The 143,346-nt window shown below is 41.1% G+C and overlaps 9 protein-coding genes across 14 annotated transcripts; 4 read left to right on the forward strand and 5 right to left on the reverse strand.

Annotated features, from left to right (window-relative positions):
- Positions 1 to 905: 905 nt before the first annotated feature.
- On the reverse strand, positions 906 to 6,356 carry slc35b2 (solute carrier family 35 member B2). The gene is made up of 4 exons (XM_079180862.1): positions 6,175 to 6,356; positions 4,711 to 4,898; positions 4,425 to 4,585; positions 906 to 3,257 (listed from the first exon to the last, which is right to left on the reverse strand). Exons 1-4 carry the CDS (start codon positions 6,192 to 6,194, stop codon positions 2,325 to 2,327), a joined length of 1,302 nt encoding a protein of 433 aa, XP_079036988.1. The 5' UTR covers positions 6,195 to 6,356; the 3' UTR covers positions 906 to 2,324.
- A 1,984-nt stretch (positions 6,357 to 8,340) lies between these two features.
- Positions 8,341 to 16,441, reverse strand: nfkbie (nuclear factor of kappa light polypeptide gene enhancer in B-cells inhibitor, epsilon). Its single transcript, XM_079179857.1, has 6 exons — positions 15,750 to 16,441; positions 12,640 to 12,742; positions 11,238 to 11,448; positions 10,661 to 10,749; positions 9,640 to 9,888; positions 8,341 to 9,243 (listed from the first exon to the last, which is right to left on the reverse strand). Exons 1-6 carry the CDS (start codon positions 16,067 to 16,069, stop codon positions 9,175 to 9,177), a joined length of 1,041 nt encoding a protein of 346 aa, XP_079035983.1. The 5' UTR covers positions 16,070 to 16,441; the 3' UTR covers positions 8,341 to 9,174.
- A 2,159-nt stretch (positions 16,442 to 18,600) lies between these two features.
- Positions 18,601 to 23,156, forward strand: tmem151ba (transmembrane protein 151Ba; the record flags this gene model as incomplete). The annotated part of the gene is made up of 2 exons (XM_079179823.1): positions 18,601 to 18,684; positions 21,714 to 23,156. The coding sequence occupies 2 exons, from the start codon at positions 18,601 to 18,603 to the stop codon at positions 23,154 to 23,156; spliced, it is 1,527 nt and encodes a 508-aa protein (XP_079035949.1).
- A 4,885-nt stretch (positions 23,157 to 28,041) lies between these two features.
- Positions 28,042 to 31,309, reverse strand: drc5 (dynein regulatory complex subunit 5; the record flags this gene model as incomplete). Its single annotated transcript, XM_079180682.1, has 4 exons — positions 28,042 to 28,212; positions 29,510 to 29,959; positions 30,478 to 31,073; positions 31,165 to 31,309. The coding sequence occupies 4 exons, from the start codon at positions 31,307 to 31,309 to the stop codon at positions 28,042 to 28,044; spliced, it is 1,362 nt and encodes a 453-aa protein (XP_079036808.1).
- A 4,154-nt stretch (positions 31,310 to 35,463) lies between these two features.
- On the reverse strand, positions 35,464 to 40,334 carry rnf8 (ring finger protein 8, E3 ubiquitin protein ligase). 2 transcript variants are annotated; one of them, XM_079179951.1, is made up of 9 exons: positions 40,123 to 40,334; positions 39,767 to 39,895; positions 39,126 to 39,562; positions 38,772 to 38,979; positions 38,530 to 38,592; positions 38,342 to 38,431; positions 38,140 to 38,247; positions 37,803 to 38,007; positions 35,464 to 35,847 (listed from the first exon to the last, which is right to left on the reverse strand). In XM_079179951.1, the coding sequence occupies exons 1-9, from the start codon at positions 40,243 to 40,245 to the stop codon at positions 35,654 to 35,656; spliced, it is 1,557 nt and encodes a 518-aa protein (XP_079036077.1). In that variant the 5' UTR covers positions 40,246 to 40,334; the 3' UTR covers positions 35,464 to 35,653. The 2 variants fall into 2 exon arrangements, with proteins under 2 accessions (XP_079036077.1, XP_079036078.1); XM_079179952.1 differs by having other exon boundaries at positions 35,672 to 35,847; positions 37,796 to 38,007.
- A 572-nt stretch (positions 40,335 to 40,906) lies between these two features.
- Positions 40,907 to 46,538, forward strand: aida (axin interactor, dorsalization associated). Of its 2 annotated transcripts, XM_079180516.1 has the most exons (11): positions 40,907 to 41,211; positions 41,879 to 41,945; positions 42,036 to 42,089; positions 42,308 to 42,362; positions 42,451 to 42,514; positions 42,614 to 42,723; positions 42,872 to 42,880; positions 43,481 to 43,603; positions 43,756 to 43,878; positions 44,648 to 44,765; positions 44,860 to 46,538. In XM_079180516.1, exons 1-11 carry the CDS (start codon positions 41,105 to 41,107, stop codon positions 44,957 to 44,959), a joined length of 930 nt encoding a protein of 309 aa, XP_079036642.1. In that variant the 5' UTR covers positions 40,907 to 41,104; the 3' UTR covers positions 44,960 to 46,538. The 2 variants fall into 2 exon arrangements, with proteins under 2 accessions (XP_079036642.1, XP_079036643.1); XM_079180517.1 differs by lacking the exon at positions 42,872 to 42,880 and having other exon boundaries at positions 41,053 to 41,211.
- mia3 (MIA SH3 domain ER export factor 3) lies at positions 45,644 to 61,298 on the reverse strand. Of its 3 annotated transcripts, XM_079180513.1 has the most exons (28): positions 61,162 to 61,298; positions 59,738 to 59,871; positions 59,559 to 59,645; positions 57,413 to 59,468; positions 56,260 to 56,589; positions 55,704 to 55,834; positions 53,310 to 53,441; positions 52,988 to 53,009; positions 52,791 to 52,879; positions 52,612 to 52,689; positions 52,410 to 52,520; positions 52,254 to 52,325; positions 52,054 to 52,158; positions 51,858 to 51,980; positions 51,681 to 51,768; positions 51,479 to 51,543; positions 51,277 to 51,367; positions 51,047 to 51,185; positions 50,705 to 50,867; positions 50,584 to 50,619; positions 50,397 to 50,464; positions 49,966 to 50,051; positions 49,674 to 49,787; positions 49,049 to 49,111; positions 48,914 to 48,960; positions 48,732 to 48,800; positions 47,846 to 48,245; positions 45,645 to 47,681 (listed from the first exon to the last, which is right to left on the reverse strand). In XM_079180513.1, exons 1-28 carry the CDS (start codon positions 61,280 to 61,282, stop codon positions 47,446 to 47,448), a joined length of 5,256 nt encoding a protein of 1,751 aa, XP_079036639.1. In that variant the 5' UTR covers positions 61,283 to 61,298; the 3' UTR covers positions 45,645 to 47,445. The 3 variants fall into 3 exon arrangements, with proteins under 3 accessions (XP_079036641.1, XP_079036640.1, XP_079036639.1); XM_079180515.1 differs by lacking the exon at positions 49,674 to 49,787 and having other exon boundaries at positions 45,644 to 47,681; XM_079180514.1 differs by lacking the exon at positions 48,732 to 48,800 and having other exon boundaries at positions 45,644 to 47,681.
- Positions 61,299 to 62,201: 903 nt separating this feature from the next.
- Positions 62,202 to 67,141, forward strand: taf1a (TATA box binding protein (TBP)-associated factor, RNA polymerase I, A). The gene is made up of 11 exons (XM_079179797.1): positions 62,202 to 62,247; positions 62,699 to 62,899; positions 63,328 to 63,491; positions 63,829 to 63,942; positions 64,029 to 64,230; positions 64,483 to 64,604; positions 64,885 to 65,043; positions 65,236 to 65,302; positions 65,534 to 65,660; positions 65,781 to 65,935; positions 66,955 to 67,141. Exons 2-11 carry the CDS (start codon positions 62,776 to 62,778, stop codon positions 66,978 to 66,980), a joined length of 1,260 nt encoding a protein of 419 aa, XP_079035923.1. The 5' UTR covers positions 62,202 to 62,247; positions 62,699 to 62,775; the 3' UTR covers positions 66,981 to 67,141.
- A 15,342-nt stretch (positions 67,142 to 82,483) lies between these two features.
- dusp10 (dual specificity phosphatase 10) lies at positions 82,484 to 93,051 on the forward strand. Of its 2 annotated transcripts, XM_079179776.1 has the most exons (4): positions 82,484 to 82,598; positions 83,712 to 84,541; positions 87,833 to 88,201; positions 89,079 to 93,051. In XM_079179776.1, the coding sequence occupies exons 2-4, from the start codon at positions 83,758 to 83,760 to the stop codon at positions 89,342 to 89,344; spliced, it is 1,419 nt and encodes a 472-aa protein (XP_079035902.1). In that variant the 5' UTR covers positions 82,484 to 82,598; positions 83,712 to 83,757; the 3' UTR covers positions 89,345 to 93,051. The 2 variants fall into 2 exon arrangements, with proteins under 2 accessions (XP_079035902.1, XP_079035903.1); XM_079179777.1 differs by lacking the exon at positions 82,484 to 82,598 and having other exon boundaries at positions 83,662 to 84,541.
- Positions 93,052 to 143,346: the final 50,295 nt, after the last annotated feature.

The raw sequence follows: 143,346 nt of genomic DNA on the forward strand, positions 1-143,346 counted from the left end.
CCAACGCTATATAGAGGGTTATCTCATAGACCGGAGCCCCACCCCCCCCCTTTACTCCCTTGAAAACTGCAACCAAAATCTCCTCCAACTGAGATTCTAGTTATTTGAACAAAAGCACAGAAATAAACTGTGCATAGAATTTACGACACCTTCTCAGCACATGACACCTCGGGCAAGACATCAGGGTATTTATGATCGACTAATTTAGCTTTCCAGCCACATTTAAGGAACACAACTAAAACAACATCCTTAATATTGCCAAGCAGAGCAGACATGCAAAGACGTCTGTGCATGCTTTTACTACAAGTAGGCTTTACTGCTGCAATGCACCGAACTCCCCAAGTCAGTTAAACAATTACAGCTGAAATGTGTTACTTCTACTGTGCCGCCATGTTTAGCCACATTAGCTTTGCACATTAGCGTCCGTCCCACTTTGGTCCAGTCTGATAGAACTGTTGGATGGACTGCCATAACATTTTGTACATATTAAAGTTTTTTTTTCTGGTGGAAAAAAAGTTAAATAAAAATAAATAAATCACCAACACTTTTGCTGCATCCATCTTATTTACCCTTTTCCGCCAGAATTGTTTTTATTTAGAATTATTTTTTTTAATTGCTGCCGGTAATGGGCTTCCATATGTACTTCTGCAAAATCGTTGAAATCATTTTTACTCTCTTCTATGTGGATGCATTTTAAAGTTCAATTGTTAAAACTCTGCTCATTCGTTTCTTTTGTTGACATTCATTATACGTAAACCTAAAGCACTTTTCGGTGCAGTTTGTGTCTGAACGGTGCAACATTAAAAAAAGGTTCATTGTATTACCTGCAAAGCGCACAGCACCGGCAAATTCTGTCGCACGAGCAAAATCACACCCCTTCACTTCATAGTGTTAAGTTAATTTAATATGTTTTATTATTAATCCAGTTACCAGAGGAAATAGAATGATAAAAACAAAGTACCAGTAAAATTGCACTTCCCTTGTATGCATTCTGTCCTGCAAACTCCCCCTGGGCCAACATCATCTTCACATCCTTATGACGGCAATGATCTTCATCATCACCATCATCCACTCAGTGTTCTTCCAAACATTCACATGTGACGGTGAAAACCCATGAAGCAGTCCTTTTACAAAAGTACACGACAGACAAGTTGGAAATAAACAATGACTAAGAGATATATTTACAAGACTTTTAAGCCCAAAGTTAAAATATTAAGTAGAATCTGTGTTGAGAGGACAACAACAAAAAAAAAAAAAGGTTTTCTGTAAAATAACACCGTGCAAAAAGTACCCACAGGTTCGCTGATGTCGGGGTAAAATTATACAATTTATAAGAAGTGCGCTCTTTATTACACAAACTGTTGTTTACCACCCTCTATTACAGACGGCGGCCCCTGTAACATGTTGATACACCTTAAATGAAACAGTAACATGTGCATCATGTTTACAGCTTTACAAGATATAAATCCCACATAAAGACCCCTGCTCTCCAACACGGAGGACTGAGACAAGCGTCTGGCTGTTGTGACCGAAAGACAACTCAACAGGTAGAAAGTTTCAGCCGTTACTGAAGTCTCGTTCAAATACTTGGGATAAAGTTGGGAAAAAAAAGGACCCGTGAGCAGGATTTAGTGTAATCTAGTGAAGTTAGAATTCAAGCTCCCACGTTAAGGCCCTCTCCAGAGCACCAGGGTTTGGTTTGTTCTCGGCTCCGGTAGAAACACGGCGGGCTCTGTGAAAGAGGACCCGCTCTCCCTATGTTGATATGAATGGCTCATTCTAAGCTAACGGAAAAAAACAACGATTCTTTTACACTTTATACACTCGTGAAAACATAATATTGAATATCATGCTCCATTTCTGGCAGTAGATCCCCCTAAATCCTACACACTAGTCCCTTTGAGTCATTCATGTTTGAAAATGAAGGCTTAGCCGTACACCTCAACATTTTTTCGGAATTTTTTTCATTTGGCTGCACAAGCCACGTACGCTGGGTTTAGGACAAAAATATTCTACTGTTTTAAGTGTGAAATTGGTGAAGAGGCAGTTTGCAAAGTCTATGGTCTGGGACTCGTGTATAAGACAATCTTACAGGCACTCAAAACTTCTGTGACTGCTGACGTGACAAATCACATGGACCCCTTGGGGGCATCTTGGTGTAAGTGTCAAAACTTCAAAATCCCTTTCTGTACCATTGCTAAGAAAAATGAAAAAAACAAATGAAAAAGAACAGTAAAAAACAAACAAACCAACCCGATACACACACAAAATAGACAAAAAGCACCACAGAAAACGTGGTCTCAGTTCGGTGCGACTTCAGAGTGCTACACCTTCTGCGGGGGCGGCAGTGTTGACCGCCGACCCGACTTCATGCGGCTACGTGCGTACACCCGCAAGAAAAGTGCCAAGAAAACTACCCCGACGCCAAATCCACCCACTATGGTAACGGCGTGACCGTACAGGAAACAAGAGAGGAGGATGGCGATCGCCTGCCGCAGGGTCATAATGATGGTGAAGACTGCGGCACCAAACTGGTTGATGGTGTAGAAGATGAAGAGCTGGCCGCACGCCGAGCACACGGACAGCAACACGGCGTGAAAGGCAAACTCGGAGTGGCGCGTCATGAAAGCCACCGAGTCGAAAAACGCACCCTGCTCAAGCAGCGAGCCGACGGTGAAGAGGCAGGAGAAGAGGTTCACCCCGAACATCATCTGCACCGCCGACATTTTGTACTTGAACAGGTTGTCCTGCCAGTTGGAGGTGAAGCTGTCGAAGACGATGTAGCCGACGAGGATGACGACCCCGCTGAAGGTGGTGACGGTGGACGGGTGCTTGCTGGGCGTGCTGGACAGCAGGAACATGCTGACGCCCATTGAGATCAGCACGGCGGTAAAGTACTCCCAGTATTCGTAGCTCTTGTGGGAGACGAGCTTGCCCATGAGCATGACGGGGATGACCTTGGAGGCCTTGGCCAGGACTTGAGTGGGGAAGCTTATGTACTTGAGGGCCTCGTACTGGCACCAGCTGCTCATGATGTTGGAGAGCGAGGCGAAGGAGTACTTGTACATGGGTGCTCCGTGGCGAGGCTGCTTGAACAGGAGGCACCACAGGCCCGACACGGTCAGCGCCAGGATACGGTTCATGAAGACCAAGAACTGAGAGTCCTTGAATTTCTCGCCCTCGTCTTCTGGAGTCGTGGCGCCATAGGAACGCGTCATCACCCTCTCTTGCAGGACTCCCCATGTCAGGTACGATACCTAAGAAGAAGAAAACTGACGTAAGCATTTCAAGAGTGTTCTTGTACTTGGTAAAAGTTGCGCATTGAAGTTGATTCTTGACTTTCGAGCTTAGATTATGTTGTAGAAAGTAATGCATTTGGGTAGTTTAGCTTTCTTTTGGCTGTGAAGTGATCCCTTACTAACGCGACACTGAAGTCAACGAGGTATCAGTTGGTTCAAACTACATGTAAATACCAGGATGTATCCGTGTGCCATAGCCTCACAAGGACACGCTGTCCAGGGAAACAAAAAGATGGAATTTTGTACTAAAAAGACTTTTATAAAGATATCCATCTGATTTGGTGAACTCAAACGTAAAGGTGCCAAACAATTGAGAGCATAACTACTGCCTCTCAACATGGCTACGGCGGTGCTAACAGCGCTAACTAAAGCAACAGTGCTGACGGAGCTAACAGTGTTCACCTGAGAAAAAAACGGAGTGTTGGCACTAAACTAAACGGCGACTGTGAGCTAACCAGAGGGGGAACGCTCACGTGCACAAACACGAAGCAAAAGGCACGCGGGGCCAAAGAGGCTCCGATTACAACACGCAGAGGGAGAGTACCGTCATTCTCTGCTCATGTAGACATTGATCTACTATATCTTTACATTAAAAATAGTTTTTTGATGCCGTTTCTTTTCTCTGAATGGCAAATAAAGAACCTTTAACGGCAGAACTTTACAGTGCATTTTTGCACAAAACAAGGTGTGTGGATTTCTTTTGGCTCCTTAGCTACTTATTGATCCATGAAGTTCACGGCTTAACTTTATGTACACTAAGACGCTCTGAGCTGAGGGTGCCTGCAGAGTTGGGTGATGATTTATTATGGGTTTGTCACAGCAAGCGAACCCTGTCACATTAGGTGTGGTCATTTGGTCCATTGTTAATAGTACAACTTGGGCCCATCCTTTGACGTAGCGCTCCGTTTGGTAGGTGGCGAAGTTACGGGCCTGCACCAGTTTCCCAGCACCTCCCTTTATACAAACTTCACTTAAGCATCTTTTAAAATAGCGAGAGTCAAGCTGAGAGCAGAGCAAACTGTAAAACAAACATAAAACAAACTCTCCCACAGCTGCACAAACAGAGTAAGACAGTGCATGGTATTAATGGGATTAGACCACATGCAGCTGTTGAAGGATCCTCACCTGAAGTCCGGCAGCACAGAAGATTAATTTGACGACCTGTCTGACCGACGAGCCGGAATCACCATCGTTCCTGGGTGCAAGTGACACGTCATCCAACAGACCTGTTTTGGCCTCACTGCCAAACACACAGGTCTTTATGACAGGGAAACAAAACCCGTTACCTGAAAGACAACATTAAAAAAACAAAATGATTGAACTTGACATCAAGGTGGTCAGGAAGGAACAAGTTTGTGTTCTTTAACTGGCATGCATCTCCAAATTAGACGTCTGTATCACAAGCCCAGACCTGTTTCTAAGTAGTTGGTGCGCTTGAAGTAGCTAATGAGGAAGTAGCCGGGGATGATGATGGTGGAGTATCCCAGAACGTTGACGAGGAAGCGCAAGATCCAAACATCATGCCAGCCGTCCAGTAGTGACAACTCCTCAGCAGCCACAATGGAAGGCATGAGAAGCAGCACAAATGCAGGCAAAACCCTACAGGGTGAAACAATAAGGTACATCAGACCACATCGTACACAGAGAATCACTATTCAATATTTAGCTAACTCAGACTTATTCTCTCCGTAAAACACAGTTAAGCTGATCAATACATTGCTACCCATCATTTCAATGCTAGTGATGAATATCAAGTGGTAAGGATTGTGTTTTTCATGTCTGTTTACGACTTTCTTCATGTCATCTGAATTGCTCCTGAAGCAGACAAACCTGAAGTGACATAATAACACAGCCTTTATTAACAGCACTCAAAACGTTCTTACTTAAGTAAAACTATTAAGTTAATCTTGATAACCTGTGATAAAAACCCTGGTTCTCTATGGAAAAGGTGTGCTCCTTGCTGTCGTGGCACTGACTGTGTATTGGCTTCAACCTGAGGCCGGGCCTCCTCCCAGGGGGGGGGCCTGTGAGCCTCGACTCAAACAGAGCCTCTTTGTGTGGGACCCGGCCGGCCAGCGGTCCACTGCAGAGAGACCTGGGCCCTGAACAAGCAACTTATTACATGGAGGAATGCACTGCACTGCCAACCCACAGGCTGTCACACCAAAAGCACACAGAGACAGCTGCCAAAAATGTACCTGAGGAGTGAGAGGGCTGGTGTCTTGCAAGATTAACGCTTTGTGACAGAAGATAATATGACAACATCCCCTCGTTTACCAGTCCCACATGTTAATATACCACGCTGCTGATGGGTGTGGTCTGTATTAATAAATCTATTCATAGTAAACACATCAGTTGGAAGGGAAACGAGCCAACCCGGTGTTGCACCAAATGATGTGACCCATCAGATGATCTTGCTTGTACAGTACTTTCAGCCTTATTGCCACTGCAGTGTTTTAATCACATTATCATATTTTGATGAGTGTTAACAAATAGGGTGACTCCATTTAAGTTAGAGGTATAAGTGCTCTACACTTTAGCTTCACAGCCATCAAGATATGAGACTCTCTGGGAGACAGTTTCTATTAACGCTCATCAAAGTAATACAGTATCATATTAAACACATGCAGTAGGAACATAAAGCTAACTTAGGACAGCTACTATTCGTGTCACAGATTTTTTTTTAGCTAGCAGGTTGTTTGCAGACTTCAAAAACACGTTGATCGTCAAAGTGATAACGAATAACTGAAATGAACAGTTAACCGACGTGACTGCCACGCTGACAAGTATACAAGTCAACAGTCAGCCGAGCATATCCACACCTAAAACTCATATTTTCCAGTTAGCTAACGTTACTATTGATCTCCAGCGTTACCTCCATGAAAAAGATGGCATCTTCCCCCCCCTCTCTGTGGCCCGACACCCGGCGACAGAATCAAACGTCTCCGCTGTGACAGAGCATGAAGCCGCACGAACCCGGCTGGTAACGATATATTGAAAATAAAGGATTGTCTTCTTTCGGACTAGCCGCTTTTAGCTCTGATGTCTTCAACTTATCCTCCTCAATGGCCGATGTGTTGGTTCCGGTTGGTTCACTTGGGCAGGAAAAAAAAAAAAGGCTTCTTCCTCTCTGCTCAACGCCGGAGGATGGAGAACAGTGCCCGCCCGGCGACCCTGACCCCTGTAGGTGTGGAGGAGTAACTGCAATCAGAGGAATAACTACTAGTTAGATAGAGGGAGCTAGGTAAGATAGGTAAACACAAGGTGGAACATTATGTATGTTTAGGTTCAGTCAAATGCAAAGCTTTTAACCTGGCGCTGCTGCCTCCCTGTGGTCCTCAAACTCCAGGAACACAAGTTAAGTAGTTAAAATAAACATTAAAATGCACACATTAAGGAGAAATAATAAGATAGTGACACAATACACATAAGAATACAGCAGAGAATACAGCAATAAAAGTGTCTATTTTGCAGAGTGAGTATCATTACTTTGCATACTCAGCTGACAATATAATTTACATAAGTAACAATTTAAATTTGTTTTTCACAGCAGACATAGCAGTGAAAGATGATACTGTTCATGATGACTCTGTTCCATTAAAGTAAGCATATGACATGTCACAATGTCATCTGTGGAACAGGTCAATGCAGGAGTTTTACTTGTAACGGAGTGAATTTTATATTATATTTCCACTTTATTTCCTCAAGTGAAGGATCTTCTCCCACCCCTGCTTTTATGATACATATTCTATAATTTGTCTTGCCCTTACACGCTTTTTATCAGAATTACTTGGTCTACCAGAAGTTGAACTATGCGTCGGCTTGGCCTGCATGTTAAAGAAACACTACATTATACACATTTACAACTTTACTTTATTTATTTATTTTTGCAACTAGCTGTTGACATGTATTTCATCTTCTTTTTGTTATTTCCAACATTACTAACAGCAGCATTTGATCTACATGGCTGATGTAAAATGAGAACATTATTAAATGTTTTGAGGTTTTATTTTTTGCAGAAGAAAAAAAGATTTGATTCGCAATAACAAAAAAGACTCAACTAATGCCACTAGTATTGGACATTAACTAACGCTCACAGACATCAGACATTAAGACATCACAGTTTTAATGATGCAATATTAAAACAAACACCGTGCTCATTTAAAGAAGGAAAACATGCAGTATTACTGAAGAGAAACTCTCATCACCTTTGTTTTTAACATAGCCCATGGCAACACCAGCATAACCTACAGTACAGTGTATTAATAGCACAAGTAGCTTCAGGCTCAATGGGGAAGTAGGTACAGTTTCACAACTCTGTTCTAGCCGTTTACCACAGAGGTTTGTCTAGAAGCTGTTACCATAATAACTTGTATTTCTGCACATGAATCTGCCACCGTTTACCTGGCCAGAGGAAAGATCAATGATTGCCTCAGATAAAGTTAAGTGTAATTAGTTGGGTTTTTCTTATGACCTTTGGCAAGCTTATTATTCAGCCTGCTATGCTGTTGGTATGTGCTTAGAAAAGAGATACAGCTGAGTGGAATTTCCCGCCGCTCCACAGTCATTGTGTTATAGGAGCCATGAGGAAGAAGCCACTTACAGGAAAACAAAAGATACACCTAACAAAAGCAGCTGACAGGAAACGAAGAACAGAACTCTGTGTTTTCATGAAAGAGCTTTGTCATAAAGTGCGCGCTGTACTCTATCACTCTCGTGATTTACTGGATAGACATTGGTAAAAGTAAAAAAAGCAAAGAACAAAAGAATACAGATATTTACAGATGAGCTTCAAGGGGCTCCAAAAGCTCATTCAATTACCAAACCTCTCTTTTCCTTAAAATGGCAAATACAATTTACATTTATTCTGTCTTTATAAAGGTTTCTGATAAACCTGCTGCTACCACTGCAGAGCAGACGTTGGACAATGAGTTTGGGTGTGTTCAGATATCACAAATATCACCGATGCTCCTAAACACAGCTTAAAATGTCCCCAAAATTCCCTCTACCCAGAAAAAAAAAGCACAATATGCGAGCAATGTGAGTTTTTTTCTATTTTATTACAAAATAAACAAACTGCTTATATTAACTAAACAGGGCAGAGTAATTACACACCAAAGTAAATGAACAGCTACTGCAGATTAAGGACTAGATGAGATAAATAGAGAAAACTGCTTCACAACATGAAGTAGTAAACCTAAAGAAAATCAAAAGGATGAAGCTGCATTTTGTGTCATATATTACATTTTTATTTGGGCTACCAGTTTTCTAATAAATAGCAGGATGTGATTAGTTTGTCTTAGTCTCTTTGGGACACACAGTTAGTTTTACATTTAGTAAATGGAACATTAATTTTGTTCCACAAAAGGACTTTCTATGGCAACAATGAAAAGCAGTGAAATTAAATGCATCATGGCACTGATGGAAGTTTGAGAAACAAAGAAATTTGAATGTTCAATTTCTAGCCATTAAAACTAGGTTAATGTGATTAAGAGGTAGAATTTTTGATGGACATTGAACATGTAGATAGACAGTTTGGCACTCGCATTGAGGCGGCTTTCGTTTCAACCCCTCCAGACGCATGCGGAAACAAGCAGAAAAATGTAACCAATGACTCAGGAACACAGACTTTTTAAATCAGTGTTCAATTAAGCAGAATCACTCTCTTTGTCAGAGGAAAGGAAGATTTATATGTGCACACATTTGTCTAGATAATGGATAAATATAAATCAAATACTGTACTACAGAAAGAGGCACTATTTAATGAAAACGTCCAACCCAAATGCAGCTGTTTTTTTCTTTCTTTTTTTTATAAATCAAAACGTTTCAGCCGCAGTAAAGCTCCAGAAGACTGTTGTTAAGCCTTTGAGCCAACTCAAAACTTCACACTGACCACCGACCTCCCGGAGATCTGGATGTCATCAAAAGGAAAGAGAGCCAGAATCTGAAAGACAAGGATACAAGAAGTCACATTTATTTCACTTACGGTCTGTTGCAGTCCTCACAAAATGACAGGAAACCCTAAATACCTGACACCCAGTATGAATACAAGTATTGCAGTTAAAGTCATGGAAGTAAAGATGAGAATAAATGCTGTTGAACTTGTATCCCTATACAGTAGCACACAATACATTCTGAAGAGTGTACACTTAAAGGATAGGGCTGGTGTTATTCTACACATTTTATTGATGTCATCAAATTCCATGAAAAGACCAAAACACCGACTTGTCTACCCTGTCTGGTGCACTCAGTCCCAAAATCATTTCCTTCTACTGAATCCATGAATCTTTAAAAACGACTGACAACTGTATTCCTGTAACCGTCAATCACAATAACTTACGTCATCATTGCCGTCAGCCAGATCCAGCGCCGTTTCGTCCTCCATGTTTCGCAGCATCGTGTCAGCGCCAGACTGGCAGAGGAGGTGTGCGATGGCGGCGTCCTGTCTCCCCACTGCGAGGTGCAGGGGCGTGCAGCCGTTAAACATGGCGGCATCCACGTTGGCCCCCCTGCTGAGCAGCAGCTTCACTGATGTGATGTCATGCAGCTCGGCGGCGAGATGAAGCGCCGTTTTCCCGCTGGTACCTTCCTGCGAGAGGCGTAGGCGGAGAAAACAGTAATGAGAAATTCCAGAGTTACACAAATGGGACAATACCAGAAAGAAAGTCAATTACATTTTGTGTTGTTTTGTATTTTTCTGTTTGAAAGTATGGACATATTTCTATTATTTAGCATTCTGCAAGCTTGGAAGAAAAGGATGTAGTAAGTAACAATAAGAATTATTATTATTATTATTATTATTATTATAATAACTAAAATGAATGTAAGGCACAGCGATATCTTTGACTGGTGATTTAAACTGAGAGGAATGTCTGTGCTAGTTTCGGGACCGTTCCCTTCCATCAATAGAAAGTTAAGAGTGGCTGGCCAGCCTAATCATATCCCAAATCTAATTATGTCTCCATCCTACGGGAAGCCCTGAGCTCAGCTCATATCACTATCAGCATTGCACGGGTGCAGCAGATTTATAGACGAGAACACAACATAAGGCCAGGAGCAGTAAACACAGTGCGATTATAAATACTGGAACACTACTGGAACATCCTACCCAGAAACCAATTGAAAAAACTTTTTTGTTCTTCAAAATATAAGCTGAGAGAGACGACACATAGCTTAGATCTTATAAGTGGCAGGTCAGGGTCAGCTGGCTGCAGGTAGAAGCTTACTGGGACAATCTGAAGCTGATTTAAACGATAATTTCACACCAAATTACATAGAAACAGAAGCATTCTAGCTTTGTTGTTAAAAATGATAACGAGCCAGGTGATGTAGTTCAGTAAGGAGTCATTTCACAGACTAACCTGGATATTCAAGTCTGCTCCCTTTTTCCCCAGGAGCTTCATAATCTGATGTTGCCTGTTCAGCGCAGCCAAGTGAAGACAGGCAAGACCTGCAAGGACACACCTTGTTTCAAATATGGAACGTGGGGTTCATTTTGAGGTCATAAGAGATAGAAAAATGTAAAAAGTACGTTTTTCCAAAAATCAAACTGAAAACATGCTGCAGATCAAAAAACGACAAATTGGTTTTGCAAACACGCCACATCTGTGCTACTCTTGCAACTGTTTCTATTTATAAACAAAGCTTTAACCAGAAAATACACATCCACATTTGATTTGCCCCAAAGTGCTGAAGCTAGAGAGTTAGCAAAACCGCATTTGACAGATTTATTTAAATGATGATGTTTCCTTTCATGCTATATTGGTTTAGCAATTTCCTTGAAATATCTGACAACATTAAAAGACAAGTCTTGGCCTAAACGCACCAAAAGGCTATGACATATTTGGACACACATAATCTGGGAAGTTCAAATTGAGATACCCACGGACAAATAATCGGCTGATTAAGGCGCTGCAGCAGTTAAGTCTTGTTCCTCACCTCTCCAGTTCTGGGTCTCGAGGACCGGCGCCAGCTTGCTGGGGGAAACCTCTCTGGTAATTTCGGTGGCGCACTCCGTCTGCCCATGCTGGCAGGCCACATGCAGCGCTGTGTTCCCCTCCTGGTCCTGCAGCTCCAAACTGGCCCCTTTCTCCACCAGGCCCTTCACCACGTCTGTCAGGTTCAGGTAGGTGGCCAGGTGCAAAGGGCTCTGAGGATCACAACGAAGAAAAGGATGAGCAACGCTATCAAAACTGCAGGTCTCTGTTTGAATTAAATACCATTTATTTATCATAACCAATGCAAGCCAGGATGTTAGGTCAATAACGTGATTGATTGAGTAATTGATTGAAGATAGATGATAGAAGAAGTTGGACAAAATAAAGAATTTGAAGACACTTTTCACCATTTTCTGACATTTCTTCCACAAGGTCTCATCAAAAAATGTAAAATCATTATTTTACAATGTCAAGAGCAGATAGTTGCCGAGGTTTCTTTGTAGTTATTGTCCTTTAACTCTGCCTATTTTACTTCAGTCACTGCTTTTCCCAGAATGCCTTTGAACTACCACCAGAGAACCTCTTCCTGTGTAGAGCATCAATGAAATCCAGCTGTTGGTGATACGTATGAATACAGAAAATACAGAGAATATAATAAAGCTGAGAAAGTGAGAGTTGCACCTTCGGTCCAAATCAAACAGGTGCTTGTGTTCGCACTGCAGTCTGATCTACTGAGGCCAACGGGGGAGTAGAATTAGAGCTCTATGATGGCTTTCATTTAGGAGTATAATTTATCATCAGTAGGACTGAATTGCATCTGTGCAACACACAGTAAAACTACAAAAAATGCCCAGAAATGCATCATCATTGGTTTTTCTTTTGAAAAAAACCTGACAGGGCTAAGAAGAATTCATCTTGTGAGGTCTCAAAATGACTACTGAGAGGAAATTAGGCAAACCAAAATGGCTAACTGAGTCACTGCATTAAGTGCTGAGTCTTAACTTCAGATGTTTCCTTTTGACAGTTCTGCTCAGTCTTTATTTTTGGTTTCTACACGAGCAAAGACTCCGTCTGGTCTGACATCTTGAAAGACTGGAACAATCTACACCCACATCCACACTAGGATAAACTCCACAGCTCCCTGTGGTGCCATTTCTACAGGAGGTAGAGGAGGGGAGTTTCCATTCAAAGTCCCTTATGAGTTAAAAGTGGAACCACCCACAGTGACGTCCTTGAGAGAGGACGGACTGCAAATAAAGAGGAACAGCAGCTCTCTGGAACTAATGCCACTGTTTCCACAATCAAGGCACAAGACCGCGCGGAAGTCACTTTGGATCCCAAAAAAAAATTCCAGGAGAAGCTGCAGTGTGCTTGTGTAGCGGAAAGAGTCGTGTTGCTCTTACCTGGTACAAGTTGTTTTGGATGTCCAGGACTTCTTTTGGGAATAGCTGTATCAATTGTTGAGCAATGAATCTGTCTTCATGGATGATTGCTAAGTGCAGGATTCTACAGGAGCGGAGGAGAGAAAATACAAACATCTTTATCCATCTCGATTGCAAAAAAACTAGCAAACTTAAGCTGTCGTAGATTGAGCAATCGTCGCCCACAAAAGCAGTAGTAGAGTAACGGTGCAAAAAAAAAAAATACTGCATTTCAAGAAGAGACAGAAAACGTTGCCTCACAATTTTCCTCAGTATTCATCTCAAGAGACTACCTCGAAATGTAACACCCAGTGGGCTAAATGGCGAGACTTAGTGGTTGGGGGTATTGAGCAATACAAGAATTTTTTATTTTTAAATAGCATAGAGACGTTAAAGCCACGCATTAGAAGGTGCATCCTTGTAGGCTTTAGTTGACAAAAAAAACAAAAACAAGGACACGCTAACCTCAAGCACTGAGTGGGAAGTTGTAGCAAACAAATGTGTGCAAAAAGCAGGAAATGGCAGCGAGCATTAGCGCTTAATTTAGACTAAACTAGAACAATACAAAGAGCCTCGTCTGTAAAACGATTAGAACAGATTCAAATCACATTTTAGCATCAAGTTGCCTTAAACGTCGGGCTGTATAGCAAACGCTGAACCTGACTTCTAGTCACAGAGCAGCACGAGGATGTTATTGTATTCAAGCAGACATAAATCTATGTTTCTGCAGTTACTGTGCTCTCAGCAATGAGTTTAAATGTTTATCAATTCAGAGAGCTCTCTTTCTTTATCTATGTCTTATTGATTGGTTGATCAATAAAATCTACTTGTATTATCTTGCTGCAATGATGATTATGATCCTCGTTTGATTATTTAATATAAGTGGAATAAAGTTAACGACTGTTAATCATTCAAAATGTGTTTGAATGTATTTCATTGGGACACAAAACATTATATCAGGGGTTGGAATCAAAGGGTAAGTCACGATATGAGACGACCGCGATATGTAGCCAAAGCCTCAGATTAAAGATTATTTTACAGATTTCTTGCAATAAGTGGAAGTAAACCACTATTTTTATTATTGACAAGATTTTGCATCTTTTTTTTCAATTAGCTGGTATTAATTTCACAAATGTTCGCATTTTCTGCTTTTCTAAATTAAAGCAAACTGAAGAACTTTGAGTTTTGTTCGGTTTGAACTTTGATTGAATTGGACTATGGCCTCTTTCTGTATTATCTGGTGTTTTATAGACTAAACAACTCATCAATTAATCAAGAACAGGATTGATCATTAGTTGCAGCCCTAAATACAACTGAACCAGTGTGTGCAGTATATATCATTTACTTTTTTTAAACACAACAAAAACATAGCAGCTACAAGTAAGTTCAGACCAATTTCAAACCATAAAAAACTAGAAAAAGCTGAACGGAGAGAAAACTGCACAGTTTTCCGATTCAAATATCTGTGTTGAATAGAAATGAATCCATCAATAAATGATCTCAATATTGGTATAGGTGTACTGATAACGTGTCCCACAGGAAAGTACCATAATCAGTTTAAAGTCACCACTGCCTGATTTAAATGTCTGCAGAATAATAGATCTGCCAACCAACTGTTGTAGCCCTGTGAGCAAACCTCTTTGTGTGGAAGGGACTTCCTGGTTTGAGTAAGACTTGAATGAATAAAGAAAAAAATCCCACGGGGGGGGGGGGGGAGAAACAAGTCCTGTTTGCATGATTCTGTCTCAGTGTAAGCAGCACAGTGTGGTGTGTTTCAGGTGTCTTTCTCCCCCCTCACAGGTATCTATAGTTAGGGTGCGAGAATGAAACCATGTGGCCCCAACAACAAGCAAGCGGAAATGAAAAGAGGTCAGAGACACAACAACACTTCTACAATAGCGAGGACGACGTCAATCACTGGATTACACTAAGAGCGCTGCAGGAGCGGTGAGCAGGCCCGCTTTCACGTCGAAAAGACTGATGACTTGGCAACATGGGATGACATGAGCTGATCAGAATGCGTGTGATAGGTCAGGGTGTCTGCAAATAAAAACCAGCAGTTTCATTGACGCATACTGAGAAATGAATGGCGGCAAAGAGCCATTGTGACAGGTCACCAACTGACATAGATGTGTGGTGTGGCAGAAGTAAAGATTGTGGGACCATGCACACGCCGTCCTGTACTGATCAACAAGTTTCTGGGATCAAAAAGCTGCCTCACAGCATGTGCTTTGTCTGTGCTGCATGGGGAAGTCCAGGCCTTTTTGTTTCACTTCTGTTTTCTCACTGAGAAAACGCCTCACAGCAGTCCGTCCACATTCATGACAAAGACAAAGTTCAGTACAAAAAGTGCAGTATCACAGCGCTCTGAAATCCCCCTACAGAACCAGTATCACACGAAGAATTGGGCCTACAAACTCTATGTCGTCTACAGACACCATTGACTTCCATTTATGGGTATTTTAAAATCATCTCATCATCTCCAGTGGAATAAAAGATCATTTATTTTTAGCAGCCATTAGAGCTGGAACAACAGAAAATGAACCAGCAACGTGTTTGATAATTTAGGGTCATTTTAAAGCAGCAATGCTTCTCAAATGGGAGGATTTTCTGTTTTAGAACATTTTAAAATTAATATGTAAGTGTTTTGGGCTGTTAGTCAGATAACACAATACATTTAAAAAGGTGTCCTCTTGGACTTTGGGAACTTAAGAGGGGATTTCTTTTTTGGTATTTTCTGACATTTTATTGATTAAACAGAAAAATCGATGGTTTAAATAATAATTAGTTGCAGCCCTCACCACAAGTGCTAATAGTGTAACAAGAAAGCAGCTGAAGTGGAAATTTAAAATACATTCACGAGACATGATGATACAAAATTCTGAGGTAAATTTAACGGTCTCTTTTTCCAACTTTGGCCATTTTGGGATAGACTAGCCTACTGCAGACTACTACATGAGAGGCAAACATTATTGGTGAAAAATGTGGTTTAAAAAAAAACTGTGCAGTTTGCAACAGTGGGGCGTTGAGCACGCTCAGAGAAGCTGTGCTCGTGCATAAGAAATTGAGAAAAATGAACAAAAAAAACATACGTGTCTCCATCTTCAGTGATAGTTGTGAGCAAGTTCTCCTCCTGTTCCGTGAGTTCAGAGCTCTGTGCTCGCTCCTCCTGGGCGCTGGAGAGCGTGCAGCCCCCTACTATCTCCGACAGACTCTCCACCGTGATGGACGAGGAGCCGTAGGCTGAGTCCAGGCGGTCCTCTCCGGTGGGACACTTGTCCCTCGGCCCGCTGAAGTCGGCGCTCGGCTCGCGGCGCTCCTCCGACTTCAGTATGGAGCGGTACGAGTCAATACCCGAGTCCGTGCGGTTATCCTCCAGCAAGTCATCTTTCCTACAGTCGTCGCTCGCCATGGTAGTGGTGGCGTCGCTGGGCTTTCCCCTCCCTCCTTCCGCGAGGATTTAAAGGCTACTATCGGTTGCTCTCCGTGATGTGACCGTACTCCGCGGACAGCCTACTGACACCTGAGGAAACCACCGCTCCTTTGTAAAACCAGAGGAATGAGCCGCTTCGTTTCATGCCACTAACCGATAATGCATTACCTCACAGCAACAGGCCTTCGCTCCTAATCGATTATATATGTTTTATAAAGTTTCAAACTATGGTATGGTAATTCCAAACTTCGTGAAAAGGGTTAAAATCAAGCTAAAACTAGAGAAGCGGCCGTCCGTCGTCGAGATATCCGGTAACAGCGTGAGCTCCAGGCAGAGCAATGAAAGGCGAAGCTGTTTTTGTCAAGCGGGGGAATCCCCAGTGCGCGTGAGCAAACGTACACATGCATACACTCTCGCGCCACACATAACTTGAACTGGAAGAGCGTCAAGATTCAACTGTCAAAGTAATAGCGGAAGTGATGAGATTTTCAGAATAAGACTGTATTAAAAAATCACCACAACTTCTGTGGGTCTAGCTCTGAGTTTATTGAACTAACTAAGTAAAAAAGGTTATACTTTAAATCACAACTAATCATTTAGCAAGATATACGACGTTAACTTTATTCATCCCAAGGGAAATTGTTTAGCTACAGCAGATTGAGTATAAAATATAAAGTACAAATAAGCAATATAAAAATATAAATACGGTACAAATCCAAAATATTCACAATGCCAAACGTATTAACAGGTTAAAGGCAAGGATCATTCTTGGTGAGTTGCATATAGATATGAGTAATGATGACATAAAGTCATAATCTTTACTGTAGCAGGCGTGTCACTGTTTGCAGCATGAAACCACAGACACGTTATTATTCAAATGATTAACCAGAACAAGCTAGTTTACATAGATCTTACTGAAACATAAAACATATTTTATTTATCTCTGTCATAAAAGGGATGAAAAGTTCCTATTTGCCCCATATTCTCTGTCTTGGGTAGAGACCTACAAGAAAAGATAATATATGTAAGCAGAGTTTACATTTCTGACCTCCCAAAAGTTCAGGAATAACCCAGCTATCATTTATTTTTTCCTTTACCGTCTTGAAAATGCTTTTTGTGGTTTGGCCATTAGAGGGCTCACGACCGCTGAGGGCCAGATTCATCATAAGATAGTCTATAAAACAATATTGACTGTCAGAGAGAAACCTTTACTGCTGCCAAGAACCACCATCTGTTTTCATGTTATCGACAGTAATGTTTACTCATTCCATTTTATGCCAGGAGTCCAGTCCAATGTCGATACTGTGGGCTTTGATAAACAAGAACTTGCGTGGATTGTAAGATAAAGGGTTCCTGTGTTTACAAAGGTGAAACAGAAATGGCAGGAATGCAGAATATTATTACACATATTCTTCTTCCTTCTTCTATTTCACATAAAAAAACTAAGTCCTTAATCTAAAAATCATAATAAGTCTGTTAACAGGTTTTGATCTCAAAGAGGATAGCATTAAGAATTCTGGAAGCATGAAAGAAAATGTTGCTCTGTCACTACTGGATATAGCTAGATTAATCAGTGGTTATGTGATTACACAGAAGAACTATGAACTTATGAATGACAAAGACAAAATATCACTACAAAAATATTTATACTTTAAATCTTTAAACATTGGCTTGAAAGGGACGTCAGACTCTATCACACTGTACATTTTATGTTCTTACAAATATGTATTCATAATTAATCTTAATGAACATTACAAAATTGCTCCAGCCCTATTGTATTACATACGTTATGTTTTTCCTGTATGTGTTTGTTGCTCAATAGTGAGTTTACTGTAGGGGTTAAATATTATGTTTTAATATAAAATACCAAGCACAAGCCTATATTTGGCTGTATATTTCTGCAATAAGCAACTTTTTTTCTAAATGTATTTCTGACAGTATTAAAGCCTTCATTTTTAAAGTGGATATACTTATTATTATCATAATTGGCCCGTACAGAGATGGTCCTGCAGCTAATGGGATGCAGGGGGGTGGGCCCCTCTCTGCAGCACCGCCTCTGTGTGTGTTGTGATTCTACTTCTGTGGGTTATTTACATTGTGGCGTCGGGCTGGCAGCTCACACGTGCCGCTGCCTTTCGTCTTTGTCTCGCTCCACAGCTTCCCTGGCTGCTATGGGCACTGCCTACAGGGAGAGGAGCTGACTGCCGCCTTTGCCATTTCCTAACATTGCATCCCTCGCAGCATTCTTCGCGGGAGGAGTCTCAGCCTATTTTGCACGTCTTCGGAGGCACAATGACCGGATTCCAGTATCCGTTACCGACGTCTGCCCACCTGGAAGATGCTGGGATGATGCGTGTTTTGAGCGTTTCTACTTGGGTTTCCGGCCGGACGAGTTTCTTATGGATGATGCACAGTGGGGTTTCACGGTGGCTTTACGTATCACCCTGATTTGGAAACCCTCCATCCCACCAGGAGATCCATGACCTGGTTGTTGTTGTACCGTTGTCATCATGTCCCCAGCATCGGCTGCAACGGCCAGTGAAAGCAGCGCCACCACCGTCCCCGAAGAGGAGCAGGACAGTCTCCGAGAGGAGGTGAGGACTCATTGTTTGCAATGTGAAGGCCAGTTTTCTTATCCAAATGCATGGTTGTAAGAAACAGTGGAATCCCAATTATCTAACTATAATCATCAATTTTTGGAGATCCGGGTTTAAATGGGGCCAACGTACACGGGACGCTTGGAGATTAGTTGTATTAATACAGTTGTATTAATTGCCTACTATGCAGTAGGTTAATAGATGAACCTGTGCGTCCAAGCGCGCACCCGAGAGTGTGAACGTGCATGGTCTCCCTCTCAGACAAGTTTCCAAGATGGGGTTTGGGGACCCCTTGTGCGTCCTGGAAAGGCTCCCAAAAGGGTCTTCATATAACTGAAACTGTCCAATATCACTGTCACTGTTACAATAATGAGAGAATATAAGAATGGCCATTTTCTTCAAATGTTTCCACACAGTTATTTTTCCATAAGAAAACTCCTAACATGAACAACATCTTTGTGGGTTTGTTACTTCAAAGACAAAGAAGTCTTGCTCCAGACAGTGAGTTTAACTCTCTGCGAGGACTGAAGTGAAATATCTTAATAAGGATATTCTGTTGCTGTCAACATCAGATTGTATTGACTCCATTACAACAGAGGCATGCACATTCAAATGTTTCTTGCATGTGGAAATATAAATGAAAATCATTGGGGATCTATTACCTGAGCAAAAAAAAAATAGTATTTTCTGTTGTGACTGTGTAGGCTTCCCCTTCAAACACACATGTTGGATAAGTTACATGTCCATTACACAAGAGGGTTTTTATATAACCCCGCTGGTCTTATTATGTCAAGAGAAAGTGTCCATGAGTGAGAGAGGCACTTAGTTAAAGGCGCCACAGTGGTCTCGTGAATTGTGAAGCTTCTCCAGTCTTGCAGGTTCTGACTGAACCATTTGTTTTCTAAAATATTGATTAGGTTTCCTAACAGACTGTTTTATGGATTTTAATATATAATGTAAAGTGCATTAGACAAAGACAACCTAAAAGTGCACGGACATTACTAAAGTAAACCACTATTAGTAAACCTCAAAGGTATTGGGATACAAACAGGCAGGCTGGTATGAAAATAATAGAACATTTTTTTTCCATTCTCTTTATGTTTAGTTTTACATTTTGTAGTCTGGGGTTCAAATTGTGTGCATTCTTGTGTAAAGGGACTGTACAATACATACGCTCAATTGCTGCCAAATGTCAAATTTAATGACAGAGCGTCCTGCCAACTGAACCTGTCGGAAATCAAAAATACAGTGAGGGGGGGGGGTTCTCTCTCATCTGCTGTGGGTGTGCCTGCATGACAAATGTGTGAGGTATTTCCAATAAGAGGTCTTTCTTGCTATTCAAGGAAGCCAGAGGAATGACTGTGTCTAATGTATCAACAATGTCAACACCACTATGTTAATGTAGTGAGTCACTTCCTTCCTTTTCTGCCATCCATAGGCCTAATGAACAGCTCTGTTACGATCCCAAGCAGGGAGTTTTTAATTGAAACGTAATTTTAAAGTTACTATCAGTCCAGTTAGCATCCAACTCACTGTTCTTGAAGCCTCTATCTCTGGTTTAATACTTGATGTTGAGGCTGAAACTGGCGTGTAATTGAACCTTGTGAGCTACACCTTAATTTACATATCTGCAGATTTATAAGACTGCTCTTTCAAGATTATAATTTTGCTTATTTCATTTATTTGCTTGACTTTAATCAAATACTTCCACATATATATTATGTGTATATTTGGTTTCCATGAAAACTGTTTCCTTCTACACAACTGTTTGTCGTTATTCCTGGTGCTTAAACAGAGGCTGTAAAGTGTAACATGAGCCACAAAGTATGTCATGTTGTATTGATTATAGTTGTTGAGCGTGTACAGAATGCTAGTGAGTAAATTCTCCTTCTGCAGTACGTTAATCTCAATGGGGAATTTCAATGTTAATCCCTTTCACCCTGTGGGGTGGAGTCTTAGGCTGGCAAGGGACTTGGGGACCATGTGGCCAAGGTGGGGGAGATAATTATGGAGGAAAAACATCTATTATTTATGCTCGTCTGTAGCTCGAAGAGCCCAGAGCTGACATATCGAATTCAATACATCAATGCAGTGATGCTGGTTGTTGTGGTCACACGTATGCAGAGGCTGACCTATGCAAGAGATCGAGAAGATAACCGTATTTTTTCAACTGAATCAGTGTGTCTATACAATAGGCTCTGCACAAGTGGAATGTCTATAATGCAAATTCTTTGAATTCATTTTGTTAAAATTCATTCTTGCTGGGGCTTTTGAATGTCTGCCAGGTTTGTGTGAGCAGGGTTCCGAAAAAGGCGTGACTAGCTCTTGATGCAGGCACTGGGGCTTAATGTGCCCCGCGGGGATAAAGGATGGCACCAGCTTTATGCTGCCAGAGTCAAACGGCTGCTTTTTTTCTGGCCGGCTTGACATTAAACGTGGTATCTACCTCTCATAATATTTCTGCTCTTTTACTTATTTCCTATTCTCAAATATCATTTCTATAAACACACACACTATGGCCACATGCACACTCACATGCCAGGCAAACAGAAGCTCAACATGCTACTGACATCAATGTATATTCTCAACAAGGTGCTTTTGCATTAATCAGCAATTTCTTTCTTGAATTTGATTATAGGAGCCGGTGACTCTTTTGATAATAAAAAGCACAGACCAAAGCATAAGCAATCGGCTCACGGCTCATGCATAAACTATGCCAAAGCACTTACGACGCAGAATATTTCCTTAAATATTTCATATGCACGAGCCACTACTTTTAAAAAACTTTTTCTAACTTTATACCAAACAGATATTTAGGTCACACTCAATTTTATATTGAAGTGTGTACTTACAGGTAATAAAAGCCTCTACGTTCCTAATTGCTTTGAGTGTTTTTTTGTTATATTCTGAGAAACTGTTGTGGCAATACACACAGATGTGCCATTTACTTCTAGGAAGGAATATAAACAGAATCTATTGACAGTATAGTTCCATTGACGTATTGCTGTCTTCTCATCTTTTTGTAGCAGCGGCCCCAGAAGCAGTCCTTGACTAAATCCTTGTGTCAGGAAACTCACTGGAAATGCCTGCTGCTGTCCCTGCTGATGTATGGCTGTGTCGGGGTGATGGCCTGGTGCCAGGTGACCAAGGTCACACGCCTCTCCTTCGACAGCGCTTACAAGGGAAAGTCTATGATGTACCACGACAGTCCCTGCTCCAACGGCTACATCTACATCCCTTTGGCCTTCCTGGTCATGCTCTACGTGGTCTACCTGGTGGAGTGTTGGCACTGCTACACCAGGAATGAGCTACAGTACAAGGTGGATGTTGACAGTGTGGCGGAGCGCATCCAGCGAATGCAGCAGGCTACGCCCTGCATCTGGTGGAAGGCCATTAGCTACCATTATATCAGGAGGACGCGGCAGGTGACACGCTACCGTAATGGAGATGCCTACACCACCACGCAGGTCTACCATGAGCGAGTCAACACCCATGTGGCTGAGGCGGAGTTTGATTATGGGAACTGTGGGGTTAAGGACATCGCAAAGCACCTTTTGGGTCTGCAGGACTTCCCCATCACCAGGCTGAGGTTCACTAAGTGCTTTAGCTTTGCCAATGTGGAGTCAGAAAACTCTTACCTGACCCAGCGGGCCAGGTTCTTCACAGAGAACGAGGGCCTGGATGACTACATGGAGGCACGCGAGGGGATGCACCTGAAGAATGTAGACTTTAAGGAGTATATGATTGCCTTTTCTGATCCTAATCACCTTCCCTGGTACGCAGCCAACTCCTCTTTCTGGGTGGCAGCTGCTTTCACCCTCTCCTGGCCTCTGCGGGTGCTGACAGAGTACCACACTGCCTGTGTACACTACCATGTAGAGAAGCTGTTTGGCTTTGACTACGTGCCAGTAAGCCCGTCTGAGGAACGACCACATTGCAGACACATCCCACGAGTCAACACGATCGACAGCACGGAGTTGGAGTGGCACATCCGCTCCAACCAGCAGCTGGTGCCCAGCTACTCGGAGGCTGTTCTCATGGATCTGGCTCAGCTCTCAGGAAGCTGTAACAACTACTCCGTATGTGGAGGCTACGGTAGCTACAGGCAGAACTGTGAACGCTGCCACCGTGCCATCAGCAGCTCCTCCATCTTCTCTCGCAGTGCCCTCAGCATCTGCAACACGGGGAGCCCCCGCATCCCCTTCAGCGCCAGCCGCTTCTCGCTGGGTCGGTTGTACGGATCCAGGCGGAGCTGCCTGTGGAGGAGCAGCGGGAGCTTGAACGAGCGGTCCTGCCCCACAGAGAGCACGCACTGTCTGTCAGGTCAGCAGACAAGTGAGGAGAACCCTCCAGCCTATCAGGACGCTCTGTGCTTCCCAGTGCTCATTGTACATCGCAACGAAGGCTGCCTCAACCACGACCACCGCTCCCTGCACAGAAACGGCTCCTGTGTGGAGACTTCTCTATGACCCGCAGCTGCCAGACTTATCTGAGCATGGGATCTAATGATACAGGAACAGAGTGAGGAAACTCTGTACACCAGGGGCTGGGATAACATTGACTTCTGCTTCTCTCTTTTTACAATAGAGGTAACTTAGTCACCTACAAGTTACCACAAACAAGGATTTTTCTGAAGATACAGTAACTAGAAACAGGGAAAGTCCTTACAGTACAGTCAATAAGTCAGGGAAAAGGTTGATGCTGTCGACGAGAGACTGTTGTTTAAATACAATGCGGCTTTAAAGGACCAAATTGCCAAAATGTTATGTACTGTCCTACCATAAGGATAAGAGTCAAATAACCAAGGAATACCAAGGGGAGTCACATCCTGCTGTAAATGCCATATTTGTAGATCTTAGTCAGAGACAAGGACATGAGTAACACTTTCTCATATTTGGAGCCTAATATGGGTTTTGAAATTACCAAGAAATTGCCAAGAAAAGAAAGGGATACAACAATTAATGGACGTCCGAATGAGAAATAAAGAAATATTGAGAAAATCATTGACTCACGCATCATGTGAGTCATGGGAATTAGGTGAATTATGAGAGGAAATGCAGAGATATCAGCCTCCTTGTCAAAGCATATACTGTAAAACAAGACTAAATGTTTTTGCTGAAACAAAATACATGTCTTATGGCTCTTATAAAGTGACGTTAACTTTGGCCCAAATCTAAAATCTAAACATCTGCATGTGTAACTGGCTGATTTAAATCTGTTCTTTCAAAGCCAATGCTAATGGGAATCTATTTCAAAAGGAACACATTTCCATAGTATAAAAATAATTCTCCGACGCAGATGCTGAAATATCAAGTTAGCAGAAATCGGCTTGGCTGCGATGACATTATACTTACTGGCTTTCTAAATATAGCGACACAGTCGATGAATAATTTAGCACAGGGGAGCAAAAGGACACAAGAACTTAAAATTTAATCAACAACACTTCTTCAAACTGTTAATTACTATAAACGGCACATTTTCTATAATGGCCAACTACAAAGTAATAAACCTCACCATGATATTGATGAATCATTGTCGACTCAGCTAGACTAAAATCTGAAAGCTGTAGTAAGTTTAATATTCGGCAATATTTCTATTCAGCCTACCTCCTTATTTAAGTGCCTAGCGATCAACTGTTATGGACGAGCATGAGCTATCATAAGTCATCTCACCTCAACATCTTCCCATTAAAACAAGTTCAATTTACACTCATAATAACACACAGTATACATAGGAGAAACCTTTTATTATTATGGTTTAAAATACATAAGGTTTTAAGAATCGGGCCCTGAATGCTTTCAGATGATTCTCCTCATGATATAACACAGCTCTCGTATACTGCTGCTGCTGCTGCTGAAGCATATCAGAGAGACAGCCAGAGAGCTGGCCATCAAAGACGCTAGAAATAGGAAGAGGCCTGGATTCACTACTGATAGTGTCAGATTTAATAATATGACAGGATTACTTTAAAGAACAAAAAAAAAAAGAAGACTTCCTCTCAAATGAGTGCGTGCAGTATCTCAGTCATGGTTGATTTTATTTTACTGTCAGGCCCAATTCCATTTTACAACAATTAATGTAAAATGGAAACAGAGATGAAAATTTTCAAACAAATATTATATAGAAGTAGTAACAATTTAGCTGATTTTAACCGTGAAAATCGTTTATGTACGAACGAGTCCTCATCTCATGAGACCTGCAGGGAAAGATGAACTGGAATGGACAGATCATTCTCCACCATTAAGATCATTAAAACCATTAAAACGTCCGAGAATATTAAATATCAGAATCTTGCCCTCGGGCGAACATTTCGTGTTACTTCCTGTTACAACTCTATCCTTCACAATAATGAGCCTGTACTGTTAAATTGTGACCAATTAGCCACTACTCATTACATTCCATGTTAATAAGTTTGGAGTTGCAGACTATCTTTGTAGCAATACCAGAGAACACTCCGGAAATAGTCAAAGGGAGCGAGGCATGATACAAACACAGATTTAGCATTAAAACACTCTGTAAACAGTTTTTACAACTCATGGGTCATCTATGCAAGCCCCTCCAACTCAGGATAGTATTCAGGGCCAAGATTCTGCTTTGCAACAACATCCCAAAAACCTGGGTCATCACTCCTTTCTCTAAACTTCAGGTTTATTTTGCTTTTCAAAAGGCTTCAGCAAGGATCAGCTGCGGAATAACCGGTTTTTAAATGAGAGGTTTGTGAACACAGGATGACGAACCGTGCTGACATTACATTGCTCATGTTCCCAATCCAGATAACAAAGGTGGAGAAGCAGGTGAGAGACAACAGAGTAACATGTTAGATATCTCCGCCTCTCCAGGGTTTGGTCCCACCAGCTATTCATAACTCCATCTTTAAGTTCTGAGTAACTACTAGCTAGTATCGGGTTGCACCATTCAGAAATGTCTTAGCAAGTAAAGATCTGTGTAATGTGTAAATTGGTTAGCGTTAGCACCATAACTCCCAAATGTTACGCAACCTAACTGTTATTTTCGTCATTTAGTGACTGACATCAAGTTTTATAAATTGAGGTATATTGAAAGGTATTGAGGTATATATATACAGCTCATATATGTTGACCATATTACCTTTTCAATATAAATAGATCATGTACAGTGTTAGTTTAGCGACAACTTATCTCAACGTAAGAAGTAGTTTGTGTGGTGCAACCCATTATAATTTAGCAATGTGTAAACCTCCACTTAGTAAATATTTATAACGTGGAGATGTTTGAACTTATGACCAGCTGGGGCCTGGTTTTCGTGGCACTTATGTATTTAGAACGCTCTCTTTGATTGTTAAAGAAATAGTTTGTATATAGATACATACATTTTGGGAAATACACTTCTTTGCCTTCTTGAAGAGAGTTTGACGAGGAGATAAATACCACTTTGATGTCTGTACATTTAATATGACACTCCCACCAGCAGCGGGTTAGCTCAGCTTAGCAGAAAGACAGGAAACAGGGTGAACTCGTTTGTTTTACCTGAACAAAAACAGGTTATTTTACGCAGGACGTTGGCTGTATTAGCCTCAGACACACAGATGACAGTGGTATTGAGCTTCTCTTCTAACCCTCATAAAGATAACAAATAAAAGAGCGTATTCTCCAAAAATGTCAAACTCTCCCTTTAATGGTTAACCAAATTACACATAGGGATTGAAATGAACCCATTAATTAATACATTTTCTCCACAAAGGCTGGATCATATCCCAGAATGCATTGGTCAGAAGTCAGAGAATTATGTAAAGTCCATGTACTGTGGGATAAAGTGTAAGCATAAGGAAAACCACAAGGAAGAGCATGCAAACTCCACAAGAGATGTAAAATGATTTGGGATTGAAGTCACTGTTTTATACTGAAGTCATCATCACATTCTCTCATTCATGATCAGCCTACAAGCCCCTCGGATAGCATCACTGTGATCCATACATAGTCGTGTGTAAGAATAGAAAATGTGTTTACCGGTGCAATGTTTACATAACAACAGTGACATTCAAAACAGTTACAAATCTGTCTGGAAGGTTCATAACTAGACATTTTCCCTCCATAGACGAGCATAAAAGCTTTTGCCATGCAAAGCACCTCGACCCTTTATCATGCGTGTTTAGTAGATTAGGTAGTTTTGATATGTACTCTTTCACTCGAGAATGCTCCGGGGTTTGTCTTTTTGTATTTAAATGATTTTGTGGATTTTCAAGACTGTAGGGCAGAAAGGATTTGTACTGTAAATAAAATAGAGACGCGCGTTGGTGTGGATCTATAAGCTGAATGTGTCGTGCACACTTAGGTAACTGAAGCAGGGATATTTTTGATGTGCAGATGTTAAATGGTGGGTTTGTTCAGTCACAAATGGCAATGCAATCCTTTGTAAAAGGTTTCAGGCAACACAGCCAACGGAATCTTTTTGCTGCTTCTTGTATACTATTTTGAATGATGTATGTTGCCCTTCAACCCATTTTTAAATTTTTTAAATCATATTTGGTACACCTTTATTTACCTGAAAATGTCAGAAGGGTTTGACTGATTTTTAGATCGGGTGCACACACAGAACGGTTGTGTGAGTATTGATAATGATTACTGATCTGAAGAATATCAGTATTCTTTCATACGTAGATTGATCTATGTGTCCACCGTCAACTTACAGAATAGCTTTGCCTCTCTTCATATGATTATAGAAAGCAACTAGTGATTTTGCAAGTAAAGATGTGTTTTTGCTACCTGGCAAAGGTGTTACAATTATATTATTAATCTGTAGATAGAGGTTTTAAAAACAACAACACAAATCTGTATGTATTCCAACTCCACCACAACGTTGCCTTGATGTTTAAGGAGTTAAAACCAAATCTGTGTATCAAAATGAAAAAAAAAAAGGCTCCTCAATAAACGGAATTGCTCACTGAAATATGTGTCAAATACTTCTTTGTGTTTTTCATTATGTGGTTCTCCACGTAACTGGAGAGGTCTTTGTTTCTGTGCTTGTACTTTTTACTTGTTTAAAGTTATAGTTCATATATGGGCTGCGACGTGATGACAGGGACATCCTTGTGTGAAATCATATCATCTTTATTGTACCAATTATCTGTGGCCATCAGAAACATGCACCATGACATTTTAAAATGAGCATCAAAATGAAAAGCTGACAACTTAATGTAATACGGGTAGATACATATTTCCTCTTACAGCAACACTCACTATGAACAATAGGACTATATGCTGTGTTCTTTTTTAAAAAATCAGTCGTGCCCATGCTCTGTGGCGAAATGAATAAGGTAAAGCAGGAATCAGTGACTAATAAAGATGGGTTCGTACTTCGTAAAGAAGTTGTTGGTGTTTACTTGGTTTCGCTCTGCCGAGCATGTCTCTTCTGTTCTGAACTCTGGTTGGTCCAAACCACCTGGTTGATGGAGGAAGCGCTCTGCTCGTCAACCTCCGTCAGACGGATATCGCATTCTGTCACGCTGGTGTTGTGAGACATCGCCTCCCCGAGAGCTATACCTCCATCCTGCACACACACACACACACACAGGGAGAGAGATTGGGAAAACAACACATTTGGTAGTGATGCATGTCCACGTTGAACACATCACATGATGCGCTGCTCTGAAAAGGTCTGAAGACAGTCTTGATAACCTTGAAAAAAAAATCACCCCTCGGCAACTCTAGCTGTCTGAAAAAGCCCACACTATCTAAACTGCCTATTGTGAGTGTTATCTCTGGTTTATTGTTGTGTCTGAAAAGGGCATTTCTATTTTAGTGAACAGTATAGACCAAGGTCACAGATATTTATGATATTGCACAGTGCATTTCTGCTATGTGGGTGATTTTTGATCCTCCGCAGTGTATTCCAGTCAGACATATACTGTACGGTGAAATCCTGAATAGGAGGGAGCATGAGAAGGGGATAATCTGATCTGCCTCTCACGGGGAAACAACACTTACTTAGCTTTCCATTATTGTGTGTTTTCCACACATGTCTATGAATAATTGAAAAGCCTTATCCTTTCAAGCTATTCTGTCTGTTACTTCATGGTACTATCTCTGCAGGCACTCGCATGCTTTTGGGAAGGAAATCCAGTGTCTCAAAAATAACCACTTGCTGTGCACATTCTTATGATCAAAGAAACACATTTTAAAGGACAACTTGCAATGTTTTCGTTCGTATATTTATTTTGCCTCCACTTGGGAAAAATAGACATTTCTCTGTATCTTGACAACTATTGGATGTCGGACTTTTTACATTGTTGAGTAATCTGACGGTTACTTTCTCAATTAATCTGGTCTGTAAAATGTTACAAAGTTGTGAAAATAGAGAGGCCAAATTGACATATTTAAACTGCTTGTTTTGTCCGATCAACAGTCCAAAATCCAACCAAAACATTTATTTTATCGTAATAACATTTTCAAACAATATTTTAGAAGATAGAATCGGTTAGGTTTTGTTATTTTGCCTTAAAAATTACTTAAATGATCAATTTTCTAATGAACAACTAATCCTTTAACAGACTAATCATTTCGATGCAATAACATGACATTTGGCACACACATACATGATCTCCAGAGTTTGAAGTCTAATGACCGTGGTGAAGCGCAGCTGAAGTTAAACAAAATACATGTTTATGCGACATTAGTGCAAAATTAAGCTTGATAAACTGAGTCACCAATGACCTAGAATTGCCACTTTACAGTTGGAACCCTTGTGATATCAGTAACAATATGGCCTTTTCTCTGGCACCACCCTCAGGTAAAACATTATATTTAGTGCCCCACTAGTAAGGATCTAGAAATAGCAATTTCCTTACCACGCCCAGGTTGTTGCAGGAGAGATTGATGCTCTTCAGGGTATTGTTCTGAACTAGAACCTTGGACAGTGCGATGGCAGTCGGCCCTGTTACCCGATTGGCTCCCAGGTGAAGGTGAAGCAGGGTGTTGTTGTTCAGCAAGGCCTTGCCAATAGCCTGCCCCCCCTCATCTCTCAAGCAGTTGAGACGCAGGTTGAGTGACAAAAGGGTGGAGTTCACGGACAAGGCATGAGCTATGGCTTTAGCTCCCGGGCCTCCAATATTGTTGTCACACATGTTCAGGGTCTCCAGTTTACTCCTGTTGAGCAGCTTGCCGATGGCTCTGGCTCCTTTGTCTCCGATCAGGTTGTGAGAGAAGTTGAGCTCCCTCAGAGACGGGTGGTCCAAAAGGTATTTCACCAGCAGCCGGCACTTTTTATCCTCAATGTGGCTTTGGTGGAGCTTCAGAAGCTGTAGAAACAAAATATTATGAAGATTAGCAAGATTAAATATCTAAATATCTTTGGGGTTTTGGACTGTTACCTGGGAAGTTATGGTGGGCATTTTTCTATATTTTCTGAAATACATTAAGTGCAAATAAATCAACAGATTAAACACTGAGCAGATGCAGCCCCAATAATCTCTTGGACCGTTCCGATATCATGCACAGAAATCAGTAGATATATTCCATGTTCTCGTGCAGTAGTAAACTAATGTGACAAAACTTTTGTGTCAAAGACTGACTTATTTAGGTTGCAGCCAGAGGCTGTGCTGTCTTTTCTTTGATGTAAATAGAGCATGAATCGAATGCTTGGGTGGTGCCAACAACAATTATCCTGTTTCATGACATTAGGGACTGTAAAATGTCTGTCAATGATGCTTTGTAACTGGCAAGAAAGACAGACGTGTGGAATTACAACAAACAAACATAGTCCATATAGTCAGGCTCTGCAAAAGGCATAAACCAGTGAGGCGCAATCAATATTCACCTTCAAAGTCTTACAGGACATTAGGGCCTTGGCGAGGGACTCACAATCTCTGTCGGTCATCTCAAACATCTTCCATTCAAAGTTCATACCACATTGTTTCACCCTGTACACTAAATGGAGCTCTTCCAGTTGTGTCAGCTTGTTGAGCAGGATGTTAAAGTCAAAGTGGTCCATAGACGGTCCGTCGTGATCGGTGTGACTTGTCAACTTTGATCCATCCTCATCCTCTTCTTCCTCCTTCTCCTCCTCCTCCTCCTCATCCTGGGGCTCCTTGATAGGTGGCAGGAGTTGGGAGATGTCCAGCCTCTTGACGTAGTCCTTACAAAGAGGTACCATCTCTAGAACCGTCTTCGGCTCGGTTACATCTGGGATAAAAAGCTCAATAATGTTCTCCATGTGCCTCTCAAGGAACATTCGTTTCCAGCTGTGGCCATAATGAGCGAGGTCACAAATGTCCCACCGCTGCTCGCAGCACCGCTTCCAATAGACGCCATCGCTGATCAGGTTGACTGTCACTTGCAGAGGCAGGGAAGTAGACAGCGTCTCCTGCACAAAGTCATTGATGATAGGCGAAAGGGCTTCAAATATGGGCTTTTCTGCAAAAAGAAGTTTGCATAAAGTTGCATTTATATTACAAGTAAGTGTGTAAAAGTCTGTATAACAATGGTACTAAAAACAAGAGCATACCCTCAATGTTTTTCACAATGCTTTGCAGACAGAGGTTTGATAAACAAGGCACTAGAGTCAGCCGCCAGTCTGGATCTTCAGCAATGATCCTCCTGAAACCTCTGGAGTCTGTAGCTGTGGATCCAGCAGAATTGGGCCTGGACATTGTTGCAGGGTTTTTGTATACTCTCTTCTGTTTAAAAAGAAGTAACATTACATTACACATTAAAAGTGGCACATCCTAACAATTGTAGATAGCAGTCCCTTCGCACAAAAGTTAGCTAATTTGCGACTAGTTTACTACAAGTGCTATCGTGAATCGTTAACAAACCTGGAATAAATTGGCGAACTTGTTTTGTTTATGTTAGTTACATAAGCACAACTCAATGTAAGCCTGTCTACCTGTAGTGCGCCGGTCTGGGCTTCAACCGTCTCCTTGGTCACAGAACGCTCTAAGTCTACTTTGTCAACCCCGGAAATATTGCGCACGCAGCCTTGAAGTTATCTTACGGCAACAGCGATTTACCTCGCTAAACATGCTATAACTAGCTAAAAGCTTTTGGGCATTTACAGTGTTTAGAGGACATTAATGAACAGAACTTTTGATAACACAACGTTGGGAAATAGTGAGTTCCCTTGTCGAAATTTTTAGTCAACACTATCTCTGTATATATTTTACTGTCATGGGGCGGAATTTCCGACATTCATGGAACGCACCTCAAGGGTTGACCCACAGAAACAACACTAGTGAATGTATTGTGCTACCTATGTGAAATCATATCATTAAATAATAATTATATATTTTGTAGAACACCTTTGTGAGGATATAAACTGTGTAACTTCCCCCGCAGGCACTATAAACACAATGAGAAAAAAACGTTTTCCAAATACCATTTAATTATATTAATCAGGAATCCCAAACTACCTTAAAGGCATTGGTATCTATTAATGATTGAATGCAGGAATAAAACAGCTGCCTGGGGAAGACCACAACATTATGATTGGACTGCCTAATAAGTATTCACTTACAGTAATATTCTAACGGTTGGACAAAAATGAGAACATTGATGAGTACACTGAGTACATATGTTTTTAGGGTTATCAGTGTTGCACGAGGCTGTGTGCTGGAGATGCTGCAGTGTTTGTCCTGATCATGCTGTGAGGAACATTTGGACTCTACAAAGCTGGCAGATGGACCTTGGATGTGGACCATGGGCCTTTTGGATAAGAGCATATTGGAGTGAATCCATCTTTTTTACCAACAACAACACAAAGCAGGTGCACAGCTAATGTAGCAGAGTACAAATCAGTAAATAGAGTCAATAGCACTGTATGAGAGTCCTGACTGTTATTAAATAACACAGAAATGAAGGAAAATGTACAGTAAATATGGGGTTCCTATCTCCAACCAAATCTGTTGTTATTGTATGCATGTAAATACTGAGATAACTTCAAATTCAGGAGAACTACATAGAACACACAAGTCAAGACTGGTCATTATGCATGTATATTAAAATACATATTATCTATTTAGCTACATAACATACATTTGTAAGTGCTTCAGTGGAAGATGGTAGGATGTAATGATGTAATATTTTGTTAGGGCTGTAAATACATTTTTCTTTTACTATCAATTAATCTTTAGATCATATTCTAGATTTGTATTCCCATTTAAAAAACTCCAAAGATGTTAAGTTGACTATAATATGGCAAACAAAAGCATCAATTCTGCACATTTAAGATGCGTGAACCAGTGACTTTTTAGCATGTTTGCTTGAAATCGTGACTGAAACAGTAGTCACTGATTTATTTATTGGTCTATCAACCAATCGCATTCTAAGCTCAAACTACTGTCATCAATTGCGTAATTGTATAACATTTTCACATGACCACACATGCATGGAGGCAGGTAGAAGATGCAGCAATAACTGATTGTGTTTCCCCATGTGGAGGGCAGAGAGACAGAGAGAGAGAGAGAGAGAGAGAGAGAGAGAGAGAGAGAGAGAGAGAGATGGATGGATGTTACTGACATCAAAAGGTTGCTCCAAGAGTCGGGATGGAGGGTTGGACGGAGAGACTCCGACTGTAGCCCCGAGGCAGTCCATCACTGTCGTCCTCATGTAATACAGCCTGACAGACACACGCTTCTCTCCTACTCCGGCTTTAATGGACTGGCGTGACATTAGCCATCCACAGTGCAGGAGGGAAACTCCCCCTGTGAGCTGCTGTTCCAGTGCACTCTGGGTAGATTCAGTGTGAAAAAAACCCAAAAAACAAGCAATAGTTATAAAGTCTGTTACAGGAATTAACTGCAGTTTATCAGCTGCAGTTAATTCCAATAGTAAAGTACACCGTAGCCAGGTGAGGTTAAGTAGAGCTTTCAGATGAACAAGCCTTTTGACAGCAGACATTTTGACTTGTCATGGCGGGACAAAAACACAGGTTACTAAAAAACAGTATAAACCATAAAGCCATGACAGTGAGCCAGTGAGCCAGTATGAAGGACATACAGTACAAGGACCATAAAAACAAAGCAGCTAAATGGAATTCAGCCATCATTCATTTGATCTTTTTACACTGCACTCTTCCTACTGTGACATCTTGTAATATCTCCTGATAGAAAGAGAGACACACGACTCTCTTCTTCTATTGCACCAAATCACATAATTCTTCTCTGCCATTATTAGGAACTGAAAAGGTTTGGATGTTATTAATAGTGTCATAAAATAGCCTGATAGTGCAGCAGGATATCTTAAGTGCAGTGTATTGCATATAGAGTATTGAATATTTATTAATCAAAGCTCATAGTCCTCACGGAAGCAAAAGCAGAGAGAATTCACAGAGAACAGCAGCAACATGTATCTACAGTGGGAGGACGGAGTGCTTCACCTTGCTGCTGAGGCCGGTGTCATCACACTTCCATTTGCTTTCTGAGCCCAAGGAGATGTTGCATTAGTTGCTAGGAAACACAGCATCTGTGCAGGTACCAAAAGACAGAAGGATTTTTACAAAATGAAGTTTCTTTCCAAAGATGTAAAATCTATTTTCGAACACGCGACACCCACTCCAGCAGTGATCGTCGACACGGAGATTCAAATGTTGACGTTATTGATGATCATAACTTATATTATCCAAATAGCATTAACTTTACAGGAGTAACATAAGAAAAAAACCCGTTTTATAATTGATACCCTTTGCTGTATTTTGAATGAAACTTGAATTGACTGAAGATAAACAAGCTCACAACTCTGTCGTCAACATAAAGCGAACTTACTGAACATGTATCACGTTATCTTGCGAGATGAAAGCATTCAGTTGCTTGTGCATGTGTGTCAGGAGGACCAGTGTGATACGAGGTAAACTCTGGAGTGTTGCCAAAGGGAGGGATTAATGTTCGGTCCCAGGAGCCTTTCAGCAAAGCACTACAGCTCCTGTGCCAGGCGAGGCAACTCCCAGATGGGCAGAAAGCGTCGCTCGGTACCGCTGAAGGAAACGTTAAATAACAACGATGAACTAAATGCAAACCTCTTTGGTGGATCAGAACGTTTGGCCATGTGTATGGAATTACAGTATTGTCACATTACTAATCATTTTTCTATGTTGGTCTAATTTAAAAAGAAGACTTGATTAAGGGAAATCCACCTCTTGAACCACACAAATAATGGATTAAAGGACCACAACAATCGTTTGCATATTTTTGGTAATTTACTATAAATCATGTAATACTGTAACGCTTTCACCTTTAAAAAAAAACAAAAAACACAAAAAGCAAAGTCAACAATGTCCGACAAAGCTATTTGTAGTTAGCAGATACTTTGTCTGACGTCATCATGAATGCTTTAGCCGCATTACTGTTGTGTGCTAACAGAGTTGCAAGTGAACTTATGCTTTCATGCTTTTTTTCAAGCTGAATGACTTATTTTCCAAGAAGCTTATGAGCACATCTCTGGTAAACACAGTTTTAATGTGGTGCTTTTGTGTGATTCTTTGAGGAGGAACTCAGTTTTACAGATCTGTTGACAATGAGTGTTAGTCGATTTCTTTGGCCCTCCTCCTTCGGATATTCAGTCTGGACCGACCCACGGAGCGGGACAGTCACCTATACAGTGACGCCGCCAACACGGCTCGAAACAAGAACACTGGTTTGATCCTTTCACTCCCAGCAGAGGTTTGTTGTCTAGCTGCCATTCTCCGTCTCTCTGATAAAAACAGCCACAACTTGCCAAGTCAGGCTTCACCAAACATTTGTACTATTTGTAGTAAATGGGACCTTTCAGCTTTGAATCAATGCTTGGACAAAGTCAACATGTGACTGCAAAAGTGCATAGGAAAAAAAACTTTATTCCTCTTGTTGAAAATAAAGACAAAAAGACTTCTGATGACTTTACAAAAACGAAAATCTGGTTAACGGACTCATGATGAGACCAAACGTGTCTATCTGAGAACAGTCCAGGGGTTATGGAAACATCAACACCAAAGAAAAGTCCCAATTCCCTCCGGAGAGAAGGGCCTAATCCTCAGACTCATCCACACTTTCATCAGAGTAAGCACAGTAGGGCGGACTGGAGTCCAAGTGGATGCTACTGTCTGTTTCCAAAGAGACCACAGAGCTCAGGCTACTGTCGATGGACACCATGCTGCTGTCGCTGTCGCTGCTCCTGCTGCTGTCGTCATCGTGGATCACCATCACCTGGGCAGAGTCCGCTGTTGGAAGGAAAGAAAACCAGTTTCAAACATTTCAAAAGCGCCACTTTCCAAGTCCTTTACGCGCCGACTGTAAATAAGCTTTATTCTAGACCGTCAACAAACTCCGTGACGAGATTAAAACCGACGATGGGTCAGTTCCTCTCTCAATACTTTTTGACTTCACTTCCCCGTCTGTGGTCAAACCACATGTGATGCCACTGAAGGGTCACAAAACTGTAGTTTCACTTCTCAAAAAGGCTGGACACTTTTCAGCAAACATTACTCACACAGGCGTAAAATAGTGTATTTGGTGGGGACTATTTTCCAGTGCGGATGACTACACATTTAAAATATAGAAAATCACCTTTACCGTGGACTTTATGAATCTAGGGGGAGAACATATGTGATATCCCCAACGCGCAAAGCCTTTGTGATTTACCAAAGCAAACATTAACTCAAATTGTCAAATGGCGAAATGTTTTGAGAGTCAGGAACGACCAGCATGACGGAGATCAATCAGACCACATTCCAAACTCAAGGCTCGGGGTTATTGTTTTAGTTCCTACAAAATAAAATAAATATTCCCCTCAGTATCTCATCAGCTGAACCAGTGCCACATTTTAAAAACCTCCCCGTATAGATCAGCATTGGGTTTGTCGTTTGTATTTTTTATTTGACGTTTACTTACCTAATTACCTTTAATTTATCCGCTGTGTTTCTGAATTCTGTTCAATAATCTTGATCAAATTTGCAAAGTGCACATTCGTCATGTTTTTTCACCTTTGTTTATCGAGGGAGAGCAAGCTCAATATGAGAACCATCTAATATGCACAGTAGCAGTATTTCAATGCTAAATACTGCTGTTTATGTTGCATTACATTTTATTTCAACTAAAATAATATCATACAACAGAGAGATAAAAAACACATGAATCCGCCTCATTGTACTGCCACCTTGTGTTTGAAATTCTCACTGTGGACCGCCCACTTTTCCCCACTCCACCAACAAGCGTATTATCTAAAATCATCTATTAAGCCGGGACAAACAGGAAGCAGCGAGTGTAATTACTCTTTAAACTCTTTGTAAACCACATTTCTCATCGAGCCGCTGAGCAGCTTCCCCACACCAGCCGAGGGCGGAGCACTTTGCTCAAGGACTCCACCGTGTTTACTGCTCAAGGCGAGAGGAACATTAGTCACTGAGCTCACCGAGACATGTCAAGGCTCTCCAGTCATTTGACTTGATGGATGTGGCACAGCACACCATTGATAGTAAGTACTGCGTCAGATATTAATGCTATGTGGGTCATCATTCACGAGCGTGATCCTGATGTTGAGTCCGCTACACCAGTAACAACTCCTAGAAACATACTGTCCGGATTACTGCTGCAGGTTTGGGACACGGGCAGAGTCAGAACGTTAACATATTTAATATAAATTGTATTCACATGGTAAAAATGTGTCAAATTGAGTCAATTTTCCAGAGTTTTAGTACAACAAAACCTTACATTTTTGTCAAGTATCTAATAATTCCAACTAGTACAGATTTTGTCCAATTTCACTTGATATACTTCCCTCAGACACAAGAATTGCACAAGATAATAACATAAAGAGGTAACAAACATGATCAGTCAAATGTTATACTCAATATGCGACCTGGGAAACTAAACGTTAGAGGCCATGATGATATATTATTGAACTTCTCCCCGTTTAATAAATCCTGTTCTCACTGTACAAAAGCCCCAACATCGTAGTCTTTGAGTCGTTTGTATTTTACATGTTTTTTTATTTTATTTAAAAAAATACAGTAAACTGGTTCTTATTACGTCTGACTTGCTCCCGTCTTTTAATATTTAGCTTTTTATTGATCTGTTCATGTTTCTCTTTAAAAAAAGAGTTTAGCAATGATTTTAATACCAGCCAGGGGGGGGGGGGGGGGACGCAACCCAGAAGAGTTGATAACGCACCTCTCACCTTTCCTCTCGGTGATGACGGTCTGTCGCCTCGACTTCATGTCCAGGCTCAAGTTCTCCACCATGCTGTCGATGCAGTTGTCTAAAGCCAGACAGCGAGTCTGAGATTGGATGGCCCGTCGGCAGATGGGACACTCGTCTTTCTTTTTGCGCCACTGCCGGATGCAGTGGCTGCAGAAGCTATGAGCGCAGTTCAGGATGACTGCCTGTGGACAATATCAGTAGAGATCAAAACGTCAATGTTATAGTAGAGGCGTTCATGTTTTTGTGTTTATCTTCTGAAGTTGTATCTGCTCTGCTCATTTTCAACACCGTGCTTGATTAACTCTTGATCCTACCTCGATAAAGAGCTCGGAGCAGATGATGCACTGAAGCTCGTTCTCCAAAACTTCAGTCACTTGTGTAACTACTTCCTCCTTTTGGGCCCTCTCCTTTTCTTTCTCCTCCTGCAAAACAATTTAAATCAATGAATAAAGCCCTGCTGATGCCATGCCAAACAATACGAATGTGATGCTCGAATGACTATGAACGTTGTCATACCTTTGTCAACTCCAGCTCTTTGTTTTTGGCCAAGAGAATCTCTTCAAAGCCTTCCCGAGAAAGGGCAAGTTCGTCGATTACTTTCTTTTGCTTTGGACGTTGAAAAATTAAAACAAATATTTTAACATGTTTATAGCTACATCATATTTTTGCATAATAAATATTGTGTCTGGTTAAAACCATCATACCTCTTGCAAGGCCTCGTCCAACTGCTTTTTCAAAAGCTCCTCTTGCTGCTGTGTTTTCTGCGCCTAAATACATTAAGAGTTCATTAAAGAGAGTATTTAGTAAAATAAATATACAAAAAAAGACGACAGTGTTGGCTTATATATCATTAATAGACAAATATGATGCATACCTCGCAACTGTTTTTAGAAGTAAACAACTATATTGTTTCATGTATGAAAGGAGCGACTGAAACACCTCTCACCTCGAGCTGCCTCTTGGTTTTACTGAAGGTCTTCTCTAACGTCTCCATCCGGTGCATCTTGGCTCTGAGCGTCTCCAGCTGGCCCCGCAGCTCCCGGACATGCTCCTCTCTGAGAGGGTCGGCCTGCTGCGGCTCTCCCCCCAGAGAGGCTACCTGCCTCTGGGTGTCGTCCACCTGCTCCCTCAGCCTCAGGATGTTCTGGCTGTACCTGCAAAGGGAACTTTATTTTTCTAACCTTTTGTTTTTTGTTTTTTTTTAAAAAAAAGACTGCAATTGATTCATCTTTCGGAACACAAAATATGTCAAATGTAAGGATAATATATATATATATATATATGAGAGGCATCAACTTACATCTGCAGGTTGTCCAGATCACAGGGAGTGTTGGAGCCATCTGAGAGCCGGTCTACTTCCTGGACTTGTCTGCTGGGCCCAGTTTCCTCCAATGGAGAGTGACTGAGCCTCTGCTGCCGAGGGCAGGGCTTTGCAAAGGACTTGTCTGCAGAAGAGCAGCGGTAGAGCTTGGGCTTCGAGGTCGACGGCTCAACTTCTTCCACGGCCAACTTCCTCTTCGGCTTCTTTTGGGACAAGGGGGACGCTTTAGCGCCTTCTTTATGTCCCTTCGCCAAGTAGTGCTGAATGTCTTTGAAGGGCCGCTGGACGAAGATGTAGTCAAACTCCACTTCTGTTCCAATTACGGGAACCCCGAGTTGTATGGAGTCCCCGAGCCTCAGCTGATGGGACACTTCAGCGGGAATACGGTTTCCATTCACCCACACCCCGTTGAGACTCTGAGGGAAAAACAAGCAATACTTTCTTTATCAGCTGCAATTGAATATAAGAAAGAATATCAAGAACATAAAACCACTTTATTAGTGTCACCTAAAAGGGTTTTAATGGACAGTGTCAGGGATTTTATATTAGCTTGATAGGTAACATTTGTAACGTTATTTATATTGAGCTACATCTTTATAATATAGAGAAAGCAATCTTACCTTTCTGTCTGTCACTGTCCACTGTCCATCTTCCCTCTGTCTGATGGTACAGTGCAGCCTGGAGATCATCAGAGGACAACTCGGAGACAGCAGCTGGTGGGTCACATCCAGACCACGTCCTATGGTGATCTGGATCATAAACAAGCATGCCAATCAGCCAGTTAGCTCCCATATACTGTGCAGCTTAATAAAACATAAAACATTAGATTAGGTACACTGCGATAACGACTTGTTAACCAAAAACGAACACTTAATAAGGAATATGTTTTATTTGGTGAATTGCAAACTTGAGCAAGTTTTAGGGTAACTAAATATAGAGCAAATGGAGCTAGCTGGCTAGCATTAGCAAACTGCACCTCAGTGTTTTCGAACAAGCGAAGCCAGTCTGAGTTTCTTCCGACTCTCATCAAACACAACACCTCTGAGTCTGAACAGTCGTCCTCCTCGACCACAGACGAATCCGTCGTTACAGTCTCCATCTTATCTCATTCTGTCAGCGGCTACTACGACCTGAAACTCATCGCTAACAGTGTTGTTCCTACATAGCTAACGTTGTGCGAAGGTGTCAAGGTGGAGATGGACAGGACTAAACCGGAAACCGCTGTTTCTTTTTTCAAAATAAAGGCGTTAGATGAGGTTGAAGCGGAACCGATCATTAAAAATGAACATTTAAATACATATATAACATTAAGTGATTGATCTTCGCTTTTTCAGGCCTAAAAAAAGGCAAATTACACTGTCCAACAAACCTATTGCAATAAGTGCATATTCAGAATAAGAATCAGAACTTGTGAAAATGTCATAATGATGTGATACTAAGTCATTATTTTGAGATAGTATCTCATTATAATGACTTACAGGATCTTTATTCTTTCCTCAAAGTGGCGGAAATGGGCTTCCATATAAACTAGCTAATTTACACGATGATTACAAATAATGATTGCGCCTTTGAATTAAACAACCATTTTTATTTTTGTATCTGCAGGCAGGGCTTCTCTTCTTACTTAAAGTCTATATGCCAACAACACGTTTACGACACAGATATCCTGTTACCGTCCGCTCGAGCGACCCGGCGTCCCGAAACGTGCGCACCCGAGCTCCGGGCGGGACTTCCTTTCTCTTGCGGATGCGATATCGGATGTGAGCAGGCAAGAAAGGGCTTGGTCCGGGTATCACTGGTGTGTGTGTGTGTGTGTGTGTGTGTGTGTATGTGTATGTGTGTTTGTGCGGCTCTGGTACAGCAGAGAACCGGGGCTGACGACGCCGCGCTGCAGCAGAAGCCTCGTAGACGAACCTCCTCCCCGGCTATGCTGCCCTGAGAGTATCCGCCCCGCCAACATGTCTGAAGTCAACAAGACCATTCAGAAATGGCACGCCAGTTTCAAGAAAGGCACAGACTTTGACTCGTGGGGACAATTAGTGGAGGCTGTAGACGAGTACCACATGTAAGTTGCATTCAACATGTGTATCGTGCCTCTCCACGCAGCTTGGTATATCCCGGGCGGCATGCTTCTTCTTGCAACGTGCAGAGGAGATAACAGCGCGTAGATAAACAGTAGGCTGCATGGTGCTTCACAAGAAGTTCTAGCCTCCGAGCTGTCAAGTCAGCTCCTCACAGCGTTAAACAAACCGCGTCCATGACGTGATGTGGCGGTGGTTGCAGAGACAGCAGGGTCTGGATGTTGCATCTCGGATTCATTCACCACCAGTTTGAGTTGAGGGAGAGTCTTTGGAAAATAAAACCCAGAGCTGCGTGCAGTGTGTTTTATTATGTGTCATGCAGCGCTAGAAAAGGGGCCAATATCCCCCCTCAGAGTATTGAGAAATAGTCAGCCACACCCTCTTATTGTTGTGGGGTTTCATGTGTTTAGTGAGGACTGTTTCCCGCTTTCAAGACCATATCTGGTCTTTGCACATTTTTAAAGATGTGATCTGCTGTGTCAGCTAATGTTTTATCAGATATTGCACTAATAATATAAAATGTAGACCCTGACGCGTTTCTTTTAACCAGAAGGGGGCGCAAACAGACATCATTTAGCCACCTCTACATTACAATCATCTTCCAAGTTTTACTGCAAAGCATTAACCCACTTCTGTGTTGTTGTTGTTTAGTTTAGCGAGACAACTGCAGAAAGAGGTGCAGTCAACAAATGCGTGTGACTTCACAGAGGAGCAAAAGGTAATCGGTACATCTCTCTGTTATCTCTGGAAATAAAGACCGGTATTCTGCATAAACTAACACGATTTTTTTTTTATTATCTTCTTTTAGAAAACTGTAGGAAAGATTGCAACATGCCTGGAGATGAGAAGTGCCAGTTTGCAGGTTTGTGTCATTTTTTAAAAATGTGGAATATGTGGAATCTTAGAAATAGCCAAGGCAATTTATTTATAGAGCACATCTTTAAAACAACTAATGTTGACCAAAGTGCTTTACAGAGAGGGGAAAATTCCATTAAAATAAAATATCAGAAATGAGGTCAAAGCAAAAGCCTTGTTTCTTCACTTGTCTAAAGATGATATTAAACGTCTTCTGTTCTGCAGTGCACACCGTCAAACGAGGACTTCAAGTTAGAGGAGCTGAAGAAACTGGAAACCAGTAAGTGAAGCGACTGGGAGTTGAGCTCCAACTCGTTTATCCTCCTGTTGTGGCTTCGTATTCTGATCTTCCTCCTTTTTGTCGACAGTAATTCAAAATATCTTGACCTACAACAAAGAATTTCCTTTTGATGTGCAGCCAGTGCCCTTAAGGTAAATATCCGTCGCTAAACGTCCCGCGTTCTTTTCTGTTTTCTGTTTTCTGTTTTCTGTTGTGTGATGTCGATTAAACCTGCCGTTCGTCTCCGTCAGGAAAATCCTCGCTCCAGGTGAAGAGGAGAGCCTGGAGCTGGAGGAAGAGGAGGAGGAGGACGCTGCAGCAGGAGCCGGTTCTACAGAAGCTTTCCCCCCGAGAGCCCCCGGTACTGTGCACCCTGTAACCGTGAATAAAACACACCTGTGTGTCCTGTTGTCCTGTTTTGGAGGGCTGTTTGACTGTGTGTCTTTTTGTTTCTCTCTGTGGGTGCTGTGCATGGCTTCATCGCTCATTCCTGCCTGCTTCATTTGCAGCTTCGCAAGGTACGAGCTTTTATCCACCAGCATCTGAATGAGTTCTCTCCTGCAGGACACGCGGGTTTTTAAATCACGGCCTTTCAGAAGCGTATCATACAGAGTTAATGTTATTATTCATGAAGGTATGTACATGGAGACGTTTTCTCTTTCATCAACAGAGAGCTTATGAAGTCAGCCTCTGTTCCACAATTTTTTTTCCAAAGGGAATTTCTTTTGTTGATCTTTCCGACAAGCAGAAACATGAAAGTAAAGTATTGTTAAAATTCAAGGTAAATGCACATCTGCTGCGTGGAGTTAGCGACTAGCTGGGGAACATCTTGGAACATTGAGCAGCTAAAGAGACAGATGTCTCCCTCAGGAGGTGGCGGAGACCAAAACTGAGCTCAAAGGAGAGTGCATGTTGGACACGTTCATCGGGTGGCCAGAAGCAATTGTGTGAATAGGCAACTATTTACAAACTTTACTTTTTTAGGTGATTTATGTCCATTTTGTGTCGTAAGTGGCCCAAAAAAATCAATGTATGTGGCTTTAATGTATAGTCAGAAACCTCCTTTTATCATGCTTTAGCTTTCCAGAGTTAATGTCCGTAACCGTTGTCCTCCACAGGTACCCTGTTGCCACGCTTACCCTCAGAGCCTGGGATGACGCTACTCACACTAAAGATAGAAAAGATCGGGTTGAAGGATGCCGGGCAGTGCATCGACCCGTACATGACCATCAGTATCAAAGGTAATGATCGACTCACCTGCTCGAGAGCTTTGGATCGTCCACGTTTTTCTGTGAAGAGGCGGCACTAAGTGCATCACCTTGAAGTCTGTGAGTATAAAATGTCCGTTCTGCCAAAAAAACACGAGCACATTCTGTTTTTCCTCCGCCTGCAGATTTGAACGGCGTAGATGTGAACCCTGTGCAGGACACACCTGTGGCCTCCAGGAAGGAAGATACCTACATTCACTTCAGTGTGGAGGTAGAGATCCAGAGACACGTGGAGAAATTACCAAAAGGTAATACCTCACCGCTTATACAAAGTCAAGTACTATGAATGGAACAACTCAAAGGACAGTGTAGCCAACAACATATATATTATTGGAAATAAGTAATAAGCCCTTGAGATGTGCTATCTCGTTTTTACTAGTAAAACAATCTCATTTAAGAAAAACTAAACAAAAACAATGTTGAACCAGAGAAATGAAGCGGACCAGACTTTGCAGCAGATGGCGCTGTGTTGCAATTGGTTCACGATGAATCCCTGTTGTTTTTCACATGCAGTCTGAACAGGAACATGATTTAAATATTGTACTTGATCAAATGCCAATTAACCACGATAGTGAGCTCAGGTCTAACTTTTAACACACTGGGGTCTGGATCGGCAAGTGTTCTTCTGAGTGTGGTAGAGAGAGAGAGAGCTCAAGTGGATTCCCAAATAAAAAGACATTAAGGAGATTCATACACCGTTCTCCAACCATGTATTTTGTATATGAAGCTACATGCTTCTGAGACATTATATCTGACCCGAACTAAAACAAACTAAATATTTGAAAACTAACTCTTTCTGAAGAACTGACACTAAACTAAAACTAGCAAACACAGTAAAATGAATTGTGAGTAAATTGTTATTAAACTATATATCTATGTTCCTTTTTTAAAGATTTGTCTCTGCAGCTAATAGAGGACAGGCGGTAAAACAAAATATAGAATAATGTCGCTCCTTTTAAGTTTTGAGGTAATTATTGAGTGTGTTAACCTTCCTATTCCCGCTATACATTCTTCCAGGAGCAGCCATCTTCTTTGAATTCAAGCACTACAAACCTAAAAAGAGGTTCACCAGCACTAAATGCTTTGCCTTCATGGAAATGGACGAGATCAAACCCGGCCCCATCGTCATCGAGCTGTGAGTCCGCCGTCGCGTTAAAACGATTTAAAGGGATTCCTTTTGTGTCTTGAAACAATGACGTGTATAAATACGGGACCTTCTTGAATTTCAGGTACAAGAAGCCCACGGACTTCAAGAGGAAGAAGCTGCAGCTTCTAACAAAGAAACAACTCTATCTCCATCTTCATCAGACAATACACAAGGACAGCTAAGTGGCAGCGCAGCCCGGACTTTGAACCTCCTCTTTTGAATCTCTCTCTTACATCCGACACGACGTGGCGCTCCACCTCATCAACTCCAGCAATACCCAAACAAGGTTGTAGTCATTTGTTTTCTCTATGAGTGTATGAAGAACGCAAAGGGAGTCAAAGATCAGTCACATCAGCTTCAGCCTTTTGTATTCTTGATAAGTGCATGTAACCTGTTGCAGGAAACCCTCCTCCAAAAGGTCAAGAACCTTTAGTTTAGTTTTTTTGACTGGTTGGAGGTACGGGGCTTTCATAGGACAGAAGAGTTATAAAACAGTTAAACCACCTTATCTCCAGTCTTCCTTAGCTCACTGATTTTTGGGAAAAACATGGGATGTTATTGCAGGTGCTCAATTAAAATCATTATTTTATGTTTGTGCCGCTTGGTCTCTGAAACATTAAACGATGTGGACATGCCGGTGAAGTCATGGCAGAGTTTATAAAGCCTCTCCCCTAAATAAAAAAACATGCGTCCTAGCCCAGAACGGTTTGTGTGCCATAATTAGACTCAATTAAGACCTTTATGGTTTAATTATCAATTAAATAGATTAATTTAATAAACCTGGCATTGCATCTATCTAGGTAGAAATTGTGACAAAAAGATTAATTTCCCTAATAAATAATTCAGCTTTATTTATTATTAAATTAAACTTGTGCTTCTTTAAATATGAACTGAACTTTCACATTAGTCATTTATTGTGAATAAAAGTATTGATCAGAGCAGCTTTGTTTTAAGGAACTGGCTCTCTGATTGGCCAGCTGTTATGTGAGTCTATCCAATCGGAGCTTTACATTTAGAGAGGTTTTTACATTAAATCATAAACAAACTATAAATTATTTCATACATATATAAATTGCTAAAATATTCAAATTGTCCTGGTGGCACACTATATTATGGTTTGTTGTTCAGTCACAGGGGCATTTATGTAACACGGTGAAGTTATAGGTTAAATATACATTAATGCTCCGACCTTTTAAGAATAATCAGTATGTATTTGATTTAGTTTGTTTACACACAGATTCATGTTTTTTGTGGATGCAGCATGGGTTTGAATGTTTCTCGACTTGATGTGCACATCTGATCGCGGCCCATTTTTTTCTTAACCAGAGATCCAGTGTTCAGGATGTTCATCCCCTGCCAGAAGTGTTTTTAAACTCTAGTGTTACATTGCAGATCAGATGCGTTCTATTTGATCTATGTCTATAGGATGCATCTTTATTGGCAGTCAAAAGAATTTCCTCTTAAAGCCACTACTTTTATTTTGAAATTCACATCACCAGTTATAAAGGGCCTTTAAAAAAATAAAGTTGCATGTTCCTTTTTGTTTCCATTCAGACTTTGCAGATGTTCATCTTCACTAAAACGTCTACAATGTAATATTTGAGTTTAGATGTTATTTTTGTAATATACAGTAACTTGTGTGTGTATGCAGCACCATGATGTGGTAGACCTGAGGAGTGTTTTCTTGACAGACTGAGGGGAAGTGTATCAAACATTTACAATGCTTTTCATTTTTAATAAACTACAAATGAAGCAATTGAACAGACTGCATTTTTAGGATGTGTCATTTATGCAAATATTAGGCCCCTGAATGTTACGAACATGTTATATTGCTGCTGTGTGGGTCAGATTAACTATAAGTATTCACTCAAGGCTTCGGACAATCCTCTTCAAAGGACTATGACTTGTTTTTCAGAACAGAACAGCCGGACAAACGTCTTGAATCATCAATAAATGCTCCCAGTGTCATTCCACACACGTAGCTAAATATGGTACATGCAGTTGTTGGATAAGTTCACATGTCAACTGACAGCAGTCCAGATGTATGCCTTATTTTCTTCCAAATAAAGCAAATGCTGTAAAGACATGTTGAAAATGATTTAGGTCCAGTGTAAAATAAATCCACTGTAAGGGAACTGTAACCAGTTAGTAACATAACATCGACAGCTTTTACATTCTTTATTATTAAAAGTTCTACCAACATAGTAAAATAAGTTATACATCTGGCCATCAAATTACACATCTGCTTTACAGTCGACTCGAAAGCAACAGCTTTGGGAAATTATGGAGTTCCTGAAATGCTAGAAGCTAAACTCTCCTTTTTTTAAAATAATTTCCACAGGAAATGACATTTAAAAAATTGCCCCTTACAAATCATTGATATATACTTTTTTAAAAGATCAACAAAAATGAAAATACTCTGGCATATAATTAATTATTGCACAATAAGCTGTTTAGAAAAAGTGGCAACCCTCTTCACGCATTGATTTCAGACACAATTATTGATGCTTTAATTTAAGGACTTTTTCTTTTTATAAACATCCTTGCAATTCTTTATTTTATAACTGAAATATGAAAATAATCATGACCTTTGTTCAGCCTGGATCTGGGGTGATGATGTGACGTGTTCAGGCTAAGTTCAAGTCCTCTGCCACAGCTGGAGGCATCTTTAAGGCTTGACCATCGCTGGCCTCGCTGAGTCCTGAGGGGCCTCCTGCTTCGCATGCAGGTCCTGTCTGGGGCCGCTGTGCGAGTTATGGAGGGCGTCGGGTGGAGCGTGACCGTATGCGGGATGGTGAGGGACGCCTGGAGGCAGGTTCATTGGTGGGCTGTTGTGGTCTCGGGGTCCTGGGTAGCGCATGTCAAGGGGGACAGGTGGACGTGGTCCCATAGGTCCACGGATACCTGGACAGAACGATTAAAAAGAAAAAAGGAAATATATTCAAATTTATTTGTTGACAGCCCTACTACTCAATGACCCGAAAAACCATGGGATCCAGACCTGTTGTATACTGATATAACAACAAAAACTAATAATAAAATATGAAATAACAGAGGGCAGATCGTACCATGTTGCAGAGGCATCGGCCCGAAGTGATGAGTTGGAGGGGGACGGAAGTGTGGCGGTAGTGGACCCCGAGGATTGGGGTTGAATGCATGTCCGTTGGCAGGGCGAGGTCCAAAGTCTCCTCCCATTGGCCCAGGCAGTGGCATACCTGGGTGCCCATTGGCTGGTAGTGGAGGCCCATGATGAGGAGGGACATTAGGAGGAAGAGGACCATGAGGACCCGATGGAAGGTGGTAGAGGCCAGGTCTTAGAGCTCTGTAAGGTCCGGGAGGCGGCAGGCGGCCGTGGGGTCCAGGAGGGAGGAGCTGTTCGTGGGGTCCAGGTCCAGGGCCAAGGGGAGGTCCTTGGACCATAGGGCCCGGTGAGTCCCTGATCGGAGACGCTAGGAAGGATCCAGGCCCCTGAAAAAGACACGATGGTGAGAAAGAGCAGTGTGCGGTCGCTTCAATTTGAGCTGTTACTGGAAGTGAGTAGATATGGAATCAAATTTTAGTCATGCAGTGAAAAGATCCACAAACCAAAAGATCCTTTAGCCGGGGCTCAAATCACAAGGCCAGTAACCTCACACCATGATTATAAACCACTTTCACAAACACTCGACCCCTGACACACACACACACACACACACTTGCAACTTTCAAGGACCCGAAATATTTTCCAAGACACATTTTAGCTGAAGTTTCGACACGATGAAAAAGAAGCTCTGCTTCTCTTAGTGCTGTGAGAACAGGTGAAACCACACACTCAGCACCAAAACAGTTAAGTCAGCCCCAGTGAAGCAAAATGCTGCGAATCTCTTTCCCAAAATGCAAATCCAGCTTCAGGGAAGAGGGCGGCGAGCGTGCGTACGCCTTCACACGCCTGGACTGGCCAGCCTCTATACTCACTGGCTCTGGACTGTCTGTGGAGGCCTCAGCCTGTGTCTCTGCTTTAATCTGTGGATCTACTGCCTGTGTCTGTTTTAGAGCAAGGACATACACAACGGACATGTCGGTAGGAGCTCCAGCCCTGCAGATGAAATGAGGGAACGGTAACGTGTAAAAAATGATCGGCTGAGAAAAAGACTTACAGATCCATCTATGTTGGCAGGGGACGAGCTTCGGGGGCCCATCATGTCTGGAAGAGGAGAAACGGCACAGTGCTGTAAACGAGGCTCAAAGCAAAAGGTGAACTCGTTGAAACACAGAGACGGCAGAGGACATACCCATCCCAGAGAGGTGTTTGCTTTCAGGGTAACGACCATGTGGGTCTGATGGAGGCCGTGGACCTGAAGGGGAGAAGAGAAGAAGATGGATTGACTACTGAAATTCCTCAGGACTCTTGCCTGTAGCACTTTTCCAGGGAAGACAGTTGGAAGAAGCAAACAAAGGATGGCCATCTCTACTCTAAGAATACAACAGTCAGAGGAAAAAAAGCATTATGGATGACTTTAAAGCCCCTGAAAACATGGTTTTTACCTGTAATTCATGACTAAATAAGCAATTGATCCTTCTGTATCGTTTAAGATTTTAACATGCAGTTAATCTTCTCCATCAGGACTGTTTAGGTTTAGGATTGTGTTGTTTAAAATAGGTTTTTAGGGTCTTCAAATTTCTAAATGATTCAACAAAAAGAAACAAAACTAGAGCAGTAAAAAGGGAGCTGAAGACAGAGATACGAGGATGACACACTGAAAAAAAAAAGAACTCAAGAAGGTGACAGATCTGAAAAGAAAAGTGAAGTCAGGTGTGGAAGAGAAAAAAAGATTTAAAGACAAAAGGCTGTAGCGGAGGGATGATGTCCGACTGTGGCGACGGTTAAAGAAGGTGAAGTAATCCACCGGGACTCACCGTACGGGTCAATTCTTCGCCCCAGTGGGGCAGACGGAGGGCGCCTGGGGCCCTCTATCATTATTGGAGGGGATGGTGCACCCCCACTCACAGGAGAGGGCCCATAAGAATCACCTGTTACGATCAAAACCATCCATTTACCAAAGGAAAAGAAACGGGGGACAACACACTACAATCTACGCAGAGACGAAGTCCTCAGTCCTGGGCTCTCCGAAGACTGTCGAGCACATTGAAACCATCCTCTTCTCAAAGCTCTGCAGAAAACAGCAGGAAAGGTTTGTGGCGTGTTTACCTTGGCGAGGGCCGGCAGGTTGTCCAGAGTTCGGTCTGAAGAGAGGAGCGCGGCGCTCATTGAGCTGGGAGGTGAGTACAGCCAGTCTGGGTAAAAGAACAAACGAACGCTTTTGGTGAGATGCAAATAAGCTCCGTGGGTCGGGGAATTAGTATTTCCATTATTGATTGATGAGTTTGTTTTCAGAAAATTGTGAAATGGTTCCCAGAGCTCAAAGTGACATCATCAAGTTACACCTTTTGTCCAAGAAAACAGTCAAGAACCAAACAATACCCAGTTTACAGTGAAATTTAAACAGGGAAAAATAGCAAAACCTCACATTTGAGGAGCATGTTGATTAAAAATGAATCAACCATCAAAATAATTGTCAATTTCCTGATGATAAATCTAATCATTTTAAACCATTTTTTACTAATTCTGCCAACACTTACTTTTCACGGAGCTTTGATGACTCAAGCTTCTCTTGATTCAGAGCTCGCTCTGCATTACGAGCATTTACCTGGAGACGTAATGGAGGATTAGTGTGTGACTAGAATCTGAGCTGATTATCAATCTTAAATATCCATTTATAGCATATTTGCAAATGTGAAATAAAGTGTGCCACTGTGTGCTGCATACCCAGTTTGAGTGAGTTTTGTTTTCCTGTTCTTTTATCTAAAAACAGACAGAAACCAGATATTTAGTCAAGGGTTCGGTCCGATGTCTCTGTGTACTCGCTCATTTAGAAATGAATAGCCACCTGGTCTTTATAGACTTGCTCCGTCTTCTTCATCTCGTCCTCGATGTCGTTAATGCGTTGCCTGAAGACTTTAACCTGCTCCTCGGCCTCCACAGCTTTTCCTCCCACCTCGGACAGCTGACTCTCTTTGCTGCGTCGCTCCAGCTCTTCCTTCGTTAATCTCCTGCAAAGCCACAGAAACGTCTTCAAATAACGGAAACACCGGGCTCCTCCACATCTCTCCGATTCAAAGACGTACGATGCTTAGTCATATTCATCATGGTGAGAGGACAGCAGATCTTCTAGTGTGTAACAGCAGTTAATAAAATTAAAAAAAAAAAGACGTGTCACGGCTTCACTTACTGCTGCAAAGCGTTTTCCTTCTGCTGATACATCTCGACCATGATTTCGTTTTTCTGCTGGAGGATCTTGAACTGGTTTTCAACATGGCTCTTGTCACTTTTTAGGGCTGTGATTGCGTGCTCCAGCTCCTGGTGTTGCTCTGTAGCCAAACACATTGGTGTGTTTAGAGAGAGGCAGGAAGAAAAAAGAAAAAAACCCCACTTTGATCAAAAGAAAGATGGCCGACATACCTTCCAATGACTTTCTAGTCTTTTCTTCATTCAGTAGTTTGGTCATGAAGCGATCGCGCTCTTCCTCGACCACAGTGAGAGTGGTCTGGACCTGGAAACAAATGATGGGAACATTTTAAAGCAGGTCAACACTTTGCCTTCTTAGTATTAACATTTATCATTCGTGACTACGATTTATTTAATAGTTATTTCGACATCTTACCCGAGAAACATCCATCATCTGTTTGATCCTGTTCTTTACGGCGGTCTTCTTGTCTGAAAAAGACACTGAAAGACCATCAACCAGTTAGTGTGAAACATCACCGACTTTGTGACCGACAACAAACACATGTGGCGGTTTAAAATCTACTGAATACATTTGCGTATTACTGCTTTCATTAGATTAGTAACAGCGTGGGACTAACCGGGAGCTACTTCACCATTGGCTAACACTTTGGTGTCAGTCTTTTGCAGATCACAAGCGTCGAGGTCAGCCAGAAGTTCAGACAGCACCTGTCAGGAGACATGTTAGTTTGGGGGTAAGTTCATCATTTAATGCAAGTTAAGGGCGTTAAGGACTAACAAAAACAAACAATCCTGACCTCCACGTTGTGATCTTTGAGCACCACCGAGTCCTCCAGCTCTTTCTGGGACTTTTGGTAGACTTTAATCTGCTCGTTCAGCTCCTTGTGTTTGTCCTCCCAGCTCTTAATGGTCGCCTTGAGCTGTAAGAATTGGCAAGTCAGGAAATAGTATGCACATAAAATAATGATGAAAACAAATGAAAACATGTCTCACCGATTTATTTTCTTCCTTTAGTGCCGAGTAATCTTTCTGGAGACATTTGTGATGAACTTTTCGGGCATCTTCGCGAATCTTGGCCTCGTCCAGGAGAACAGCGGTCTGTAGCGAACGCATGCGGTTGAGAAAGAGAAGCTGAAACCAGAAGCGTCGTTTAACCTTGCAATGTGTGCAAAAGATTATGCAAGGACTCGTACCTTAGAGAGAGCCTCCTGGATCTTTTTCCTGCTGAGCTGGAGCTTCTCGTTTGACTTCTCTAACTTCTCGATCTGTTAAGAGGAAACCGTTCAGCATCGCGAGTCTGAGACGACAGCTAAAGACGTAGCGGGAAGGTAAATATATGAAACAATTACCCTGGTGCCATTTTGCAGTGAGTTTGCCCTCTCGTCTTGGAGTAGTTTTGCATATTTGTTTTTTTCCTCAGCTGCGTGCTCATTCTGGGTTTCTGCCTCCAGAACTTTACTCTGCAAATAGGTAATGAGAGAAACTTCAGACAGTCCTTCGACAACAAGAAGCCATTTACACCCAACACTCGATGCAGTCCGTAGTGCTTACCTCCAGGTCTTGCATCCTTTTTATTGTACAACTAACTGTTTCCTTTGACTGTTTTTGATTTTCTTTCAGTTGTTCAGTCTTCAAAAAAGAAAAATTGTGAAAGTTACAGAAACAACACAACGTATATTTTGTTCATAAGTAGTTCATAGATATTTGACCACATGTTACTTGTAGCTCACCTGTTTTTGGAGTTCAGACATTTTGGTGAGAGAGTCATTCTTCTCTTTTTTTAATGCCAGGATTTGCTCTGCCAGCCTTGTTTCATCCACTGAGTCCACAGGAGTCAAACAGAGAGTACACAGTCAGTTGTACATTGTACACTTCTGCATTTTGTAATGTAGTACAATATATCAAAATAAAAGTAGTAAAAACCTACCGAGATACTCTCTCCTCTTAACCTGAAAATATTTAGAAAGCCAATAAGTAAAGATCTGTTTGGAATAACTGTCACAGTATGATCACCATGTACATAATATAGCTTTGTCATCTCAGGAACCGTGTATAAATGATAAACTGTGATACAGATAAGAATGTATTATGTCGATCTCAAACCATGGGTAGTTGAGCCGACAATTCAATGATGTGTGCCTCTTCAGAGTCAAAACCTAATGACATCTAAGCTCATACAATTACAGTATTTGTTGTTGTTGACAGACCCTAGCACATCCTTTGAGCAGAGATGAGAGCAGCACACTTACTGCCAACACGGTCCTCCAGAAGAAGAGGGTGAAGGTCACCACTCCAACCAAAGCAGTGACGACCACAACTTGCCACGGACAACCAAACAAGGTTTCCCCCGGCTTCCACTCTTCTGGCAGCAATGAAATCACCTGACGGCACACAAACAAAACCAAAATTAGTAAGGAATGATCAAATAAAGCTGGTTAAACATCATCTTCCATGTCTCAAAGCTTAATAAATTAGGGGGGAGGGGGTACTCTTGTTTCTCTTATTACTATGTGAATAATATTACGAGACTAAAAATAGAGACAGATGGCTAGTCAATATTTGCCAAAGCACAGCGAGACACTCCAGCAGGCCTACAGTAGCTGCAGCCTCACTTCCACTATTTGCATGCACCCCTAGACTGAGACACTGTGCATTCATTAACAGAATGGACTAAATACATGTGTGACATGTTACTCTATTCACACCACTGAGAGGAAAGCTCGTCAAGATCTAGAGCACAAGCACACAATAATAAACAAAGCATTGCTGGACAAACAAAGAAGTATTAAACTGGGTTATAAAGGGCTTCCTTCACCTGATCCTTCCAAAATCAAGATACGGGCAATTTACAACTACAAGCCAGGTGTGCTTCAATTTACAGTCGTATTTTATGAATTGTATCAGTGGTCAAAATAGACCATAACTTTACTACTTCATTAACGTCGAGTCATACTAAGAAGAACTCTTGCCTATTGCTCCAAACACAGAGAAACCTTTGAACTGAGCATGTGGCAGTTCACACAGGAACAAACACACACTCTCATGAAACAGAGGGATTACAAATACATTTACACAGCACATCTCCTGACAGGATTAACAGGCTCTCTTCAATCAGCTGCATTTCACTCACTTCCATTACGCTTTGTTCAGTATTTAGCAATGCACAAAAGCAGGACTGCAACCATACTATGTTTCACTCACTCACACACACACACACACAAACACACAAAAACAAGATATGAAAGAGCCATATGGAAGTTATAGATATCTAAGAGGCAACATCAACTGCATCAGGTTTGGTGAGTAAACTCAGGAGAAACGTTAGTTAACGTTCAAGTCAATGTGCATCAGCACTAATGCTCATGAACACGTCAGCATAATGAATCAAATGTTCACTCACGTGATGCAGCTCCTTGAGAAACAACATGTAAACATGCCCCGGTTCCATTACAGGTCTGGTTAATAAAGCGTCACCCTCCATGTTATATAGTCTTTGCAACACAAACGGAACTAGCACGAGTAACGTTGTGCTAGTTTGACAGATGTTCGCTTTGCTAGCGCGTCACTGTTCTCCTCAAAGTAAACCGCACAGTTAAGCTACCGAGGTTAGCCGTTGAAGCCCTGATAAATAGCAAAATACGTCGTTACAAAAACTGACAATGATAGATAGTCGAGACAGGTGATAAGTAGGACTTGGCAACAACAGTCTGCAAACGGTAATAACAGACGAGTCGTCGTGTCCCATTCACTATCAAAAATACACCGACGAGCAGGAAACGTTAGCTGAGCTGGAGGTTCAAATATGGATTCATATTAGACTACAAAAAGCAAGTGAGAACCTAAATTAATTTGACAGCCCAGAGTTCATCATAATGCTGTTTTTTATGATGATTTGTTTCCCCAAAACAAGGCCCGCCGGTTGTGCTAGTGTCCAGCTAGGCTCAGGCTGAACTTCAGCCTACGACACACAACATGACAGGGGGAGGCCCGTGGGACGTTCAGGCACAATCGGAAATTTGACTTCCCCCCCACGATACACAGGTCCCAGCACTCACCCTGTTAATCATTGACAGCTCGTGCTGTCTAAATGTGTGAGCGCAGGAGGATGCAAGTACAATCATAGGCCAGTTAAGTGAGACCTTATACTTTTGTTTAATACATTTTTACCTGTATGAAAAATAATATTGGTAAAATTAGACCAAATTAAAACATTTTTTTAAATTGTCATTATACCTTTACATGTGTGAGAAGGCCTACTGAGATTGTAATCAGGTTTTTGTCAGTTCAGTTCAAACCTATTTTTTACATTTATGAATGGAGACTATTTTCCAATTGGCAATATCTTTGCAGACCTACCGACCGTGTGCGTGTGTGTGTTCTGGGCCTGAACAGGAAATACCAAGGAAGAAGGAAGAAGGAAGAAGGCAGAACAGACAGACTCTGCCAAGATCTTTAGTAATTATTGCAGAAGTTCCTTTTCTATCAAATTATATTGTTCTATTCCCTTGTGACCCAGTACTGGTCCACGGTCTGGTGGTTTGGGAACCACTGGTTTAGGAGATTGTTGAAGTCACAGAGTAAAGAGATGTTAAAAAGATAAATGCTGAACTAGTGAATGGAGTAGCTAGAATTCTTAGACTTGCCTCAGTGGTCCACTCTGCAATTTTACTCCTGATCAACGAAAGGATGCAGCCCATGTAAACCATCCCAGTTGAAAATAATCCCATTTCTTCTTCGTGAATTTCAGACACTGGTTCCACGGAGTCCAAAGAATCTGGTGGAACAAAATGTACCTGTTAGTCAGGTTATGTGTGTTACGGACAAAGTACAAAAAATGTAATGCATTCAAAATAGCCAAAGTATCATGTGATTATCAAACAATTCCTCCAAAACCAGGTGAATCGAGGAAAGACTGACTTGGGACTGATGAGGGGACGGATTTGCTGACCCCAAGAATGACATTTTGAGCCTAATTGTGCTAAATTCTATGATAACCCAAGTCCAAAGTGCTAAAATCAGGGTTTCATTATGCCCCCAATAGTGAGGATTTTTTAATATAAATGTCAAATGTAAGTTGAGGGCTTGACAAAAAGAGTAAAAGTATTCTTTCAATTTAAGGAATCACCTTCAGAATGGAAGCCAAGTGAGCAACTATTGTTTCTAGGTTGAAGAAACTAGTTATGGACGCAAAATACCAACCTGAGGGCGAGGGCTCAAGCTCGACACCAAGGCCCATGTCTACGGGATTTTCCAGGGTGGCTTGAGGGACCTCCTGCCTCTCATCTGATGCACTGAAGCTAGGCTGATTGTCTTTGTCTTTATCAAAGTGTCCGCCATCCTCCTCCACACCGACATCCGGTCCACCGTGTGCCTTGTCCAAAGCCACCCGGTCTTCTTCAGTCTCTGCTGGTCTTTCCTCCTGAATTGTTACTACGAGGTTGTCATCGTTCTCAGCCTCAGGGACGCCGACAACCTTGTGTTCTTCAACAATGTGGGGCGTGTCTTCTTTTACGTGCAATTTGTGTTCATCTACAACAAAAACACATGAACAATTAGGGATCAGTCAAGGAGGTCATTTTCCAGGTCTGTCTTAAAAGGTTTCTGGGTGGTAGTCGGGTAGGAGAGGTTATTTTGTTTCTGGGAGGTGGAACTCTGGTTTCCATCAAACATATTTGATCTGGTGACAGCAGGTGTGGTCTATGTGGCTTTGTCAAGAACACGGTGTTTGTTCAGTAGGAGGTCAGTGTGACTCTCTTTAATAGCAGAGAAAACATTTAAATGTAAGGTAAGCAGAGCTAAGACCGGTAAATCTGTATTTGTATTTTAGGCCACACATCACATCTGTAAAACAAAAGAAAAGAACATTTTCATCTCGAGAATTACACACAAAGGACAGAAGTGGCCCACTTATACAACATGGTTGAATAACGATGCAAGTAGGACAAGATTTCCAAATCTGAAAAATGGTGAAGCTGTATGGCCAACAATAAAATATGTATTTTTTTAGGTTTTAGCAGTGGCCGCAATTCACTGTTGTGTGCAGTGTTAAGTGAAACTCTATCACAAATGGTCACCTGAGACACAGTCTTATGTCAAGTGTGAGCTGCAATCCCTTTTAACCGGATGAAGACACAATCTGGATAAATCTGGGAACAAGACACTCGTCTGAATGGGGCCTAAAAAGAACAATAAAGGGCTGCATATCTGCTGTGCCACAGCATCAAATTCTGCATTCACTTCATCTGTGGATCATAAGCTTATGCAATATACTGTACTTGTGTGTGAAAGGCCCAAATCAGAGGTTCAAACTGAATATGCAACGGTACAACCACAGACCTAAAACAAAACCTACCGTGGTCAATATCTGATGCCTTTTCTGCAGCCAAAGGCGCGCTGTCACTGGCTGTAGAATACTTCTGTCGTAGGCTGAATGCGAACTCCTGGAAGTCATCCATTATTTCAGTCTCCTCATCCAAACCGCTTGTGTCTGCATGTATTGAGCTCCGGCTATCCAGCATCTTCTCGATCTCGTCCAGGATGTCGTTTTCAGAGTGCTCCAGGATGCCCTCGAGTGCATTTTCAATGTCTTGCGTGGTACCCGTGTGTGCGCGACGGGAAGCCTGCAACTCTACGTCCAAGTCAGAGTACATGGCCTCCACTTTGAAGAGATTCCTGAGGCCCAGAAGCTTTTGGAACCTCTCCATGGTCACCTCTGGGAAATGGCCTCGGAGCAGAGTCAGTCTCATCACGCTGTCGCTGTATTCGGGCTCTGGAGTGGACACAGTGGGCGGAGCCGTTTCAGGGGAGGCTTCAGAGTCTTTGTTGTCAGATCGTGAGAGAGAAAGTGCATTTTCATCTTCAAGTAATTCTTCTTTCTCCTCTTTCTTTTCCTGTACCTCTTTCCACTCGTCTGCAAGACGTTCCTCGTGACTCTCCGGTCCCCCCACAGATAATTCTGGTTGACTGTCATTACTCTCTAAATCGGTCATCTCTAAATCTCCCACATCTGAATCCTCTATCTCCTCAGTGAACGGGTCTGGCTGTGTTTCAGTTAGGGTACCAGCTAATTCTAGATTCCTCACAGTTTTGTTTTCGTCCAATTCATTGTCCAAATCCTCACTATGCTCCATTGCAACACGACTCTTACTATCATTATTAACCTCTGAATCTTTGGACACTTCCTCCTCCTCCTCATTGTCCTCTTCCTCTTCTTCTTCTTCTTCTTCCTCACTCTCAATGGGTTCATCTGTTGTTTGAATATCAGACTTTTGAGCCTCATGATCATCAGAAGTATCATCTTGTGATACCGGATCCACTGATATTGCAGCTGCTTCTGTTTGATGGTGTATCGGCACATCAGTTGGTGTTGGATCTTCCTCCGAGGCGTCCTCAGGTTCAATCACTTCTACATAACCCTCATCGTCGTCATCATCATCATCATCAACCAAGGCTGGCTCTAGGTTCTCAGGCTCTTTAGATGATTCTACTGGTATTTCTTTTTCTTCTACGGCAGTCTTTTCTTCCTCAAAACTCAGAGTCGTTGTTGGAGCAGCTTCTTCGTCCTCGTCATCGTCTTCCTCCTCTGAACTCAAATCTTGTGCTGTCCTCCCTCCCCCAGTCACAACTGAAAAAACAGCATCTCCGATTGACGTCCACACGTTCTTCTTCTCTGCCTCTGCTTTATTATCATGTGTAGTCGGGGGACTTTCCTGCTTTTTGAGGGAATCTGATGCTGGAGTGTTCACGGTTTCTCCAGAAAAAGACAGCAATGGAGTTTCTGCTTCAACATCCGTGTCTTCTTCGGGCGGATTTTCCACATAGTCGCCTTCTTCCTCTTCATATGGGGAGACATTCTTGGTGATTTCATCTTCGGTGACGACGGCATCGAAAGTTGTTCCAAGGGTTGTTTTTAACTCGGGGATTTGCGCTCCTTCAGAAACCGAGACGCGGTAAGCAATGTCTCCTTTGGGCACAGCTTCTACTTGAGATGTTGAGGGTGTTTCTTTGGTTTCACTCCTTTCTGACACATTTTCAAGAATGGACACGACTGTGTTTTTCTCAGCTTCTGTGTGTTCTGTAGCTCTTTCAGTAGCTGCTGACTCAGACGGCACTACTTCTGCAGAAGGTGATTCAGTTGCTACGTCAAGTTCAGGTAAAGAGGCACTTTGTTTATCTGGGACTTCATCAAGGCTCTCATAGCTATCATGATGCTCAATTTGTTTTTCACTGTCAGTCGCCACTTCTGCTGATGGCTGTGTTTCTTGCTGCTCATCCTCCGCCACTTGAATTTGGTCAGATGTTACATTATCTTCACCATCATTCTCCTCCAGTGAAGAGCCTAACAGTAAATCTATGTCGTAATTGTCAAACTTATCAAATCCGGTGTCAAAACAGACAAAATCCGTTTCCTGAAAAGAAGTTTAAAAAGAATCAAAAAACATCCAGCAACATTTTTACATGCCTCATTGATTCACTTAGTGAGCAACATATTTTCATACCTCCGCTCGAACTTCAATTTCTTTCTCGGTATAAAGGTGGTTAACCGCAAGAAGGTCGTTCGGGAAATAGCCAAAGTGACTTCCAACCTATTTCAATTACAAGAGAACATGTTGAAGGTTATAACAACATAGCATAAGCTAGATGTTATCCATTTCTGATTAAATATTAGTATACGTACACTTCCGGCCCATATGTCGGTCCTTCTGCCTGACAATTTGTAGTATACATAGATAGTTTCAGATTTTTTGACTTTCAGGAACCGACAGTCTGGTCCCGAGAAATCTTTGATAGCTTTTCCCCGACACAGAAGCACTGTGAAAGAAAAAGTGGAAGCATTAGAATCGTTTCAAAAATATAAGGATTATCAATATGTTATTATTCACATATTGCTCTTTCTAAAATTCAAAATGCCTGCAGACTATTTTCTATCAGTCTGTTATTTTCTCGATACAAGCATTTGGTTCATGTCAGAAAATAGCAAAGAAATGCATATTTCAAAGTCAAGTAGACAAATTAAAATGTCTTGTTTTGTCCATCCAACAGTACAAAACCAAAAGATATATTTGGTTTAATGCGATTATAGATTAACAAACGTATTCACATTTGAAAAGCTGGAACCAACTGATTTTTGGCTCTTCTTTTTTATAAAAAAATAACTTAACTGATTGACTGTTTTTGAAAATGATTGTCAGGTTATTTTCTGTCAATCCACTAATTTCAGCTCTACAATATTTCCACAAACAAAAAAATATGCATCACAACGAACGACTGAAACTGATTAAACTAAAACGAGATGGCAAAGAGTGAAGCGTTATCTGCATTGATGCAGGGTGTTATTGAAACCATAATATCATGATGTATAGTCTCATGTGTTGTTTTAAAACATTTAATGAATCTTCTTGTGGCTTTTCTTTGATTAATGTGTCTAATCTTTACTGTTTACCAAACTATCTTCTCCTCATGATACGTCAATATAACCATTTCGCATCAACCTAACGTTGCATCAGCATTTTGGGTTGCGGTCAACCTTCAGGTAAACAACAACAACAACAGCTGTAACAACGGTCTCCTCAGGCTGTAACATACGTTACTTTAAATTGACTGGTTATGACACGCAGACTAGAGTGTTGTTAGCCTGTGCTGAGTAGCATTAGCTACAAAGAGAGAAGGAACAACCACAGCCAACGTAACAATGCGGTTAGCGCTAGCTGTACGTTGTCAGCTAATGTTTACTATCGTTTGTCCAACGTCAACAACGTTAGCAGAGCCTTGGCTAAAAGCCGGTGGCTAATTAGCTGCTAACATTAGCCAGCAGGGCAGGCCGGAGCTATCAGGCAACCGGCCAACACTACCAACGTCTGCACGAAAAATAATAATAATAACACTAGCTAATACCTCATGCTAACATGAGCGGGGCCTGGTGTCAGTGAGCAGCACACAGATAAGCAGCATCTGAACTGCCACGGGCGGTTATCCAGGTCGCAAATATCGACTGGCAACAGGTCCAGAGATAAGGCGCAGTTTATGGCTAGCTGTGGTATCTGGATGAGGGAAGATTGCATCCTCGATGAGCTGGTAGTCACAACAAGACAGCAAACTTACTGCTGCACTCCTCGTCGGCGCATCTTTTAAGGTCGGAGAACCTTTTTTCCAAGGCTGCGGTTGAAATAAAATTAAATAAAAGTAATAAAAAGCCCTGTCGGTAGAAGTGTTTGGCTGCCATGCTGGCAGTTTTGTTGCCTGGCTCGACTCTGCTGCTGGAGCATGAGCACTGGGAGCTGGAGGAGCCGACACGTCAGCAGATCAGATCCGGCTGGGTGTAGGCTCGGATAGATTTACAGGATATAAGGTTTGGATTTGGCTGCGAGACACGATCCCACCCTGGTGCAGTGGTAAAACTGCACAAGGAGTCAGCCTCGTCAGTCAGTTTCTTCTGGAGTCATCCAGTACATCTGCAAAATGCACCAAACGATGTAAGAGACTGAAAACCAGGGATATTCACCCAGAGGATTAAAGGTGCACTGAAGTGACAGTAAATCTCCACAGAGCCCTTTTTAAACACATTTAATTCAGATAACAGAGGGGAAAAAGGCAGTTTGTTGATGGTGGCAAATGGACTTAAAAACATAACAAAACTGTAACCTAATATTGAAAAGGAAAATCAACAATTCTGTTTCAAAACAATGGATCCTATTTGAAAATGTAGAGTTTTAAAAATAAGAGATAATCATGTCATTAAATGTTTGCACACACCACTTCAAGATAGATAGATAGATAGGTAGAATTTACCATTACACATACAAATAACAAAACAAAAAGCATGACACAGAAATAGCATACAGAAGCCCAGTTTCACATCCCTTGACCTCAGGTTAGGGAAAAAAAAAAGAAGCTATAAGCTCCGCCTCTTCCGGTTACATCAGCCAATAGGCGTGCATCCTTTCTATCTACTTCCTTAGCAACTGCCCAAAGAGCAAAGTGGTGAATATTTAACAACATGTGGAAGTCACATTAATCTACAATAGAAGACACCGCATCTTATTGATTTTTCAACAACAGCAGAGACTGAATGAGTACTTGTATGTTAGATTTGAATGTTAGCTCACCGGTGCAGGCTAATCTTAGCTGTTAATTTAGCATCGGCACGTTGTCTACCATACCGTAATCGTTAACGTTACTCCTCAGCAGGTAGGGACTCATCCAACTTTGTTTTACTAGAGAATAACAGTGATTTTTCAGTATCACACATATTATTTATACAGTAATAGATTTATATGTGGTGGCGTTTATTCAAAGCGATTGTGAGAAAGCTAACTTAACCAGCTAGTGAGTTAGCCTCAAGTTACAGTAACGCGTCTCTTCTACAGTCATAAGACTACAGTAAAGTTAACTAAAGTATGAAAGATCATAACTCAATACTAGCACTGCTGTGGGTTCATTTGTCTAACATTACACCTTAATTAAGAATAATTCAACTTGGACTTTTCACAGTTTTCTGTTGTTTTAAAGGACAAATAGATTAAGCAAGAAAACTGTCACAATATGAATTAATAGTTAAACTAATTGTTCAGACATGGCTTAGCATGCATAGCAATCTGCTGTCTCGTAAGTAAGTTTATTTATTTTTGTCTCCCTGTAGGTGGCCGTCACACAGTGAGCATCAGAGCAAGTGATAAAGGACAGCTGTCTAACCAGAGTCTGAGTGCTGTGATCATTATGGATGACTTGCAAAGAGAGCTAGGGCCTCTTGAGGACTTAGAGGATGACAACGATTCCTCAGACGACACCTCTTCAAAAGGGAAGAAATCAAAGCTCCCTCTGGTTAATAAGATGTATGCAGGTGAGTTGATATATCGGCCAATTTCAGACATATAGTGATCAGTGAATATGTTGGCTGATTAATAACTTAAAATCTATTGTGAAAGATATGTTAGAAGTAATTCAGAAACAATGTCTCATTTCATAGATTGTCACCAGAAACACTGAGAAGTTTATTTTTTAGCTGAATAATCTTCCAAACAGTGTAACTTGAGAATTTTAGTAAAATAAATCATAGGACTATTATAGAAAATGTAGTTTATGTTAGGGGTTTATGTAAGAAAAAAAAAAAAGAAGACTATTGGATAATATATTAGTGTTTTTACACTGTTGAATATTGAAATCAGCCTCAAAACTCCAGTATCAGTTGAGCTATAGAACATATAATAGTTAATAATGTTTTGGACAAATGCACTCATCGTGAAAATAACAACTTTATTTCATCCAAAGAGACATCGAGGGAAACTGGGTTTCACAAGAGTACCAGAACCTGTCTGGAGCTGATCAGAGAAGCCCTGCTGCACCATAGGTGGCAAGAGGCCGCAGAATATATGGCGTGTTACCCACAAATGTTAGACGACACAACCAATGGCACAGGTCAGCAGTACAAGGAGGTATGTCTGCTTTTGTCTGCGTTAGTATGTTTTTGTTTCATGCAGACAAGCCAACAACAGTAGTTGCTACACATAACTAACTCTACCTACAGCCCAGCATGAACAGACAGTACTTTGACTCTTTTCACAAGTTTCCACAAAAGCCCTGTTTCTAAAAACACAACTTAATTCTCTTTCACAGTCATCCAGAAAAAAGAAATTAGCAAAGATTCCAAATATTTCAACAGAGTATATTTGTAAATAATTGTTTTAATAAGTTATGTAAACAATTTGATCAAACACTACGCAAGTTTCCACATCCTTGATATTAACTCTCTTTTTGCAATTTCAACTCCAGCTTATTTGGAGAATGAGCGCTGAGATCCTTCACCATCACCCCAACTCAAAGATGGAAGACTACAACAACATCTATGAACGGATGAAACACTCAGGAGTTAAACATTACCTGATGGTACGTTAGCGAGTAGACCTGAGTACACACACTTTTTTTTACATGAGTGAAAGACATCTGAGACCTGTTCCTTTGCGTCTCTCTAGATCTCCCTGGAACATTCATTCCACCTGCTGCATAATGGTCACATCGAGGACGCAAAGCATCAGCTGTCTGTCGCTGAAAGTTGGAGGCATGGGAAGGAGTCAGCAGCTCAGTATCAGAGGATTAAATTGATCCACGCCTACAGGAGCTTACTGGATTATATAATCTGGTGTGACAAGAAGTTTACCTACATCAACAGCACTGGTAAGGTGATACACAGCACAACACCCAAAGCATCCATTATTTACTTGTCAGTTTGGTGGGCCTGATGCAAGCTCTTGTGTGATGTCACGCTGCCACCTACAGGTCAGACCTAGTAGCTACTCGGGTAAAGAGGCGATCAAGTTGTAGGGAACCTTTTTGAGTGTGCAATCTTGGCACAACATACTCTCTGGTGTAATTCGGTGTTTGAAAAATCTCTTTAATTGTTTGTGTGAACTGACCCTACTGTTTCAGAGTATCCCGACGGTTGTGAAAACCAAGACATGGACAACTACTTCAGACAGGCCTCTGTGAATCTAAAGGAGATTTTGAAAACACCCGGCGTCTGGGATCCCTTCGTACTGAGTTACGTTGAGGTAAGAACTCATTCCCAACTGCCTGATTTAATTAAAGAAACGTATATGTTTAATATCATAACATTAAACAGGATGAATTCGCAACCATTTTGATAATCGATAAATCATTTAAGTACATTTTAAGCAAAAATGTAAAAAAATTCCCTTCCCTAGACTAGACCTACCATACACTTCAATGCCATGAGTCCGTTTCATGCTCTTGGTTTTCGAACTAAACTTCTTGTCTTTCATGTTTTCAAAAGTTCCTACTTCTTGTAAAATGGTTGTTTAAATGTGGCAGATGCTGGAGTTCTATGAGGATCATGAGGAGGCTTTTCAGGTCCTGAACGACTACGCATATGACGCCACTTTCCCACCCAATCCCAACGCGCATGTCTATCTGTACCGGTACTTAAAGCGGCAAAATGCTTCAAAGAGAAAACTGGTGAAAGTATTGAAGGTACAACCATATACAAAAGCACTGCATTTATACTGATATACTGTATTATAAAGAGAGATATGATCCCTGTGAACCATTTTAATTGTGTTGAACTAGAAGTTGTGCCTTGCAGTTATAAGATGTAGAGTTAGGCACATATGTAAATACTCTGTGTCTAATGCATCTATAAAACTTGACTTCCTAATGCCGTAGGTCCTCCATGCATTAGTCCCAAGCCACGAGTTGATGTTGGAGTACAGCTCTCTCCTGTTTCAGTCAGGTAAAAGCAAATTTGTTCTTAAATTAAGAGTCTTGCCAGATAATTAATTATACACACAATTCAAATGAATGAAATTCATGAGAAAAAAAAATCATTAATTTGAGTTATTTTTGACTGAGTGATGTCTGACTGGAAACATCAAGAGGCATATTCTGATATAAGTCATACGTCTCCTTTTATCATTTTCTTTGTTCCATAGTATCCATTTTTTGATGTGTTTTTGTTTTTCAGAAAAAAAAAAAACTGACATTCAGAAAGCTTTAGGAGTCGTTCTGGAAATGCTGGACTTCGCCTGCTGGAGGAGCAACCTGGATGTGTGGAAGCTTCTAAAGGCCATTATTCAGAAACTACAGTTACAGTTGCGTATTAAAAGTTTGGAAAATTGGAAGCTCTGTTTTTGATAGTCTGCAGATTTTTTATTATAAGACAGTTATTGTTGCTGATCCCAGTCGTACTGTATATTTGTGTATCACAACAGAGAAGACTGGAGGGACTCCGTCGCTGGAAAAATGGCTCCAAGAAAAGACTGGTGGCCTGCGCTGCACTTCACAAGCTTCCACGCCAGTAAAGACTCTCAGGAAAACCCGGAGCTCAAGGAAGTGAAGGCATCACTGACAAAGATCCTTTGTCCCGGTAAGAAGTTGTGCGTGTGCAAAAAAAAAAAAAATCACTTCTGGAAGTATTGTTTACTGTAACACAACATTTGCTGTTGTCAACTGTTGTTGAAGCGAATATATATCAAAAGTCACCGCTCTTTAAGTCTCAATATCCTGGTGAGTGCCAGTGGTAGAATAAAGAAAGGCACCGTATCAGACATCAATGCATTTGAAAACCCTATAATCACATCAATATTCCACACGTAGGAGCTTTGGTGTAACAGACACTTTCACAGTTACCACCGTGGCAAATTTTACAAGATGCAAAATTAGCTTTTTAAGCCCGAGCTTCTCGCAGGAAACCCTGCATTTTAAGATTTCACAGTTTAAAGGAGAGTGAAGATTTTTTGAAGTGGGCTTGTATGAGGTACTTATCCATTGTCAGTGTATTACCTACAGTAGGAGGCAGTCAGCAGCAAAGCAATGTGCTGCTGTGGATGAGGGCGGCAACAAAATTAAATTACCAAGGCTTGTTTCATTAAACAAGAAAGGCCCACTTAAAAAAGAGTATAAGCTGTGTTTGTGTTGTTGTGTGACTTTGGCGAATCCAAACTACCCCTTTTTAAAACAGCAAAATCACACAAAAACACCTGATGTTGCCTCACCCGTTAAAAGGATGATCTCGGTCACTTCCACACAGTGAGGCACACAGCTTCACTGTGTGGATCAAACACTGGTATGGGATCAGTAATCAGTACCAGCCGACACCCAAAGCCCAGGTACCAGTATCGGGACTGAAAAAAGGCAGATTGGTGCATTTCTACCGAGAACAATTTTAAATGACAAGATTTTCTAGGCAAATATTTAACGATGACGCATGGTTCATTATCTCTAAAGAAGTTGGTGTATTAATTGAACAGAAAAAATATTGATTCGTTAATGGGGTAGTTGGATACTCCACTGTAAGCACTCAACTAGTCAGAAAACAGTTCCGTTCTTTGTTAAATTTGTACATATAATGTAGATCTTTAAGTATCACTGTCTTTCTTCTTACAGATCGAATGCTCAAATACACAGCGTGACGGGTAACCAGTGGAGAGAGAGAGAAGAACTCAAGCTGAGATGCTACTAGAATGGAGAAACAACAGAGGCCTCCTCATGAAGAGCAAAAGTCTTCATACGTTTTTTTACATGTTGTTTATTTTGGCAAGATTTCTTTTGAGTGATACAATATTGTTTAGCTTCACTGACACACACACATGATACAAAAACGAACCTCTATATTTGATGAGTTCATTTTTTTAGGCCTTGTTCCATTATGTTAGTTCATTGTGCCTTGAGTTTTAGTGTGTTCCTTATCAAGGCACAGGCTACATTGCCCACTATGTGGAGCTCTTGTTCAGTATTTTTTGCACTGAGTATCTGAAGGGTACGACCACCTAATTTAGGCAGAGTGCGGCTCTGAATGTCAGTGTTCATGTTTGTTTGGTGCTGGTTTCTGTCAACAATTTAATGGAAGCAGAGTCTCATTCTGACCTCAGCTGCCCTTTAACTGCTGTTCGGAGGGGCTTTAAGGTCACAACACAGTCAGCCTGAGGGAGATTCTCTTTGTCAAGTCTGTTGTCAGCCAGAATAATCAACACAGAGCTTTCAGCAACATCATGTGCATACGATTAAGTAAGTGGGACAGACCAAAGACAGGTGGTTGCTGCGAATAGCGTCAGTAGGAGTCCTTTTCCCTGAATGTGAGAGATCATAATTGACTTGTGGTCATCTTGTATTTTACACACACACACAGTATATGCAACACTGTCAATCATGATTCTTTTTTACAAAGAGACTTGTATATTTTGATGTCATCTATTTCTATTAAAAAGGAGAATTTTGTATGTTTCTATTGACGATATCCTGGCCTTCAAACGCTGTGCTTACCCTCCTTTTAAAGACCCAACCATGAAATAAAGTCTTGCATCCAGCAGCAGGCCAATTTAATAAGTGAAAGTGTTTGTAATGATTCTGTTTCGGCTTGCCACAATGTTGGCCATGCAGCAACTCAGTGAGCCGTACTGTATGTGGATGTGTGTGTGTGTGTGTGTGTGTTGCTTTGCAGTCATTACATAAACCAAAGCCCAAAGCACTTGCCCGACCACAGGAGCAGCTGCAGAAGGGATCTGGGAATACATAACACATGTCGTTTGAAAATTCAAAACTCAGGGAGCAGTGAAGAGGATGGAGTTAGGAGCTGGTCACTGCTTTGGATTGTGTCCTTGTTGTGACCTTTTTTTAAAGCATGCATTTTTCTGGAGCTTTTTTTTAATCACCAACACAGATGCTCACAGTTGAGGCAGTCGTTTCACTGTTCTCTGTTGGGGGTTTGGTGTCTTGCCTTGCTGTTTAAGCACACATTTTTGTGATTAATAGTATAGACTCCCCTGTCTCGAGTCCTATTGCACTCCCACCCATTTAAGGTCCGTCAAAGGAGCTTCTTTGGCAATTGTAGTTTGCAGCTCCTCACCTCTTCCATCACTCGAGGTATTCATTTTGAACTATTTGATTCTTGTCTTTTCTCACCAAATATTTAAAAAATGACCTGGTTTGTTCAGGTTTCAATTCCTCCCTGGAAACTGGGGAACTGTCAGTAGATTTTTTTTATTTTTAGAACAGAGGTAGATGTAATCACCCAATTAGGGATCACAGGCAACAAAAGGTGTCCCTGTTGCAGCCATCAGCTTATTGTTCCATCTCGAGGCAGCAGCAGGAGAGTGACCTGGCTGCTAACAAGTCTGCAGTGTCCACGTGTACTTTGTTAAGAGGTAGCAGAGGGCAATATCAATAAAATCCTCAATCGCATTATATGTTATGTTACGTGACGTGAAGATTTTCTGAAAAATCAATTTAGAATTTAGTTTGTTGACAGGAATGTTTTTGTTTTTTTTAATTCAGCAAATGCTGCACCTGACAAATGACAGTGCTTCATTCCCTTTTGTTATTGATGTAACCTTTCTTTATCCTGTTCATTTGAACACACTTGTTTTTACTTTTAACAGTCTGGGAGAATACTGGGAGGTGGAGCGAGTGTTACATATTTTCAAGCTGCTGAGTACATCCACTGGTGCTACTGGCTACGAAGTAGCTCCCCTGGTTCTACCAGCTTGGTCAGTCGAAGAGGAAAGACGATGATGATTTATGTTCATCTTGGAAATGCACCCCAAGGTGGATGGGACATACTGTAAAATCTATCAGGTAAAAATAACAAAAAGTCCTTTCTCTGTGGGCTTATTTGATGACTCTAACAGGCCCTTTATACCTCCTCTAGCTCTGGGAGCATCTTAGGCCTAACCCCACAGTAAACTGACAGGCATAATAATTGTAGCGTAATTAATCATCGGCGCAGGTTGCAGACTGATTCCATTTGCTACAGATCAAAAACAAAACAAATTGTGTGAGGAGAGATGTTTTAATTTGATGCCTGGCGCAGAGAGGCCCTGGCTGTTGCTTTGTTGTGTGAGGCGGACATTAATTGAGTTTTCCCTTCTCTTACAGTCTGACTCCCTCCTCTTCAAGCACACAAAACACACACACACACACACACACACACACACACACACACACACACACACACACGCTGCAGTTGGTGACTCAGGGTCTCGCTTGGATGGTCTGCTGGGCTCTGAGGATTTGTAACCTAAAATCCAGACTTGCACAGTGACAGTGTAACATCTCAGTAACTCTGCAAGACATTTGAAGTCTGGTATGGTTTGAGTGTGGAGGGGAAAGAGGGAGAAAGCGTGATAATTCAAGCATGCAATTTGGACTTAACATACTGATGTGTTCGCCAGTGCTGCATGCTACAAGCAGGAAAGAGATAAAACAGGAGAACATGAAGTTCAAATAATCTTCAAAAATGCAACTGAAGATCAAACTATGAGAATAAAACTCATGAATGAAAATCCTACAGAAGTCAGCTTTAAGTCTTATCATAATTACATTTGCTTTGGTGCAAAATAGCCAGCGTGTAATGAGTGTATTCCAAGCCTACGATGGCCCTTTTGAACAGCTTGATAACAAAAGGCTTTCAACACACTCATCACACTGGCAGATGCTACGACAAAAAATTGCTTGAGGGGAGTCAGTCAAGTCTCGGGGAACTTCAGGGAGAGGTAAAAAGAAAAAGAAAAAAATTCCCAAAATATCCTTCTCATTCTGTCTGTAAAGTTGAAAGTGACAACTGCAATACCTCTTTGTTCTTGGAGTGCAGCTGCAAAAATAGCTTTCAATAATGTATTAGGAGAATAAAGACTGTGAGCTGATTTCAGGGGAGACTCGGCTCTGTGTATGTGCCAAGACCAGGAGCTTTCTCTGCTGTGCACCCACTGTGAGGATAGATCAGGCTGGTGAACACAAAACTGATCCTCTTGACTCCTAAGATTGCTCTATTTAATCCAGGGAGGAATACAATTTGGCCTTGGAATAAACAGCTCATCTTCTACATATATTTATGTCTGATCCCATATTGTCACTGGGGACTGGACAATCACATATACTTAGGACCTGAAATGTCAGGTCAATGACAAACATTGCCCCCCCCCCCCAACTGAGCTGAGGACAGCAGTGCAGAACAGCAATGTAATGACTCCGAAATGCAAAATGCCTTGACCAACTGAGCATTCACCTAAGGCTATGGAGGTTTAATTTCTTGCGTGCCTGAGTGTGATAAGTGGCAATCTGAATGTTGTGACTTTCCTTCAAGCTCTGTGGAGACCAGCCAACTGGAGCACAAGTGGAAAAAAAGAAAAACCTGAATGATCTGAAATCTGAAAAAAGAAGCAAGACAGAATTCCAGGCAGGCATCAATTATTAAGAAAGGCAAAACAGCAGTGACACAATCTACAGATGATACCTTTTTTCTGTTGGTTTGCTTGACAGTATTTTGGGTGGTTTGACTCGGAATTAAATCTTGCATCTAGAAGTGAATATTTTAACAAAAGGCAAGCAACATTTCTGCTTGAGTTTAATATTTGTGGTGAGCTTTTGCTCAGGTCATCAAACTGCCATTAACAACCACTGTGGAGCGTTTTAAATCCCATATGAAAGCTGCTGTAATCTTATTCTTTTATATCAAGAATGGGTCAAATGTGGAAGGCGTCGCTCATAGTGTTGAACCCACCTGGTCTCACTCCCAACTCGTCAAATACATTGGTCGGTTCCTCTCGGCGTCTGATACAGACGCACCACACTTTAGACTGACTCCAATGTAAACACACCGGCGTTAATATTCAACGGTCAGAGCGACTGATGTAGTGTTAAGCGTGAGATAGTGGGATGGGTCAAGCAAGCAACACAAACAGGGCTTTTGTCCAGGAGACTGCTGTTTGTGTCCCGTGCAAAATTAAAAGTTAACGTTGACATTTTGTCACGTCAGTCATTAGTCAAGCGAGTCCTAGTATCGTTAGTCCCATGACTCCCGTGAGTTGCTAGTCACATGACTCGTCTGTCACGCCCTGGTCCAGTGAGTCGTTAGTGTCGATAGTCACACGACTCACAGGAGTCGTTAGTCAAGTTAACTTCAACGGAGCTCTTTTCCGAAACTCAACTATGTTTTTGCTGCCCATATCGTACATTCCTTTTGTAGAGTCATTATATATGTGACGAGTGGAAACTGACGTGCCCAAAACTGGAGCTACCGTAGTACGTGGAGCGTCATAGTTAATAGCTAGCACTGATCAAGAGTCTGTAATTAACGAGGAAGGAATGCGAATGTGTTGAAGGTGTGATCACCTGACTTTGGCAGTTCAACCTTCAGCTCATTGTTTTGGTTTTCTGGCACCGCAAAATCATTTTTTTGGTTTGATCTCGCCACTCTCATCGAATTATTTTTGGTAGCAGCATGCTACCAAACACACTGGACCATTTAGCTGCTTAGGAGACAGATATTTTTTTCATGATTCGGTGGAAACCTAAAACTGAGCAAAGAAATTGAGTAAATATTGGACTTAAATTCATCACGTGACCAGGGACATGACGCTTGTTGAGGTTATTAATATAATTAGGGGTTTAAGGAAATATTGATAAACTTGAGTATCGCACGCGGTATTATGTTCTTTGATACTGTATCAAAACACTGGATACATTATTAATTAATAGATTACCTGCAAAGATTTGTTTTAAACAGTGGCTCAGATTGCACAAAAGTAGTGCTATGATGTTGGATGTTACAGGGTGTAACTTTATTTGACTCAGATTTAATCATATGGCGATGTGTTATCTATACTGAGACAGTTTGATATTGAATCCAAACCCCTATATCATGATAGGTATCATTTGCCAGATTCTTGGCAATACAGATCCCTTGTTATAATGATTCATTACCAATCATTGCAGGTTGATTGGCAATTTTTCTGTTGAGACACATTTTAATGACGCTTCTTTCCCCAATTTATTCATTTATTTACTCAATTTATTTTTTTAACAATCTTGCGAAGCTTTGATTAATATATTTGTTAAATTTGTTTTAATTGTTTCTTCTTTTTTATTGTTAATTTCTTTTATTTGTAACTGTGAACTACCCGGTTTTGAATAGTGCCACATAAATAAAGTATTTTCGTAGTTGAGTCATTATAGCCCTCTCCTGCAGGGGGCACTCCAGTCAAGTGCAACACACGACATACTGTATCTGATGTAAAGTCTTCATCTCAGATTGAAGGGTGTTGAAGAGTCTCTGAAAGATGAAACTTGATTTTACTCAACATGTGGGCCTCTTTTGTGTGGATTCACATGACGTCATCTGTAAATGCCCTTTTCTTGTTTTGACTATACAGAGGAGGATAATGAATAGTTTTCAGTAAACATGTAATCTTAGATTTTCGCTTCCTACTCTGTTCCCCTTTTTAAACAAAACATAATGGTTATTTATACAATTAGAGCGGTGATATCATCCACCAACACACCCACTTATAAAAACAGGCGGTCTGCCAATGAGTTTCACACTTGGTGCAATCCTCTGGTATTATACCTGTAGAGTTTCAGATAGGTAGAGCAATTCTTTGAAACGGTTTTCCTGAAATCAACCTATTAACTACGTACACCGCACTGACTCATGTGCCCACTGACTCATGTTCTACTTATCTGTAATTCTGTGTGAGCACAGTGAGCAATGAATGAGCAACAAGCTTGACCTGACCCCAAAGAAGCCTTGTTTGTCAGCACACCAAGCCTCTATGGTCTGGGGATTGTGTGGTTGGAAAATGAAACAAAGCCACCATGGTGCATTCTGACTGAATGTGGGAGAGTTTCTGTCTGTCTGTTTCTACATTTCCACCTTTACTCATCCTTCTCTCAATCAACACTTCCTCTAACCCCTGAATGTCTGTGAGCTGAGATAATATGGTTGAACTTTTCAATATTGTGTAACTTTGACATAAAACTCGTCATTCGGATATTGCCTAAAGGGTGACAGGTTATTAAGGACATTAGTGGAAACAAAGCTTTTAACACGTTCTAAGTAATCTGTAGAAATAATGGATGCAAGCTGATCTGGCCCCAGGTATTTGGACCCATTTTTCACACAAGCGATGGCAATGTTGGTCTGTCAGTCCACCGCTTTGGTCCAAACTGAAACATCTCAACAACTACTGGATGGACTGGCATGGAATTGTACAGATGTTCGCGGTCTCTCGAGGATAAGTCTAAATGACTTCGGTGAGAAACTATTGGATGGATTGTCATGAAATGTGTGACAGAGATTCATGTTTCCCTCAGGATGAATTGTAATAACATTGTTGATCCACATTTTTTTCATGTGGAGTCATCGTCGACTACTTTGATATGCAAAACAAATGACATTTCCATCAGCCTCAGCTGTACATTGTGTTTAGTGATGATTAGCAAATGTTAGCATGCCGTAACACTTAACTAAAATGGTATGGCTGACATGAGCATTTAGCTCAAAGAACTGATGATATTCATGTCCATATGTTTTTTATTGTTAATAATTCACATTAAAAGACCAACACATTGTTTAATACTTTCTGTATTCCTTGCCCTGTTTGTAACAGCCCCAAGCCCATTCATTTGAATTGAAGACGTAAATCTTCAAAAACAGCTCGCAAATATATACTTATATTTGAAAGTTTTTTTTTGCAACAGCTGCTCACAGTAGGGTCCAGCTGATGTTAATCAAAGCGCAGTAAATCTTGACTTTGTAGGGGACTATTTTCAATCGTGGATAAACACACATTTTGTGCGGTTGTAAGTATGGCAGCCGGACGGTGTCACAATAAACTACAGTGCCCATGTTCATTGTAGTGAAGGAACATGTCACCCAGTGTAACAGAGTGGCTCATTGATGTGTGAGTTTAATAGTTTTTTTGGAAAACAATGGAAGTCTATCCGGCTTTGGCCACACAGACAATCATTGTTAGAAGAATCAGTTCATTGTTGGTTGTTTTCTTTTCATGGGATTCGTTAACAATACAAATATACAATACCACCAGACTTCTTCTAATGACACTATTTGTTTGTTAACACTTCAAATGAAACACGAGTCGACATGATATAGATGCTGACCACCGAGCTAATCAATTCAAGCTTAATCTCTCTGCTAGTAAATTTTCATTGCCTGACCTAACTCAAAACTGTGTGCTTCTTCTTTTGTATTCAAAAAGCTGTGATGGTGTATTACAGGCTGACATTTCGCCGCTGGCCTTTTTTTCTGTGCTGGCCTTTAAATTTGCTGTTTGTGTGTCTTTGTCCTGTGTTTAACAGTGTGTTAGGTCAGATTAACAAATGGTAAGGCCGGTAGCAGGCTGAATAACAGCATTAAACCAGAGGACAATGGGAGCGTGAGACTAAGCCCTTTCACAACCTGTCTGACAGCTTGTTGCATTGATGTCATCCTCTGACTCAGGCCGTTACCACCGCCGCTGTCACCCTGGACGCTTGGATGGATGACATCACCAAATGACACATATCACTCTTCACTACTGCCTCTCTGCTTTCATTTCTCTGTCTCTGTCTCTCTCTCTCTGTCTCCAGACATTTGCATACTCATCAGCTTTCCTGCATTGTAGGCTTCCACTTTGTCAGTTGTGGAGGACAAGGAGGAGATGAGCATGAAAGGACATCATTAGTTTTTCCAAGGAGACTGAGATAAAGGAAGGGACAATCTGAGAACAAAGATTGTTGGCTCACGTGATGTGCTCTCAGGAGGATTTTTGTTAATAGTGTACAAGATTTTCTAAAATACTTAATGCTGTTGACTGAAGGTAGCCAAATAACACATATATGACGATTGTTTCAGTAAGAAGACCAGTAGGAAATTCTATGTTTTTGAATTTTTCAGGAAAACTGAAGAATTAGCTGTTTCGTTGTGGGTTGAGAAAATTACTTTGCTTAACCACATCGGAATATCTGACAATGAAATTGTCACAGATCTCAAAACAGAGCTACTTTTCTGAGCTCATATTTTGGAGATGCATTTTATTCACAGGAATGTGTTTCACAATTCATAACGTTAAACATTGCTCCTTCTTAATTATGATCTGTTAGAGACTTTCCATTGTTCCCATTCACACACCAGTAAAATGAGATACAAATAGTAACAATATTGATTGATTGTGAAAGTTATTATCATTATTGACTGTGGCAAATCCCAACTTGAGCTCTCAACCACATCTCCCAGTCAAGTGGTATAATACTGCTTCATACATTACTAGCATATCATATGTTTTTTAATGTCAAAAGTAAAAGTAAAAGCAAAAAGCATAAAATGGAAATATTCAAGTAAGTACAATTAAGTACAAATTGTACTTAAGTACAGTACTTGAGTAAATGTACTTATATTCATTTCACCACTGCCAGCAGATGAAGTTTGAGTATGTACGGGACTTTGGTCATGTGAAAAGAGACATGGGATACAGGATTGGAACCTGTCTCAGTTCAAATCTTTGATGGGATAGTCTTCTATTTTGCTCCGAGTCGATGTCGGTTTGTCACTTTTGTCACATCCTGTTCATCACTTTCTGTTTGCATAACAGCATGTATATCCGGTTAGACACCGTAATATAATTTAGCCAAATAAGCCCACAGTCTATCGTTTCAGTCAGTGTCATTTAGGCTGATGTGACGGGTTCATTTTCACACAATCTTAACGAGTGCAACTATTCAACGTACTGGTCCATCGTATGTAAAACAGCTGTAATGATATGAGTCTGATGTTATCATGCTGAGCTACTTAACAGTGTTGATTAAAGGAGGAAATTCCACTGCATGCTAATTAATTTTCACATGTAGCAGGAGAATAGCATCAAAAAGCTTTAATATGTTTCTCCATTGGGATACAATGCAAAATGTATTATATATTTTCACAAATTGACTGGTGGAGTAAGATTTTGTAAACTTTCTTTTCCTATCATAACCAAAATATGCAGGATGGTTTTAGTTCAAGTTTACAAACTTTACCATTGTAAAAGTCTCAATCAATACTCAGACTTATGTGTCCACCGTAGATGGTGCTTATGGTGAAAGGTCTGCCTTCAATTGTTATTATAAAAGTTACATATTTGTATACTGTTCTCTGACTAACTGAGCACATATATTATTCAATAGTCGATTCACGAGAGGTTTTTGCTATTCTACACACCTGGTGCCTGGTAAGTTTTTCCTTGCAAAATCATCCACTGTCATACAGGAAGTGAAGCGTTTTACATTTCTGACAGCTGCAACAGCTTGTGTAGAATAATGTGGGCAAGCTGAGGAGTTAGCATGAGCAGTATTAGCAACTGTGCCTGAGGAGACGAAGGGAAAAACACTAACTAACGTTTGACAATCCTCTTTAATAAAAGACAAACAATGTCTTAGTTTCTCATTTAATCAAAGCCAGATAACTCCTGCAATTCCTGACTTGCTTTACATTACATCCATTAATATAGAGTATTATTATTGCAGAGCAGTCCATTCCCGAAGCATGGCGGCAGCTGCCAACAGAGGCTAAACCTCAACCCCCTGTGGGACAGCCAGGCAGCGCTAAAGGGCCCTGGCTCCCACACAGCCACGCAGCAGGTGACCCCCTGTCCTAGAAACAGTTGCTATTTAGACGTGATTAGCAACGATTGCAGAGAGAGTCATTGTTATTTATATTGTGTCATTCCTGTGTTTGTTTCAAAGGTTGAGGACAGCGGATTTATTTCTGATGAGCCGCTCCACTCGAGGGTCACGGTGGAGAAGTTTGGTTTATAACCTCTAAGAAGACGTTTCATAAACAGACACTCACTGTGGGCGATGGGTATAAATATCAGAAGACATCATCTAATACCCTCAATTGTGTAAATCCATCCATGTGTATGATATGCTTCCATTCTGGGATAAGGTCAGAATTAAATTGGGCTCCCACTGCAGGGAGAATGACAATATTTGCTATTCTTGAGATCATTATCTCAGATTTCATCAGGGCATGAGGTAAACCAAAATTGCAAGAGCACACACTGTCACTGTACGTACATATCAAGCACTACCAAGATTAGTGACGCTTCAGCACCGACTTCATGCGCTATAAGCGCGAGTGTATACGTGAGCAAGGGAGAGAGAATGTTTACATTTTTTGACCGTTAACTAAACAATATTTGGTTGTTGCTAAGTGACCGTGAGGATGATTCAACCTTCCTCAGGCAAAGGGACATGCCAACTTGAATGAATAATACTGAGCAGACTGGCCCAACTCAGAAGAAAATAGGGTTGTTATGAGCTCAGTGATGTAGCTGTTATTGTTCGGTGTAAACTATACTTCTCCCGGTAATCTGTCACAGACACTGACCTCCTCGCACTTGCAACACTTAAAAGAGACATTGTTCTTTTGGCAGATTTTTGGGGGGTTTTATTTTCACTGCCTACAATCATAGGCTAATTTCAGTGGTTCTAAGCCTTCAGTTGGAAATTCCCTGAGGGTTGTGAGATGGTTTTGGAGGAGGTTGGTATTACCAGATAAAATGTTATGAAATGTCTGGCTAATAGTTAGTTTCTTTCTTAACACATTGATATAGTAATACATTGATGATTGATCTTATTTAATTGTGTTTCTGTGATTTTAGACAGCTCTGGGTTTGGTTTAAAGCATTGTTTAGCAATCTGTTACATCATTTCATCATCCTTTTTTGAAAGGATTTGAAATGTCAGTGGAAGGGTATCCTTGAAAATAGTTGATATGTCAGTTGAAGAGTGAGTTAAAATAATTGAAATACTGAAACAGAGTGAAGTATCATTTAAGGTGAAAGTGCTGAAAATGCCTTTAAAATGTCAGTTGAAGGGAAATCCTGAGAAGAATGAATGCATGTGTATAAACCAGAAGAATATGTCAGTTGAAGTTTCGAGTGAAGAGCAAACACCGAAAGCAGTTAGAATAAACGGATAACGTTTTCTAGGTAGTATGCTTGAAATTGTACAATAGATGTTTGTTGATTTAAAGATTAACAGATTAACACAGCTGAAGTGTCACTTGATGTGTAACCACTAAGAGCAGTTCAATTGTCAGTTGAATAGTAAAAGGTGAAAGCAGTTGAAATGTCAGGTTCTGTTATTTCTGTTTAATTCCTATTTTGTGGGATGTTTTGTGGTTTGTGTTTGATCATAACTCATGGTTATTACCAACTATTCCTTCCTCAACAGGTTACATTTTTTGTCAGATTTGTATCTGTTCTATAATGCCTGGTCAATATAATTTAACTTTTAAAGAGTAGTTGTTCCTTAATGCTCAGTAGTCCAGCATCTATGTAACACAACATGAAGAGTAAGCTCTCCCTTGCTTTAATAAACAAAGATTTACAAGTTGTTAGCAATTCATTTTTGGACTTCTGACATATTTTAACATGGCTAAATGTAATTTAGTATGTTGGTGTAGTGGTGACTAATAATTACTTCTCTGTGTGTTTGCCAGTTTACATGTGGGGTACAGTCACCGATCTCATCAGATCTTAAAATATTATAGTATTTTAGGGAGTTTTCTCACCGTACCCGAAATACATGTCAAACTCAGAAACTCGTGTTTCTTTTTTATGCTGTGAGTATTTACAAAGGTTTATACAGGGAATCTACTTTCCATCCAATAAAAAAGAAAAAGAAACAAAGACATGCAGTCATGGTGTGACAGTATTTCAGAGGGAGGCACCATAATGCATCGACAGACTGGGCTGTTGTTTTTTTAATTATTATTATTTATTTCTTGGGAGGTTGGGCTTTGAAAGCTCAGGCACTTTTTTACGAGGATAGTCACACAGCCCGAGCATTAATGATGAACAGAATGTCATTTTGGAAAGCTGTATCCCCTCGGTTAGAAGAGCAGCCCAGTAAGTTTCAAGAGGCTAGACACGTTTGAAGCTGCGTGTTGCATTGTGTTGCAGCTGACGCACAACGGACTCGGAGCTGATAAATATGCAAAAAGTAAAGGGGCATAGGTTGACAGGCTGTTGAGTCCTTGGCAGTGTCCGTTTTTGCCATTGCTGGACATGTTGCTTTTCAAGCTGTTGAGTCTGCAGTAGGCCCATCTGTGCCGTTCCTTCATAGAAACCATCAGTAGCAACATTTGTCCATTTCTTAAATCCTCCGCCCTGAATAAGAAATGAAGTTAATGGCCAGATGGGACGAAATGCTTGGAGCGAGGGGGCAGTCTTTTGCATATTAAAAACTAAAACCAGCAATTAGTAAATTGGCTAATTTGTAAGTCAAACACTGTCTTCAGGGTCTTTTGTAAATGTATGACAACTGGTTTCCAAGGTTTCATAAGGTTGAGATCTTCCTGCACCCTTTTAAATGTGACATTGAGTCTGCACCTTGCTGCAGACAGGAAGTGGTTTGGGTCTTTCATCTGGGCCAGCGAATACCGCGCCACGATCAGTCATGTTTTCCATGACGAGCAAAAAAAGAAAAAGACAAAACCACTTGACTGTGTTTTACATCAAAGTTTGACATTATCTCACATCATGTGTGTGATCTCTAAACTGATACACAAAGCCGCAATGTGTCATGTTTTCCATGGGCTGACATTTGTGAAGGAAGATAGTCGGCTCAATCCGGTTCAAGATCTCGCAAAAAGGGAGAAAAAGGTCGTAAAACGAGGTTTCTCATCCTGTTGAGCATTCAAAATGAAATAAAAAAGGCTTATAGCGTCTGTAAACTTTTCATGAGCAAAAGCCTCTCATTAGCCATAAAGTCTTTGACAACCACCAGAAAGAATATTATGATATTGGCTTGACAAACATTTGTCCAAATGAAACCAGCCACTCAGGCAGAACTGGTTGAATTTACATAACTGCTCAGGTCCTGCTGCATCCAATGTTTGAATGTGTGCTGCATTCAAAATCCTTCTTAAGTAAAAGTTCAGAAGTATTATCAGCTAAATCAAAAGTATCAAAAGTCAAAGAAATTCTTCCATTCATTGGACAGTAGATTAACTATCACAAAACACACACACACACACACACACACACACACACACACACACACACACACACACACACACACACACACACACACACACAAAATGACCAGTATATTAACAACACTTAAAAAGCAAACAAACGCCAAACTTTTGGGTCTCCTCTGAAGGCATTGGTGTTCCTGATCATTTACCCTTTATCACAAGTGAAACAGGAGTAGCTGGGAATCCAATCTGAATAGGCTTTGATCAGCTGTGTCCATTTATAAATAACAGTACAGAGGGCTAATAATAGAGGCAATAATACATGCCCTGCATTGTTTCAGTTTGCCAAAGAGGATAAATAGAGAGCTCAGATTATATTTGGGGTTTGAAGCCAGCAAGACCCTTTCACCGCAACATGGGCCCTGCTGTCATATGGGACTGTACAGCCAGCCAACTTGGCACTTGCTTAATGGCTCTCCTGCCAAAGACACCTACAGTACTTATTACTACCAATAATGTTACCTCCCTACCTCGCACACAGGTCACTGTTGTTGTCTTACACAAGCCAGAACTTCTTTTTGAAGTTTTTGTTCTTTCATTAATTTACAATACAGTTACAGTCACAGCAGGTTGGTCACTTTACTCTTTCAAAGAGCCATTATGTGTCCCTTAGAGCGTTACAAAGAAAGGTCAATTGATGTTTTGAAAGTACGTAAGGAAATGAAGCAACAAACTTGCAGCCTGCCAGACATTTGTGACTCACAGCTGAAGTGTCTAACGTCCTTAAAGTTGTGTTATTTTAACCAGGAATAGAGTGCTGCAGGAATTACGTATTTTTGTAGGCCAACCCTGGAAGTTATCATCGCACTAGTTCCCTCAACAAAAAGCTAATGTCTGCTGACATATTTTATATTGTAGAACAAAACATTAAAATGTCTTAAGCTTGTGGTAACCACAGACAGTATCTCAGGCATCCAACAAAAATGTTTTTCAAGAAACCAGTTGACTTCGAGACAAGGGAGCAAGAAATGCAGAAATACTAACTTGTTTCAACACTCTCTATAGTTTACCTCAGCTTGGTTAACTGGTTTTGTTAGTAATAATAACAAGAGCTGGTATTGTCAGGTGTGTGTCATGGTTTTATCATACAGGTTTCAGTAACATTTAAGTTATATTCAATGTAAACTATATGAATGTTTGGGAAATTATGAGTGTGTAAGTACGCAGACACATTATTCACAAAGTAAAACCTTCCCTAGATGCATATAATCTATAGCCAGATCATGTGTGTACACTTTTCGCAAGTGATTGAAGTGTAACTGTAACCTGAGGAAAACTAGAAAGACAAAGATCCAGAAAAGCAATATGAGAAATGCAGCAGAAGGAATTTGAAAATTTAGAAGCGGTTTGTTTGTTTATAAAGGTGCAGATGTCGCAGACCCTCAGGTGATGCATATGAAAACATCTGACAAGAAGGATGAGTGAGGAAATATACATCAAAGGACACAGGACATTGAGATATTTCAATTTAAATACGCACATCTTTATGGACCCATTAAAATTGGATTTGAAAAAAATTAAATAAAGTGTAGTTTATATTACAGCGATCATGTTCAATACAGGACCCTGGTTAATCCTGTGCTTTTCTTACTGTGACATGTCAAAATGTCTTCAGTGTCATGTGATGTATGTCTTTAAACACTGAAGAATTGAACACATAATGTCTGATTTGCTTTTACTTTAATTGCATATGCCACTGCGGTACACAGATATTATATTCTTCTGTTATATTCTTAAAATAGAGCTCCTTTAGCTGTACGTTGATACGAGTTTCGAGCAGCACGTGAAGGCACCGTGTCTTCCTCCTCGAGCCTCCTGGAGAGACTTTTGATTGGCTGCCAGTGACATCATCCCTGCTCGTTCGTGGGACTGAAGGCAGTTCAAGCGACATCCCCCTCCTCCCCTCCCCTCCTCCCCTCCTCTCCTCTCCCCACCCAGCCACAGAGGCAGACATCTCGGCCAAATCCCTCCCACCACTGGGCCGGACCTCACTGTAAAAAAAAGGATCAGATTTAATATTAATGAAGCCGCGCATTGGCTCACACTCGCGTCAATCCCGCTGCGCAACTTCTGTAGGCTGGCAGACTTCCTTCAATATTATTTCTGGGGAGCAGGGTAAAAGTGCTAAAAAAAAATGTTGCCGATCCACAACACTGGGACGGACTGAATGGAGGCAACGTTGTCACCGAGCGGAGATAATAAATCCGTCTACAGTGCACCGCGACACACACCGGTAAGCTGAAATACAAGTCAAGTTCGGAAATTAGTGACCAAGGCACAAGTTGTTTTTGAAATGCACAGTCATAGATATTTCCTACTATTATTAATGAAGAGGAATATTAAATTGCTGCTACCATTTTTAGCTGATTAGCAGTTTATTTGGTAATATAGGTAGGCTATATTATTTATTTTTTTAACATGAATTAAGTGTTTTATTACAGCTGTTTCCTTCATTATATCCCTCCATTGCGTCAAAGTTACAATCCCCACCTTAAAATGCAACCATCGGATTTTATTTTTTGTAAACATTTTTTTATTTATTTTATACAGCGCTGTGAAATTGAATTTCCTCCAGTGTTCAGCTCATCGGATCAGTTCGTCTCGTCCCGAACGCCTTATCACATTCTCGGCACGTTCTCATGCCGGTTTCTTCAATGAATTTGGCCATGAATGATTTCTGCTGTGGCTGAACCTGCAACGTACTGAAAGGACGGCAATGGCCGGGACAGGCAGTGCTCGGCGGGTGTCTTTACATAATATGCCGGGATGACATGGTTTTTAAAATGCTCAGGCTGGCGATCAAAAGGAATTGCCTCCCCTCTTTTTTTACTCCGACTTTTCCAGTTGGGGGAGAGACCCAACTGCGGCGTAGCGTTGATGCAGTATTTTATCTTTTTCTCTTTTTTTCTCTCTTGTTATAAAAGCTTTGGATCAAACAGACCAGAGTTGGGATGAAAAATTCAACATCACACATGCACGCACGCACACACGCAGAGTACAGTATCTGGAGGATGATTCACATTACTTACACTCAAAGTGATTCAGTTACACCAGACTCTGTAATGGTTTCACTGTTTATTATTAGTGGCCAGTCTGTCACGCCTACATTTTCCCACCAAGTTGGGTGTTGCCCTGCAGGTATTGACACTACTAATATTTGACTTCAGCAGCCGTTTTCTAGTTTGCATGTTGATCAAACAGACAGGAGGCCGCTCTCTGTGCACTCCGCTCCTTCATTCACAGCTCCGATCTGAATCAGTATAGATGCAGAAGTCATTGAGCCAAACTGGTTTTCTCAAAGATTTGCTTCCTCGCCTCATATTTTGTCTCATCTCTGTGCCCACAGAGCGGCTTGTTGACTTCTCCGTAACCGTCCAGCCCTCGGCGTCCCCATGCCTCCGTCTCCTCTTGACGACAGAATTGTGGTGGCGCTACCAAGGCCGATCCGACCTCAGGAACTCCAACTGCGCCTGGACACCAGCTACCTGGACTCCATCGCCACCAGCAGCAGCAACAAGACAGTCATCAGCACCACCGTGGTGAAGATCCGGGCGACGGCCAATCTTGTAACGTATATGCCCTCATCCAAGGGCTCCACGCGCTCGTTGTCGTGTGGATGCAGCAGTGCCAGCTGCTGCTCAGTGACTACCTATGAGAAAGACAGCCAGAGCATCAACCACAGCCAGGTGAGTGCCAGCAGCCCCAACCTCAGCTATGCCGGGCCCCCCACCCCTATGGTCAGCAACCATGAAGCATTAAGCGCCCCCAGTCTCGCCCCGGGCACCCCGAAGGCCCTGTCATGCGTGAGGGTCATCCACCCCAATGAGCTGGCCAAACGGATGACCTGCTGCCCCATGGGACACCCCGTGGGGCCCGTGCCAGTCATCATCGACTGCCGGCCCTTCATGGAGTACAACAAGAGCCACATCCGGGGGGCCGTGCACATCAACTGCTCCGACAAGATCAGCCGGCGGCGGCTGCAGCAGGGCAAGATCACTGTGCTGGACCTCATCTCCTGCCGCGAGGGCAAGGACTCTTACAAGGGCATCTTCTCCAAAGAGATTGTGGTTTACGATGAGAGCACCATGGACCCCAACCGGCTGACGTTCTCCCAGCCGCTGCATGTGGTCCTGGATTCACTGAGGAGGGAGGGCAAGGACCCCATCATCCTCAAAGGTAACACCTAAGTGGGTTTGTCAAGACTGGGAAGGGGGGAATAAATAAGGCTGTCTAGCATACTAAGGGGAGAGAAACCACAGTTTTATGGGCTTAAGTTTGACTCTGGAGGAAGTAAATCAGTTGAGACACCGGAAAGGAAAGTCAGATTTAGAAGTGGTCGATGCTTTAGTGGCAATATAAACTGATATGAAACTCATGTGGTGGCAAAATGATGCGTAGTGTGTGTAAAGCCTGTTAAACTTTGACCTTTATTGTTTTGGTCACCTGATAGCGCCTAAAAACACACTGGTTGTAGGTTTATCATGTGCGCTTTGTTCTGAAACATTACAGCAGTTACCACATACAACAGCTTTTGCACGTATAATCAAGCCTATGCACGCTCAATGTAAATCCCTCATACATAAACATATGCACAAGCTCTTCACCAGCGTTCTATATGACACTAATTAAGCATTTTGCAGGAAGTGAGAGCAGCTGTTAGTAAATAAGGCAGCCTATTATTGAGATGGCAGTCCCTGGGTTGCTGCCATGTTTTCTATCTTTAGTGTGTGTTTGTGTGTGTGTGTGTTTGAAGCTCGAGCAGAATGTCGTGTTGGGGGCTGGGCTGAGTGTTTTTTGAATGCCTCCCAGTCAGCGTCTAGCCGTAAGATCACAGCACCTTGATCTCTCTTCTTCTCTTCGTCCTCTGGTCCTCATGTGCGCTTTGATGGACGAGGCTCCTCTTCAGTCTCTCATCCCGCATCGGTGTCTGTGTGAAGCTCGTCTCAGTGGAAGGAACAGGCAGACGGTCTCGCTCTTTCTTCCCCTGGTTTGCAAAAATGCAAGACCTCCTCTCTCAAATGGCTCAGCCTGACTTTTGTCTACATCACAAGTGCTTTTGTCAGATCTGGAATGACCTCCCGTGCCACATGTCTTATAATCAAATACTTCCGATGTATCAACCGATAGTTGACGTTTTATCAAATCATAAAAACAAAACCGGCCCTAAGCAGATCATTTGCAACGCTGGAATGAATTTACTTCTAATACTCTTTTATTTATTTCTGAATGTAGAAATGTTATCAAGGGAAAGTGGGCAGGGCATTGTTATTAGAAGCAGTAGTAATAGTGACATATTTGGAACATGCTTGTATAAATGCAACTAAATAATTTACTCCATTATTTGCTTAGTTCCCAGCATGTCTCAGTCATGATTCATCGCAATACGTTTGTTTTGCGTGATACTCTGCTACACTGGAAACACAACATCTTCCGTCCCTGCCCCGCTGGAGCCAAGAGCACTAATAGGTTACATTTAATCCGTCAGAATTGCCATAAACGACTTGTCAGCAGGGTCGGAAGGTTTAGGTTAAGCACTGAAAACAGCAGGTCTGTGGTGTGAGAGGCCATTGCGAGGCAGAGGCGGTAATTTTTAAGCAGGAACTGAGCCTGTGGTTTATGAAAGTGATCATGTTTTCATGTTTTCCTCTTTGAGTTTCGTCAGATGATAATGACGGTCACACTCAACAGGTTTCATCTCACAGCAAAGTGCTGCCCCTGGAGATTCTGTTGTGATCAGTTTGCCATGAAAAGTTGTTTATCAGGCAAGTTCGACCTGAAAAGAAAGACTGTGGTTCAGTTTGAAAAGAGGAAGTTCACCGTTTCTGTTGATACAAGCCAAAGCGATGTTGACTTTCAAATGTCACAGCAGCAAACTACGTTTTTCCATTGTTTGGAGGTTAGTTGAGCTCATTGGTTGGTTTTATGGAGCGCACATTTATGGTTTTTCCTGTCTCACTGCTCATCCACCTCATTTTCTGTGAAAAAGCTCTGATAAACACACTGCACCCCAAACAACAAAGGTTGCGACTAGCTGGTGAACGTAGGGGAGCATTTAGCAGCTAAAGAGCCAGTTGTTTCTATCAGGAGTTGGTTGAGACCAAAACAGAGCTAAAAGAGAGGGAACATTGGACTTACATTCTTCTACAAATTAATACTAATGTTATTATGTTTCTGCTAAAATGTTTGCCAACACAACAACACATTTATAAGGTGATAATATGGAAATGTTTCTGCACGAAAGTGCCCCAAAAAAATCAATTCATATTGTCTTAAGATTCTATTTATTTAACCATTAAGATGAAGGAAAATAAAGTCTGTTAAAATCTAGTTGTCAGAAATTCTGATCTTGTAATATATTTAATCGTGGCATTCTAAACAAACTTTATGTGTGACAAAGATATTGTGTTGTAAGAAAGGTTTTATGAGACATTGTGGGGTTTTTAAATACCGATAAAGCAGTCTTCATTAATGCAGCTTTGTGTTAAGAAAAAACATCATTATCAGTGGAAATTCCACTTATTCTTAACTATTCCCCAAATTCTTGTTGACTTTGTTGTCAGAGGGCCTGTAAAGACTTCCCTTTCTTATATTTACCACAGTGTAAGTATTACCACAACATCCCATGACAGCGAGAGCTGTTCCACTATCAGCATAACATCAGGTTAATGTCTTTGTTCATGGTTAACAATCGGGCTGTTTTATGGTGAACCCACCTGCCCGGTCACCGGGGGGGGGGGGGGGAGTTGTGCGATGACCTCACATGGCATGATGTCAACTCTTCCAACGTGAACAATACATGAACTGATACTGTGTTTGTCTGACACTTTCCACCCCTCCCCACAACTCTTGTGCTGAAGGGAAACTTTGGGCCACTAGCAACAGGTGCAAACCAGTTATTTGGAGAAGTGCAGATGTCCAGTGAGAAGTATATTAAACATTTAGTACGTCTGTTTACCGGCAGATTAACAAGGGGGATTTCTTATGTGATTCAGCAAGTGGAAACTGTTCAAGTAGCTATTTTGGCCATTTGTCTCCTTTTTGAAATGAGTTGTTGCAAATAGAAACACTGCCGATCCCTTGATATCGATTTATCATCCAAATGGAGACATTCAAATTACAACAAAATCTAACAGTGTAGTCTGGAAATGTGTAGATTTCTATCATGTTAAAGCCAGTTGTCCATGCTTTTATCAGACGTGTATGCAAAGCTTACTTGTCCTATTCAGTTGTAACGTGTGCCATGTGTGGCGCACAGAAGCGTGAGTGCATGTATTTTTAGCACGGAGGGCTCCAGTGGGAATTGAACCCTTAACCCTGGCAAGGAGACCAACAAGGTTCAATTTGCAATCAGAAAGGGGAAAAAAATGTAAATATGAAAAGGACGTTTGGCAGTTTTATTTCTTTTTTAGCTAAATAATTTGACTTCCTGCTCACCCTGTCTCACAATCCCTCCGCTTGTGTTCACAGGAGGCCTTAGCTGCTTCAGGCAGAGCCATGAGAACCTGTGCGAGCACTCGCTGCACCTTCACGAGGGCATGGACACCGGTGCTACTGCTGGCCTGACCGGGCCGCTACCTCACTCCCTGCCCTCCACCCCGGACATAGAGAACGCAGAGCTGACACCAATCCTGCCCTTCCTCTACCTGGGGAACGAGCACGACGCTCAGGACATCCACCTGCTGCAGCGCTTCAACATCGGCTTCATCCTAAACGTGACCACCCACCTGCCGCTCTACCACTACGACTCGGGCTTCTTCGTCTACAAGCGTCTTCCCGCCACAGACAGCAACAAGCAGAACCTGCGGCAGTACTTCGAGGAGGCGTTTGAATTCATCGGTATGAAAACCTCCACTGTTTTCACTGCAGAAGTGTAAGCTAACACAATGGTCTTGTGTCTTTTCAAGACTAAAGTCTACTTTAGAGCTTTCAGCAATTAAACCAAAGAATAATTGAGAGTTTAGAGTTCAATTTAAATATGTTTTGGAGGCCTGAAGCAGTGTTCTTTTGTTTCACAAGGCCACAAGGTAATACTGAGTCCAGAGATCGCTGTGATGCTAAAAACTGAGTTGGTTGCCTACCTGTTACAAATTGCCTAAAAGTAATAGACATTGTTGTTGTGTATGTTTCTCTGTCTGTGAATTGCAAAAGGGTGCTTCCAGGGTGCTTTTGGCCAGTACATGCTGACAGTCTGCTGTGATACTGAATAGAAATGAGAAGGAAATGGATAGAAAATGAATGATTTATGGCTGGGTATTATTTGAGATGTTGTTTATACGGTAAAGATATTGTTCTACTTCATACCTTAAGGGGGGGAGACATGTTTTTATTGTCATTTTGCAGAAGATGAGGTTCTTAAATGTTAACTGTATATAAACCAGCATCTACACTACTTTTGTCAGTTTTAGATTTATATTGTATTTAGGAAAAGCTATCTCCCCAAATTAAACACAATCTGGCAATAAGATCATTTTAATGAAGAAATATCTGATCACAGAATTAGTGTGAAACGGAGCACTGAGTTCTCAATACTCTACATCGTACAGATACATTTCAGTTGGTACCAAAACAACACTGAGGTTCAATAACCAGACCTAGACAGACGGCTGGTCACAAAGGAAGTTTTAATATCTTGTGTGTGATGACTAAACTTCCCCCGAGGGAACAAAGCATTTACTACATTATGTTCTAATTGTTTCAATGTTGCTCTCTGCAGAGGAAGCACATCAAGCAGGTATGGGCCTTCTGATCCACTGCCAGGCAGGCGTGTCTCGTTCAGCCACCATCGTGATAGCCTATCTGATGAAGCACACCTGGATGACCATGACAGACGCCTACAAGTTTGTCAAAACCAGGAGGCCCATCATCTCCCCGAACCTCAACTTCATGGGCCAGCTGTTGGAGTTCGAGGAGGACCTCAACAACGGAATAACGCCACGAATCCTCACGCCAAAGCTGATTGGTGTGGAAACTGTTGTCTAAACGAACCCTCTGGACTCGACGCTCGCACTTGTACTCACTCTCACTGTTCTCTCAAGAGAGACCGGCTGCTCTATGAGCTGGGTTGGACTATGAGAGCCACTGTATTCTTCTTGAATCTCCTCATGCTCATCTTGGACTCTCTGGAGTGCCAAAGCTCTGGGTCAGTGGTGATGAGAAATGCCAAAAATCCCTACTGTTTGGACCTGGCCCAAGTCCAGGAGAAAACGGTCAGCGGGAAGCTTTCCATTTGTGATTGAGAGGAGCAAACATGAGGGAAAAGCAAATTGGTTTGGAAAAAGATATTCTATATGCTTAGGGGCAATTACTGACAAGATACACTCTTAAAGCTCACACTGTGGCACACAGCTTCTGTTTGCAGACTCAGGCGGGTTGGCCACGGCAGTGCCTGTCAAAAAAACAAAAAAGATAAACAAAAAAGATGAAGACTTGTTTGGTGTGTTAATGTTGTTGTTCTATTTTTATACAGGGGTTTATGGAGGTGACCATGACGAGCCCACAGTGGCTTACTGTGCAATAATTTCAGAGTGGAATGCAACTGAGACCTTGATCTTATATGTATATAATGATAATGATGTAATGATTACGAAACATTTCCAGCTCTTTGCTGAAGTACCATTTTAATGTTAATGTAATTACTGTTGTTCAGTTCTATATGTTCACAGTTATGCTGTAATATTCGGCGCAGACGTGTGCAAGAGAAAAAAAATGGGGTTTTATTTTTGAGTGCAGCTTGTGGGTTTATGTAAGTCATCAGAACCACAAATTCATATTTCGTGTGTTTGCTCCAGTATCTTCGTTTTCCCATTCCTGCATCCACATATGCATATATTTTTTAGCAATACACAGTATATATTACCAGACAGCCATAAGAGCTTTTTTTTAATGCATGGCTGCTGGCAGAGGAAAGAATACTTTAAAAATAATCAGTGAATATTGTAAAACAGGGCTACTGGTGATGTTTAATGTAACAGAACGGAGGAATTTCACTGCCTGCTTCTGTCGTGTCCCCTGTTCTTTTTGCTCCCCGCTCTGTTGAAACAAACTCGACTGAGTCCCTATGTAGCAACATTTGTTTGTGTCGAAAGCCCTACATTTTGAGCTATGATTTAGTCCACATTAAGGTAGCAGAGTTGAGGTACAGGCTTCAAACAAACGTCGACTTCCTGCCGTGGGTCGCAGTGCAGTGGGACGGTGGTGGTACAGTAGAGCAGCGTGACCCTTCTCTAATCTTTTGCAACTCCCTGTCGCTGACACTAAGCTACAGTTAAGTGAGCTCTTCTGCCTTGCTTAGGCGAGCGCTGCTGTCACGTGCTGTTCTAGTGCCTCTATCAATGCCTTAATTCATGTGTCACCACTGGGCCTGCGCACGGTACACCATCACGTGCAGACAGATGCAGAACACACCGAGGTCGAATTTTAACTCCCAGACAAAAGCAGCTCTTGGTCTCTGTGTGACATACGGATTCCTTTCTGCTGTTCCTGATTAAAATGCAGAGTTTGAGAAAATAGCATTCAAAGCCTTGAGGTTAAAATGCTCATTACGTAACTCTGATCTCGTGGTGGCATTTGAAGGGGGATTTGAATACCAATGTGAATTGTAAATCAACTCCGCACTAAATAGTGTATTAAAGAGTATATGCAGGCTCACAAAGTTTACCTTCATCCTGTTGCACCTGACTATAATCACTGATGACTCATATTACGACATGTCGATAGATAAGAGGAGAAATTCGACATAAATGCTCAACTTGCTAGTGCTACTTTGCCTTCATTCTGATCCTGACTGCAGAATTTGTGCACTGTCGCATTTCAGCCTCGTCAGTTTTACACTGTCTCAACTGGTGACAGCTTTAGTGAAAATTACAAAAAGGGAAACTTCTTACCCAGGTGGGATGCATGCGTTTTCAACTACCTGTATATCACTAGGCACACAGTATAAAGACCTCGTCTTGTTGAGATGACTGTGTGCATGACCATTTATCAAGTGAGCATTCAAACAGGAAAAATATTGATCTAGATTTTAGAGACTTGTTTGAGTACACATCTTTAATCTGGTTTTGATTTGATAAATCCCAAGGGCTGTCAAAGTTCCCAAGATATGAAAGGAATTGTAGTCCTTCAACTGAAGTTTGAATATGAAATTCAGACCAAAACAACAGGCAGTTATGAGCTTTGTCCTGTAATTTAGTCGACTTGAAGCAGCTTCCTCACAAATGATGGTTTCTGTTCATATGTTCTTCTGGTTTCTGCTCAGCTCTCCATTGTTTGCATGAAAAACAAAAGACTAAAATCAAGCACAGGGCTAATGATATCACTGTCAAAGCAACAACAACAAAAAAGATTTATATATATTTTGCAATACACTCTCTGTGAACCAGTTGATCTTCAGAAGTACATCTGAACCCAAACGTTTGGAGAATGATCATGTGTGTCTCTGTCAGCAAGATGAAGGATAATGCAAGAAGTTTTCATAGTGAATACAAATACACAGTGCACCCGGTAAGGCTTTACAACAACATTCACAACAATAAGCTTAAAAAAATCCCTCATGTGAAAATTCATGCTATGCAAATAAAATTGTCACAGGTTATTTCTTTACCCGACTATCGTGAAATAGTTTTGAGGTCTCTGCGAACATTTCGAGCATGAATGACAGTTTGCAGCCTCAGATTGAAGTGAGTTTTATACGTGTGACTTATCGACAAAGAAGTTATAAAAACAAAAAACAAAAAATGTTTGTGTGGCGACGTGTCCTCACTTTGTATTTTTGTTGCTGTTGTCATTGGTGTCTAACAGGTGCTCCACGATATATTTGAATATGATAAAAAAAGGTATATAATAACCATTTACAACACATTTGTAGCTTGTGCATTTATATTTAGTGATTCACCATTTGCAAAAAATAAAAAAAAATAAAAAATAAAAGAGAGAGCTTAGCATCTGAGCCAATGTTATATAGGAATAATGAACCTTTTTGTCCCATCTGTTGGTTCCTACAACCGCAGCGGCACATGGCTTTTGTATGTAATGATCTATTTGACTGAACAATGTAACCGTCGTACTGTACATTACTCTCTGGTTGGAAAACGAAGCATGCTGTGTGCTCCTGGTCTGTGACAGACACTCGCAGACGTTATGGTGCTGTTAGTCTTTCCCACACTGCTTTCTGTCTGTAGAGGTCATAGCCTGATTGACAGCTCCACGAGGCATCTGGGTCTGTTCCCTTTTATTTGGAAACACGGTTCTGTATTAGAACAATATCAAGCTGTCATATTTGATGCGCACTCTTTATGACTGGACTTGTTTAAGAGTCTCTGCTTTGGGCTCAGAGGCTCCGGTGGAAACAGGCTTCACTCTACAAGTATCTGTATCTTTCTTTGTGTCTGTAGTCAACGGTCAAGTATATACAGTATATAAATATATATCTATTTTCTTTGTATGCATATATTCATTACTATTTTTGCACTGACCTACGGACAGATGGATTTATTTTTTTCCACAAAGGGTGCTATTATAACGGAGGCCTTCTCCCACACCTTTTTGCATGACTTGCTCAAGATTCCTCAACTGGTCTGTCATCTCTCCTACTCTTCTCCTACTACTCCTTGAACTGTTCCAATTGAAGCACTGTAATTTTGTAATCCCTACTTGTGAGCTTTGAAATAAACAAGGAGGCTTCAAGTTTGGTTTGGCGTCCTGGAGGTTTATTTTCTCCCCGTTTCACATGGAGGAGCTTTCTTTGGCCACTGAGAGGAGTAGAAATATGTTCCTAAGATGTCTTACTTGGTAAAAACGTGCCCGATGTCTCATGTTGTATTGAAGTGTTTGAACCTGCAATAATCAATATCTTTACATTAAGAATGGGAAAGTACTGTAATGTGAAAGTGGAGCATTTAGCAGCTAAAGATGCTGATGATTCCCTCGAGAGTCGGTGGGGACTAAAACAGAACTAAAAGGAAAGTGAATATTGGGCTGACGTTAATAAGGTGCACACAAACTCCACAACGGCAAATAAGCAAAGTTTTGCTGAAAACATTCACCATAAAAGGTGATGATATATCAGCATTGTGTTAAAAACCTGTTTCAGCTGCCCCAGAGTGGCCAAAAACATCCAAAACATAAGTTTAAGTTCTAAGCAAGAGACGAATAATGCAACTAACAATTCTTGTCATTATTGAGTAATCTCTCTTTTTTTTTTCAATTAATCAATTATTTATGAAAAGTTTTCATCATAATTTCCCAGAGCTGTAGATAGCATTGCACAACAGTCCAAAACCCAAAGATATTCCAGTTATAATGATTTTAAGAGAAAAACAGGAAGAACGCAGCATTTGAGCTGCTGGGATTATCAAACTGAAAAATGACTTAAGACCGACTAATCAGTTGATCAAGTAACTGCTTCAGCTATAAAAGAGACAGCGGTACAATACATTAAAAACATCCTGATATTAAAAGAGAAACAACAGATTGAGGGATAAATATTTCATGTGACCAAGTCCCCGCAATACAACAGAAGCCAGGAAACAACAGAAGCTCAGAGACTCCCAGATTATTGGAATCAATAACAACAAACAAGACCCACAGTGTGTATTTTCAGAGACAGCCTCTATCAGCCTCTTGACATGCGAGCATCCAGTGGAGTACACAGCCAGAGTTGTGAATTATCTGCGCTCCCCTCCATTGAACCATGTGTCACATAGCTGCAGGAGTTATGGGCCTATATTTACTCCAACTTCGCAGACGTCTCGCCTCATGGCCAGCGGCGAAGGGGTGTGGGGGCGTTGGCCCCAGGGTCAAGATCTCTCCGTAGGAACAGGCACAAAAATAGTTTTTTAGCGTTGTTTCTAATTACAAGCGATGAGTGCCCCGCCTCATTAATCCTTTCCTATCAGCACTGAGCAGGCTGGCAGCACCAGAATAGCACTGATCTTTGTGCTGCTGCACGCCGCGTTCCAGCGAGCCCTGCATGGACGTATTAGGCAACACAGGCCTGAGAGGAGGACCTACCTTGTCCACGCACACACACACACACACACACACACACACACACACACAAACAAACAGGTGCACACCCACATACATACACACACACACACACACACACACACACACACACACACACACACACACACACACACACACACACACACACACACAGTCAGAGGTGGCGGTGAAATAAAGCAGAGAGGATCTCTGAGCCTGAGGACTGCTGCACTGGTTACCATCAAAGCTGCTCGCTCTGTCACAGGAAGATGCACTCGCACGTCATCCCACCAAGGCTTTACTAAATGAAACTACAGCAGCACTTTGCACTTACAACTCATGCATAAAATAATGCTTCTCATATTTACTTTAAAACTAAATATGCCAACGCACGATACGGATTTAGGTTAACGAGAAGAAAATGGGAACATCGATAAAAGTATGAAAGGGCTCAATCAGTTTCTCCTACAGTTTAGTCCAGTCAACAACTAATGTCCATACTTAGGCCACGACTTGAGTGATGAGGGTTTACAAGTCGACATTTCTTCACTTCAAAAGGCTATACCTTTTCTTCGTGCTCTTCCTAAGAGTATCTGTTTCTTTTCTGTGTCTAACAAAAGTGTATACCTGTGATGTAGATGAGTCAGGGTAAGTTGTGGACACCCACGCTCTTTTACTTTTGGTTACCTTGACTTGGGCATAAAGGGATGGATGATTGTTTCAAAGATGTTGAAACATAATCAAAGTGTTGGACCCCTTTTTGACAGCACGACTCACACACACACACACACACACACACACACACACACACACACACACACACACACACACACACACACACACACACACAGGACACGTGAAGCGCACAACAGGAGATTTCAAGCAACACACAAAGTGTTTCGCGAGATTCGTTTTCGCAGGGCAATCATGCTGGACACCACAGATATCACAGCTTCTACAAAGGGTTATGAAACCTTGACGTAATGTTACTGTGATAATGTATATAATAGCAGTGTATTCACTCCAGCATTAGATGTTCAACAATCACATTTATGCGTTATGTTTCAGTGTCCACATACATTTGGCCATATATTCCTGTGATGTCGATTAGTCAGGATGATCTGTATCCACAGTCCCACTCGCTGTGATCTATTCTTGCTGTAAATGAGTTCTGGCCTGTGAGTCTCTGCAGTCAGCTCTTGGTTGGTGAGTATGAATTATCCTCCTGCATCACAGAGAGAAAGAGAAAGAGAAAGAGCAGAGCAGTGAAGGATGGAGCGAGATAGATAGAAGGAGAGAGTAGAAGAGGTCACGGCCCATTTCACACAGAGCACCAAGGAGATTACAGGAGGTCTGTAGACGTGACACGGGCGCCATGGTGATGTCTCTGCAAATAAGCAGATGCAAACACGCCACCTACAGAGCAGCTGAGGGCGGGGAAGGACAAGGAGCTCGGAGAGAGAGAGAGAGAGAGAGAGAGAGAGAGAGGACACAATTGAAGAAACATTTCATTCTGCAAGATCAAAATGATATCACAGAGACGAGATAAAAACATCCGGAGCTGCTGAGTCCACAAGCTCGCAGAGAGAGCGCAGCGGCAGTTTGTTATCGCTCGTGGCACATGTTGGACTTTTAAAGTGTCATGTCTCGTTACATATTAGCCACACACTGACCACGGCGCAAGAGACAGGCCAGGGCTGAGTGTGGTGACGCCAAGACGTATGCCACATGTGTCTGCGTGGAGCTGCAGAGGTCCTCCACTAGAGAGTCCCTTTATCAGATCACACCGTGTCCTTTTCATTAATGTATGTACTCACGGTACTGTAATAGCTCTGATAAATATCAGCTTACCCATATGTGCATAGGCCGGATCATAAAATTAGACATACAAAAATCCAATTACACTCCAAATACATTCAGATATGACTAAGATATGCAAGCATCATGTGACCTCCGAGTTCACGATGAGGGATATTTATATCAGCCTAATGACCTAATGGGCTTCTGTCATGCCTTTCTTTTTCTGTCTTGCTCATGTTTAGAAAAGCACAGGTGGAAATAATAGCATGTACAATGACTCAGCTCCTATTTAAATACCCCTGTGACTTTCCTGCTATGACATGTGTTCGTTATTTATTTTATTTAGAGTTTACAATTACAGGAACAGTGCACATTAATAGACATTTCTATAAATGTGCCAGTTTAGCCATCTTGGCTAATTTTCCTAATGCAGTCCCCTGGGCACATGAAAAACACATGAAATACATAATAAACAGGGGGCAGCAATAAAGTAGACAGGCCACATGAAATATTTTAAAACAAGGACAATAACACATAAAACAAAGCATGCTTAAAGGTTATTTATAGAGTATGGTCACATATGGTCTTTTGACAATGATTTAAAATAAATCTCAATGATTATATTTTGTCTGCTGTGGTTAAACAAAAGAGTCCAGACTCAAGGTTGAATGGAGCTTTCAGTCGTATCACATGGTCTTCAAAAGCAGAAGGCGCTGTAGGGTTTGCAAACTCTATCTGCTGATAAGAACCATGGAATACAGGAGAAAGCTCTGCACAAAGCATGCTAGTCAGAAAGGGTTGTTTTTTCAAACATCTACAGCGGTTGTCGAAATGATGCCGGTTTAATAGAATGTAATCTCATAAGAGAACGGTCTAACGGCCAGAAGTAAAAATCTGGTGAGAAAATAATGAATCCTTGATTGATGTAGCTTAAAAGTTGTCAATTTTAAATATATTGAGTCAAAAAAACTACTGCAATCAGCCGATGACATATCCCCTAAGCTTTTAGCTGTATGGAGAACATTAACTTTGAGTCCTCTATGGTATCTTCAGACCTGTTTTCTTCTTATCTCTTTCACAATACAACCCAAGAGTGAAAGTTGGTTTGAAATATTGATACTGCACGTCAAGCATTGACAATATCACGGTTGCTGCTTCACAAAGGAGACCGAAAATTTGAAGACACACCAGAGAATTTGGGCGATGTGTTCAGCCGAGCTGTCTCTAATTTCCCCAGTGCTACTCTTCTCTTTCTTCTGCTCCAGATAAGTTCTTTTAACTGCTGGTCTCATCCTTGTCCCCACAAATCACACACGTGAAGAACAGCGGCTCAGTAGGGTCGCACCACCAGCCTGAGGGGGAATGGTTGAAACCTTTTGAGTTGCGTCATTCCACCAGATTGCAAAATAATACATTGACATTACAGACAAAAAAACAGACAATATTTGAAGAAAATTGTCACATAAACATCTGCATTATCCAACCATGGACTTCCTGATCTATATTTATGCTTCAATTACAATTTAAACATTTCAAAATAGGATTTTGAAGCTATTTATGCAAGATTATGTCACAATTGTATGTATTTCTTTACACTAAAACACAATACCTAGAAAGACAATTGTTTATTCTTTTCATTTATAGTAAATTCACGCTCCTAATTTCACTTTACTGGACTTTTCTCTCCTTTAGATGCCGCCAGGCAACTTCTCATGAGTCACTGCCCATCTAAACTAACCCAGTGGAAGTTTGAACCTTCACTGTCTGTAGGTTTCAAGAACGCCGTCTGGTCCTGCTCGGGCCGCCCTCCTCTCTCCTTACCCCCAAAGAGAGAAAACAGCCCCCCCCCCCTTCCTTCCTCCTCATCTTTCCATCTACAGTACTTTTCACCCTGGGAAACCCCCCGCCACAGTCTTCATGACACATTCAACCCACCTATTCTATTGCACTGTGGGGGGGCATGGCAAACCCAAACAATCATTTAGACCCCATTTTACTGGAGCACATATCTGTTAAGTGCTCACACAAGTAGTCAAATCCACACACTGAATGTGAGACTCCTCACATCCTCCCTCAAAATTCAACATTATAACACAAAATGCTTTAAAAGTCAGGACAATTAAGAGCATGAAGTGTATCAAAACTGCCTTACTTTTATGAGTATGTGCACTTTGAGAGTTATTTTACTCTTGTGTGTGCGGCTATTTTTAGCACGATCTTTCTTTGTTAAAATATAAATAGCAGTAAATCACATTTTCCAAAGTCAAAGTCAAATCCTTTATGCTCTTTTATGATCTCTGCAGGCCGAACGTTTCAGTTTGAAGCTTGTGAATGGTGAACCATTCACGCCGCACAGAGGCTGAATATCCAGAAACTCTTAAACCACGACCAAGTGCTGTTTTTATTTATGCTTATGTACCAATTAGGAAAAAAAAGAGTAATATATGAATAAATGCGTCCTTGGGTCCATGAGAGTTTTGTCACTTGATATTCAGATATCTCTAACATACACAAGGACAAAACCATATTATAAGAGCTTTGAATCAGAAGTTTCCACCAGTTACATATACATTAACTTTGAGTGTTAATTTACTCCTGTGTGGTCTCATTTTAGCCTGCTGGTGTTAAAACAGTGCATCATCATTTTCCCAAGTGGGAGTCAGATTTCTTTATTCTCACTGCGGTGAGAAAATGTCATGTTTGTGGATGGTGCCCTGTTCAGAGAGCAACGGAAGGCAGTAAGTTCAAGAATCTGAGTATTAATAGAGTCTGACCTTTCAGTCAGGCATGCAGGAGTGCACATTTGTACATGTATGTATGGTGCATGCACACAAGTGCATACACAGACGCAATAACTCATAGCAACTCGTAGTAACTCAGCTTGTCACTAGCTGTCGTGTGTGTCGACAGTGAGCTAAGGTTGAGCTCATATTAGTATCCTTGACTTTCTCAGCCGTGGAGGTTTCATATGCAGCGAGTGTAACTCAATAGGTCCATCAATTACCTCTGTTTCCTAGGTGCCTTCACAAACAACAGCTGCAGAGTTTAATAAACTTGCAACTCAATCACAGGGGCTAAAATATCATGAAGCCTGAAAACCAGCGGGATGATGAAAGTAGGCTCCTCTTGTTGTCATGGCTCCCTCTATGTACCTATCTGATACAAAGGCCCTTTAAACACGTCTATACGCAGGCGCAGAATTGATCAGTATTCTCACATGTTTATTATTTCATCTGAGACTTCTCGTTTTTCTAAACCACACATTGTAGCGTTGCAGGTATACGTGGCATCGAGGTATATGCTGTCGCTGTATTAAGTTGCTGCTGGCTTCACTTTGGGTTGTGGGACAGAGGTAAATGTTTTCCATGGTAACTGGAACCTCATTCAAAACTCTGTCCTTGAATAGATATGAGAGCGACTCTCTTCTTTTAGATTGAATTTGTCACTGGTTCAGCACATGCATGCCTGCTCGGGTCTTTATTTATCTGTGTGGGGAAAAAAAAAGGTATAAAAATAAAGCTTAAAAAAAAGCACAACAGCTGCATAGGAGAGCACAGAAACCCAGGTGGGATGATAAGGGTCTTCCCTAAAGAGCACCTACCGTGGAATCACAAACATAAAAGGCAAGCAGAACAACAGTAATGCAAAAAAAAGTAAAATAAATTGTGAAAGTAAGACTGTATATGTTCCTTTGTGTGGTGAAGGTGCATTTGTTTGTACCAAATTAACTGTCAGCAGACTGAACTGTCATTGTGACAAGTGGAATATTCGGATTTGGTGCCATACTGAGTGAATATGGGAATGAACAAATATACAGATCATACAGGGCTTCAGGGGGATTGTTTCTTCTTACCCTTAAGAAAAGGAAACGTTGGTATGTAAAGGTGTCCGTATGCTCAACACCTGACTGCGTCTGAAGGGTAAAGTAACTGTTCCAAATATCCGGACCCGAAGACGGGTTGAGAACCCTTCACGGCAGTAATTGTATCAAAGACAAGAGCTAACAATGTGTTTGTCCATCTCTCAATACTTTCCAACCGCCCCAATCAACCTCAAGCCCATTTGTTCCTATTTAACAACAAAAAAATGGGCTAAAAGAGTAGAGCACTGTAGTTTTACAGGTGTAAATTGTGGATCTGTTGGGGATTATTTTCAGCTGCAGATTTGGTGCCATAATGAGTATCTACAGCAGTGGGACGTGAGCGAATCCAAACAATGTACAGTGTGTAAGTGTGCCCGTGTTCATTGTAATGATGGAACATTCACCCCGGGCACCAGTGAGGGTAAATGACGGGTTTTTAATTGTTTTTGGACAATACGCATTGGCTACAAAGACAAATCTTGTTAGTACCTGTAGGATCAATTTATTGTTGGTTTCGGTCCTTTTATAAGCTTTGTTGATATTGAGAAAAACATACATAGAATATGTCACTGCAGGGTAACAAATGTGAAGTGGACCTAAAATTTAATCAATCGGATTCCTGTGGGAAAAAAGAACAGAGTTCTCTAAAGTAAAGAATCCAATACCGGTCTGAAACTGAATGACTGGGATCATTCTTTTCTTTTATGCGTAAAGAAACATCAGGATTAACTTAGAAAAATACATACATAGATAACCGATCCAGCTATTTCAGTCAGTATTGGACCAATATCCAATAATATCAGTATCTCTTCTCTGATGCTAGCGTGGCTATCAGTATTCAGCTAACGTGAGATTTATTCAGATAAAAAATGGAAATGTTAAAAGGTTTAGTGTGTAGGGTTTGGTGGCATCTAGTGGTGAGGTTTGCAGATTGCAACCATACCAAACATCTCCTCTGTGCAAAGCATGGAGGAGAACTTTGATGGCCGGTGCGGAAACGTGAATGGCCCTCACTTGAGACAGTGTTTGGTTTGTCCCCTCTGGGCTACTGTAGAAACACGCTGGACTCCTTTGAGAGGACCTGCTCCTTATGTAGATATGAAGGACTCATTCTAAGCAAACAGAAACATAACAGTTCTTATTTTCAGGTGAATATACACTAATAGAAACATACTTATTAATATCATATTCTATTTATGCCAATAGATCCCCTAAATGCTACACAATGGTCCTTTAGGTTCAAGATGGACAGACTGTTGATGAAGATGAAAATAGAAATCCGCGATGCTCATTAATCAAATATGTGATAAAATCCAAATTATATCAAGATCCTATTTCGTGCTCAAGTTTACACTCGATGTATCAGGAGAGCCTCAGGTGTTGTTCATCTGTTTGGGCATATGCGGCAGTTTTCTTTAAGTAACTCATGATACACACACACAAAAGAAACATGCACTTCATGTTATTTTCCTAAAACATTTTTGGGATTGTTTTGTAATATTGTAACCACTTCATAAAAATGAAGTAGGTTGACGTATACGGGAGAGACGGGGAACTGGCATCATAACAAAATGAACAGCAGGCGGTATCGTATCATAGCCCTGCATGGTCAGAGCCCTTTTCACCTCACTGGGACTCCCTCACAGTAGGAGCACAGCAAAGACGCAAGCAGTGCAAAGAAAGTGTGCAGAATGAGCCAAATGAGACACAAACAGTAGCACATTTCACTGTACATACACGAAATACAGGCATTTAATAAAATGTAATTAGTGTTTTGATGCTGCTACAATGGAACAATGATAATCCACGTATGTACCTGCAAGTCTGTAAGTAACTCATCTTATCTTGTATCTACTCCAAGAGGGACTTTGTGCGTGCTTTGTTCTAATTTCTTTTCAGAATGGAAACATCAGTGGAGCTGAGTCAGGACTTTTATATATAGCACAGACTGTGATAACATAACAGAGCTTCTCAGTGGGGCTGCTGAAGCTCCCTGCAGCCATACGCACACTGTATAGACATGGAGGAAGCTAAATGCTGCACTCTGGTGGATAGAAAATTAATCTATTACTCTGGTATTGTTTTGCACAATGGATGTACTGTAGGTAGGTGTTTGAGTCCAGCACGTTATCGTCCTCAAACTCTGAGGGCGTTAGAAAAGAGTGGCTCAGATGACTGATTCTTTTGAAGATTTTATAATAAGCTAATTTGATAGTCTGACAGCTGCTACTTGAAACACACACACACAGACACACACACACACACACAGACACACACACACACACACACACACACACACCCACACACACACTTTAATTAAACTCCGTTTTAAGTGGTTCATGTGTTCCCTTTATTAATCTCTCTTTACTGTAAGATAGAACTAAATGATGGTTATAAAGAAGTGCTCTGCCAGTGCTTCACAACAGTTTTGGGATCAAACTTAAACCATTACATATTACTGTATTTAAAGGTGCTCAATAAGAAATTGAGTCCATATCTGGTGCCTCCACACGGCTCTCCACATGGCACACGCTGAGCGGCAAACGATGCAAACAGCGCTAACAGCGTCTATGAGGGGGAGCCGGTGGGTGGGCACTACGCGTTATCAGCTGTAATGCAATGTGGGAGCAGTGCAGAGCAGCAGCCATGAGCTAGCCAGCGGGGCACGCTCACGTGCATTAACATGCACACACAGCCGGCCCGGCAAGGAGACATGCACAGTAGGAGGGCGACTTCATCCTCTGCTAAGGTAGACATTACTCCGCTTTATCTTTATATAGCAAATAGTTGTTTGCTGCTATATTGATGCTCTGATTATCATATAGACAACCTTTAATACTAATTGTTTTGCAAGTATAGGTGACATATTTTAGCCTCATTGCACTTGTTTATAATGTATCATAGAATTTCTCTTACTGTTATGAGTAAAGTTATGCATGCTTTGGCACCACACTATATTGCAGACCCCTTAACACACTGCATAAACGGGTTAAAATCTTTTGTCTACAGACTATTCCTGACTGAGTTAGACTAAATTCGAGAATATTAATGCTCAGAAAAACAGTAGATTGGTTACGACAGGACAGAACGGCCGTCATTTGAAAAACACGACTCGTGCTATTTTTGTTATAACGATGATCGATGCCGCATGCTGTTATGTATGTGGTTGTCTTGAGTTGTCAAAACCACACTGGATGACTTTGGAAAAAAAACTTGATCAGGGCACAAGCCGTGACTCATCAGCCCACCAGTCTCTCTGCCTTTATTTGTATGCCACAGCAGTTATACCAGCCCTCTGCTCTGATTAATGCATGTTTATGAGATTCTGCATTACAGCTGTCGTTGTCCAGATAACCCCCCCCCCCCCCCCCCCCTCTCTCTGTTGTGTGTATGTGCTTCTCTCCCAGCATGCTTGTTGACTTATTTCCCTCCAGAAGTGCTCCATTGATTTGACAGGACAAGGTAGAACAGGCTGGGCCACGGTCGGACAGAGGGACGCAGCGACGGGCAATAAAAGTGTCATTTTTCACCTTGTTCATAAACAGCTCGTAATTTTGAGAAGAGCCATTGCCTATTATGGGCTCCTTCCAGTCTGTGACATCAGTAAACAGAGCAGGCCAGCTCTCAGCGAGCGCCTGTGCTGAACCAATGAGGAGTGTGTTTTAACAAGCCGGCGTGGGTTGTTGGGAGTCTGGACTAGCTCGCCTCATGGTAACCCAGCAGACAATGTACTTGTTATGGTTGAGCCTGGGAACAGACTCGGGTCCAACACTTATCGAGTTGTCTTGCAAACGCACAAACTTTGGATCATGAATATTGCAGAGGTTATGGGGTTATGGGACAGTTTTATTACTCTGACAAACACAATTTCTCTGGAGGGCTGAGGTGGGAGGACAAGACAGCCATATGCCTGCCTCTTTTGCGTTGCAAAACAGGCTGTTGAACTTTTATAACTCCTCTGCGTGACTTCTGATTCACCTTTGTCTTGCACGGCTTGACCCACGCTGCGGCTGCAAATGAGCATCTATCTTTAGACGCTATGATTCAGCATGCATGCTCACATCGCGACAACCGAGGCAGGGAGGCGGCAGGAATGTGGGGGAAATGTGTCTGATGTGACAGATGACAATATGGGCGTTGTGAGACAACATGCTGCTCATACACAATCTGCCTGTTTTTTCTGTTACAAGCTGATAAAAAACATAGTCCACATCACTAGAGTTGCAGCCCGTCTGCCCTTTGGACAGAGATGCAGATTTTTGTCATAATGCAGGTGGTTGGCTTTAAGAGGGAGGAAGGACAGAGGGAACAAGTGCGTGAAAGGAGTGGAGGAGGAAGAGAGGCCGAGACACCTCCCCTCCATATGCTCACTCTGCCTCTCATCCATATGCATGCAGCTCGTGTTCACCTCTTTTTCTTATCACATAGGCGACAGTGATGCATTGTGAATTTATAAACCTTTCATTAATCTGCTGCATAGAGAAAGCCAGAACAGGCCTGTGACTAAATGCTTTGCAATGATGATCTCGTTTAGAAAGGGACACAACGCCCTCTTGTGTACAAAAGGAAGCACTACAGTACAGTACCTTGTACCTTGATTTGCTCGTTTCGATTCTGTGGTGCAAAGAATATAATTAAATTATGTTTGCACTTATAATGAATACAGTTACCACCATATTTCTCAACAAGAAGCTTAATTTATTCATGTTTTTATTGAATCTCTTTGTAAAGCACTTGTGGGGAACTTTGAAGTGTAAGATTCTCATTCTAGTTACAACTTACAACACTTAGCAGTTTGACTGTGAGCGAACTAAATATTTTGGCCCATTCCACATGAGATTACAAGTCTTAAATGGCGCAAAAGAGAGCGTTCACTGCAGTTAGGTTGTGGTAGAAAGAAGCGTTTCCTCCCCTTCAGTCTGTATTAACAGGGCTGTATAGGACCACTGAGAAATGATGGAAAACAGGATTGTGATTTTATGAGGATGTGGATACTTCTGGGTTCAGGCTGAATAAAATGTATTCAAACATTCAGTCCAGAAATTAAGACTCCCATAGGATGTAAAGACCTGGTGCCAAGTTACATCTCTGAAGTGCTCATGACCTATCCCTCGTCCCGACCCCTCAGATCTGGTGACCAATCACTGCTCTCCCTCCAAATCCAACAGTGATACGGCATTTTCAGTTGTTGGCGTATCCGTTTCTACGTAAAAAACCTGTGAAGCTAACGAGCAGTTTGTTAGCACATCATTAGTGTTAGCACTTTAATGCTATGCTAGCTACTAAAAGGTATACTGAATGTCTACACATGCTGCTGTTGCTCGATAATGGTTGTAGCATTGAATAAAGGTATACCCGGCTTTTCAGGAACAGTTAGTGCCTTAATTTCACTGTCTTGATCTGCAGGTGATGTGGTGGTTCACTGTAGGCTTTAGCTTCTATCTTTCTCTTTTACACTTGTTTCTACTGCTGAATCCTTTCACCTCCTGTTGATCCTTCTGTCTTCTCTTTTTTTGGTGCTTTTTTTTCTTTCAATTATGGAAGTTTGTCATTAATAATTAGTTCCTCCCCCTCCAATGATCACTTTAAAACCTGTCTAAAGACCCATCTCTTTTCTTTCGCCTCTTCATTATTATCATGAAGACATGCCTGACCACACTCAGCTTTTTAGCGTTGTGCTATAATTTGATCAAGATATTCTCTGCGTTTGATTATTATCTATAGGAATGCAGTTAAGTATATGCTATTTATGAATATCTATAGATATTCAGAATGTTTATCTTAAGGCTTTCCTATTCGTAAAAATGGTCATCACTTTTGGACACTAGTGAGCTCGTGGGTCCAAAGAGATATTAGGTGTTGAAAACTTAAAAGTGACTATCAGACTTTGGCCTGTTTTAAATGTGATTAAATGTTTTAAATGTTAATATATCTTAGCATAGTTGTTTGTATAGCGGTTATCTAGTTACGTTGAAGGTCTTAAAAGATACTTTAAATGCCTTCTGATCCTCCTAAATTCATGGCGTGTTCTTCAATTTCACTGGAAGAACAACAATTCTCCTTTTAACATCAATGATTTAGTTGCACAGTGATTGAATTGCCACTAAACTGATCTTTCAGGTTCAGACTCCACATTATGGTGAACTAGCAGTGACACACACTTTCCCCAACTCTCTCACTGCCATTAAACTACGCTTTGTTCCTGAGGTCTCACTTGCTTTATTCTTTTATTTCATGCCTCCCCTTATGGGTTTCCCACTCTCTCACTCTTTCACTCTCTACATCTCCAGGAATCTCGGTGGGCTTGTAAAGTAGTTTTAATAGAGAAGAATATAAATCTGCAAGTGACAAACTCCAGTCGTGGCAGAGCGGGGGCCGGTGTGTACGTAATGAACTGCTGCGCTGTAAAACCAGGACCTCCAAGGCTCCCGTGCCCCTCTGCGATTCCCGCTGGCATTGCCGTGAGACCTCACAACCTCTCAGCCTGAACCACAACACACAGGCAAGACGCTCCCATCTTTTTTGAAGTCTCAAAGCGGACACTATCGGGCCCACGGCTTTAGAGCTTATAGGCTGGCAAAGAAAGTGCAATTTAACATCGGCTTTTGAAAAAGTTTTACACACAAACTTTTGAGATTTAACTATCAACATGGCAATTTTAATTTCCTTTTATTTTCCAGAATTTATCAAATGCTGTAGAGAAAGATATATTTGAACATATCTCACTAGACTTTCATTATGTACTACTTCACTACAGTAAAAGGCTCATTACTATTACTGAAAAAAAGTATTGGGGGCTGGATTTCATGATCATTTTAAGGATTACAATGTTAAAAAAGGAAATACTGTAAGAGAATATAATAAGAAGAATATAATGATAAACCACATCAGTCCCAGAGGCACGCTGGCATTGATGTTTAAGTGAGGCTTGGATAAAAAACGATTGGTGTGTTTCACTATCAGTCAACATGACGATAGCTCTGATGAGTAAAATGAGCTCGTTCGTGCTTGATTTTAAAAGACTGTCAAGAGTTTACTAAATAATCATCTTTGTTTTAATATTGGTAATGATGCTCTTAAAAACTATTGATCCCAATGATGTCAGAAATGTTAATGGAAGTTAACCCGCGAGAAGCCTAGTTGCAGTTTTGCCAAAAAAACATACAGATATTAATGATAAATTGGATTGCTGCTCTGTAATGAGCTGTCATAGCTGACACCTGATTCTACATTTAATCCATCACAAGTCTCCAGGGCATTTATTTACATATACTATTTCTACATGTGCGGAGAGCAAATATACAGTAATATCTGGGATCCTGTATGAGTATACCTTCTCTCCTGGCTTCTATTTGGGTGGGGCCACTGTGATTTCCATTATTTTGTGGATGAATGAATCGAACCTTGATCCTCCGCTGGGTCCTCTATTCAGCCCTCAAACTATTTTATAACATCTAACAGGACTGGACTGCTTCCTAAAAATGATGATTATAATGAGGAAAAAGAGGAAAAGAAGTGGCAGGAAAAAGAGAAATGCCAAGAATGATCTCACCTAATCCTGAGGTGATCAGATCAAAGTATTTGGTAGCTGTTGTTAAAGCTTAAAAACCAAGATTCTGCATCCATGAGATGTTTTTTTACAAAATCATGATATGTAACTCCAATACAGAGACTTTTCCCAGTGTCCATAGGGCGGCACTGCAAAGTTTCCAGCTGAGGATAAGCTCTACAGTACAGTACCATCACACTTCCTCCTCTTAAAATGGAAGATAAACCGACTTTTTACTGTTAAAACAACAGGACTCACTGGCCGCTGACCTGGAGGCTGCAAATGTCCTTTGGATTCCTGTTAGAATAATGGAATGATAGCTTTAACAGGCCCAGTTCCCAAATTAATAATTCTGTTCCACATTGCAGAGCGTACCGAATCTGTCAGATACTTTTAACAGCTTTTCGACTCCACCTTTTTCCATTTAGCTTGAGATGAATTTGGCTCCCCGTTTTCCACTCCCCAGCAGCTGTGTTTTGAGTCATTTACAGCTCAGCTGACATCGCTGCTCCACATAATGGATTAGAGGACAATGAAATCATTTTCTGAGAGACGCCTTAGGGGAAATGATGGATTCGGTGGATACAACAGCTGAGCTCAGCTACATAATGCATCTTTGACTTTATATTGTGTTGAAAAGAGATTTAGTGGAGTGGAAGATCACATCTTCATTACTCAATTTAGGATAAATCACTGCAAAAGAAAGTATTACATTCCCACACACTGAATTGAATTGCATTCTCTGGTTAGCTATATATCTAATGCATGGCCCCATTACTGCATTTTACAGTTTAAATTCATTTTAAAAGTCTAATGTGGCTTAACTTCTGAGCGATGATATATTTTCTTGTGTGTAATCAAGAATTTGCAATATATATGGATTGTCATGGATATAGGTTCAACATTTGGGCAGTTGTTTCACACAATACAAAACGTACTGTGTATCCAAGCAAAGCAGAATCTTTTACGTGACTTTTGCTGAACTATTTTGTGTCTTTTTTAATGGTAACAGTCCTACTTGTTCTCGATAAACACCTGTTCTGTAAACTTTTACCTACTTCTGTTTTTCATGATTACGTTGCTCATTATGTATCGTAGGAGAGAAACTGGTGTGTAACACATCTACTTAAAGAGCCCTCCGCAATAGCAAACACACAGCGTGGTCAGTAAGTCATTGATTTTAAATTACCAAAGGAGAATTCTCATGAAGGAATAAGGTACCATAAAAAGGTTATTTATTGATGATAAATTCACCTCAAATTATACAGATTTATATCATTTTGTCAGCAAGCTCAGTGTAAAACTTCCAGGAAATATTCACCCACTGTGAAATAACTGGGTTTCCATGCTTGATCACACTGGGTGGCAGGGCTGGCACTGCACTGGAAAGCATTACTTCTCCATAGTGTTAATGGACTTACTTAACTCCTGGGTCCTGACTTGTGTTTTCCAATGAATTAAAGTGTCAGGAGCCACAAATCAGCGTCTGGGATAGGTCATGTGGGTACTGGAGGTGTGGGCTTGGTGGGCTCGCCGCTCTTTCTTAATGGTTTGTTCCCCGGACACATGAAACTGGAGCCTTAAACCCAACCTGTTGTTACTGAGGCCCCATACGTACTCCCATCTACCCGTAACACACACGCACCCATAACCACACATGCATGCCATTACACTCACACACAAGCAGCCACGGTACTACCATCACTCCCTGAGACAGATCTATTCCCCCACACACACTACCCCCCCCATCCCCTCTGTGCTTTGGCAGATCAGTAACATTTACTCAGCTAAATGAATTAAGTAATCGCACAATCCCGCAGCCTCTGCATTACAGAGGCATTTCCATATTACAGCATCTGATACTCCCTGTTCACAGCTCTCCTACGCCACTAGTGCAAGCCCCTGGCCAGGCGGGCCGTAACTGGATAGCCGATGGGATTCTGCTGCAGCAAATGCAGCGAAGTAAAGTACAGAGGATGTGTGTGAATAAGAGAAGGACTGGTGGTCATCCATGCTATATGGGTCCTGTTTTTATTTATATCAGAGCTCATTAGGACAGCCAATATCTCACTACTCCGTTTTCATTTAAGCAACAAGCCACTCCTGACTGTGGCTTGCAGGGATTTATAATAGCTATGAGGCATTGTTCGGCGCGACACAGACACAAGCCATGCTGAAATTACAGTAAACCACAGTGGCTTTAATTTTTATGAAGGTTATAATCCTTTAAAGAGTAATCAATGCAGCTGAACCAGGGATATCGTCATTATGATTGCATGCACTGTTCTTCCTTGTCAGAAGCTGACACCTATATTACCCACAATGCAACCCTAACTGACAACAATTCAGTGGGAGATTCAGGTGTGTTAGGCTCGTAGCGGCTAATGCATCCTTAAGCTGCTAGCCTCAGCCAGAGATGAGGAGCAGGCTGCACAGGTCTGGTAAGCTCACTTCTTTCTACATTGTCCTGTGAATCTCGTGTGCAATGCTTTTGAATACTGCATGAGTCAATGTGTTAAGTAATACAAGGAACTGACATCTGCCAAAACTTGTCAGAATGGGGACAAATCCAAAATAACTTCTCTAAATCTTCAGGGCACAAATTACAAGAAGAACAACTATCATGAATGTTCTTTCACGGGTAATACCTATGAACAATGTAACAGGTGATTTTTGTCATTAATATCTACATAAATGCAGCCACAGATGTGTGTTAGTAGCCTGATTTATATTTTATTTTTGCTGTGAACATGATTTGGCCAATCGGAGTTCACGTTCAAAACTAGAATTACAACCAATAGCTAACCCAACCCTCTCTCCCCATAATTCCCTGCCTGCCCGGCCTCCTGCCCCATGTGGCAGGATAATTAACCAGTTGGTAGACCCAGATTGGATTGAGGGCCACACACAGCTGCCTCGACCTACCAAGGGGCTTCGGCTTGGAGATGGCTACCAGCACATTTGGACGGGCTCAGAGAAAAGAGGTGGAAAGATTGAGTCAGAGCCGAAGCTGGCTGCTGTTTAACTGACAACATAATGCTGTTGCATCTGCAGAAATAAACTTTGTTGTTTTCAGGAATGCAGAGAAAAAGGAATTCTTAACCTCAATTACTCCTTGTGTATTTTGGACATTTTGAAACTTAATGTTCAAACACCTAGGGGATGTGAAATTCACCCAACACCTGAAATGCAAAGTGTTTTTGATGCAGCCAAGTTTAAAAAGGCACCAGCCAGCGCTGCAGCCAGGTGTCTTGAGGCACTGCAGACACACACACACACACACACACACACAGAGAGCGAGAGCGAGAGCGAGCGAGCGAGAGAAGTCACCCAGTCAGCATACACTTTTACTCACCCTTTAAATCTCTCTCTTTTCCTCTCCATCATTCCCAGAGTCTTGTTTCAGGAGCTCTCTGCGATTGTAATCAAGAGCGTTTTTACATTTCTGGCCTTCTTCAAAAAATATCCACACAGAGGTCCTGACATTTTGTACACACAGTGTCAATAAGGGAAACGTGACCTCAGCTGTCACCGATCTGTCCTCAGACAAGTCATTGATTTCATGATGACCACAGTAAGTTATGAGGAATTTTTGACTGGTTGTGACTGGTTAACCGTCATAAGCAAACAAGACCACCAGTGACAATATTGGCTATTTCTCTATAGTTATTCTTCATGCTTGTCATCATTGCCGCCAGGCCGGATTCCACGCAAAATGCAGGTTCACCAGAAACTCCTTCAGCGCGGACTCCAGACACGGCCTCCGTCAGCAACGAGCCCGCCACGGACAGACCCAGATCGACATGCAGTGTGAGCTCCAGCGGGAGGAGGAGAGCTCAGCGCCCGGCAGCAAAATGAAAGGTTTTCTAAAGGGAATTTGGTGCATGGAAATACTACCGTGTTTTCCACAGGTACTGCCAATATCAACACAAAATGCAAGTTTCTTGTAGTAGATTTCTGTAAGGTTTTTTTAATTTTTATACATGAGGATGAATATGAGGGACAGAGCTGCGTACTGTATATGGCACAGTATTAAGATCCCTTACTCAAGTAAAAGTACTGCAATGTGTCTGATTCAAGTCTAGCATTGAAAAAGTACAACGCAGTAATCAGCAGAGTATACTTAACATATCAAAAGTAAAAGTACTCATCATGCAGAATTCCCCTTTAATAGAGTTAAATTATTATCTGTAGTATTGGCTCATCATCACTGATGCACTCATATATACAAATAGGATTTTAGTGTTGCAGCTGGTCAAGGTGGAGCTAATTCTAACACGTTTATATACTGCGGGGTAGTTCAACCTAGAACAACACAATGTTTTAAGTATATGTTTCGGATTTTAAAAGCAACTTTAGCTGTGATACCTCTACCAAACAATATACTGTATGTTGTACAAATACTACAGCATAAATGCGCTACCCTGGTAACTTGAACCTTTCCAGTCCAACAGTGAGATCCACAAATGCAGTTACTTTCTGGATCCACTAGGAGTCAGTTTTTCCTATCAAATGTGTCAATAAACATCTCAGAAGGGAGATATAAACTGTGTATACTGTAAACAGTTATTATTCTGATGTCCTGGTGACCTTTTGTTGGCTTCTACCATATCGTTGTTTGTAATGATGATGATAATAATAATAATAATAATAATTAGAAAGAGGAGGAGAATATATGATGATGCAAAACACAGTTTCACTTGTGCAGTAAAAGTTTACCCTTAATGAGGTTACATCTTCATTTGGTGATGAATCCACAGTTGATAACATGACTTCATGCACTTCCTGTGATTGTTGATGATCCAACAGTACAATACAGTCAATTTTATTGACATCAGGCGTGCAATTAGAGGCTGGATAAACAAGGAAATAATCAAGAGCGGTAAACAACCTGCTGTTTTCCTGTTTAAGCACAATCACAATCATCAGAAGCAGCGTGACGGCTTCACGGCAAACTAAATACATAATGATGGCACAAAACTACAGGGAATACAACACACACGGACGTCTGTGATCAACAATGTCAGTGCTGCTGCTGTGCCAGTGATTGTGACAGTGGTGTTGTGTCAACGGAGGCGTAAATGAATCAACTGGATGCTTGCCATAATTCATAATGGCTTCCTCTAATTATGAAGCTTCAGCAAGACAAGATGACAAATATTCAAAGGATTTTTACTGAAGAGATGATGATACAGGAAATGATCAGGACATTTACTCCAGTTCTAAATTCATGAACTTTCCTCATGGTTATGCGGTAGCGTGGTAGTATCTCTCAGTCGACCAAGTGACTACCTGCGATTACCGTCTTGTTCACTCATGGCTGGGTTATGCAGCTCTGGATCACCAGTTGAATGATTGGCTTCTGCAGCGTTACGGTGGTTCACTACTGAAAATAATAGTCACAACCCTACACCGACACACTTTTTACCTAGCTTCATTTTTTTGGTGAAGTTAAGTTGATTTGCATATTGCAAAGCCATATTAAAAAAAACAATGCTTACAGTAGACCTTATTTTTTATATATAGTATTTTTACTCTTGTATTGGTACTTTGGTGAAAAATCAGACAACTTCCTCCATCTCTGGAAATAACAGAATAATAAGATTAAAAGAGAAATAATTCTAAAAGGAACAAAACTGTACACCATGTTGCTAATGCAATTTTTGTTGACATAATGAACTTTATCGATATCTAATCATTTTCTATCTGAACAAACAACAACCCAAAAACAAATTGGCATGAAGAGAAGATCACCTGGTTATTATTAAGAGAATAATTCACTTCTAACACACATACTGTACCACACAAAGACTATTTTCATCTACTGAAGTGAAAGGAAGCAAATAACAGTGCATTAGCACAGGCTGCATGCATACAAAAGTGTTTGGACACACAAAAGGTACTTGGATTTATTTTGGCAAGCGGCAAGTTTATTATTTAGTTTTATGGGGCTGGGAGGTGGGGGAGGTTGTTTTGCGGCGCTGCGTGTGATACGGCAGCTCTGTTTGTGCGCTTGTGAGAAAGGAAGCACCAGAAAGATCAATACATCCTCTACGTAGATTTCCAGCAGAGTGTGACGTGCGTGTGGGGAAATGAGCTGGGTCGAGGATACTTTGCTTGTTATGGATTTGACATGAACTTGGCCCCCGGCCTCTCAGAACCTGATGAATGTATTATTTAATCTTCCTGTCTTTGTTAACCTCCCTTTGGCCGAAGGCACGGTGATTCTCTCTCTGTGAGTGGATGAAACAACATCTCCAGTTTGGCCTTTGGATTTTGATAAAGTATTATAATGGCTGTAATAATAGAGTCTCTGCACAAGGACCTTTCCCACCACAGACACGTTAATGGGAGCGGTGCTGCATTTCAAGCACATGTGAGTCAACTGCAGTACTCAGATTCAAATTAAGTGACAGATCGCTGAGGACGGCACTTAAACAGCTGCATTGATGGGGCCCTGACACTTTATCAGCTTCATCATTCAGGGTTGGATGACTTGACTGGAGAACCCGTCTTGGGCTTTCGAATGTAATTTTAGATTGAGGACATTTTGCAAAGTGAGGTCATTCTGGTTAGAATAAAGTTAAGGTTGTTCTAAAGTTTAGATTAGAGGAAGAGTTAAAGACTACAAATATAAAGCCAAGCGGAAAAATGCAATACGGTCATGTTGAAGCTGTCATTTGCGGACATTTGCATTTCACATTTTAGCTCATACAGTTTTGGGTTTGTTATTATTGGATGGTTAGCAATCCATATTTCTTTACGTTTATATATTCGGACAATATTAACTCTATGCAGGTCCCGACATAGGGTCACTTGTTAGACCTGGGGTCCTAGAAGATTTCTAATAAAAGGATATGTGTTTGAAATATAGTACATTTTCCCCCTGATGATGCGGAGCTCCTTTCATACTGTCAAACAAATGTAAATTACAAATTACAAATAAGGGCAGCAGCCAAAAAATATTTTCATTACAATTTAATCTGACAATTATTTCCAAAGTTGCTTGTTTTGTCAAACCAAAAGTCCAAAACAAAAACATTATATAATATACAATAAAGATAGAGTAAAACATTTTCCCTTCAGAGGAGACTTTGACTATTATTTGGTTATCAAAATTGCTGCAGGGTCATGACAATTTCCAGACGTAAAAAACAACAAGAAATTGTTTTAAGAAAGATAGTTAACGAATGTAGTGACAGGGGGGGCCTCATAAAGACAGAGATACTAACAAGTGTGTGTTTGTGTATGCGTAGGTGGAGAAGTCTGCTAAAAATACATTTCTTGCCAGCAGCTTCAGACAATGACGGGGCAATATTCTTTGGAGGCTGAAGACGTCAGTGCTTTTGGACAGGATTTAGACACAAAGACAAAGAGACACATTTAGACCTTTGCTTGGTTGGGGGAAATGATATTTGCCACCTTTGGGACAGAGATATATCAGTCAACACAGACAAGCACTGAAAAAATAAATATACATGGAGAAATTGAGTGCTTATCTCAGCTACGCCTAAGCTAAGACAGGTTCAGGTTCAGACACCAGGGGGCTTCTGGGGAGGAATGCATTTCTGGAGGTCAGCTCTATGTGGAAGGCTGAGGTTGACACATCATCAACAGCTGGATGTACTGAAAGTTACTATATGATGAAGTATGAATAGCTGAACATTTTTCTCGAACAAAATGTTAAAACACGTTTACACTTGACACATTTTATTGCCCTCAGCTGATTTTATCACATAAATTTGTGATATTGTTTTTAGTTGCGTTTGGACTAAGTTTTTAAAATGTTAATATCAATTACTGTTCTGTATAAATAATCCCCTATGTACAAACAACTAGAATAGAGAAAGATATAATATTCAATCACATAACTCACATAAATCACATAACTGCAAGTTCTTTACCTCCTTTATCTTTTAATACGTCTCTACCTCAACTTTTTTCTCTGTGTTTCACACACGCTGCCAATGTGCCTCAAACACAAAGCCTGGAAACACTTGGTCACAGAGAGTCACTTTGTATTTAAATTTGAACTAAAAAACAAATCAACCTGTACTGTACTGAATGTACTGAAGATGTACTCCAGCAGGTGGCATTCATAAAATCTACTCTAAAGGCCTGGTGACACCCGCCAAATTAATCAGCATCGGGACTACTCACAGGGTTGGTAAAGCTAACTGCTAACAAGCTAGCCAGCCAGAAACACACTCGTGCTATATTTACAATAGCTTCTTGATCTTTTCTATTTCCTCTGTCCTGGGACACTAAATATAATTTGTATATTATTTTATACAACAAAGGGTTTTATGTATTCGATGTATTTGTTTAATCGACTCTTGTTTGCAAACTATTTCACTTATGTGGAGAAGTTTATACTCCGATGGGATTAAATAAAAGATGATGTTAAACTCTGCTAATAAACTTTGATAGCTTTCGCCATTGTGGACTCTCTGGCTCTCCGTTACCTCAAAAGGTCAGCATTGGCAACATAGTGTTAAATTGGTCAACGGTGCAAATTTGTGGATCAAACTTTACCAAATTTGAAATTGACGTGAACATTTTTCATTTGCTGTAGCTTCTCAAATGTGAGAAGCTGATCCTTTTCTTGATAGTTAAGTGAGTATTTTGGGATGTTCTACTATAAGCGATATAGGAGGCAATGTAAAAAAGTATTATATAGACTTCTGGTTATTTGCTTCATTTCATCTTATACAAAAAAAAAGCCTCCCAGGTTCTGTTTGCATCACTTAAGCTCAATGCTTCAAAACACAAATGTTAGATAGGACGCTCAATGTGCAATGCAATGGAGCTTCACAGCGGCTCTGTTCCCGCCGCCGTGACCTGAAGCCGGTGAACCAGCTCCGTCACCGACAAAATGAGCCAAGATCCTTTCAGAAAGGAGAACTCATGAGCGAGAAGGAAAAGTCTTTTGGAGACGCAATGAGGTGAGAGAAATGTCCTGTAAACGTCTACAGCATGACACTATAAATACTGAACAGTATTGCTGGCTATTAATGAGAGCCTCTGTCACAACTCTTGTCTCAAAAGAGGCAGATGACTTGCTGTCAGCTGTGGCGGGCAATCAAACAAATATAGAGTGTTGGATTAAGCCCTGTGAGTGTTGCCAGTAGGAGTTGATTTCTCCTCTGGCTGTTTTTCCCCAGGTCCCTTCATCCATTCATCACTCAATTCTTACATTTGAACATTTGGTAATTCTTAAAAAAATACTGAATCCTCACCACCAACAGTCTGACGACGTCACTATAGGCAACAGAACGAAAGCCCAACTCCCCCACAAAACACCGTAAATCGGTTTTCACTTTGCAGCGCCAAACCACAAAAAAAACGAAAAAGAAAGATATATCTATGAAAAAATTGTTGAACTCTATTTGAAGCTGGGGTTATGCTTTAAGCCTCTGATGAGAGAAAGACTAGAGTTACGGTTAGGGTAAGCTTTTGAAACAACTTGCATGGTGAAAATTATAACAAAATTCAGGGTTGCAGCTTGTCCAGAAAGGATCAAGATCCTAAATCGGGAGCTTCGCCTCCACAATCAGCCGGACACAACCAACCGCAGACCAGAGCACTAAGAGCCTTGTGTATGTTTTACTGTATGCTCTCCTTGTACATGGGACACACCATCGGCGAATCAGCTATCCACACAGACATCCAGTAACACATTGCTGCTCAACAAAACGTCCATATTAAGACAGGTATTTGTTGGAGAATAAAGCGCATCGTCTACTGGCCCGGATCTATTTCACACATTTCTGGAAAGGTAGTAAAATTCAACACATGAATCATTTTTTCTTGTTCTTTTTGCCCCAAATGATCCATTATATGACAGTGAATCAGCAGCCTGGACTTGAGTGGTCTCCGATGCCTCGTCACATGCATACCTCAACAGCACAGCCCCCCCCCCCCCCCCCCCCCCCCCCCTGCACAGGATACAAGAGATTTAGATGAGCAAAGCTTTGCTCAGACCCTGATGTCAGATGTGACTCAATCCAGTGGCTTGTTACTCCAAAACACATCTTGGAGATCCTGAACAGAGACGAAATGGAGGAAAGGAGTATAAAGAATTTGTTTCCATGTCACCATAAACATGTTTCCTCTATTGAACAAAAGTATCCCAAAGACTACTACACGAGGGAGAACACATTTAAACATTTTCAACAACATTATGTCTCTAAGAGGAGTGACTTTCTTTTTGCATTAGACTCTATAACCCACTTGAGTTAAACACACTGATGTGTTTTGTTTAACCCTCTGCTGGCCCTCAGTGCGAGGGTCCCAGGGGAGAATGAGATTAGCTAGAATGAGATGAGATGGTGACAAATCCCCAACACTTTCCTGCATCAACAATCCCGAATGCAACCACAATGGAGGAGAACACAGCTCGGATTGGACCAGAAAACTAAACAAAACAAAAAAGGAGACGCGGCCAGGAAGCGAGGGATCCATTTCATGCCCCCCGTCTGTTTGCCTGCCACCTGTTAGACATGATCATTACCACGAAGCAAGGCATAGGGGGCTAAGCCGGCCACATTTATATCAACAAGCTGGGATAAAACTGTCTAATTATCCCCCACGGCCCTGGGCCTGGCCCCCCGACTCTCCTCGCTCAGCCGGCCCCCATTTGCCAGCCTGGCCTGCAGCCAAACTCTGCAGGCTGGTATGTGAAAGCACATCCTAATGACAGCTCTCTTTCAATCCCAGGTCTTTGTAATTGCCTTGGGTAGCTTATACACATTATGTGGCACCAGTCCAACTCAATAGTTAGAAGGTCAAGGAGACGTTTAATAGAATAAGTATGTGGATTTATTGCTGTACCTGGTCTGAATAAATTAACATCATGTGAAAGTGTTGACGTTCATGACGACAACTAACTGTGCTCCCTTTTGAGAGAAAATATAGCTTTGCTTGAAAACTGTACTGAGTAAGGATGGTGGTCTTGAACGCTGCCGTAACAATTTTCCTGTTAAGTTTTCAACAGTCTGGTGCGTGGAAATAAGGTTTCTACTTTAAATAACATCCAAGCAAATTCGCCACTTGTGAACAAATGCTCAAAGTCAGGGAGAGTTAAGCTTTGATGATCACCCATGATTGAGAGCAAATGTAGACTAAATGTAAGCGATTTGCACCTGTGCAAAGCTGACTATGATCATAACAGTTTTGATGGAGGGAATGTGGTGGATGGTAGCGGGGCATCCAGATCCCCGTGGGAGGTAGCATTAAGGTCTTAATTAGGACGCAGGGGGAAAGAGTCAAAGTACTCCAAGATGACGAGGGACGCAGCAATGGGAAACCGGAGCCGATCGTCTTTCCTAGTTCAAGGCTAATTGCTGAAAAGGATCTGACATGGATGTGCAGGAAAACACAGGCGGAATGTAATAAGACGACGTGAGGTCATCTCTAAAAGCTGTTGGACTAATTCTGTGCGTCTTTGGTAGCTTGTAGGTCTCTTATTAAGACATCACAGGCAACACAAAGACAATCAGTGACGTCCCAATTAATCAAAAAATTGCCCTTAAGTATAGCCTGAACTAAAAGCTATTTCTTTCCCTTTTTTGGCATTAAAATGCATTCTGTATGCGTACTTCACAGTATATGATCTTTCTCGAATGAAAACAGTCTTTGAATAGCTTTCCGTAATACCACCGGCGACATAATTATCACTCAGCGAAAGCTGCCACAGCGGCCTGTTTACCTCGAGGAATCTATTTGTCCTCAAGATCTCTGATTAAGTGGCAGCTGTAGCAGATATGATTACTACAACTAGGCAGAAACTGGAGGCCAGCTTGAAGTTCTGAACCAAAGACGAGTAGCCTACAGTCTGCCTTAGATTAGGTCAAATCATTTAACAGAAAGGGAGAAAGTAAAAATAAGGTCTATTTCAAAAGCTTTTTTTAGTAACATTTTAAGTAAGAACTTGCCTTGAGCCACTCAGCTAATACAGGCCGTCACTCCATCGTGTCACACGATGTGGTAAAATGTTGAAGTGCATATTGACTGAACAATAATAGTGTGGGAAACACTGATCGCAGTGGTTCCAGGTTCTTTTATTAAATTGTTTACCGACTGTACTGAGTGCTGTGGTTCAAGTTATTCCAGGTGCTCGAAAGGGAACTGAGTGCTTTCTACTAGAGGGGAAACAATAAGTTGAAAAGCCATTTAGTTGATCTAAACTGATCTGAATTATTTGAATAATTGATTTAAGAAAGAAGGTCAACTATTTTCTGGTTTCTGCTTCTTATATTTGGTGTTTTGCTGATTTTCTTTTTAATACATGATGGTAAATGTAATGTTTGGCTTTGGACAGTTGGTTTGATAAAATAAGGGATTTAAAAATAATGTGTTTTTCTCACAATTGTCTGACCTTTTATAGACAAATATATATGTAACATATAATGTAGTGTTTGGCTGTAACATATAATACTAAATTCTGTAGGTGAACTTATTCCATTTTTAGAAATCTGTGAAAGTTCACTGATTTGTGATACTTAAGTCAGCTAAGTGGTTAAAACATTTCAAAGTAAATTTATATTGCTTTCCGTTAAAGGGCCACTGCAGAGAATTTCTATGAAATAAAATAGCTATTCCTAATTGCCATATCAAATGAACTATTTTCACTGACATCATTTTCAATGTCTTCCGCATTCAATCCATTTGGGCCAAATTTGTGTGAAGTACGGCACACTGCTGTTCTAAAGATCATCAGAAATGATTCCCCTGGCAGCGTCCAAACTTTATAGAGTATAAGGAAAGCCTGCCCTAATAAAAATACAGGTGCTTCTCTTCCTCTTTCAAAGACTTTTGCAGACTTCTGTTCGATTGCAGCTAAACGGTGATATATCATTAATGAATTCTTTGATTGATCCGACTGAGGTGACAGACAATGTTAGGACATCCAATCCAAGTCCTTTTCTCGCTGTTTGTAGATGATTTGAACATTTGAATGCTAACTTGTACATCTCCCTGGTGAGAAAAAAAGATCCCGACCTTTGAAGCAGCTGAAAGTGCACAGGGATAAAAACTCCATACGATTTCCACATGAAACGGGAAGACAGGGGTCCACTGGGAGATACTAAATTGAAACTAAGGCTGTGCCCGATGGACCACAGGATATGCCTGCAAAATTTAGACATATCAAAATGGCGAAAAAGTCTGTTAGTGTCCATTCATATAAACTGAATGGCTTGTAATGTTCTCAGGCCCTTGGAGGATACTCGCAAGGCCGGGGAAAGACTACAGGAAGAGCAGAATGGTTTTGACATAACTTTATTTTAGTGCGCTACAGGTTTTCTCTCCTCCCTGTAGTTTAATGTTGTATTCCACTGGGTCCCGGAAGGAAGCAGCCCAGTAAATCCCTACTGCTCGACTTAAAAAGGAAACGGTATCTGAAGACAGGTGAAAAACTGGAAGATAAATACATCCAGGCCTCTCGCCCGTAGTGCTTCTCTCCAGAGGGTCATCTCCCAGCCACACAATATAATGGCACAGGCGTTTGGTTTAAATTAAGCCAGAGAGGAAGCTATAACGATGAAATAACACTTACTCACTTTTGAAAACATAATTCATTTTGATTAAAAACTTGCATTACATGCGATGGACTGCTGTTTTTTAGATAACCTTGTCAGGTGAGGGGGGGGTATCTGGGTTTTCAGGCCAATTTGCAGCACTAACTGGGAACATTTTAAACCCACACAGAAGATACTCTGGGGGGTTGTGGGGTGGTAGGTGAATTGGGAAGTCTTCACTTAGCCGGGTATAATGAACTGAGCCGATGTGCACCCCTGTAAGGTTTAACATTTTACCTTTTTATTTGAAGGAAGGAGGTTGGGGGTCGAAAGGTAAACAATGAGAAGTTCTGCAGCCGCCTTAGCTGCTCCCAGGGCGCTTCAAAGGGGTTTCCATATGTTTTCAACATTTGAACCAACCTCCGGTATCACCATTTAAAAGAGCCCCCCCCCCCCCCCCCCCCCCCCCCCTTCCCATTTGTTTTCACTTCAAACTGACTCGATGTAGCATTTAGAAACAGCATTTGGAGAGAAGCATGGAATTAAAAATGATATGGAAATGAAAAGAAATGCTTTTGTTCTCTCTCACTAACCATGAACATTCAAAGTCAGATGCCATGCTTTTAACAGACCTCAAGGGCTTTATTTCCACATCTCTTTTATTGTGTGTCTAAGACAGTCATGCTGTAGGTTAGTGATGACTATCAGGGCGTGTCTGTTAAGGAGATAAAACATCAACCATCTGCTCCGCTCCAAGTGCTTGTCATGGTAAAATGAATTCTAGTGAAGTTGTGTGTAGATGGTATCCAAAACACCAGTGAGTTGTTTATGGAGTCATCTACTTAGATTCCAACTAAACAGCATAATAAATAGATAAAAGTCGGGAAATAAACTATCTCAGACAGGCTCTATTGATTTACAACAAGTCGCTGACGCTTGCATGACCATAAAAAGACTATGTATAAAATGGTATTCTTGCAACTTAACTGCTCTTGCAAACTTTTGCCTCTACATTGGAATGTAAGTAAAAAGATAAAAGTGAAACTCGCAGCATAGTCGGTGAGTTATAAAGAGATTGCTGCACAGATGCATTAATACAACAGTTTCATTTGTCAACTTAACTTTGAGCCGAGTTCATTATTCTTTACTTAAAGGTAATCAGTGGAGCTCCCTGCTCCGTGAGTTGCATGATACAATATTTACATATCTGCTTTAATCACTGCGCTTCATTTATTTTTACCCAATTAAAATAAACATCCTGGAGTATTACCAGCTGGCTAATAGAATGGAGAATTAAAAACAACCGCAGTATAAACTCAGAAACAGTGAATTGCTTAGGTATGAGGAATTTCTACCCAAATAGCAAGCAACACCAGTACATTGCTAGAGAGCAACGCATTAAGAAATCGTATATCTTCAGGAGGATGTTATACATTCACAATTTTGCAGGGGTCAATGGATCATGATTCAGAGGTCTCACAGAACAGGGGGATCCTGAAATCTTACAAAAGTTCAGAATAACATTACGGCAATATATATTTAACATCCTGAAGGACAAAAGGAGGCATGCCATAATCCTGAACAAGATATAAACCAAATGTGCAGAAAAGCATAAAAAGCACCATGAAACCCAAGTGTTTCAATGTCCAAACATGCCATGACCGCAGGCCATCTGTTTTTCCCTCGTTACATTGGGAAGCCAATGGAGAGGTCCACAGTGATGCGTAACCTCAATAAATATCACAGATCCGCAGAGACATCCCCCAATTTGTCCACTGGTGATTCATCTGGGAACTAATAGTGGAAGACAATAACCAGCGAGAGGGAGCATCTGAAAGACATCAGTAAACATGTGCGTAAATCACACTGACCCAAAGCGATGGTAGGAAAAGTCTCTCTCCACAAAAGTCATCTTGTGGTTGGATGAGTACAGGGCTGACGGCAGGACGACATTAAGGCTATTCCCAGATTATTGATGTTTTGGTTTGTATGAATTATGAAAGCTTGTCCTTTCAGTGACCTCACAAGTAATTAGGATTTTTTCAAATAAGCAAACTATTAGTTTACACAAAAGGACAGTAGACGTGACAACTGTTTCCGGCCAATTGAGGCTAAATCAGCCGTACATCCCCACCCAAATTCACCTGTTACACACCTGGACTTCTTTATGAGTTGAAGAGTAACTGCTGGATGTAATTCTATATCACTCTTTGTTTGAGAAAGGTTAGAAACTTGTCATTATAGTGGCGCACACATGAATTGTGGGTCAACATTTTTTTACATCTCATGTTTTGTTCTACAGAAGACACAGATTGAATGATTTATGACAGAAAGTCAGTGGAGATGCATTTTTAAATGCATATCTGAATTTAAATATGGTAAATCACTTTTGGCATCAACAAATACAAGTGTCTTCACTTTTCCACCCACGGCAGCTTGGCCTGCCAAATGTTAGCAGAGAGGAGAATGGGCCTTAGTCAACTTTACTGACATTTAGTGAAAATGGCAACTGAAATCAGTTTAACAGATGGACTGAGTTAAAGAAAAATATAAATATGTTCTGATGTTGACCAGTTTCAGCCTTGAGATATGCTACATCGTTGATAAGGGGCAGGTCACATGTTGCATAATGAGTCGTCTCCTTCAATGCCCTATCCAAGTCGGTTACACATATAAATACCCTTAGAAAGGGCCAGCTGTGCTGCTTTCATTCACTCCCGTCACGCCTATGTTAAAAAGCAATGGATTCGAGGACGCAAAAAACACGACATTTGAAGGGTGGCAAGTTTACCGCTAATACATGATTACTTTTTAAATGAGTCAGTCTGATCAACTACCATTGATTGTGTATGCTGACATGACAAATCTCCCGATCAGATTTTATCATCAACATAATTGAGTTAGCTGAAAACTGTTTTTAATGTTACTCTAAATCTAAATCTAACTGATATAGTAGCATGTCAGTCCCGTATGTGTTTTTTTGCAACAGTAGCCTAAACTTTAGGCTACTTTTAAGATCTTAAACAGAAATGTTTCACCGAAAATGTATGTTTGGGGTTATCGCTGCTTTGTATATGGGAGATTATGATTAATGCCGGTGAGGGCTACATCTGAGTAATTTCAGCCTTTAGTAACTCCTTCAGCAGCAGATATATTAACACTCAGCAGTAAACACCCATGCACATGAAAAATGTCATACCCGTATATCAACATCCATCTAATCCATATGCAGTGACAATTTTATTGTGCTCATAAAATGCTCGCGACTGCCCTTAAGCACATTGTATTTTCAGAAGGCGTTTTAAAAAGGCTTAAATTACACTCAAACAGCATCAAGATGAATGGATTGGCAGGACTAATGCGAGTGCATTTTTTTTCTTTTCAAGAGGGGAATTTTCCTCCCTGCAGCCGTGCCAAGAGCAGGAGGGGAAAATCAACTCCATTCAACTATTTGTCAACTCCCTTTAGAAACATTTAATAGTAATACAATTTATGGCTCCAGTTTCCAAAGGATACTGCCAGTGAAGTTCATCTCTACGAAAGTGGTTGTAAATGCTACCATTGTTTCAGATTTTGATTTATGACTCAACCTTTCGCTGAGGTTTTGCAATATAAATACTGAAGCCTGTTGGTAGGGTATGAATAAAATGTATGTATGCATTAACGTATCTATCTGCCGGTCTGCCCATCTAATCAGTCAATTCCATACTGTCCACATTGAATACAAGTTGGGGAAGATGCACTCTCTGACTGTTGAATGAGCAATGACAGAACCAGACAACTTTCAGGAATCCACTGAAGCTGCACTTCCAAAATCGAGTTGCCATATGGTGGTGGTGCTTAAACGTTGCCCTGAGACAGGTTACAGCATGAAATCATATGTCATGTCTGTCAGCTACCTTGAAATTCTATTAATACTTTGATAAAACCTCCATGCATTAGGTCATTAAAAGAAGAACAGGACAATTGAGAAGATCAGAGTCATCATTTTGGTATTGGAGCACAAAGTCTAGTTTTTTATCAGGCTGTGTGATTTTCTCATTCTCTCCATTTCAATGTCTTTTGGGCTCTTTTCTCCATTATTCCATTACTCTGTAATTCATGAGATATTATAAAATATGTTAGTCATACTATGGATCACAGTTCAAAGTGTTTAGCTTTTATTGGACAGTGTAGAATTGCTTATAATAAGGCCATTGAAACATAGCGTAGGGGATTGTGAACCCGACAGTATGAAGGGTAAAATGGAATCATGGTCAGAGTAAGTTATGGACCATCAAGGAGCAGTAAGAGGCAATGATAAATGAGCATGCATTTCCATTTTTCTTCTTCTCCCTTTTTCATCCTGACACTGGGATGCAAATGCTCTGTTTTCTTAAGGATGTGCAATTTTCTCTTCATCCTTTTTTAATCCTCCTGCTGAATCCTCAAGCCATCAAATCGAGGATTTAAAAGCCCTTTGGCGGCAGTTATGGCTCCCTGCAGAAGCTTCCTCATGATGCAGAATGGCGACTCTGTAAGGTCAGGGAGGAAAACCAATTTGAGGATATTCCCAAAAACCTGGCAAAACATCCACAATTTGGTTTCATATGGAGCATCAATCAAGCTTCTTGCTCTCTTTGCTGTAATTACTGGGAAATGTTATAAATGTTGTGCGTATTCTGAATTGAGCACTGAAAACATTGGGGGATAATCGCTTCTTTCATAACAGGAGAGAGTGAGTCACTCAATAAGGTGAATTCCTTGGCAACATTTAGAAAGGATAGAGCATTGTTTCCGATGGCCATTAGATCATGCTTAGGTTTACAGAATACAACACTGAAAAACAGTCTATAAGAAACATTTAAATAGCTGCTATGTTAACACTATATACCAGATAACACATTTATCAAAATAAAGCCTTTTGTTAAGAGCAATTTCTTGCACTTTTATCAAGATCTTGTGTTTACTAAAACGTAAAATGAAAGCAAATGCTTAGAGACATAAATAACATAAATTACGTCTTAGTTCTGCTGAATGGAGTGAGTAGACATAGAGCAGCTACATCATCTACGCCCTCACAATGCACATGTGTGCACATGTGTAGATTACATTATCCTCTGGGTCCTACCACAGAAACCGTGTGTAATTTATGGGGAAATAAATCTATCCCCTTCCTGACAATTAAATCCCAACTCTAAAGGGTGGCACAAAAGAAAAGCTCTCATTTCAAAAAAGGAAGAAATAGAGCGAGCCTTAGCCCCGTCCTAAATCACTCACCATAACACCACTGGCTTCTCTGACTTCTCTCCAGAGTTAGTATTGAACACTAAATGAGCGCAAGTCTACATCGGGACAACTATGTATCAGCATCAACATTAAAGCATGCATCTGTCACATCCCCAGTGAATGAGGCGGTTATTTGTGAGCCAAGTTCAGATGCTGATGGTGCTCAGCTGACAGGTGGCTGACGTGATGATGGAGTTGTGGGAGCCATATGCAAAACGGAACATTGTGTCACTGGACGGCTTTATAATGGCTCATGGTTGAACTTTATGTTCATGTCAAAAGCACTTTTGGTAAAGATCATATAGAGGTTTTTTTGCATGTTTAAGATCTTTCACTATAAATCAAAGTATTATATATATTACAGTACTTCAGAAGCTCAGGCTGTTGGGTTTTGAATTTCTGAATAAACTTTTCTTATTTTCCAAAGTTCCAAATTGCTTCCATCTTTCCAGTTAAGCACAACATTGTACTTCCAGAAGTTGAATTGTACATTGTTGTTATTACAGAAAACGTGTCATCTTTTTTAAATTTTTTTTAGCACAATTACTTTATGCTTGTAATACTGTTAAAAGTTTAGTGGTGTTTGCATTTGGTAGACATACTGTACTTTGTGAAAATCAATGGTGTAGAGCGAAAACAATTGGTCGATTAACTAACTCTGTCAATACACAGATAATGTTTTTTGATCACTACATGCTATGGAGCAATATTTGTACAAGTGGGTTCTTATCTGGTGTGTATTGCACACTCTTGTGAGCATGTGGACGGCACGCTATACATCCTGCTGTCGCTATCCTGCTGACAGTTGGTGGTGGTAATACGCCAAGAGACTTGAGAGTAACGCACCAACAAAGGCAGCCAAGAAGAAGACTGCTCGCAAGTAAAACAGGATGTAAAACATGTAATATTCAAAAAAGAAATGCACACTTAATGCATTTTGGTGAGTAACACTGAATGTAAACATAACTGTTGTTTGTTTACAGGAAAACTACATGGTGTACCTTTAAGTGCCAACAAATTTAATTTTTTTAAATTAATTGATTCCTAAAATGTGATTTGAGAACCAGCAAGTTCAACACACAAACCCTGAAGAATTCACATCAATCTGAGCTCACACATTTCCATTATTTAAGTGTGTAATGGAAATGACATTCCTTTATTGTGTCTGCTTAACTTTCTAAATGTACAGCGTGTCCTGCCTCAATACCTTCAAAATTGCCTCCAGCTGTTCGATTGTATAAGACCGTCATTTTGCTGGTAACATTAGCTTGGTGTTAGCTGTGCATCCTCAAACAGACAGGAGGCTCTGCTGTAGGTTAAACTACAGAGGAATCTATGCATCCCACTAGTCTGGACTGTTTCATCCAGCTGTAAGCAGTTGACCAGGTTAAGTTATATGATTCTTTCTGTGTTCCATAAGGTCCTTTAGATAAGTGGCAGAAGGTGTGATTGCCTGCACGCCAAAGGGAAAATTCAGCAGCTTGTTTAAAGTAAACAAGTAAGTAGCGTGTACCAGTGTGAATTATGGGGCTCATTTTCAATTCCCACACTACAAACCTTCTTAGAAGGGAAGGATCAATTAAGTATTTTGCATTCTTAACAGAATGCATTTCCTGAAATTATGTCATTACATGCAATATAGCTGATGAGGTCACACCTGACAGGAAAGCCTGAGGCAACCCACTCAAAAACAAAAACAAAAGACCTGTGGCTGTGCTCCCAGCGACATTTGCTCATTTGTTTTAATCCTTTTTGAATTTTAAATTCAGTTTGTTTGATTTTTGTTTAATTTTTTAAACTTGAAAGTGACATTGTTTCCCCTTTCAAAGTGTTGCATCATGCCCTGAAAATATAACCTCACATCATGACGTTGGCTTTCATCGACTTGTTTTAACTTCCTTGGATTCAATTAAAATGGACGCGAGACAACAATCACTGTTTTCTCAGATGTGGTGTGCGGCCCACAGTGAATCTGTACAGCTGAAAAACACATTGTTTTCAGATATATGCAACATCCTTCACTACACCCTAAATGCGGACGAAAGCAAGTCCATCGACGTGCTGACAGCTAACACTTTGAAAGCTTGTCAGTGAAAAAAGTCCTTTTCTCAGGTAGTTGACGTTAACCCGCAGCAAGGATTCTTTTGGCTTGTACTAATTTGACTATGCCAAAACAGCTGATTTATGCTTTTAACTAATCCCTGTGTGAATTCTGCACCATGGAATCCAAACAACCACAGAAGTGTTGCTCCTGGCCGGCAGAGGGTCATTTACTTAATGGTGAATGAATCTCTAATCCCGTGTAAACGTCAGGTCCGTGTAGCGAGAGCTCCTGCAGACAGAGAGGTTTTTGCTGCCTGAGCTTTCGGCCAAAAAGTCTGAGCTGTTCCTCAAGCTGGAGACAAGGTCAAGGAAATAATGTTTGATCTGTTATGGCACTCTTATAATTATTTGGACCCTAGAGGAGGACCTTTTCTTTGGCTCGGATACATACCACCATCTAATATTTCACTTGAAAGATGTAAAAGCTATATCTTTGGTGTAAGTACGCTGCTGGAAATTCCTACTTGCAAATCTATTCCCCACCCCACTGTAATTCTATTAATTACCATTCACTAAAAATAACTCAATAGAGTGCACACTACAATTGTCTGTATCATAAATTGGTGAATGTGGATTTTTTCTTTTTACTTCCTTGGCTGTTGGGATCCTGCTTTTGCTGAATGTCAATGATAAACCACTTCCTGTAATCACAGTTGTTTCAAGATTTCTGAAGTTCAAAACTAAATCTTTTTTTTTTCCAAAAATTCAAAGTCAACTCAGGATGTTTGAAGTAGATCTGCAAATTACTGTATCCAACAACAATATGAGGAAACAATTTAAAAAATATATATAATTGTCAGCTTAACTGATTCATTCAACAAAAATCTCTTGCATTGGTTAGTTGCATTTTAGGGCTGCAACTAAAATCTACTGTCAGTGTTGATTAATCTGACAACGATTTCTCAATTAACCAACTAATGGTTTGGTCTATTCAACCGGATAAAAGCAGCAAACCCACGAACACACACACACACACACACACACACACACACACACACACACACACACACACACACACACACACACACACATATCAGAAGCAGAACTCAGCAACAATTGCAATCTCTACTTGAACAATGACAACCAATTATCAAAATAGCGTTGAATCATTTTCTGTTGATCGTCTTATTGAATAATCAAATACTTGTTTTTATCTCTATTACAATCTACATGTGCTCAATTAAATTTGAAGATCTTGATCTAAGATTTCAATTTCACTAAAGATTAAAATTCTAAATCAAGAAAAGACTGATTTGACTTCAGTCATGTTACTTTATATCGTACAGTATGAGCACAATATTTTAAAATGTACACTTTACATACCCCTCAGTATTTCTCTGGTCATATCATTTCCATACTTTAGCAGAAAATGTAGCAGCCTGTCCAGGACAAATAGTTTATGATAATGTTTGAGATCTTTCATCATTTAGAATCCTCAAAGAGATGAGGGCCTAGCTGTGACCCTAACGGGAGTGTAGGAGGAATTTAAAAGCGCTGTTAAAACAATATATATATTCATAAAAGCTGGGGTAAAAGTGAAGCCAGTGTTATTTCATTCAATAAATCTCCCACAACAGGAGGAAAAAAGTGTGTGGCTTATGATCCCGTGAACTTGAGTATTTCTTTACAAGAGTTCAGCTGCTCTATAAGATGTCCCGTTTGGATGGAAGAGCTGACGCACGTGTCCGTTTGAATGGGAGGAAGCGGAGGAGGCTTGGGAGTCTTCAGTGGGCATTGAACACTGAGGTGGGCGACTCCTCCTTGCTGCAATCATTGAGGTTTAATTGTTCTGAATGCAGCTGGCTGTGAGTTACTGCCTGTACAGACAGGAGAATGACAGCATGGCAGGTTTACAGGCAGGAGGAGAAGATGGTAAAATGGAGGCCGGGCCAAAACAAATCATCTGCAAGAACAATCTGACATGTGTCTCACTTAGATACACACCGTCTCCTCAAACTGACTGTCAAACGTCCCTATTACTGTCTAATACGTCATATGTACGATTTAGTAAGCAGTTGAAATGTCTGGTACAACTGACAGGACTTCTTAATCTTTTCACTCAAACCTGGATACAGAAAATTACTTTTAAATTATTAATTTAAACTATTTTGTAGAACTCATGCCTGTAAATGATAACGAGTTCCTCTAACTTTTAATGGTATCTAACCATGCCCATAGATATTTGTGCAAGATTTGACATTTTCTGTGTGTAATTAGTATACACGTTTGTTGTATTTTGGGTGAAACTACCCGATAAATAATGTATATACATGTGTATGAATAAGAATGTGAGTGTTTAGTTATCGAGTTCATGTATGAGAAAGAAAGAAAGAAAGAAAGAAAGTATTTCAGTTGTGTGCATGGTCATGAAAGGTTTAACTATTCTGCATTGACACTTGGCCAATACATCAGCTAATAACATTCTGACCTTTACGTCACAGTTCTTTAAATACAATTAAATTAATAGTTAATTAATTAACTATGTTTATTATCTAAAAAAACCCCGTAAAAAAACGCTCAAATAGTAATGCTGGGTAATGTAAAAACCAATGCATCATATTTTTATGTATGTATGTCTTTAAAAGTAACAAATCAATTACAGCTGTCAGATGAGCTGATAGAGCTCTGCAAGAAAAAGTACAATATATCCTTCTAGAAGGTAGTGGAGTAATAGTATACAGTTCCCGCATATCAAAAGTACTTCAGTAATGAGTAAATGTACTTAGTTACTTTCCACTGCTTAAATTCAACTTGTCTATTTGGAGGAGAAGGAATAGGGAAGTGATTATCTGCCAATCATTTTAACACAGAAAAATATAGACCAGAAGCTCACAAAAAGAGAAAGCGAACATCATGACTGTGCAATCACTCATCACGAATGGTTCACTTTTCTTTGTCTCCGTCTTTTGCTCTGTTTCTCCTTTTCTCTTTCCCTCCCTCGCTCCCTCGAATGCCGTGCATTCCTCTTTGTTTGCTCATAGCAGGGCCCTCCCTGTGGATCCCGTGCCTGACTTTCCCAAAGCCGATATTAATATCACAGGCCATTGTAATGGAGTTATTTTCATGGAAGCCCCGGAGGAAGTCACGTGGCTATGATTAGTCCCCTGAGGGCCCGGAGTCTCCATTAAGCTGGTTGTTTTAACTCACATAACCATCAATGAAGTGGAAAAGCTGAGGAAGTAGCTATCACTCTGGTCTGGCTGGGGTGTTTTCTGAGCACCTATTTTGTTAATGGGGCCAGAATATTTTCTCCCTCTCTTTTTTTGGAGGAGGAATTATTCTTAAACTGTGGCTTGCAAAAAGAGCCTACACATGTGTGCGTTTACATTGACCCACCACCAGTAAGATTGATAGCGATGGGATCTGGTGGTTAACACACTGTTTAAGCCCGGAGAAAAAAAAAAAAAAGGGGGGAAAAAACAACATAAGGAAAAGCACAAGGACTCACACACACTCACCAACTACACGCAAGGGTGAGCTCCAATGCATCTGCCATCAGGAAGACAACTTGAGTTAAGATGGGGAAAAAGCACCCTGGAATACATTTACTCTGTCAGGTTACTACTTAAACACACATGACTGAGAAAAGCAGACTCTGCCACATGCATGCTTCCTCTCATAATTCTGCTCACCTCTCTTCTTGACCTAAAAGCCACTGGGCCACTTTACTACTGGGCCACTTCCAAGGAAACAGGAAGAACTGGGGCAGCGAGGCGGTTGACAGCTTTCAGATGGACTATTGGTGTATATCTACCATGTTCAGAGGATTACTGTGAGGAAGTGAGGGCTGTTCCCACTCTGCAGAATGCAATTACCCAGACATGAGCCTCATCATTGTCAAAGCAAATCTTCTTGCTGTCAGCTAATAACGGCAGTTGAGAAAAAGAAAAAGAGCAGATTCAAAATATATACTGGCCTTTAACAATAAAAAAGGAATTTGCCTGAATTATGAGTTTGGATTTTCCTGGAAATTTATTGACAATATGATTTGACTCTTTTCTGACTTGGAAAATAGATCACAGACATTTTTTTATCAATGGAAATATCCGTCTGTGAAGTAAATGGATCACATTTTCAGGCCGGGGATTTCTGCCTGGTCTTCCAATTAAGAAGTTGATAGTAAAAAACTCACTGCACGTCTTGACTTTGCATTACCGGCAGCATATATCTACCTATGAGTTTAGACATAGACAAAAGGTCAAAGAGGGGCCATGAAATAGCTCAAGCCTCCATTAACACTTGAGGAAACATGCTTTGCTGAGAAAACAGGAACTGGTTGTCAAATAAGAGCCTGGACTTTTTACTCTGTAAGATGGACACAGTGCCGCTGAATCTCTGAATGTTACCCAGCAGCCCACAGGCTTCATAGCCGCTCACCCTGCTGTCTTCAGCTACCCTGATTCACACTACTCCTGCCTTTCCAAAACACATTTCTATGTTACATGTTAACAACTTGGATTTGCAGTTTTTTTTATTATAAAACCCACTTGCGGGCAAATAAATCCGGCAATTTTATTGGTATTTTTGTTCTATTTCGAAATATGTAAATACCGTGACGGTCACATAATTTTTGCAAAATGGAAGATGGCTAAGACCTTCCATTCAGTCACATCTGCATGTCGTCCAAAATGATGTAAGCAAGTTCCCATCACTTTGCCTTATTAATGTCAGTTCCATGTTGGGCGCCGAGCTACATAAACACCCACACACATGTTAATAATGCACACGCAGCAAGACTCTATGTGGGCCCCATTTGACCTGCATGTGTTAAACTGACACACATATAATACGCCATCTATCCCCCCCCTGTTCCCCACATAGCTGCTCAGTCCCGACTGGGCCAGTTGGGGGAAATGGAAGATCCACATGGAGTTTGTGACACAGCGGCCCTCTGCTTTTCCCCAGTCGCCGAGACCAGAGGAGGCCGACAGGCCCGCTGCACATTAACTGGAACAGGTGCAGTGAGCGGGGGCTTGTTTTCCCTCATTGGCTCCTCAGGAAATCATAAAGCAAATATATTGCTGGAGGACGGTTTTCGGGGTGCCCTGTGAGCAAACTGAGAGGGGAAATGGATCAACGAGCAGCCACCGGGGACAGTAAATCAACAGGCTAAAAGGAGAGCTGAATGTACTGTGGAGGCCTCGGGAGCCCAGCCCAAGGCCAGGGCCTCTGTCAGTCAGAACCTGGTGTTAATGTCAAAGCCAGCTGGACCTGGCAGCACACGCCTATAAGGAAATGATTGAGCTGTCTGTGTCAATCGCCAGTGTACCACTAGAGGCCATAATGTCACAGGCCAGCGTTTTGGGGAACTTCAAGGCTGAGTTTTTTCTCTTTCATATTTTTCTGTAGCCTTGACATCGGGTAGAGGATCAGATTTTGTAGCCTGCTCAAAGGCATCCCAGAAGCTGTGTTTCTTTAAGTCATATTTTTATGACACCAATATAAAAATGACTGAAGAATAAAGAGCTGAGACAAAGTCATGCATGGTGAAAAAGTATGTATATTCGTGTCAAGAGCATTTTCCAGGAGAGCAATAGTGCAGTTGAAAATGTAGGAGCCTCTCCACACACTCTTTGGAGTAATGGGTCGTCACTAATCGATTTGTCCTGCCTGTTTAAGCTCCAGTGAGATCGTCCTGTCCCTCTGTCAAATGCCTCACTGCACACACATTTCTCACTGGCAGGAAAACCCTTTTTTTTCCTGCTACTGCACTTGATTCAATCTTCGTCAATCAGGAACATATGTTGTTTCATGCCGGGCTTCCCCTCCCCTGCCCACCACTGCCGCTGCTGCCGCCACCGTATCCAGTGCCACACACACACTCTCAGAGGCCTTTTCTCTCGCCTAGCTTACAAATTAGAGCAGCTGAGGTTTACAGCTACTTCATACAGGCCGGCGCTGCCATGGGAGGCCCGGGCAGGCTGGTTACCTCGTGAATGGGGCATTATTATGAGCTGGAGACACAAGCTGGTCCAGCACAATTTCTCTGATTGAGTGTTTCAACACATCATATAGGGAAACAGCTGTACTACAAATTAGTGCTTTCTCTTTGACATTGATAAATGTGCTGCTCTGATTCTCTAGAAGCCCTAAAGTTTCCAAAGCCCTCTGTTTTGCCCACCTTCCCAGCACGGACACATTGACCACCCTCTACCCTAAACACACACACACACATACACACACGTTGAACGCAAGTACTTGGCAGAAGCAGCAGGCTAATCATCTGTCTGTCTGTCAATCTACTTACTGTTGCCAAAGTACAAGGCAGAGCGTTGTGCAACACAATAGCTATTGTTGAGAGACAGCCGTCATGAGTCAGCTGACCACGCATGCATCAAACTTAACTTCATATGCTATGGCTCATTTAAAAGCATGTTGAAAACCAAACTTAGCTGTGTTTGTCTTTGAGTGTGAAAGTCAAATTGAGTTACTTTTGAGTTTGTGGGCACTCATTTTCATCACACATCATGAACTAAGGTTTGAGATACCAGACTTGTTGTGTGTGGGAGCTTCTTAAAGGCCAGTATCATTATTTGGAAATGAAGGTTACAAAGCATTTAAACTGAAACCGGAGTTGGCGTGTTGTTTCAGGTAATGGTGAGACAAAGAAATACGATCTAAGACGCCCAGTTTGGGTGACAGATCCATGAGTTTGAAGATGCAGAAACACTGCACCTCACTTTATAATACCACATGGAAGGATTTTACAACTATGGCAACAATCACTTTGTCCTACATTGTGATAACTGTGGTGCTGCGGACAACCCTTTATTTCTTTGCAGGAGTTCTCTGCTTCTGCGCCGTTGGTGGGTCATGTAATTAAAGTCTTAAGGCAGGGGCATTCTTCAAGTTTGTATCAAGTGTTGTCCAACCACGTCTAAAGGCAAAAGCGTTAATACAATAATCATTAAGAAAACAGCACACAATTTTCGAAGATAGCCATGGCTATGTAAAGCTGGCATGATCGTCGAATTGCATTCCATCATCGGAAACGTGTGGTGGGAGGGGGGGGGGGGGATTATAAACGCTGTTAGACGATCTCACAAGCATTTCGATTAAACCATATTGAGGGCCTTAGGGGTAGGATAGTTAAACTTCATTAGCAGAAAATCTCAGGAAAAATACGGACACAGTTCACTTTGGGAAGTGCAGTGGAAAAACACTACAGCAGTACCAGTAAGTGCTTAGCAAAAACGGATTTCCACTTAATGCATTATAGATAATTGAGGATTTCCACTTTAGGTATTACAGGTTAATTGTGATTGTGTGATGGAAAAAAGAATAAATAGTAGTCCAGTTTTAGTACAGTAACACTAAAGTTCTTTGCAAGCAAGTAAGCCGGATCTCCACATGTCAGTGACTTGGAGTCCTGCAGAAAGAGTAACATGTGGTTTAGGAGGGAGTGATTGTACCATAGACTGTAACGAGCTCAATAGGTATTTTGCAACTCTAAACGAAAAACTTGAGCCAGAGAGAAGTGAAACTACTTTTGGGGTTGAGCTGCTGGAGCAGCTGGATGGCAGCATGTTCCAAGGTTCATGTAACAGGAAAATAAAAACGGTACTTCCCCATTTTTACACTATATGTTATTTCATACAACATTTAAAAAAAGTCTGAGAAGTGAGTGGTGGAGGTGTGATATACAACATGCTGAGAAGTTATTAATGATGTGTCTAAGTATTGTAAAATGTTTAAATGCCTTCCTGTGTTGGTGATACAGACAGGATCATTCTTAAGGTCATTTAACTGGCGACGAGTAACTCATAATTTCTGCAGAAAACTATATTGATACCACAGCATCTTTACTTCCTCATTCTGATAATGACACATTGTGACTGTTTCCTGTTTTATTATCATCAGCATGACAGGTTGCCAAAGACTGATAAAGAGAGATCAAGGTAAGTAACCCAGAAAAGTGAAGCACTATATATGTAACAGATATATTTCATGAACAGATTATGATTGATATATTGACATATATGGAGATCATTATGCTGGTTTGATCAGAACTCAAATCTTCAAACCAAACTGTTCACGAACCTTAATGATAAAACGAGGCTTATAGACCACATGCTAAAGTGAGAGTGACAGAGTGTTTTTGACATTTTCTGTTTACCCTCAGCAAGTCTGTGATGTGCAGCCAGGCTGGAAACATCACCAGGCTGGAGGCACGGTATTATTCTTTCTGCTCTATACAGAGTGGCAGAGACGGGCTAAATGTCTACCCATACATTTGACCCGCTGTAGGTCAGGCTGCTGGCTGAGCATCAATAGGGTGAACCTAGTGTGTGCCAGGAAGCCAAGTCAGTTTTACCACAGACCTGCTCATATATCTGACTCCTCACATCATTCTGACTCGCTCTCCACATGAACACAGCACCTGAAATATAAATTAGTGTATTTTTAGATTGTGGAGTAAAGCTGAAAACACAACATTTCAGTATTTAAACAGGTCTGTCAAATGTATCATTGGGGCTATTAGAGTAAACAGATATAGCTGCACTACCCATAAACCTAAGTATATGTTGCACATAATGACGATCATTTTTTTCCATCTGAATGTAATTTCTCTATACTGTTGTGACACATTTTGAAACGTTCAGTGGTGGAGAAGTGCCTATTTTGTGTAAAGCAATTCATTTAATATATTATAAAATCTAAGCTGCAGAAAATTAAGATTCTGCCAATCTTCATAACATGATCTGATTTGTTTATTGGTATGATATAATAATACTGCAGAATTTCCTAATCCGACTGAATTGCCATTTCACTTTGTCTTGTTCATATTAACAAATTTCTTAATGGCAGCAGGGGATATACAATTTTGCCCGAACCAAATCAGAAGTGACGTGTCCAATCTGCCGATGTCATTGTCAGTTGAAGCAGACTTTCCAAAGTAGCAGTAGCTACTGGCAGTTAAAGTCATGTCTTTCCGACAATGAAATACATATGTGTATTTAAAAGTAATTATCTCTGCAATTAGACTTAAAATAAACAGTACAGCTGTGTTGCAGTGTTTGCTTTAACTGTTTAAACAAACAACTGCAGATATTAGATTAACACTCGAGGGATATTTTCATGATGAAAGTTCTTACCCTGAAACAATAATGGTTGAAAACCATATTTAAAACAGGTCATCGTACCGGAGACGTTGCAGTAACTTTCCGCCCCTCATCACTGCAGTTGTATTTATGTTCTGGCTTTGGTATATATGAAATGTGCTGCACTAATCAGTCAGCACATTTCTCTGGCTCAGTAACCTCCCTCAGATTTGCAGGGATTTATGTTGACACGACCACCATCACCATCATGACAAGGCACACGGTGAGTGGGTTGCGTCCAATTTCTGCAGACTGAGTTGACAAACAGTCACAGTCTCGATTATACCCTTTTCAAAGTAAGCGAGGGCGGGGAACTATTCTAGCCATTTCAAAACCACATATTTCATACACATTTCTGCCAAGAGGGAAACACAATCTCACATCCCTCTGGCAAAATTAATGTTTATGAGGATTTTTAATGGGCTACCTCAGACCCACGCTTTTTAAAATTATGCCAACGCTACCAGAGCCTGTGAAATGATTTCGGAGCTATAAAGGAAGCGTTATGTTCTACCGCCATCCCTATAATTGTGAGCAGCTCCCTTCAACGAGTCAGGGCAGTTATGGCAATGACGGAGGGGCCTCAGTATTGAACGCTTAGTAAATCAGTGCTGAAGTATCTACAGTTGTGTTGAAAATGTTGAAAGTGCAGCGGTCTAAATGTTCACTGAAGTGATTCAGTGTCATTCATTGTGCCTGTTCAGCCACGCAGTTATTAACACTGTGAATGCAAAGTATGATATTAAAGAGAGACAAGTGAACCCATTGGAATATTAAAGCAATTAGCCTAATGCTTAGAAAACAACTGAACAGAGACCTTTCAAACAAAGTAATCTAACTTGTTTCTGGAGTAAACCTCAACCTGAATTCTACAACTTCAAGATAGTGAATTCACATTACTTTTGAAGTGGTGCTTCACAGAACCTGTTATGTGTTTACAACAGCTATCCAGCATTAGTTTTCCTCTGTTCCATCCTTTACTGACCATGAGCTCAACAGGCTAATACAACACATCGGCTGCTGTGTCTCTTTCGCCTTTCCCACTTGGTGTTGCGCATCTATTTGCAGCACGACATGGATAGATTCAAACTATTGGCACACTCGGAGAAAGAGAACTATGTTTTAATAAATTACATTTAAAAAGAATCAAACCTCAAGCCCACCCAAATCCAGAGTTTAAAGCAGCGACAATTTTTGTGCATGGAAATGTTAAGACCCATATTCAGTTGCTTGGTAACTCTTGTCTTGTGCGCAAAATATCTTACAAAACATTCAAGTGTGAAGTTCTTTTGCTTTGTTTTGTATTTTAGAAAGTAAATCACAAAGTTGACCACAAAAGCCATCTGCCTATATGCCACAATGTTGCAACCACAAAAACCCAAAATGTCATGGTTCATACAACATGTCCCTCTTGGCTCCACTAGCATTCTGCTAGCTAATTTAACCTGCACCACCAGAAGCCTATGAAGTTACTTGTTTGATAAAAGCATATCATTTTGACCATAAGCCAAAAATAATAAAAATATGGAGAAGTTTGTGTATTGTAAATCTCTATGCATCCAACACTGATAGCGAGCTGCTCCTCACAAGTACTCACACTTGTTAGAGGATAGAGGGGAAGTAAAACTGGGCTTGTAGTCAAAACAGGAATCATTCATTTTAATCACCAAGTACAAGGGACAATAGAGTTTGTGTGGTTGTCATTGGGGCTGAGACAGTTTGAAAATGTTCAGACTTTCACAGCCCATACTGACACAACAGAAAGAGGCTCACTTCCTGCTCTTACTGGCCTTATGAACAGAAGCACTCTCAGTTGGTTTACTATCAACCCAATAATCCATCTACACTGCTTTGGTATGTTTTCGCTGCTCTAAACACTGAGTTGTTTACAAACTATGGGCTGGGAATATAAAATCCCTCTCTCGCTACATGCCCTGAAGCACTCAAAAACAATATCAAGCCCTACAGTATTGTATAAAACAAAAATGATATACCAAAATAAATATGAAACATTGCTCCTAGCAGGCTTATCAGTCATTTAGTAACTATTAGAGCTGGACTCAACTGTTCGCCTGACTGTTTTTAAATTGTCCTTAAAATAAGATTTTGGTGTAATGGCTAAAAAAAAAAAAAAATGATTGATCATATTTCCCTCCAAAAAAATCATGAATAGGCTTACGCTATATGGAAATAAAACATTGAGCAGAACTTCACAAGTTGAAATAAATCTTATACCAACTGTTTAGTTTTATTTCGCTCATGTCTGTCTTTTTGTCTGCTTATCTGTTCTTCTGCATATTGTAAGTGTGGCTTCTTTATCTAGCTTTGAATTAAGCTCTACCAGTTCAAATATATGAAAGTATTTTATTTATGTATTTATTTATCCGCAGCAGGTCTCCAAAGTGAACAACCTCCTTCATGTTAGATCAAGGCCGGTAAGGGAAGTCTGCAAATTAGATCTGTAACTCAAGTAATAGGGGTGACAAGCATGAACCAATGGCACATAGCAAAGCATTTATAAACGCATTCAAGCATTTATAACCTACACTAATTTGCAATCCAACACTGTAATTGCCAACTTATTGTGACTTTAACAAAGTTTTAACAAACACAACACATATTAGGCCATGTAGGCTTTTCTACACACCATACAAACCATTACAGCTGCATTAAAAGTCAGTGAAAGTTATCAGGTTGTGTTGCACTCTCAATAAATAGCCATTCATAAGCACTGCACTTTGTTGTCTAGGCTATAAATAGGACAAAGCAGAGACTATCTTGCCATTAGATCACACCAGGCATTGGCTAATGGCTCCTTCCCCACTTCCTACTCCCTTACTTCTGAGGCTCTTGCTTGGACCACACCCATCTTCCATCATTTTGATTTCAACTACACACCTGTAAAGTTTTATTACTGCATCTTACACGATAGTGACACTATCATATTGACAAAATCTGTCCACAGACTGTCTTGAAGGCTGTGTGTTTAGAAATGTTTTCCTCCTGACCCCAGTCATGTTGGCTACGGCCCTGTTTTAGGGGTTAAATCCAGTTGTCGGGAGATGAAATGTTTCGTCAACGTGAATGGATGTGTGTGTACCGCTGCACCCCTGTGAGAGGCTCTGGGAACCCTTTATCACCTTCCCGAGCTGTTGAGTAAAAATAATGCCCCCTCTGTTATCCTCATCAGCGGCGCAGTGAGTAAGTCTGAGGGGATATCCTGTTGGCGAAGTAAACGCATTCATCCTGCTTGCGGCGGTTTTGGTGACACAAGATCTACAAAATGTTCCACCCGCCTCCACTTACCTCTTTACAATACTCTGTATCTGCACTTGGAGTAATGTGCCTTAGATCCTCTGTTATTTCAGAAAACAGGGGATTCTCAAAGTGGTGCCAACTTGAGCAGGTTTAACACTGTTCTCACTTACTTTGATAAGGACACACTGCACTTTTTGTACGGAGACCAAAATATTCTGAGCTTAATTTAAACTTATTTATGACCCTTGTAAAATATATGCATGCTGCACACTGAGTTTTATTCATTTCATTTCATGAAGATCAAACCCCACTTTTTTAGGTTGAGAACATTTTGTGACTTCTTTACGTTAAAGTTAAAACTCCACCGGAAACATGAAAAAAAAATAAAAATGCCATCAAGCTACAACTAAAGGATCTCTTTTCAATTTTGCCAAAAGGTCAAAGGGTCAATACCTAATAACAGTAATATGCAATTTTTGCCTTTAATATTAAGTCATATTGAATATATTGTAGCATTAAGTAGTGAACAACCTACATGCTGCAGTGTGATGGGTAGGTTTAGAAAGCAGATTACTCAACATCCAACTCAATGACTTAAGCAAAGTTTTAAAACCACTATGAAACAATTCTGTGGGCTGGGTAAGGAGGAACCATTAAGTAGTTGAAGTAATTCAAAACATCCACTAACCATAACGCACCGTGTGGTTTCTGATTTCTGGAAAAGTGAAGTACTTAAAAACAATCGCATTTGAAAAATATCATCCTCCTCTTCTTTCCTGCCCTCTCTGTGGCAACAAACTCCACCGTGGGACCAAAATACCTCGATATACCTCCGATTATGGAGCTGTATCCTGCTATCACAGCTTGTCCCCTTTGTCTGACCCAAACCACGCTTGTGGTGAGGCTCCTGTCATACCAGCAAAAGCAATGACATTAACATCAGAAACCAGAGGAAGCCTGGTTGCAGGCCACCCAGGTTGTTCCAGGGGTCTGGAGAGCCACGGAAAGTATATCTTGGACAAGTCACCGGACTACCCGTGCATTTCCTATTATTAATTTTACGCAGGCGACCAACCCCGCTCTGTAAATCATACCTGTGGTTTAGGAAGGGCCGATGGGTCTCTTCTCTCTTTTCTCTCTAATTCATGATGAGGTCTGCTCATCGTCTGTCTATCTGCTTATCCGTCTAGTTATCCATGAGATTATGCTTGTCACTTACAAAACATCACATGATATAGTCCTGAAATGCTGTTGTGACATTGGGGTTCAAGTTTTAAAAGGTCTGGACAAGTTGAAAAGCACCCTTCCTTTAGTATCCACATGTGCTTTTGGCACGTTTGTGTTATTGCAGCATCAGAGCTACTTAAGAAAGGAAACTGTGGTGAAAGCTGGCAACTAACATCCTTTGCCCTTCACCTTAAGCAGAAGAGGCACAGAGAGTATTACCGTCTCTACTCAATATAACGCAGACACATCAGGTTGGGGAAGCTGTTAGAGGCACAGGTTTATTTTACTATGCATTTTATTTAAGGTTTAGAATTGACAACAAGGCAGCAGATGCATTTGTTGCTGTGACTTAATGACAGTAAACAATACACTAAAAAAAAATATATATTTCAGCAGATTTCAACTATGAGGAGTTTCAAGGCCTTTTGAATTTCCAGATTACAGTTCAGCCAGCAACACAATATATGAGTCTGTCGTCAATTAAGTTGATTGACATAAATGTGTGACGGACAAATTAAAGTCGTGTGGTTACTATCAATGTGCACAAAGCTGTACGTTGTATGTCAGTACAAACTGTATTTCCCTCAAAATAGTTTGCCCATTGTGGGCATTGCCGTTTTAAAATAGAGACTTTTATTCTTACAACTTTAAACAGTAACTTGGCTCACAAATGACTAATCCTCCTTTGGAGCTAAATGGATCTGCGTTTAAGGCGTCTCCCAGCTGTCCACCATTTATAGAAAATATGTCGAGCAGAAACCACACAGGGACTATCATGTACATCTTTTGTTTAATACAGTAAGCCCATTCATTCCTCTTTTTGTTATTGTAAGTGCCTTAATCCCATTTAAAAAAATTAGATTTTTATCTCCCCGGTGTGTTAAGTCCTGCAGCACGGAGGGAGAAACGGCCTGTGAAACCTCAAGTGATTGCTGGAGTCATTCATTTTTAAGTTTCTGGCATGTTCACTGTGAGGATGTGGCAGCTCCCGCTGTGACGCATTTACTTAACTGGAGTCCATCAGAACACGACTGTAAGGTACAAAAAGTACAGAGCTGACAGGGATCAAATAGGAGGGGTAATGGGTTGTGCAGAAAAAGGAAAAATCAAAATGAGAACACCAGTTGAGAATCCTGCAGCTGTGGAATGTAGCCAAGTATTTACTTAAATACTGTACCGAGTTCCATTCGTTTCCATTCATACCACAGCAGAAACAAGAACTACGGATTATTTCATCAGTCCACTCTGTCCATTTAATGGCCTGCAACCATAAACTTCTGCATTTAGCTTCAAAGGGCGTCTTTGACGAC

Source organism: Pholis gunnellus (genome assembly GCF_910591455.1).
Source record: "Pholis gunnellus genome assembly, chromosome: 19".
Classification (NCBI taxonomy): Eukaryota; Metazoa; Chordata; class Actinopteri; order Perciformes; family Pholidae; genus Pholis; species Pholis gunnellus.

Excerpts from the sequence above, each read along its gene's own strand:
- slc35b2 (XM_079180862.1), bottom strand. The coding sequence starts at position 6,194 with ATGCCATCTTTTTCATGGAG. Across the intron at positions 4,899-6,174 it reads ATGCCATCTTTTTCATGGAG|GGTTTTGCCTGCATTTGTGC; the intron begins GTAACGCTGGAG and ends TTCACCCTGTAG. Across the intron at positions 3,258-4,424 it reads TCTGTGCTGCCGGACTTCAG|GTATCGTACCTGACATGGGG; the intron begins GTGAGGATCCTT and ends TCTTCTTCTTAG.
- nfkbie (XM_079179857.1), bottom strand. The coding sequence starts at position 16,069 with ATGGCGAGCGACGACTGTAGGAAAGATGACTTGCTGGAGGATAACCGC. Across the intron at positions 10,750-11,237 it reads CGAGACCCAGAACTGGAGAG|GTCTTGCCTGTCTTCACTTG; the intron begins GTGAGGAACAAG and ends GTGTCCTTGCAG. Across the intron at positions 9,244-9,639 it reads TGGCTGACGGCAATGATGAC|ATTCTGGCTCTCTTTCCTTT; the intron begins GTAAGTTATTGT and ends CTTGTCTTTCAG.
- rnf8 (XM_079179951.1), bottom strand. The coding sequence starts at position 40,245 with ATGGAGACTGTAACGACGGATTCGTCTGTGGTCGAGGAGGACGACTGT. Across the intron at positions 38,432-38,529 it reads TGGACGAGGCCTTGCAAGAG|CAAAAGAAAGTAATCGACGA; the intron begins GTATGATGGTTT and ends CAACGTCCAAAG. Across the intron at positions 38,008-38,139 it reads GCTCCGAGCTCTTTATCGAG|GCAGTCATCCTGAACTGCGC; the intron begins GTAGGATCAAGA and ends TATTGTCCACAG.
- aida (XM_079180516.1), top strand. The coding sequence starts at position 41,105 with ATGTCTGAAGTCAACAAGACCATTCAGAAATGGCACGCCAGTTTCAAG. Across the intron at positions 42,363-42,450 it reads GCTGAAGAAACTGGAAACCA|TAATTCAAAATATCTTGACC; the intron begins GTAAGTGAAGCG and ends TTTTGTCGACAG. Across the intron at positions 42,515-42,613 it reads GTGCAGCCAGTGCCCTTAAG|GAAAATCCTCGCTCCAGGTG; the intron begins GTAAATATCCGT and ends CGTCTCCGTCAG.
- mia3 (XM_079180513.1), bottom strand. The coding sequence starts at position 61,282 with ATGGCAGCCAAACACTTCTACCGACAGGGCTTTTTATTACTTTTATTT. Across the intron at positions 51,544-51,680 it reads CAATGGTGAAGTAGCTCCCG|TGTCTTTTTCAGACAAGAAG; the intron begins GTTAGTCCCACG and ends ATGGTCTTTCAG. Across the intron at positions 47,682-47,845 it reads GCCGATGCCTCTGCAACATG|GTATCCGTGGACCTATGGGA; the intron begins GTACGATCTGCC and ends CGTTCTGTCCAG.
- taf1a (XM_079179797.1), top strand. The coding sequence starts at position 62,776 with ATGGATGACTTGCAAAGAGAGCTAGGGCCTCTTGAGGACTTAGAGGAT. Across the intron at positions 64,231-64,482 it reads TACCTACATCAACAGCACTG|AGTATCCCGACGGTTGTGAA; the intron begins GTAAGGTGATAC and ends CTACTGTTTCAG. Across the intron at positions 65,936-66,954 it reads GACAAAGATCCTTTGTCCCG|ATCGAATGCTCAAATACACA; the intron begins GTAAGAAGTTGT and ends TTCTTCTTACAG.
- dusp10 (XM_079179776.1), top strand. The coding sequence starts at position 83,758 with ATGCCTCCGTCTCCTCTTGACGACAGAATTGTGGTGGCGCTACCAAGG. Across the intron at positions 84,542-87,832 it reads GGACCCCATCATCCTCAAAG|GAGGCCTTAGCTGCTTCAGG; the intron begins GTAACACCTAAG and ends TTGTGTTCACAG. Across the intron at positions 88,202-89,078 it reads GGAGGCGTTTGAATTCATCG|AGGAAGCACATCAAGCAGGT; the intron begins GTATGAAAACCT and ends TGCTCTCTGCAG.